The 122559-nt window shown below is 40.8% G+C and overlaps 1 protein-coding gene across 1 annotated transcript; it reads left to right on the top strand.

Annotated features, from left to right (window-relative positions):
• Positions 1-19303: 19303 nt before the first annotated feature.
• On the top strand, positions 19304-79997 carry GRAMD4 (GRAM domain containing 4). The gene is made up of 18 exons (XM_067315919.1): positions 19304-19465; positions 28208-28328; positions 46200-46320; positions 55233-55294; positions 57664-57796; positions 58272-58297; positions 60440-60531; positions 62132-62223; positions 63221-63269; positions 64221-64292; positions 65901-65944; positions 66038-66147; positions 67386-67540; positions 71404-71551; positions 72006-72099; positions 73234-73318; positions 75013-75081; positions 76148-79997. The coding sequence occupies exons 1-18, from the start codon at positions 19304-19306 to the stop codon at positions 76247-76249; spliced, it is 1737 nt and encodes a 578-aa protein (XP_067172020.1). The 3' UTR covers positions 76250-79997.
• The last annotated feature ends 42562 nt before the right edge of the window (positions 79998-122559 follow it).

Below are 122559 nucleotides of genomic sequence, written 5' to 3'. Positions count from 1 at the left end.
AGCTTAAAGTTTATCATTAGTTTGAAAAGGAAACTTTTCAAAATTTAAGTCAGAAATATATCTGTAAAAGAGAACTTCTTAAAAGATAGCATGAACAAGAATTTTAGCTCTAGCACTATCTCCAGAAAAAAAGTCCTTCTGCCTTGCACCAATGATTTTTATGGCCTGAAGTTCCATATTTCTTGTACATTCAAGGAATGGTTTGTGCGCTTTTCTTTCCCTTTCTCTGGATCTGATCTTTATGTTCCTGGGTGGGCACGGTGACTGCATTTTAAAATAACTTGCTGCACTTCTCAAGGTTAACAGCATTTTGTAATTCCTGGGGAAATGTAACTGTGCTACACAAAGGCATGTGGGTTTATAACTGTCAGCAGTATTTCAGCAGTGTTACAGCCATAGGGATGGGGAAACGTGAAGCCTTTAGAGAAGGAGTTCTTAAAACGTAGTCTGAAGGCCACACGCAGTCCGTGATCTTGCTTTGTGAGCCTGACAAGGGTGTCTTTTTTCCATTTGTTTTTGATAAAGCCAGCTAATGTCTGTAGCTGTACAGCTCCAGGGACCCTTCTAGTTACGCTAGGACTGATGCGGGCGTCTAAGCCCTGCAGTTTATTGGGAACTCCAGACCTGAGTCAAGAGCCTTGTAGTGGCGTGCTTCAGGCAAGCTGCTTCCGCAGCCATTCCTGTAGTAGAAGGACCCACAGCAGGTTTTGTTCCAGGGACAACGTGCTGCTGGAAACAGGGGGAGTTTTGGCCTTGTGGAGTGGCAGGAGGGATGGCATGTCGAGCCCAACATGCAGCCGTAGAGCTCTGAGCCACAGAGGAGAGACTAGTCTGCAGAGATCCCCTGCCCCGCTCTGGGGGGACCTGTAGCCAGGGCTCTGAGCATTTGGTAAATGATACTAATTTTTTCCTGTTGCAATGTGGTATCTTACTGCAATACTTATGTTTTCAATACAGAAAGGTGAAATGTTGTGCATCTTCAGTGTGATGCTCTTTGTGCTTAAATTGTTCCTTGATGAATACAACTTTGGGAAGCTGACTGAAAGTCAAGCTGCAGGATGGTCTGTTGTCCTGGATCCTGTCTGTGGGATGTGTTCACTCCTGGGTTTTGGTGCATTTTTATCATCTTTCCCTTTCTTCACCTTTTCCCTTTTGAGATAGGGAGTAATTCTTAGCAGCTGCCTGCATGTACTGCCCTAGAAGCTCCTGGCTGCTTGCTATTGCTGAACGTAGCTGAGCAGTTAGATTCCAAGCAGCTATCATCCTGTTTGTACGGGATGAAGGTAGCTATGAAGCGTGGGACCTGAGAGTGGCAGTGCATCCCAAATAGCCTTGTGGGACAAATATTAAGGTGACTTTGGGCTGTGATTATCAGATAATATTAAAAATCAACTCCTTAGTGTTCCAAGTCTTGCATCAGTTTGCAAAGATAATGCCATTGGAAGGAATAAGTGGAGTCTGTGTAGCTACTTCATGTAGTCTGACTTTTCAAAGCATTAAACTGCTTCTGGGCTTTACTGCAGTTTAGTTAACTGTACCTTTATAATTCTTTGCCCTCTGTAGTGTCTTTTATCCGACATCTTCAAACTGCTCTTAGAAGCTAATCTACAAAGCAACCCAGAAGCTGTTGCAGAATGTCCGAATTCACCTTCTGCACAAAAGTAAAGTGCAGCTTGCTTTTGCGTAAAACACCGCATGGTCTCAGCGGCTCTGTGCGGAAGCTGGGATCATGCAATGAAGGGTGTCCTTCCTGACAAGGTACAGAGTGACTGGCTAAGCAGAGCAAGTCGGGCTTTGAAAATAACTGCCAGCTGCTAGAGGAAGCTGTACTCCCAAGTGTTGCTTGGACTGTAAGAACTTCCTGGAAACTTGCAATAATTAAAGCAGAAATATTTTATAGTTAGAAATAGTTAAATATTCTGAATATAAACCTTTTGATACTTATACAAGGGTCTCTACCTATTTTGTAAATTTTTTGCTTTCCCATCCCAGAGTTGTTGCTTATGGTGCTGATAAATTTATGCCTTTCGCCAGCTCTTATTTTCTTCCAGTTATGGGAAATAGCCAGCCTAGGCAAGATTGTTATGGTTTCCCCAGAAAACTCTGTATTAGGAAACATTTTTACAGTGAATACTTTTTTTTCTAAAGCTACTTCTGCTTCTTTCCTGTTTCTGTAGTAGTATCTTTCTCCAGTTTTTGAGGGGTTTTCTAGCAATGGCTTCATTTAACACTGGATCACTTATCCCTCTACAACCATACACACGCAGTGAGGTACAAATGCAATTTCCTGGAATATTTTACAGGATAATAAGGAACTTGCATTGCTTAGCAGTTTGAATCTGAGTGGTGAAGCTGTCTGGCACTTGGCAGCCCTCTCTCAAAGTGGTGCCGAGACAGCACGTACTTTCTGAATGAGAAACAATGACCTGTGTTTTTAGTTCAGTTTTCTTGGTGGAGTGCAACCCAAATGTATGCAGTGTCTGCTCTAGATTTCATTTAGATGAGTACAGCTATCCAGAGTGGAGAAGACGGAGTGTATTCGTAAGCCATTTTCTATTTTGTTGTTAATACATTGTAATTGCATAAATATTTTTTTCATGATAGATAAGCTGTAAGTATTAAACTATTATCTGTCACTCATTACCATAAAAAGAGTGTACTGTTCAATTTATTGCCTTTGTTAAATCGGGGAAAATCTTTCCACACAGTTTATATCTGAAACAAACTACGTCTGTTTGTCTTACCCTCGAGGTGGCTTTTATCTCAACTGACTAAAAGTTCACCATGATGTCTGAGAGCGAGTATGAAAGTACAGCAGACCGCATTCTTTGCCCAAAGATTTCATGTGTGTGCTTAGGTGTTGAACAGTTGCATTAGATGAAATTTGGAAGCACAACATGGACTTAGGCAAAATAGAGTGTCTGTTTACTGTGAAGGCAGCGATTTGCTTTTTTGCTTTCTTCTCCCTTTTCAAAAGCCTCAGCTGAACAAAGTGTTGCTAGTTATGTGGGCTGGTGTTTCTTAGAGCTTTTTTTATTCAGCGATTTATTGACGTCTATCAGTGTCAGAGTCATTAGGAAGTTAATACTGTATTCTGGTAAATGTCAGAGGAAAAGTAGGTAAAGACAGATATACTGAAAACACTAGGGAGGGGCTGGACCCTTAAGATGACTGTCTGACCACAACTTGCTTGTTATCTTGAAGCAGGGACGAGAAACCGTGTTTAGGAAGCAGACGCATTGCTAGTGTTTCCGAATGATGGAGGAAATGCCAGATGCCAACTCTTGAAGTAGAGCATCTGCAAGCGTACAGATTTTTTTTATCCTTAAAGGTTGATAATCGTTTGAAACAACTCGCTCTTCTTTTTACTCTAAAAGTTGAATCTTTTGGGTTACTCCTTATATAAAAAGGTTATTCCAAGCACAGTCATAAGTAGTAACTGGGGTATTACAACTGAGGGAGAAAAATGAACAAAGCACTCTGCCTGGTAAAAGGAAAGCTTGTCTCGTAGGCACGTCAGCAAAAAAATTAAAAAAAGTCCTTTAAATAAAGGGACTCCATTCAGTGAAGTTCAGTGGTCGTCTGTCATTCCCAGATGGGGACAGCTTCATGTTTACCCCCTACCCCCATGTTCTCCTGCGTGTCTCCTTGCCTCCTTGTGTAGGAGGTGGTTTAACATCTACTTTAGCCTTGTTAACATATATGTCAAATCTTTTCTCCAAAAGCTTTTGACTCTTAATCAAAGGTATTAGGGCTGATTATACACAAACTGTACCCTGCTTTCTCATGTTACTGTTTGTCCTGATTCTTCTGGGGTACCTGGAAACATTTCCACTTATTGGCCCTGAAGGCGCTTTTGTGGTTCACACAAATTTGCTTACGTGTCTTGTAGGTTGTTTGACTGCTCTTTCGCAGGAGAACTTGCAGCAGGGCATGGTTTTTCTTCTGCTTGTTGCAGTGCAGCTTCCAGAGGCCTGATGCCTCTGATTTGCTGTAGGCATCAGAGTTGAGCTGCAGCATAAAAACCAAGAACAACCTTTGATTAAAAATCCTGTTTACCTTCTCAAGATTTTGTGCTATCCAAGAAATGGAAGGGTTTGCAGGAATGTGAGTAGAATATGAACTATCCCTTTATTATATTTTTATAACTTTTCTTCTCACTTTCCCTGTTTTGTGTCATCTCATCTTCTATAACTTAGGCCTTGCTTAGAGCAGACTGTCACTTACAGCCATCCAAGTCCCTGTTCAAGTTTAGTCTGCCTGTCTACATCACACAACTGGATGAAGGCCCCAGATAACTGTTATGAAGAAATTAAAAGATGTTTCCCCCCACCGCCGCAGCAAATTGCATGCTCCATAGTTTGCTTTTGAGCACAAATGCAAACCTTTTGGAACCTCTAAAGTATTGAGGAATAGTATGGATATGCAGGTTTTTATATCAATGACAGTTATATAACCAAATCAACGGTAGCCAGGAGTTCAGTGCTAGCTGATGTTTCTGTCTTGCTCTGCAGTCTTCAACATGCTTCTGTAATTAATGCGGCCCCCCTGCCCCCCCAAACCCAGAAAACCAAAACTTGAACTCCAAGTTTTGATGACTTTGGGAGAAGGGAGGGAATGTATCTGTGAAAACTGTTGTATGAGGAAAACAAAAGGTTTGATATTCTCCGATCAGAACTTGAGACTGACTGCTAATTAAAATTTTCAGGATCTTTCTTGAAAAGTGAAATCCATAGTTTAACTTTTAAAATTGCAAGGTTTGAATATGTGAATATTAATGAAGTAGCGTACTGGGCATAAGTTAGAGATGGAAGAAGTCCTCATTAAGAGACTGACAAAAGTGTCAGAAATGCTGCTCTTAGGCTGCACTTCTTCCTTCCAGTGTGTTAGGGATTTTACAGGAGCTCTTTTGGAGGTGTGTGGAGGAACTTTATGGACTTCAGCTGGTGAAGTGGCCTTTCAATTTTGCCGTAAGCCACCATTGTCTTCCCTCTGGCTTTGACTTTTGAAAACATGAATGTTTCTTAAAAAGTGATCTGATGAAGAAAAGTAGCATCTCTACAAAAATTTCCTTTGCAAATCTATGAACTTTGAAATGGGCACAGCTAAAATGATTTTACTGTGGTTTCTGGGGTGTGTGTGTGTGTTTTCAAGGAATACAACTTCGAGCCTCTTCCTTTTGCCAGCCCGCCTTCCCCTCCCAACCTTGTCTGTTCAGAAAAATAAATTGTGTGTGTATGGCTTTTCTTCTTAAACTAGTTTGACCTTTGGACCTTTATCATTACCAGCTGAAGTGTCAGCATAGTATAAATACACCCTTAGCTCAAGTAGGATAATTTTGGCCCACATCCCAGTCTTAGAGGCAAACATATAAAAGCCATCTTTTAGCTGGCTTTTAAGTCAGTTGGTTTGATAGAAATTATAACTGAATTAATCTAATTCCTTCTACTTTGGTTTCTTGACTTCATTAGTAAACTATCAGTCCTCCTTTCTTTATGTTAATTTTTTTCCAGTCTGAAGTGATCTCAGTGATGTGCCAGATTACTATTTAATTTCATTGGGTTTATATAATTTTAGCAACCTGACAGTCTTCACAGTGTATTTGTGATCTTTTAAGACAAGAAAATGTATGTATATTTTTAAAGCAGAGCTTGAGAAAAGCAGGGTAGATCAGAATGTACATACAGACTCGGTTAATGTACTGTCTAAACTGTTGCACTGTTAAATGCAAACAGCATTAGATTCGTAGGTTACTTCATGTTTGGGATCAAAAAACATATTGGCAAAGCTTGTTCCTGTCTCTTCCTCGTGTCCAGCACATGTTGTGTTGAAACATTGCTAGCATGTCTGTATCAAGAGAGGGACTGACTTCTGGGAGAAATGCCACTGTGCTTCAGTGATGCTTCCAACAGTATGTTTCCCTCTTAGTGCAGGAGTGGAGCTGGATATGTTGATGTGACCTGGTTTATTTAAAGAATTGTTCTGTGGTATCTTATTCTAGTTGTTTCAATCAGCTTCAAAAATGTCAATTACTCTGTATAATTTTTTTATCTTCTACCATTGGAAACATCTGCAGTTACCAGCCATTAGAATACATCAAGCTCCATTAAAATCTTAATTTTATACAAATACAGCCTAATTAGTAAGAACTGGACCACTTTACAGTAATAGTTTCAGCTGGCTAATTTACTTGTTAGGAGAAGGATTTGAACCTTTCTTAGAGACTTACATAACACATCCTTTCTGTGTTTTTTTGAAATTCTGTACATTTTTGTTCAATTTTCCTGAACTGTATGCTTGTTTGAAGGAAGCCTCAAAATTAAAGGCATCCATTCAAACTTGTTTCTTATATGGTTGCATGAAATGCACTGTGAAATCCAGGGAAGAAAAGCTGAAGGCTGCCATAGTAGATAGCTGTGGCAGTAGAATCTGCCATATTTTTTTATGTAGAAGTTGCACATGGAATTGCTTGTAGAAAAAATCTAACCATAAGACTCTCATTCTGATGAGATTTCAGAGGCATTTTTTCCTGAAGCTGCTGGAAACTGGCCCGGATCTGACAGAGTCACAAAACTGTGGATAATAATCAGTAGTTGCAGGAATCTTATTTTGAAGTGGTTTCGGGATTCTGGCGATGCTTCAGGTCTGACTGTGGAATTATTATTATTACTATTTGTCCCAGGGTCTGCAGTGCTTGAAGGGGAGTTTGAGTGTCACTGTAGAGTGACATGAAGAAGGGAAAAAAAAGCAATTGGAGGAAATGTGCTTGGTGCTGAGTATCCAGGCTTGTATTTCCCCTATAAAAAAGGGGACCCAGGAGACAATGTCTTAATTTTCACTGACTTGTGATTGCTAATCGTACGCTCTGATGGCCTAGCAAAGACTTATAGTGGCCTCTCCATAGAATATGGTTTGTAACTTCGTCATTCCTCCCCTCTTCTCCATCAGTCACGTATGCAAGTATTAATGCATGCAGTCATGTATGCCAGGCTGTTAACTGTCCACTCGTCCACTTTCAGCTGCTGTGTGTGTTTGAGATGAGCGGATTATGATTGCTGACCTACGTTCATTTGTACTGTTTTTGGTTGAAGGGTTATTTTGTTCTTGTGTTTGAAACATGAGCTAACTCTTGGCACTCTAGGCAAAATTGGTTTCATGAGCTAAAAAGTGAACCAGAAATTTGGGAGAAAAGACAGGAATGCACGGGAAACTTAACTGTAGTAATTTCTACCCCCCTTTTTTATTTTATTTTCTTATTATTTTTTTTTACAAGTGTCCAAGCCACACGTTCAGTCATTCTTTCTGAGATCCCCCGACGTCTCTGCGCAGGGCCTGCCTTGTTGTCCCCTACGTGTACTCACTGGTTGGGCGAAAGGGTAACCTCTGCTGGGCCTAGCTTTTATACTTCCCTGCCAGTTGGCCATTTAACAAGCCACAGCTGTGCAGCAGTGTAAATGGATGCGCGGCAGCCTTTTCCCGAGTCGGACTGACGTCTGTCTTCTGTCCTCCCCTTAGAGCAGTAGAGATATCACGAAAGTTGGCTTTTCTAATAGCAGCTGGTACTGTGCCCAAAGGCCATTGGGAAAGGGCGTTGAGGAGATGCTGCCAAAGCACAAACTGCATGTGCCTCTTGGGAAAATCAGACTTAATAGCAAGGATCTCCACTTGCTTTTGCTGTGCAAAACACGTTAAAATAAACCTGTGATATGAAAGGTCTGTAGTTATGGCAGAATATCCAGTCAGTTCCCTAAATGAAAGAGTTAACTTGCAGGGTTATGGGGGATTATATGTTCATGGCCTGTCTAGTTTCTCGTTGGGTTGGATGCTCTACGACCTGCTGTGGCTAACCCTTATTCCAGCTTGTAACAACCTACAGTTAAACATTTTTTAAAAAATTTAGGATAACTGTTGTAAGTGTGGGTACAAAGAGCAAATATTTTGCATATGGAATCTGTTTGAAATTTGAGGGAACAGAGATTTTCTCATGTAGCAGAGGATTAGCTTGAACAGCAGAGTCTTTCAACCTAAAGTCTGCCATTTTGCTATTTTAAGAGAAGTCAGTTAAATAGCCAAGTTATTTAAACAACTAACTGCAGTCCAGAAATAAAACCTGTCTTTTGGGTGCTGTGATTCAGTTCCGTTAATAGCAAATGTGCCAGCAGCACAAACAGACTTATATAAGAAAGAATCGTACTCTGAAGAAATGGAGAAGGAACCCATGATACCTAGAGGACAAGCATGAGGCTTATCTGTGTAATACAATTTCCTGTTATTTCCAAACTCTATTACACGGAGTAAATAGTCCTCTAATCTTTAAATAAGCTGTATGAATGAGGAAAAAGGAGATTCTTTTTCCAAAATGTTTAAATTCTGTCCAAAAGAACTGCTACTCAGATTTCCATCTCTTTGTTGGGAGCGTGACCTTGAATTCTTTGCTCTGTGACAGGATTTCAAGGGATAGCTTATATGACGCTCTTAAGAGCTGCTATGTAGTAAAGACTATGCCAGAAATTAAACTGATGCCTGAAGCCAGGCTCACTGTATGAAACTTAGTGTTTCTCTGATATTCCTTCATTTTAATCTACCTGGATAAATCCAGGAGACAAGAAGGAAAGAGAAGGAATAGAATGAGAAGCAGCCCTCGTTCTTGCACAAATGTGTGGGATTTTTGGATTGTACACATTCTTCCTATGTGCTCAAGGCCAGGATATAGGAGGGAAGCTAAATGTTTTTTTATTATTGTGGTAGTTGTAATTTACATGGGCTAACTATATTTTATGTACCAGAAATGCTGAATTTTTTTATTCATGATGAAAAAGTTAAAATTTTTAATTTGTTGCAAATATTTTTATCAGTGTATGGCAGTTGTTAAAGCTACAGATATTTGTTATCAAACTCAATTCCTTCCCTCATCTCTGTCCATAAGTGACTTCTGTAGTCAGCACATTTCAGACATGTTAGTCTTTGATTTGTATTACTTTTATTTTCGCAACGTCGATAACTTCAGATGCTTAATAGATTCTCAAATCAGTAGCAAAATTGCTCAAGTTTGCAAAAGCAAGTTATAATGTTGTGTGCAAAATCACCACATCCTTGAAATTTTCCTGTGAAAATTCACATCTAGATAGTTTCATGATGACTTTTATTACTCATTTATAAAGCTGTTGTTTCCACTGTCTTCAAAAATTGAGGAAAGCCCCTCAAAATAGTCTGTCCTACGACACGCTGTATGATGGGCCTTAGACTTGTTCTTAGTGAGCTGCCCCTAATATCTGAATAGTTGGGGAGCATGAACGTGGGCCTGTGGTCGCTTTGCGAGCAAAAAGGAAGGGGGAGTTCATTTTATCTTTGCGTATGTAACACAGCAGTTACATGTCTGTGCTCTTTTGCCTGGCAGCTTTAGTAACTCCTTTTGTATAGTCTTGCTGTAAATGAAAATGTACTGCATAGATAGCATGCGGTTATGTGATTCATTCCCGTGAAATGTTACCGTAAGCATGTTCACGGCTGCGCTGAGCTGAGGTGAGCCAAGCCGCAGTTATTAGCAGTTTGAGGTCTCCAGGAGGGCTCTCCGAGATATCTGCCAGCTCCAAAAGTGCCGTTCTGCTTAGACCTTGTAAGGCTGCGTTCCCAAAATCTCTCTCTCTCTAAGCCTGGATTGTGGTTCATCTTCCACAGTGTCTGCTTCCTAATTTAGCTGTATTATTCATTCGAAGACCATTAAGATGGTTCAAATTACAAAACACAGTTGAGATTCAACAAGTATAACTGCATTCGGTCTCAGTAATTTCCCCTTTTTTTCCTTGAAGGGATAGAATTAAATTTCTTTTTCAGAGCTAACAAGACTTTTTTTAAAAAAAAAAAAAAACAACAACCCAACAGTTTAGTGATCACCTTTCATAATAAACTTATTTATCTGAATAAGTTGTCCATGCTAGTATGTCTGTGTCTGATCTTAAATGCTTATTTATAGCAGGCTGTAAGTGGTTGACTTTCTTCTGGGGCTGTATCTGGGCTCCTCGTGCTACCATTTGAACAGCAGAAAAGGAGATACATGCAGTGATAGCCTGATCTTTTTCCAGGTTAGGTTTGTTCTTTTTCCTTCCACGACCCTGTTGTTTTTATAGGCAGGACTGGCGGCACTTTCTTACAGCATTGCTTCACCTTTGAAGCTTGGGTTTCTGGCTGAAACTCAGTCAGACCTGAGCTATTTGAGAATGAGCTTTTCATACATGGTGGCTGCCACTAAGCAAGTGAGGTTCTCTTCTTTTCATCCTCATAGTCAGCTCCCCTGATTAGCTGACAAATCAGCCAGAATGAGAAAGCAGAAGAATACATTTTGCCCATGTATATGCTGTGACAAGCTTTTCCCTCTCCTATAGAGGAGGGATTTAAACTCTGACATGGGCCTGACTTCTGCAACATGGCTCACACCAGCTTCATATACGCCTTCTTTAGGGTGAGGCTTCACAGTCATTTAACTTGCTTTAACTGCAGGCAGCTGCTGTAAAGGCTACTTTCTCCCTCTGCTCTTGACCAGAAACACTCTTTTTGTAAGAGGGGCACAACAGCTCTAATAACTTGTGCACCCATGAGCTGACTAGCTGTCTGCTCTGATTCGCCTGACCTTGCCCCCCCCCCCCCCCCCCAAAAAAAAAAAGGAAGTTGTATCAGCAATCAGTTATTAGCCTGCGTGACTGGTCAAGTGACGTAAAGGATATGGCAGAAATGAACAGGGTTGCTCCCTTTGGTGTCAGCTGGGGATCAGGTTTTTCTATGATGCTTTTCAGATAACATTGTAAATATTTCACTTTTTTCATACCGGTATCTTGAAAAAAGTTGAAAGCTGTATCGTGCTATTTGGAGAATTAAAATTCCCATTTTTACTACTTACAGAAGGATTAATCCAACAAAGCTTGCTAATTTTAGGTTTGCTGATGAATAGGAGGAGGACAGGTGTGTAGGGTGTGAATGTGCTTGTGGAAAGGGTGCGTTTTGGAGGTGTGGTTTTTCCGAGAGTGATAAAGTGAGCAATTATGTACGAAGTACAACTCCCGCAGCTATTCAGCTGAAACTGTCAGTGCTCTTGGCTTCTTTCTTGAGAACCTGGTGTGTGGCCTGTATAGGTACATGTATGTAGTTTGGGGTTTTGTGCCCCCCTCCCCCCCCGCACCCACAATTTTCCAGCTGTGATCAAGCTCCGGAACTGTAGTTGGCTTGGGCACTGTCCCTAGCAGTGGAAGCAGTAGCTCCACCTTCTTGGTCCTTCAGTGGAGGGTCACAGGCCTTTGAAGGTGCCTCCTCCTTTGGCTTGTTTAAGGGCTCGTCCCCAGGCGGTTGAGAGGCTGGAGGCCTTACACAAGCCTGAAACTTTGTAATGATTGTGCATTTTGGGAACCTCTGCCTTAAAATATTTGCCTAATATCTCTGAAGGGCTATGACAGAGGCAGGGATCGAATTGAGTCCTAAGGCAGCATTCAGCTACCTTAAAATGAGGCCATGTTCAATGACTCTCACCTTCCCTCCACTTTAGTCTTCAACAGCAAAAGTGAGGATTTTGAAGACAAGCCACTTTCATTGCACAGCCCCAGTTCATCCCCTGTGCAGCTTCTTGTTGTATGCTAAATGACACATCAATCTTTTGGGGAAAAAATAGATTTTACTATATGCATATTCATGAAGCTGCATTATGGTTGCTGTGGCAACCTTATTTCTGGCAGTCAAGATTAAGATCACCAGAACTTTAAAATTCTGTGGCCAGTATCTCTGTTCTAACCACAGTGGATATTATGCATCTTTCCACATTTTTTTTCCCCTTTAGTGAATTTCCTCTTTTTTCCTCAATGCAAATTGTTTCAGATTCAATTCTTAGTCATTAGCTGCAGCTAATGAAGCCTGCAATGCTTCTGAGCACAACTTCCTCCTTGTTTCTGATTCGTGTTGACCAAGAGTCAACTGGAAGCGGATTCTGGAAGTGGATTGCTTTCTTCCTGCAAGCAGCCCATAATACAGATAAGAGTATTCTGGATGGATTTCATTTGTTCCAATTTTTTTTTCCCCTTGAGTTAAAAAAATCTGAATTAGCAAGCATAATGTTTCTCCACACCTTAGGTAATCTGAACTCATAACTTCAGCTCTCAGTCAGAAAAAACAACAAAGTCTATCCCTTTACAAATTTAGAATTTTAAAGGATGTCTGACCCTGACGGGATTGAGAGCTTTTGGTAGTTGTTACTCAAAACCAGAAAACAGTTTGCTGTGTATGTTCATTACATCATGTTATAACCCTAAGACCAAAGATAATGTAATCTGAGGAAGGCTTGAGTAGATGATGACACTAAGGCAGTGACTGATTTCAGAATGAGTCTGTGACATCTTGAGCTTGGGGAGAGCTCAGCTCTGAAGGTCAAGTCCTGCGTATCTATTAGTGGCAGAAATGGAGGGCACTTGTGCAATGCTTGTAACTTCTGGAAAACGTTTGTAAGCTGCTATTGGCCAGTGCAGTCTAACTGGCTCCAAGTATTGCAGGTTCTTTGCTTCCAGCAGGTGTAAAACATATGGCCCTCTTCCTAACCACTGAAAGCAGACCACAGGTATTCTTCTCAGAAACCAACTTTATGCTTAAAAGCCTTGGAAAGGATTGCTTTATTAGTGTGAGGGTGTCAGGAGGGGAAATGTACGGCCATGGCATATCCGAATCGTGCATTTTGAGGAAATGATGCTGTCGCCTTATCCAGAGAGCTTAAAACACTACATAAACTTGGGTGACAGGTCTTAACTGAGAGATGTGTGCGCCATGGAAACAGGTGTGGTTTATGAAGGGGCTGCATTGAGTGAAGTCTGTGTCCCTTCTGCATGCTTCCTGAATCGAGCCTTAATGTAAAGCTTTCTTGAAAGATACCAACTTTATTTACACAAAACCACTTCCTTGTTGTTTAAGAAGAGAAGTTGCAAATAAGGATTGTATGTTGTGTGTATGTTTTTTATAGCTGTGAGCCTTCTGGAGAGCAAATTGGGAGCGCTGTGTGCCTGGTGGAAAGAAAAAAGTGAGCAGACGAGGAGCTGTCAAGTGCAGTCAGTTGATCTTTATCTGGTTAAAGTTTTTAAAATATTAATAAGTACAAAATGTTCAGACAACGACTTGAGATGAGATTCTGTCTATTAAAAAGAGAAAGTGGAAAAAATTTCAGTGTAGCAGGAGGAAACTTTTTGTGCAGAACACTAATATAGAGCTGGCCTTTGAATCTATTGTAGGCTTGGATGTACTCATCAAAGTATCCAGTTTGTTTAGTTAGACATATTGAGAAAAAAACACAACAAGCTTTGTTTTCAGGACTTTAACTGTCAGCCGATATGTGGATGGACTGAATGTATCTTGTATTCCTCCTTTCACATCAACCCTTTCAAAATAATACATAGGAGAATTTGAATGAAGGAGTAGTGAATACTTAATGTGATCCTGATACTTTCCATGTGCCCAGTTTGCATGTCACTCCTTCATGATAACAGACTGAAACGTTCCTGGTGTTGACAGTGTCTGTGTATGTTCATATGCACACAATCTTGCTTTTTTTGAATATCGGAACTCTTACTGTGGAATTCTGCAGAAAGGTATTTTGAGATTAAAAGGAGAATGTGAAGGAAAATGGGATGTAAAGAGAGAATTAAGGGTATGCTAGATTTTTGTCGACTCTGTTGTCTTCTTCAGCTTTCTGAAATACTTTTAGCAAAAGGAGCACGTGTGCTTTGAAGGCTATTTTGTGATGTGGAGGTCTTGCGTGGGCTTTTTGACCTATTATGAAATTTATCCATAATGTTTTAGTTTTTTTTTTCTCCGCAGACTCCAGATGAATGTTTGCTGAAGAGATGCTGTTAGACTTTGTTTAGAGGGTTTGTTTTTTTTAATAGCTAATGGAAACTGAATTGCATAGTGTTGTGAAGCAGAGATCCTTGCTCTGACAGAGAGCACACTGGGATTTAGTTGTTGACTCTCTGCCAGGTCTACCAGATCGTGTACTCTGGTTCAGTATATTCTAGTGTCAAAAAGTAAATGTAAGGAAAGTAAACCAAAAATCTATAACCCACTTACAGAGGACTCTACTAAGGGATGAATCAAGGCAAATTTCAGACAGCAGTGGTATAGAAAGTACTATCTTTCCCTGTTTTTCCTCCTCCCTTCCCCTCCATCCCAGCCTCTTCCACATTCCTGCAATAGCAGGATTTGTCTGCCTCTTCGTAAGGAGGCTAGTGGTGCTGGGGCTCGCTCGGGGTCCGACTAAATCTGAAAGGCTGTGGCAGGAGCAGTGCTGTTAAGGGCTGGGGGGGTCTCCATAGTGGCAGCCCTGTAATGGATCCTCTCCCAGGCTATGTAGGGCAGGCTGGCTCTCATCATTCCCAAACAGCTGGCTGTCTCCGTGCAAACAGAAGCAGAAAAAGCCATTTGAAATCTCCTTATGATTTTCATGCAGAAGTTAGGGAAAATTTCTTTCCTTATGAGAAGTTTGGAATGTGTGCATACAGTGTTCTTGGGTTTGAGTGTTGATATATTACTTTAAACTGTGTGTCTGATGGTTATTTTGGGGTTGAGGGTTTTTATGAGGTCCAGATAAAGTCATCTCTTCTCTGGCCCTCTGTAAAAGCATAAAACTTCAGCCTCAAAGATTTTGTTTTAGCAACAAAACACTAATGGCAATTAAAATCTTTAGAGATGACTTTACTATTGCGCTTTTTTTTTTTTTTTTTGAAGGAGCAGAAAATATAAATCTTCTTTTTCACTATTTAAGCCCTGCATACATAAGCTGTTGTCCAGTATGTTACTTGATGTTTTGGGACTTCAGTATACCTTTGACAGGCTGCTGTTTAATCTTGCTGATCTCATCTCTGCTGCTGCCACGGTAGAAATACAAGCCACCTGCTTAAAAACCTGGATGCCTGAATAGCCTTGTTTGTAAGCATGTTAATATAAGATTATCCCTACTGTATGATTATATGATTGGATCTTCTAGCATTATTAGATCTGGCTGAGTTGGACTTGGATCAGGCTTGCAGATTTGGTGGCTGTCTGTATCCCCCTTTGCATTATAGAAGTGAACATGGAAAAAAAAATCTCTAGACCCTTCCATTAATAGCACAGTGTTTATATGCAGAAATAATCTGAATTAGGGAGAATGGATTTGATTTTACTTTGTTCAAATTAATCAGTTACAAGTATGATACCACTCAATTCTTATATGTAGCTTGTTTGTTATGTAGTAGTGAGAAGAATTATTGGCATGTGCCTGACAGTGAAGTGAGAATGTATGTTTAGAACACAGTTAAAATAATTATATTTTTGTCTGTTTATGATTTAGCTTTAAAGAAGAGGGAGAGCAGGCCTGTGTTTTCGCTTTGAGTTTTACATATACAAAAGTGACCATATGTCACTTCTGATTTTGCTGGTGTGGGAAGTTACTAGAAACAGTGTGAAACCAGAATGTGGATGGCTAATTGGGAGAGGGTGAGGGGATGAAGTATCTGTGAGGGTGAAGCAAGGTTTGGGGTATTTAGTTATTGTATCTTTCAATAAGTCTGTCTTTGTTTTACAAAAAAACTCATTTGCTTTCTCAAGCTTATCTAATTTTGGTGGAAGTTGTTTGGAATACAAAATCTCTGAGAAGTTTTATTCATCATGAACATGAAACTGTTGAAAGTGTTTCTATATTTGTTGTTTAAATAAACAGTAGTTAGTTGCAGGAATAAGGTGCTAATGTAAAAACAGCCTGTCTTAGAAGGCTCATTTAACTGGAGGCCAAATGAATTTCTATAGGAGCTTGTTGGCAAGCATGTTTTTTGCTTAGATAAATCTAATGTAACTGTAAGTAATCTTACAGAGCTGGAAGCCTGGTACACTCAAGCAGTTTTTAGACAAAATGCATTTACAGTTTTTAAATTACAAATGAGCAAGTACTGCTATACAGTGGCTTCCTGTACTTCTACTGAACATGATTCTTTGTTTCCTCTTTTAACGGTCAACCTACTCAGTGATGCTTTAAAAGAAGAATAATGGCTATAAGGATATTTCTTTTTCTATTCTAGCCTCTATTTGACAGAATTTAAGCTGATTGAGATGACTAATCTGTTAAAATTTTAAAGCAAGGGTTTTTTTGTTTTGTTTTGTTCTCTTTTTTTTTAAGAACGAGTGGTAACACTTAAAAGTAGGAACATCAGTTACACTAGTAAAAGTTAGTGTAAAGGTGTTTAGGCTCGGGGTGCATCTGTTGGCGAGGTTATTCTGTGACTAGGTCTAAAATGCGTGAACCATCCTAGGAAGAGACTGGAGCCTAGGACTTCCTATCTCCCGTGCTGTCCTGCACTAGTCCATCCGTATTATTTTTCATATAACTGTATCATTAAGTGATGACATAAATGCTAAGACATAAAAAAACAATGGACTTGGTTTGTAACTGCTTTGCTGTAGATCTGACTGGCATGGTATGTAAAACTGGTTGAACATAGATACAGATCCGTGATAGTGGAGGGAGCACAATATAGCTGTGCCAGTACTTATTAGAGGCTTAAACTTCCCTGATAGCATTTGTTCTCTAGTTGCTATTAATAGTAGGGCCTAGAGATATTTCTGGATGTGATAGCTGACAAGTTTCTTCATCAAATAGTCAATGAATGAGCAAGAAGTGTTTCTATTTTAAACTTAGCTTTGACAAGTAATAGAACTTTAAAGAAAAGCAGTTCATAGAAAATAACCTTGATGTGAGTTATCACAAGTGACTCCCTCTAATGCAGGCCTACGACTTTAAGGATCTCTGATAAAGGAAGAGAACTCTTTTCCCCCTTCCCCCCTTCTTTTTTCTTTTTTTGCCAGCTGCACTGTAGGGGGTTTGTATTAGTTTCAGACTTCTATGTTTAAGCTAAGGGTGCTAATAAATCTTGGTCGAGGTGCAAACTAAGGCAGATTTTCAAGGAAAGGCTCTGGTTTGAACTTGGTGTGAATAGTCACTGCGAAAGTGTTAGAGTTAGTGGAGAATCTACAAGGAAAGAAGAAAAATTCTGTTGGGATGAGGTTTGTGTTGGAAAGTGAATTGCTGTTCCATTCAGTCTTGCAAAGGCTATTGGAGCTGAAGGCAAAACTTCTCTTCCTTACTCTTTATTTATATGCCTGGAGTGACTTGTGCCTAGGTCCCAGTCCCTTTCCCTTTCCCTCACTTCAGTTCCTGGGATGGTGTGCAATGAAGCTAAACATCGTTTTTAACAGAGAGGAGGGAGCATGTTGACTATGAAGAAAAGAGGATGGTAACAGGAACAGGTGTCTCGAAATAAAATTTTACCATTTGGGAGAGTGGACTCTCAAAATGGATTGTGTTTGTATGTGGCTTGAAAAACTTGTCCTCTAAAATTTTTGCTATGAGACTTAGAATTTCATGTCCCAGTTCTTTGAATTCTGAATTATTGAGTGATATCATGTGACTTAAAGATGGCAAATATTGTATACCTTTATTTAAGAAAGAAGTAATAGTCGTCTGAGCAGCTGAAAGTCTTGATTCTCAATTCTCTCATAAGACTTATGTGTTTTCCTTTTTGAGTTTTGTTCTAAATGTGGTCTGGATTTATCAAAAGTGATGCCCTGCTGATTTAACTTGATAACTTTGATAGTTGACCCATGTAGGACTTTATTAAATGCCTTAATGAAGATGTGGATTAATGGAGAAATTCCAAGGCCTACAGAAGCTGGGTAAGGTACAATTACAACAGACAATATTGAAGGAAACTTTCTTCAGCTGATACCAATGGAAGGTCTCAAAGATGAGTCTTAAAAAAAAAGAAAAGAAAAAAAAAAGACCTTAGCACTGAAGTTTAAATGTGCTGATAAAAATGGTTGCTCTTAGTTCAGAGTGGGTCTTAAGAGTTCCTTTGGAAATAAACCACTAGATGGAATATTAAAAACAGGGCAAAATATTTAGAGTTCCAGCCTGCATTTATAGTATAACTAGGTACCTGGCAAGCCCCAGTGAATTAAGTATTCATGGGATAACTGAGGTATTGGTGTAGTACAGCTTTGAAAAAGACAAATGCAACTGTAGCATGTATTTAGGTGAGGTTGTTTTAGTAGAATGAGGGAAATATGTCATTGCAGACATGGGTGTTGAGGTAGTCAACGCAGGCTGAAACAGATGATCTCCTGCTAGGAGTTTGCATGGCCTTCTCCACGTGCAGGAGACACAGAAACCTTAACTTGCTTGCTCCAGCAAGCTCAAGGCTGAGGCGTGCAGTCGTCATCTGTGTGTTCATCAAGGGGATAGGGGTGAGAGGAAAAGGAGCTCCCTGAGCTGAAGAACAGAGTTTGCAAAAGGAAAAAACAAATTGAGGCTAGCTTGTTATAAATTGCCAAACTTGCTAGTCAAAGCAGTAACTTTCAGGAGAGGCGGGATCAAGGAACTAAATTTCCTCTAAGATGGAGCTTGTGACCTTTGGTACATGATGGTGTGTATGCCTAGAGCATTGAATCAGATTGATTCAGCAGGTCCCTTTTAAATTGTAAACGATACAGTGCAGTGTATTGACAAGCTACCACTATATACAATGAGCTTGCTTCACTATATATACAAGATTGTCAGCAGTGATAATTTTAAGGATTTTTGACTGTACATTTGAATATGAGTTATGGTTAACTTCAACAGTTTTTTAAATTTTTGATGGGTTCTTCCTTTTAGACCTGTCTGGTAGTTTTCTTCAGTAAATCCTTGTTACTCTCAGTTTGTGTAGTCTTAAGGAGCATGGTGGTATGATAGCCATGCTGCTCTTTTGCTCTGATTTTTCAGGGGGTTTGGTCAGTTGCGGTGCTTAGTGGACTTTCATGTCTGATTAGAAGTATCAGCAAGTTGAAGAGAGTGGACTTACCAACAGGACCTTTTTGTGTGTTTGTTTGAAGTGACCTGTTGCAAACTGACTTTTTATCCTTTTTGGGGGGTGTGGGGTTGTTAGCTTGTGCTCGTTCTGACTTAAAAATAGCCATGAGATGTGAGAGAGAGGTGATAATTACTATGGGGGTGGGGGACAGAGATCGTTGTAAATTATCAGCTACCAGAAAACAAACTGGGATATGTATCTGTTGCATCGTGATAAAAGCTTTTTAAAAATCTAAGCTGCAGCATCTTTTTCCTCTTGTGGCAGGAAGGGTCTTGAAAAATGATTAAAAGCAAGTTTGTGTATTTCAGCTTATTGCAAGCTTTCTAAAGTATTCTTAATGTCTTGCTTCTTGCAGAGACTCCAACCGTCATGTTAAGGTAAAGCAGAAAAGTTCAGTGCTGAACATGCTAAAGAGGTTGGACAAAATAAGGTTCAGAGGTCACAAGAGAGATGAGTTCCTTGATTTAGCAGAGTCTCCAAATGCTTCAGACACTGAATGTGGAGATGAAATCCCAGTGAAAATACCTCGAACATCACCCCGAGACAATGAAGAGTTAAGAGACCCTGTAAGTACTTGGTTTGCTTTAACTATCATTGCATTATATTATATAGTTGTCAGGTGGAAAAATAACAAAAATTAATAGTTCTTTGAAGGTCCTTATGTTTTGGATTTAACACAGGTTTATGGGTTGGTGATAAAGCTAGTAAATAGGCTTCCATTTTGTGGAAAGATCAAAATAATCTCTTAATGTTAGGGTTCGCTGTCCCTGCTACTGCTTTTAGATGTTGTAGGTTGATGGGGGTGTTAACCTGCATTTGGGCTTCTGAATGCTGTCTGGTTTTATTTGTTTTGTTAAGCTATTAACAAACAAGTCTTATGCTTGTTAGCCGAATGAAAGGCTTCTAGATGCATTTTAGTCAGAGAAACTCAGAACTGCTCAAATGCCACTGGCCAGAACTGTAGAAGATAGCAGCATTTTGGGAATAAGATTTTTGATGCCTTCATTAGAGCCTGGAGGGTCACACTATCTTGTTCTTTACTGTGGTGTGGTGTCTAGTGACACTTCCACGTTACAGTGCTGGTTTAACCCCGTGCAGGAGTTGAGCAAGACTCTTCAGCTACTAAAACCTCTTGGTGCTTGTTAGTAGAAGCACCTGAGTGGAACTGCCTTTTTTAAGAGAGTGTTTCAGGAAATGCTAAATACTGGTACAGTTCTGCTTTAACTGTTCAAAAATGGCTGTGGTTCCTTAAGCTTGGACTGCTGGGTACAGTCTAGATTACAATATGGCAATTTACCTGTATTCTAGAATGTGGCCTGGAAGTCAGAACTTGCACTCCAAATAGAGTGTGCTCACTCTTTAGAAACACACCATACCGTTTTTGACCCCAAATATGGTCAGGCTGTTACCTGAAGATCGTGCTTCTAGCAGCACAGAACTTGCTCACTCCTTAGCGGTGTTAGTCTAAAAGATCAACTGTGTAAGCTTTAGGCATCTTCTTTGGGATTGGCAACTTGTATCCCTTTTCATAGCTGTTAGTTTTTTTTAACTTCAGCTGACTTGTATGGCATCACATATGATCTGGCTTATATGCACCTTTTTGCCAGAATTTTTTTTTATGATCATAGAACAAGCCAGTGGTAATGAGAAAGAATTTTTGTGTTGCAAAAAGTCTGTCTTGTATACATATCTTAAAGCTCCTCCTTAGACAAAGAAAGTCTGTTGTATGCCTTTCCTTTGCTCTTTTAATTCCACTGAAGACATCTGTCCCGCGATTTATCAAGATGTATGTATTGTGTGTTCTGAGACTAATCTATGATTCAGCCATTGCATCACAGTATTTTCTGAGGTTTGTCTTAGATAAATAGTGGCTTACATTCATTAAACTTATGGCGTTGTATTAATGTGAGGAGAGTGAGGAATACCCTGTATATCTAGTCAGAACAGCCTTAATGGCCAAGCTAGAGGCTATAGAAAGATCTGTCTTAAAGCCTAGGTATTATTTTCTGTATTTCTGTAGGAGGATAGTAGGTACAAGATGGTATGACCGAAAGTATCACCTGGTAAACCTAAGGTTTTGACTTGTTATAAAGCCTTATTCCTGTGCATCTGTGGTGGTGTTCTCTTTCCTCAAACTGCTGAAGAGCACCGTTGCTTTCTGGCTGATTACATAATGTTAAGTAGGCTGTCCTGATCTAACTCTCTGGAATGTAGTTAAGTTTATATTTCTTTAAAATCTGAGAGAAGGAAAAAAAGAGTAACAATATCAAATTTGTTATTTTGCTCTGCTTGTGATATTAGGGAATTCCAAAGCTGGTATAATATTTGAACAGGGTGAGAACAGCTGCTGTGTTATAGATATTAGAAAAAATAAGCAAATTTGTATGAGGAAGGAGGCCTGAAGTATAAAGGGTAGGTTTCAGATGGGAAGTTTGGGGGATTAGCACTTAGCTCTGACAGACATCTGTCCCCCCTAAGCTCTGCTGCCCATCCATAAAATGAAGGGAGAAGAAATAATCCCCTACCTTGCAGGGGTGCCAAGACTAAAAAAGTAATACTTGTATATTTGAATATAGAAAGTAATGCTTCTATATTTGAGTAAATACTGATATAGTGGCAGAGTTCCCATGAACAGAGAGATTCGGAATTGTATCTGTTTCCTATTGAGATCATATATTTGAGTTGTGCCTGAATTGGTTTTAATTCAGTGACTGAAATTCAAATCTAAATTGTTTATATGGGGTAGTTTTCTTTTATAGGATCTGTAAGCCATATAAAATTATACTATTATGATTGTGTTGTCAAGGATGAGGAGGAAAATCTAGTCTTGTTGATTTCTTTCTGTTTAATACCTTTAGGGAACTGTTTAAAGCCTGCAAAAATAAATGTGTGTTCTAGTCTTGTGAATACATCACAGTTAGATTGCATGTCTTTCACGAATGAGTGAGCTATCCTGTAAGTCTTTCACTTCTGTTGTTTCGCTCTTTCCCTTAAAAGCTGAGTGCAGAACAGTTTAACTGAAATGGCAAGATTGGTGACTTAATACAGAGCAGAGCATAGGCATGCAAGATTTGGGTCCTAGTCTCCTGATCTGCATCTTTAGTACATAGATGTCTTTGCTGCTGCTATCAGCCATTCTCTTGTCAAGGGCTTCATTTCTGCCTCCTCTACTTTTTTTTTTGCTTCTCTCTCTCCTTTTTTTTTTTTTTTTTTTTAATTTTCAGTCTGGTGTATTACCCATTAGCCACTTAAAGATCTTGATCTATTAGAACTGTACAGCATAGTCACATGAATGAAAGGCCTTTCCCTAGCATGTAGGGAGACACTGGGCGTACCTCAAGGATACGTAGCGTACATTGATTTAAAAACCCTTGCTACTTGGTGTTTCTTGGATAGTAAGTGCTTTCTTAGATTTCTGTAGGTACTTGTATACTGTAATTATATCATTGCCTGACAGTTGTGTTGGTTAACAGATGACCTCTTTGCTAAGCATCTCTTTCAGTTCCTGAATGGCTTCGCAGATTTTTTTTTTCCCCCCTCCCTTTCCAGTTTGCCATCTGTTTTTTAACATACGGACATTCAGCACTGTGTGCAGTATTGATACTTCTGTATTATTTTGGCAAAACAACATAATAAAGAAATAGGGGGGAGAGGGGTAGCCACTTCCTATTCCAACTCCCTGAAAGTGAATGTAGTTGTTTGTCTTGTGACATTGGAAATTCATGTTATGTTGCTTGCCCACGATAATTACGTCCCCTTTATTCAGCTCTCTGTTTCCTATTCTGTAGATGCAACATAGATTGCTTTCTGTTAGATCACAGTTCTCGTATGTGGCTATACTTTAAAATGCTTTAAAATGTTGCTCCTGCAGCTTGGTTTGCTAAGATGCCACATGTTTGAGGAGGAGGAGGTTTCCCTGAAAATCAGTCTTGCTTTGCATTTGCTGGGGCTGGCTTGCCTTGCCTCTTAATAAATTGTGTCATGTCATTTTGTTTTATGAAATTATGTATGCTTAATTTGAAAAATGATTTGTTTTTAAAACAGTGAGAAACTGTTCAGTACTATGTACAAGCAGTATGAATGAACTCTATACAAAGAAGGCTCAAAGTCTCTTTGGGGAAAGGAGAAAAGAACAAATTTGTGTTTAAACCCGTGGAGATCCTGTATTAAACTGTCAGTGAGAATTGCAAATTAAAGCTCTCTTGTACCTGGCATGTTGTACTGAAAGCAGTCTAATCTATTTATACAAGTTCCCTGCCTGTATGCTAGGATTAAATCTGAGTTACTGTGATACAGAAAATATTAAATTAATTGATGTTCCCGCACAGCCTGGCTTTTCCTGAAACTTGTAATTTTAAGCCTTTAACAGTACTGTATCAGTGACCTCATTTACAGTCATTTGAAGGTATAAAGCATGATACTAAGACTACGGTTAAGATATTAAAGTATCTGGCTACCTAGCTAGCACTAGATTTTTTTATTTTTATTTTTAAGTTTGCAAAATACAGCTGTGTTTTAGGAGATTGCCAATATGGGTATGCTTCCCAGAACAGCCATTAAGGATTAACTGTTCATGCAGATGCTTTTGTTCTTTAAAAGTATCATTGGGTTGTTTTTTCCTTTCCTTAAGCCAGGTAAATGCAGCAGCCATGGTGAACCTTTTCTTAATTTTAAATAAGAAAAACTGTCCAGAATGTCATTTGAGAAATTCCAGATAAATAGGACCTGTATAGAACAAGCTCTCTAGTTTGTTGTCTTACTTAAGATTTTTTTTTTTTTTTTGGCTTTACTCAAATGAATGCCTGTAGAGCTGGTTCTTTTGAAATTATACCTGTTTTCTGTGCTGTGTCGCAGCTGCCGTGACTTGGAGTGTGCTGTCCCTGGGGCTTGGCATGCCACGTCCTCGCTGCTCCCTCTCCCTTGCTTTTGGGGAAGCAGGCTGATAATGAAACCAGCCCTTGGGGATGTTGTTAACAGGCAATGAGGCAGAGTTGGATCAACCAAGCAGATTAGCATCATTGTCATCTATGTGTTGTTTCATTTGTCCTAAACCATTTTTATCAGGTTAATTTTCCAAACTCTTGGAAAGAGAGTGCAGATGTTAGAAGCTTAATTTTATGTATATTTTTTGAAGTGGACCTAATTTCCTAGGATGTAGATATCTGAAGAAAATAATCTAAAACGTATAATACGCTATGGGCATTATTCGTACAATGTGAGGATCTGTGCTGGTAGGGAGGTGCGGGGAGGGACACTGTCTGAAGGAGAATCTCATTAAGTGTGTCAAACTGTTATGTTAGGCAAATTGCAACTAAAATAACTCTCCTTTTTTACCAGTGGTGCACCAATATTTACTGCATTTGAGAACTGCTGCTCTTCAACAGGTTAATTACCAAACTGGAAATGAAATTTTTACTAGGACTGTATGGTGACAATGTTTTTGGTGTTCAGTGCCCAAAAGAACAAAATTCCAGGACTTGCAGGATCTTGCAGGATATTGGGGGGTGTAGAGGGAGCAGCAGAAGCCTCTCAAGTTGAGAGAAGCTGATGTGAAAAGCCTGAACTGCAGATGGATTTAAAAACACATTTGCGTGTGGATGTGGTTTTTCAGATCCAGAGCTGGATGTGGCTTGAAGCAGGAACTCTGATAGAGGTTTAGAGGCAATCTGTCATCATCAAAAATCCTTCCTTTAATCCCTCTGTCTCTGCCTCTTCACATTCAACTCTCATGGCATTTTGCTAGCTTCCTAGGCATCATAATCTTGTGCATATTCTTTGTTAAGTAATAGTGATTGCCAACATTTTAAGAGGGCTCCTGGGTCAAATATTGTCAAAGCTAGAGAGACAGAAGGGAATGGAAAAGCAGAATTCGGTGGAAGCCTTTAAGGCTTTTACTGTGAGTCATACAGAAACCAGAAAGGGCATCTACGTAGTATGGTTTAGTTAATCTAATCTGAGTGCCAGCAATATCCTACAAAACAGCAGAAGAAAGAGAAACATTACTCACTTAATGCTGGAATTATTGCAAGATAATTTTTTCTTAACATGTGAGTTGAGCCACTTAGGCTTACTTCAGAGGTACTTTTTTCATTCAGAGCCAAGAAGTTGACCTCCAGCAAATGTATTGGCCTTATTCCTTATCTTTTTAGCCTGTTAACACCTTTTGGCAGAACAAGATGTGTTGGTGTGGGGGGAAAAAAAAATCTTCCCTGACAAAACCACCACCTGCTTAAAGGCCTCTTACGTCCTTTTCCTCTACACACTCAGCTTTCTAAACACTTAATTGCATTGGATCATACCCTACAGTGTCACTAATTTTTACTGATTTTTTTTTTTTGTAAATTGAATGCTTTATTATTCATCAAACTTATATGACTGTGTATCTCACTATTCTGGTTAAACTATTTTACTATTAGACAGTACTTGCATTATCTTGACCCTAGTTATAAACAGCAAGTATTCTTAGCAAGCAGCCTAATGTTTTAACTTAGGTTTTTTTTTTTTGTTTTTTTTTCTCCTAACATAGAAGGTCACTGTAACCTCTCTGGATTGGTGCAGTTATGGACACATACTGATTTTTAGCCTAACAGCTAACGTCAGACTTCCTGAGTTTAATACTTTAGCGGCTACGCACAATTGGAAACTCTCAAAATGAGTCCATATTGGTATGCCTCCAGTTTTATGTACCTTTTGGTCTTTTCTGCTTCATAAAATGCACATTTGGATATCCTGGGCTTTACTTAACTAATGATTTAATGTCATTGAAGAAGCAGAAGCAGAGCTGATTTGTCATGATGGATTTCTGAAATGTAACCCCTCTTAGGGTGAATACCTTGAGTAACTTCAGTGAGAATGAAAATTTAAATATGCTTATATATTTGCTAGCCCCTTCTTCATGTCCTCCCGCACCTCAGTCTCTGTGTTCCTGTCCTCACCGCTGTGCACAGGGCTGGGAGCACGGGACTGTCTGGGAAGGAGTAGTGTGTCTGTGGCAGTAAGGCTGAAGTATCCGAGCACGTGGTATCTAACCGCTAGCTGATATGCAAAGCTGGTGAGTGTTCCTGATGGGTGCGACATCTTTCTCTTTGACCTGTATGCGACTTGTTTGTTTTCACAGTGGCAATGCTTCTTTAGACAGCTCCCTGTGAGCTCCTGCACGCTGGGAGCAGAGGTTGCCCCCGTTGTCCCTCTTCTCCGAATGTGGAGCTCCGCGCTGGCACAGTCTGACTCCCCGGCAATGGGCGCAGGGGAGGAAGGACAGCTTACCTCTGCCTCGTGTGTTTAGCTACCTATTGTATGAAACTCACTTAAATCATAGAAAGTTGTGCTTAATGTCTGGGCAGCAATCTGTATTTTTATAACCCTTTGCCTGTCTGTAGAGTGCGTTGTAAGGGTGCTGCTGTTTGACTTCTGTCGCGCCTTCCTCTGGGCTTCTCAGAGCGTCTGATAACAAGTGATAACACTAAATCTTGCAGCAGCTCCGTAACCGAGTAAAATATGATCCGGCTTTATAGATAAGAAACAAACACAGAGGTTAATTGCCATCCTGTGCTCGTCTAAAAATACACAGCTGACACTCTGCTTTTCAGCAGTGGCTTAAGCAGTTGTAAACAGCATGTCTTACTGCACCTCCTTGGCCAGAAGCACGTGCGGATGGGAGATCGGGGCGCTGTGCGGAGGAGCTCCCCGGCGAGGGCTGCCGCGGGCCCTCTCCCCATCCGCCGTGGCTTGGCACAGAGATGTTCGTGCTAGCCCCAAAACGGGCTGCTCACGGCGGCGGCTTGTCACCGGGGCTGGCCAGCGTTGGCAGCCTGCTGCGTGGGTGTGCTGCTGTGCTGCTTTCGGGACGGGAAATAGCATCTGCTTGGCACTGTGTTCAGCAAGCCCAGGTGGGGAGACGGTGCCAGGTAAATGTCATGCAGTAAATGCTTATTGGGTGCTAATTTGCCTGGATAGACAAGTCTGAAGGCTTAAACTCAGCAGCTGTTCAGCTTGAGCAAGAAAACAGATGTTTAATGGATATCTCCACACTGCTTTATTTAAAAAGTGCAAATCTTTCCCAGCAGTGAAAGTACTCTGCTGTCAGTGAGCTTGCTGTACATCCTTCCTAGAATGTTGAAAATGTCTTTTAATTAACTCTCATGTAAATTAGCTGAGTTTATGTATGTATGTAATTCAAATTGTCATGTTTAAGTGTATGTAAGCTGACTTTTGAAAGCAACACAGTTCCTGTGTGCTTTCAGAGATAAGGAAGGGCGGTGGAGAGGATGGCAACAACAACAAAAAATCCCTTTTTGTCATAAGATTATTTCCTAGATGTAAGCTTTTGTAATCTAGCACTTAAGTTTTGAGTGTAAGCTTTTGGAGAAGTTCCTAGATTTCTCACTGGCCAGCTGTTCATAACTAGTTGGGACCACGTGCAGCACCTAAATAACCGTTACCAAAGAGATGCCCTCACCCAGCCCTTCCCCTGCTTTTTGAAAATACACGCTTTATGGAAAATAGCTCACCTACCTTCTGCTGCGTACATTCTTTTTTTTTTTTTTCCCCCCCATGCTCACTTTGTGGAGGTGACAGTGGTCACTACTGTTGTGATGAGGCATGCCGTTCTTCATTTCTTGTATTTTGCCGTATTTTGAGTGCCAAGTTCATGCGGGGGGTGCTGTTGGTGACGATAATAAATCAGTCTAGACACGCAGTTTCCTGTCTCCCCCTCCCTCAGCCTTCCAGGATGATCCTTTGGGCACCAACTTGAGCAGAACAAGCAGGCTTCCTTGCTCTCATCTTTCTTGCACAAAGACTGCAATCTTCAGAATTACACACTGTATAAACTGATATTAAGGTATACAATATGTGTTTCCTAATACGTCAGTGAAATACAGAAAAATCTTTCTTTTGCTAGCTTCACAGTTTTGTGTAAAATGTTGCATTGACCATTGAACGGGGGGAGGAAAGGGCTTGTATACATGTGCCTTTAAATCAGCAGGAGAAAGGTTAAATGATCATGCAGCAGAACTGGTAAGGGGATTATTTATTTATTTATCTATTTATTTATTTTGCTTTCTAAACTCCCTGAGGTCTGCGCAAATGCATTCTGTAAACCTGTGCAGAAGAGTTCCTGTGGATTTGATTAGCTTTCGTTGATTCATTTTGGTAATTTAATGCTGAATAAGAGGCATGGTGAGTTGTTGATGCTTGCACGTTCTTCACATGGATGTTTGCTGCTACAGAAGTAAATTGATGTATATGAATGACAAAAAAGAAAAAAAATGCCTCTGAGCTGTCAGTGTGTTCTGGCTTTCTTGTAGGCTGGTCCAGGGACCATCATCATGGCTTCAGGAGTCCAGGATTTTAACAGAACGGAGTCTGACAGACTGAATGAGATCAAAGGGCACCTGGAAATAGCCTTACTGGAGAAACACTTTTTGCGTAAGTATAAAATAGTGCTCTATGAACTGGAATGGCTTAAGTCTATTGAAATAAGACCGAGAGTATGTTCTCTAAACCTGCAAAAGTTGGCACTTGAGTTCTGAGGTGTGTTTGATGCATGGATAACACATATGGGCTGACATTTCTCTAGAAGTAGCTTTAAAGGCATTTCCAAGGTAACTGGGTGACTTAATTTTTTTTTTCTGTGCTACAATTCCTTACTATGCACTTCACTACATGGCAGAAGCTGCTTATTTGAAATCTTAATGTTGACATCTCTATGTTATCATGGAATTAATTAAATCCTTCATGGTGGTTAAAGTGGGTGTTTTTGTCTGGTAGTAATTGTGAGAAATAAGGGACTACTAAAGAGGCAACCAATTCATTTCCTTGGCAGCTGTTCTAACAAGTAATGCATCTTAAAATACCTTTTTAACAGTATGGGAAATACAGATAATCAAAGAGTATTTGTAGATTTCAAGAGTACTTGATTTTTATATATATATATGTGTGTGTGTGTGTGTGTGTGTGTGTATGAAAGTATTGTTCATAGCTAGAGGCACTCATAAGGTTTTTGAGATTGTATTTTGGCAGGTCTGAGCTACTGACTTGCAAGACAGGATAGCTGAATCAAACCCAGCGAAAATGGAAGACAAACATTCCTTTAATTTGACAGAAGAAAATCTCTATAATAAATCAACTAGAGTTATTGCTCAATTGCTTCCCTAAATGGTCATTGTAACAGGTTATTTTTGAATTTAAGAATATGAAGGTTGTTTTTATGTGATCAAAGCTTGTCAAATGTTTTCTTAGGGGTAAAAATAATAATATAGTATAGTTATTGACTGGAATCTGTAATCTAGTAATAATAATTTAAGGCTTGTGTTTTGTCTTCAGCATATTCTCAAGCACTTGGAATTAATCTTCTGTGACACATCTATCCTTTTGCAATATTTCTTTGATTTTTTTTTTTCCTTCTCTGTGTGTGGAAGGTACTCAGCTAGAATTTATAGTGAACATATCTGCTGATACCTGGAAGAAGTGTCATGACTGGTATATAAAGCAAAAAGTAGATGCTCTGTTTGGCTTGCCTTGTTGCTTTTAGTAATTTACTTGACTTCTTTATTTAACTGTGCGGTACAAAGTTACCATATACTCCTTACATCCCCAGAGATGCTATTGTTACTAAGTTGGCTTTTTTTAGACTAGATGGGACCTTTGTGATCTCCTAATGTAATGAGATGTGTAACAGAAACGGTAGGACTTCCCAGAATTGATTTCTAGCTTGAACTAATTTAAGAAAAAAACAAAAAAAAACCCCACAGTGTATGGTTCTCAAACATTTCCATTGCTGGTGAATCCTCTTCCAGTCCTTCATATGTGGTTAAAGTGACTACTTGTGGCATGCATTTTTGTGAATAATTTCGTTCTTTGGTTTCATGCTGTAGTTTGAAAACCATCTAATCAATCATTTTACCACCTTCAGCTGAATCTTTTTCTTTTGCACAGACCTTTATCACAAACTGTAAGATTAGTGGTAACGAAGCTCCCTGTTCCTGCTGCTGAGGAGGCAGCGCGTATGAACTTTGAGCAGATGGTTTAGAGGTTCAGGCCCATACGGGTTGTTCGGATGGGTGATGTGGGTCAGCCTGACTCCAGCCTGTGCTGCTATCAAGAGCTCTTTTGCTTTGCCATAGCTGCAGTGGTGGACTTGTCCTGGCTAGTTGGTTGCAACTTTCTACGTACAAGAGAAAGAATGGTGAACTGGTAGAGAAAATAAGCACAATTAAGCCCTTTCCTTACTCCCCCCTTCAAAATTTTGGGCTAAAATATGTAGCTGTGCTTATCAGTTGGAGTGAAGTAGGAGCTCAGTTTTTGGGTATGATTTCTGTATTCTCTAATTCTCTTCCTTCTTCTCTCTTAATATTTTTTTGATACTAGAAATATTTCTTTTTTTTTCCCTCCTAAAAGGGAACTGATGGTGAACAGAAGCATTCTTAAAATGTACTTTTTTCTATGTTAATTTGCGCTTGGAAGAAAGTCTATTTTTCTTCCTAAATCATAATTTCTTCCTAAGTGCTCCAATAGATGTTTTTTAAAGAAGACTAGTCACTCAGCTGTATTTGCATACTACTTTCTTTTAAACATAGAATTCCTTAAAGACATCTTTCTAGAATTGTATTTTCATATAACTAAGTGTTTGCTACCTCCTCCTATTCCATTTCCTCCAATTAGGTGTACAGAAATCAAAGCAGTTGCTAATGAGCGTGGGAAATATTTAAAGTTCCATGGATTTGCTTTTTAACATAGCAGTTTTCTAATCACTGTCAGCCTGATCCTCTACGTTTCTTTCTGCCTCTTCTATACCTCTTATCTATAGGTACATTTTATAATATAGCCAGGAGGTCGAAGAAGGAGAGATTTCCTCCCAACTGTATAATATGTATAGTGTACATGTACACTACAGTACAACTGCAAATCAGTATCAGTTTACTGCTGTAAGTGTCTGGCTACAGGAATGGCAAACTGTTAGTCTTCTCTAAACTCCATTCAGTCTTTAGGCACAAGTAAAAAGTGCAGTTTGGCTCTGTAGTGTTTTCAGTAAAACACCTCCACTCCTAACTGTACACTCCAAAAGCAATAGAGGAAGTCTAGGGCGAATAGTCACTGGAGACAAAAGCAGGTGTCTGCAGAGGGAGAATATCTCATCTAAGAGGACAGATGAATTTCATCTGTAGTGAAGAGTCGGTCTAAAAACCTGGAGAGGTGAAGATGGAGACGAATTGCTTAGCACATTGCATAGCTGTAAATGCAAATAAAATGTGTCTGGAAATGTGTGAGGATTTTAAACTTCAGATTGACAAGAGGATGAGGTACGAGAAAGAAGGGATCTTAGGTAATGACATATTAAACAAGGGAGTAGATTCTCTGACTTTTCCAGCTAAAAGGGTTAAAGGCGCTTTCCTGCCTGTACAGAAAAATCTGTGTAATCTAATGGGTCCCTCTGAGTTGTATTATAGGAATGTTAAAAATGTGTGTTGAATATAGTGAGACTGGAATATTGGAGTAGAGGTTTACTGAATTAGTTTTGTAGAATAATGTTTGAATGCCAACTGATTGAAAAGTGCAAAGCATTTAATCTGCTGGAAACTCTGAATGGAAGTGTATGAAAACTGTCTTTGTTTTGGAGCTGTAGCCATCAGAATTCTCCACTGGTAAAGGACTTTGCATTCCTGCAATATTTTATTTTTATTTTTTATTTTTATTTTTTTAATGCATGGGAACACTACCTTGATGCTAACTGAGAGTTCAGATTTGGATGGTAGCTACTGAATTGGAACAACTGGATTGATATGCTAAGGCCAGTAGTGTTTTTTAAAAATTGCCTATGCATAGTTCATGATATTTGTCCTCCTGGGTCATATGTCACTTGATACAGTTGAACAAGTAAGTGAACAGCTATTATCCTATACACCATGCTGTATGACAGCTAACTTCCAGTGCTTTGGCTCAGAAATCTGATTGTGTCTAAACAGCAAACAAACTTGCTGCTCTTGCATTTGAAAGACAAAACAACAGGCGATACCCTTCTGGTTTTTTTGCCTCCTTGCAGGAAATTTTCTTCTTGTGTTACAGTTCGTGACTGGTTGTGGAGGACAGTTCTGCAGCTAACCTGATAATAGCTGATATCAGCACTCCGGTCCCCATGCTGCCAGTGTGTTTTGTGGGCATGCATGCATCCTACAACTTACATGGAGTGTTCACTAATTCTCATTCAAGACTGTTTAAGGCTTTTGCAATGTTAATTTTAGCAGGTCAGGGAAGAGGAGGTGGTGGTAGCAGCAGCTAAAAGTAAACAAACCAGGTGACTGTTAGAGAAGAGGGTTAGTCATGAACTGGTAAATTGAAGGAACTCTGCATGAGGATGAGGAGCTTTAGGAGGCAGTAAAGTCCTCTCCCACAAGGGTTTTTCATTCCAACCCTGTACAACAGAGACTCTAGGGACTTACAAAAATCGTAACTGAAAATAGCAGTTCTGTAATAGCCTTAAAAAAAAAAATCAGCACTATGCTTCTTTCCCATTAAATTTTCTGAGCTTCTCTCCCTTATGCAATTTATTCATTCTCATACGCCTTTTCTCTGACTTCTGGTGTGTTTTTTTGGGGGGTGGGGTGGGGTGGTGGTGTATAAATGACCCAATGATCCTTTAAGATAGGAGCTAACTAACAGAATACTGACGTTATGAAAATAGAGCTCTAGAAAATCATGTGTGACCTTCAGGCAGATCTGGGCTGCTAGAAAGTGGCGTAGCTTGGAGGCAAAGTGTGTGGTGGTGGTTGTGACCAGCAAAAACCTCTGCTGCAAGGTCCTGTTCTGTACAAAAATGCTCGTAACTCCTGGAACAGCCAAGCCAGGTGTGTGCAACAGATGGACTATAAAGCTGAGCCAGAGTCCAACTACCAGCTATGTCAGAAAACCCTTTCTGTAAATTCCTTCTAATAGGAGGGCCAAACAGCAGCTGCAGTAGCAGAGCTAGAGGAGAATAGATGAGGAAATAGTGTTAAAGCATTAGTTTTGCTATCTTCTTACTGACCTGGCAGCCTGTAGTCACCTTGGGTTCAGAAATCTTGATGCAAAGTAAAGAGTTGATTTAAGTGGCAGGTGAAGCCCTGTAACAGAGTAAGTAGTTGCTGTGTAAATATGAGCTAGCCAAACACCAGCTGTGGGCTAGGGTAGCTGGTGCTTGCTAAATGTCAGGGCTGAGAGCAGCTGGGTCTTTCTCCCTCTCCAAGCGGTGTTGCAGCTCTTACCTTCTTTGTGAGCAGCTGACAGTGGTATCCTGGCACCATCCTGGAGCAGCCCCAAGCAATAAAGGGATGTCATTTCCCAGGGCTTTCTACAAAGTATGTGGCCTGCAAAGTGCCTGTCAGCCTCTTCCCTTTCCCAGGCCTGCATTAAAGCACAGTCAATTCTGGCCCAGAGATGCTGTCACTGCAGCACAGGCTCCTAGATCATGTTGACCTGGTGAACGCCGCAGCTGATAGCACCACCACGGCAGCGACGCTTATCCTGAATTTCTCATGTCCTTTCCTCCTTCCCCATAAGCCTTGTTTCTTTCTCCTTAAAATTCTGGAGTCCTGGATGGTGACAGGAGGATTCCTGGGAGATCTGCAGGTGTCCTTGACGCTAGTGGAGTTCCTCTGGCTTGGACTGTACCTATGTGTGGTGTCTTTTGGGGCATCTTCTTGAACAGAGAAGCCATAGGAAAAAGAAAAAGTTCGGGCTCTGCTGCAGAGCCAGCTGTTCACCAGAGCCTCTAACACTTTCTTCTGCATTAAAAAAATGTGTTTAAATATTTTCTGAGTCTGACTTCTGACTGAGAGGCTTCTCACAAAACTAAGGAAAGTTTCTTAGGAGGTGTAGGAAAGGTTCTACTTATACCTGGACTTGCTTGTAAAGTGTTAACAATGTATGCAGGCTTTTGCTCTGGCTTTTGAGGAAACTTTTGGTAAGAGAATGAGAGTGGGATATATTAATGTAAAATAATTAGCAATTAAAGCATATAGCTACTGAAGAGTTATGTCAGTCAGGGGTACACAAAGATGAATCTAAAAGGATACTTTCATTTCCTTTAAGTGGTCCTCCTGCAAGAAGATTATCCACCAAAACCATTTCAAACTGCACTTGGGCCCAAAGCTTTCTCTGGTAAAGGTCCCACAGTCTTTGCAGTTTAACTGTTCTGCCTTCTCAAAAGTGAGCCTAGCATGTTGTGTGGAAGGTGGTTTCTGGTTCGTGGTCCAGGTGGGCATTTGTCCTGAGATCTGATGCCCACTGTATATTGAGTCCATGTCTAGCCTTCCTAGACAAAAAAAAAAAAACAACCAACCAAACAAAAAAAAAAACCCCTCTGGCTCCTTTTTCCTGGAAACATATTTGGAAGAGGAGATCATGAGCAGGTTAGAGCACTTGCCTGGGATTTAAGGGGCCTCAGTTCAGACTGAGGAGGACTCAGACCTGCATTTCTCATTTCCGAGGACAGTGCTCTAACTGGTGGAGAATGAGTTGCACTCTTGCCGCCCTCAGCTTTTCCTTCATCTCCAGGAGTCCTGAGACCAGGGAAAGGACTGGGTGCGACTCCAGCCCAGTGATGGCAGCAGGACGGAGTCCTGGGCTAGTCCTTGTTCCAGGGCTGGCTTCTGAAATCTGCATTAGTCACTGGACAAAAGGTATAGATGGTAGTTGCGTGAAGATGCCAGAACCCTGGAGGGCCCAACGCGGGAGAGCCGTGTGCTGAGCATACTGCCTCTTCATGGGGCGGATTAATGCAAGTGCAGCACGGCACTGACAAATGTGTATTGTTTCTGGTTCTGCAGTAATGAATGCCGCCCATGCATTGTGTTATGTAGATGCAGTGTGTTTTTGATTTTTGTCTTTCTGGGAGCCCAGCTTGGCTTTGTGAGTTGTGGTGCTGGAGTGGGTTTGAAAGCTAAGGGTGCCAGTGGGCAGCCTTGCCATGCCCCCTGTGTGCCAGCGGCCAGAGATTTGCGCAGCTGCATGGGGAGCCTGCCCTTCTGTGCTTGTCTCAATAATACAAACCATGGACGAGTCTGCTGCTATTCCTGAGCCAGGCGTTGAAGTGTTTATAGTCTATTTCACTACTGCCAAAAACATGAAGTGAAAACAGTTCCTGTGCTAATGACAGAATTTTTCAGCTCCTTTCATTCTGGATGAGTTCTGCAACTCTTCCGGCATTTTTATGCTCTGAAGATTCTGGAGATTCGTGGAGGAGCAGTACTTCTCATGACTCTTAAGGTTGTAAAAAGAGTCTCTACCAATAGAAACTTTCCACTAGAGAAGAATCTGCCACAGTAAGGTGTGAATTTTTAAGATAGTTTGCACATTTTCAGGAAACCTTTTAATTTAAAGCTTTTCTGTGAATAAGGAGGAATGATCCGGTATCTTCCTGCTATTTTTCGTGTCTCTAAAGGAGCCAAATTTCTGTTTTTATTTATAAAGGATTTGATGTTTAGACCTAGTGAAATTAAGTTACAAGATGAGCTTGTGTGACTGAGTGAATAGGTTTTGTGACAAATGGTATTTAAAGAAGATCTAAATTTTCTTTCCCCTAAAGATCTGTGTATAGATTCAGTGCTTCAGCTCACATGTAAACACTCTTAACACCTCCATCTAATATGGGAAAGCTGGTTTCAATACTTTGAATTCAAAAAAGATAAAACAAAAGATATCTTTTTAAAGACAAAAACCTTTCATGCGTCTCTGAAAATCATCCAGGAAAGTAAAAACCCAATTGCTAAATAATTCTTTGTAGCTTTGCATGTGCATGCATGTTATATTTTAAACGTGCACACATACCCTTTGTGTATTAGGTTACAGTGGAAAAAGGTACATTAGGGAAGGGGGAAAAGGCATCTTGTTCAACAGCAGTTCACATCTTCCAAGAGGAAGGATATACCTGTGAATGAGAGAATTTGGATATTTCTCAATGTGTTAAAATTAAAAAAGAAAAAAAAAAAAAGCTACATGAATATGTAAGTTTACCGGGCAGGGAAGAGAATATGGTATAAATGCTTGGCCATTGTGTTAAAGTTACATTTATAACCTCTCCCTTAGGTCAGAGCGGACTCGCTTTCATTTTAACTGGCCTGGTTGCGCAGCAGAAGTTGCAGACAGGTATGCCTGGAAGCTCACGTCGAAGGCCTGAGTGCGTGGGCAGATTCAGGCAAATGTAGGGTAACTCTACTTGTGCTCTGGACAGGTAGGGGAGTGTCTGGCTTTAGACACTGCTATGCATATTAGCCTAAACTGTGCACATATTGCATCTCCAGGAGACAGGGAAACATTGTCTAAACTAATTTGGCCACCAGCCTCTGGACTGGTTTGTCCCCTGCTGGCTCAGTGCAGGAGGACTTGTTGTGTAGGTCTTTATGCCTGACCACACTGACGTACCTTCTGTACAGGGATCTAAACTGCCACTTCATTGTTTTTTTTATTTTTTCCCTTCTTATATTAAATTCATTTGTTTTCAGCTGGCTTTTTCCTCTTTATAATCAAGCACTCCTTTTCTGTTCTCAGTTCAGAGTCTTAGTGTACTAGCTTTGTCTTCAGAGAAGAACTTATGTGAGGCCCTGAGCTTAGCTCTGAAACACATGTAAGAGCAAGTTTCAAGTAAAGTTGGTCCTGGCCTTCCCCACTGACAAGTCGATTTGGGCATCCTGGTATTCAGTGTCCTGTTATGAACCCCAGCCTGGATGCTAATCTCTTTTCTAGGCATTTTGTCTCTGACATCACGTTGTTGTCTCTGAGCAGGCGTCTCAGTGTAGGAGTAAATAATATTCTGCATGTGTCCCTTCTGGAGTTGGGCTTTCCCCCCTCATGCCTTTTACTGCCAGAGTATGAGAGCAGCACCTTGCAAAATAACCCATCTCCTCAATTTCTGCCCTGGAGAATTATTACTTTGCAGGAAAGGGAGGTTTTTTTCCTCTGTATCTTCATCCCTCTTACTGTAGAGGGACTGAAGCCCAGGTGTCTTGTCTGTGATCTTTCATCACACTGAAAATAAGCAAACTGAAGCTTTGTACGCATCTGTAGTTAACGTAGACTAGATACCTGGTTTAACTCAGCATGATGCATTCACTGTTCTTTGGTTGAAACTTGGTATCTTTCAGGAAAGTTCTGTGAAAGGCAATGAATTATGTTATTGCAAGATTTTTTTTCGTCTGGTTAGAACTTTAAGAATATTTGGAAAGACCAGGTATTGTCGGGACCAGAAGTGCTGTAGAAAATGTTTTCATATGCTGACATCTCCAGTGCCCAAGGTAAAACAATGAGGGCAAGTTCATGATAACTGTGCATTTGTTGTTTCTGTGTAAATAAGGTTACTTTTTCCAAAATGTTTTTAGATTTGTATAGAAAAAAATCATCTCTACCCTTCTTGAGTTATTTATCTTAAGACTTCTGGCCTTTTGTCTAAAGACTTTGTAGAACAAAGGGAAAGTTGCAGTATTAGGGAACCTATGAACTATTTTTCAAAGTTTCTGTAGAGAATACCGTGCTCTGACACAAACGGGAAGCTCAGTGGAATTTTGCCTATGATGGGAATGATCTAGTTTTACTATTTCTATATGTAGCCAGGCCTGTTGAGGCACTATGGGGATAATGTTTGTGAGGGAAGAAGAGGACTCTCTGAATGAAAACCTGGAGTGGTGGGAAGGGTTGGGGGTAAGATCCTCCATATACAAGCATGTGCATATAAGTTGATCCTGTTATAAAGCTTAAAATCTTATTTTCAAGCCATACCTTAGCCAAATACATAAATAGAGATGAATCTAAGCCTGAAAAGTGAAGAAGGTAAACAAGTGTTTCTGTAGCTTTGATCAGACAGGCTTTTGAGCACAGAAAAAGCTTTTTCATGCAGATAATCCCATTGAGTTAAATATCTTGGGCTGAGAGTATGTATGCATCCACAGAAGGGTAGCATTTTGGAAGGGCATGGAGAAAGGCAGGATTAGGGTTTATGTTCAATACAAAATAGTTTAACTTCCTGGGAAGTAAATAGAAGTTTCCCTTGTGACTTTTCGATTTTCATCGATTCCTCTCATAACTAAAACCATCAGGGCAGCCCGGAGATTGTTGTGTTCTGACAGTGACAGGTAAGTATGACTATTGGGATTTCAGACAAAAGTTTTGTGCTAGTACTTTAGTATTTTAGCAAGCATTTCTTTCCTGTTAGCTTTCTGGGTAAAATCATTTTGTTGTGGTGGTTGACAGAAGAACAGGACAGTGAAAGCTAAATAAAGCTGTATTATCTAGGAAGTAGAAGGGTATCCTTTGACCCAAAGTTAAGTTTGAATTGCAAGTATGGATACATTAAAGAACATACCCCTGCCCACGTGTCTGTTGGAAGGGTCTTTGTTTGACCCTGTTCTGTTGTAGTTCGGAAAAAGGTGCACCTGTGTGACGCTAAAATAAAGCGTAGCATTGACCATAACATTGGAAATCTAAGTCTTCCCTTACCTGAGAAATCTTTTACAGTAACATAATGAAGGACCATTGAAAATACTATATTTAAATGTTAAGTAACTCATCAGTTGTTAGTGTAACTGTTGTTTTGCACATACCATGGTAATGCCATCCTAATTCTTTCTAACCTCACCTACTCAGGCACTGTGAAGGAGCAGGAATGGTGAGAGAGGAGACTTAGACCAGTTTACACAAAGGAATAGATTTTGTCAAATAAAATTAGCTTTTAAATTGAGTCTACCTTGTCACATGAAGTAGAAGATGATTTTACATGAAGCTGTATGTTACTGAGGTGAGGAAAATAGTTCCGCTAAGAAGTAGGACGGTCGTTCAGGCTCAGCCTTCTCTCCAGTGTAAGTGTAACTGCATTGCTTCTGAATCAGAGTTGGCTTATTTCCCAGCAGCGTGGAGAGAGTTCACTCTGCTCCCTCTATAAGTTCCTGTAGGCGTACGCTAAGAGACTGAAAAAGTGGTCTCCAAAAGTTATGCTCATTGTAAATAATGGAGCAGGAGCTCAACTTTTGAAAAGACAAAAATAGGCATAGCAGAATGACAGAAACAAAAAGATAAAAAGAGGGATTGTTTAACTGCAAACTTGTGTTAGGTTTTCTTTTAGGCAGACAGGCATGACTGTTTCTGAACGTGACAGGTCACTTCTTCATTTTGATGTGTGCAGATAAACCAGACTGAACTGGAGAAAGGTTATGGAGAGCTTTCTCTTCAAATGCCAGAGGTGGAGTCTGTTTTCCATGTTTAACCCTTTCATTTCTCCACTCTAACTAAAATGCCTATGTAAAATTGAGTAGGAGGAAGGAAAGGTATACACTAGATAAACAAACATAGTTGATCTTTAATGTCTCCTGTACGCTTTTCTGGCATTCTTGACACCTACATCCCTATTAGTAAGAAGGGGGAAAGGGGTTTTCTGTGTGAAAGACTCAAACAGGAAGCCTGACCACAGGGGAAAACCATTCAACTGACAAAGCAAGGTGCTTTCAGTTGTGAAAAGTAAACAAAATGAAGAGTTTTTCCTCCAGTCTTCCAGTTTTGCTGACTTTTTTTTCTTTCTTATCTCATTAGCTTTTGAATGTCACTCTGCCCCTCCCCCCCTCCCATATTTTAGACTGGTCAGGATAAAGAATATCTTCAAATGTTTTTACCATTATTTTTTTTCTACGCTTCACCCATACTTAAGTTGAGCAAACCTCGGCTGAAGGTAAAGTATTTCAGGATAAGTGTTCTAGAAGAATGTGAAAAGAAGGTTTAGGGGAAGGAGGAGTAAGTTCATTAAGGATTGGTTGTATAGCTGAATGTGTGCAGGTAATGCATTTTGATCCCTGTGTAGTAGATCATGCAAGATGGTGGTGTGATTTTTTTTTTTTTTTTTTTTGAGCACCAAGGTTTTTTTAGACTTGCTGATGATTTGGGTTTTTCGATATAAGGGTTTCTTTGTCCACCTGAGACTCACCACTGAATAAATAGATGTTGAATGATACAAAAAGATGCTGGGCTGTCTTGACTCTGGAGTACCTGGCAGCTCACCAATCAGAATTGTATTAAATGCATGTGACATTTGAGGTTGAAGCATATCAATAAGACATTTGCTTTAAATATGGTTTGGTATTCTGAGATTTGCATCCCTAACCTAACCATCTCTGTGACAAAATTTAACTCTTGCCATGACAAATTTCATTACTGCATTTACTACTAAAGGTTACATGGGTGAATCTGGGCCCTTAGATGGCTCTTTGCATTCTAAATAGTTAACGCTTTCATTGGAACCTTGAACTGTGCTCTTAGAATGAGGAAATTGTTGGAAATAGTTTTATATAAAACTTTTGGTGATGCTGTAATGTTGCATGCTGTTGCAGTCTTTTTGATGTGTTTCCTTAGCACAATGGTAGCTGGCAGAGAAAGTTCCTGAACTGCAAATAGGTGGTGGTTGGCAGAGTATTGTGACAAGTCTCTCTCTTCTTGTGCCTGTCAAAGAGTACCTGTTCCTGACTGTTGTCAAACAGGATACTGCATTCAGTGGCTTTTTAATTTGGTTCAGTATAGCTTCTAAATGTTCTTATGCAACACGTAGCCTCCTGAATGTTGCTTCACAAAAAATAGAATAGAAGAAAATGACCCTCATCTTTGTGTCCACGTTGTCATGAAGAACAACCTCTCAGTTAGCCAAAATCTGAAAGTTTCTGCCTTCAGTTTAACAGCACATCACCCCCTCCCTCAACTTTTTATAAAAAACTAAATGACATGATGTGGGATCAGTCAACATACAACATACTTCACCAAAACAAATTCTGAGGAAACGCTTGGCAAAAGAAGGATCAGCGATTCTGAAACCCATCATTATGCCTTGCCAACTCAGTCATGGCTTTCCTTATTTAAAGGAAATAGAAACAAAAATCTAGAGGAGCAGCATAGGTTGGTTTCAGTCTGCTGCTGTGCAGGGATAGCACTGAAAATATAAATAGATGATGGACTTAAAAGGACAAAATCATGTGCATTCTCTCTTTGCAGCAAAGACAGTGAGGGCGGCATTTGGAAAAAAACCTTGAAGAACTCATGTTTAGAATTGGGTCAGTTTACAGTATTGTACTGAGTCATCTTACTAATAGTATCTGGTATTGTAATAGTAGGCAGGAATTTGTAAAGCTGTGACCAGATAATGCCACAATCAGGCAGCAGCTTCTGTCCTCTTCCCATTGTTGCTGCTGTCCATCTGCTGGAGATTACTCTCCAGTTCACTTGGCCAGTTCCAGCAGAAGAGCTATGAAGGGCAAAAAGGTCCATATCCATCTTGGAATTGACTGCCTGACCACGCAAGACAAAGGAAGGGTAAGACAATAGAACCTGGAGTTCGGGAGAGTTGAGGAGGGAGGTTTTTAGGTACTTCTAGCCTGCCTTAGAACGATAGTCCTTCTAACCACATAAGCTTCCTTCTTCCCATGTAAAGTGTAAAAGTCCAGGCATGAAAGAGGACGTGAACTTGGGGTGACTTAAAGGAGAAAGGAGAGCTAATGAAGAAAGTGGAGCTGCTAGAGCGATGGTTTAGGCAAGCCCTTTTCTTTCGCAAGCATCTGGCATGCAAAGAAGTAGAATCTCTTGCAGTGTCTGGAATCAGAAGTTATTGTTTTATTTGATGTCTTTTGGATAGATCTGTGGCAATTTTTTGGCAGTCTCTGTGGCTCACAGGTCATTGCTGGAAAAGACATAAGCCTGGAGGAGGGAAGGTAGGGCTTCGAAGAACAGGTAATGGTACACAATTAATCTATATCCAGTTATAGCTAGGAGTTGCAAACATGCCTGTCTCCAGAAGAGAACATCAGTTACAAGATAACTATAAACAGAAAAAATAAGTCAGGGATTTTTTGTGGATCTTTCCTCTATCTTCCTGGTGGTCAAAGTTCATTGTCTGTATGCTTGCTTTATGACAAATGGTGGAGCAGTTCGTGCCATTTACAGCACTACCATTTACTACTGGTGTTTAGAATAAAAAATAAAAGTTCCTCAGTATCTGTGATGACAAAAATATGTGTATTTACAGATGTCTGACATTCTGTCAGTAATGTCATACAGTTGGTCTGTTTGGGCCAAACTTAAAATATTCCCTTGTTGCAGGAGTCTGGCAAGAGTAGAATCTGCTTGTTGCTGGAAAAAACTTCCAACATCTGGCTCCATCGGGGCTGCTGACAAAATCCAGTTTGACAGTTTGTGGTTGGGATTTAATGTGTTTAGTACCAATTAGGCAGCATGCTTGAACTGTAGTCATGTTCAGAGGGTTATAGGGAGATTTGCCATAATTAACATAGATGTAGAAGAGTCATTTCTGTCTTGTTAAGTAGTGGTGTTTCCCCATGAAAATATGAGAGGATGTATGTACACTTTTTGGTATTGTTAGTTTTTAACTTGGTCTCCTTAGATTTAACACTAAACTGATCTGGTAACTACAAACAGCAGTCTACAGTCTGTACCCTAGCTGTGCTCCAAAAGAAATCTTTTTTTTTTTTTTTTTTTTGTCCCACTAGGGGATTTTGCAGCATACCTGTAGACCTACAAAGGAAAACTGCTATGTAAATTAGCTAGTAAGAGACTCCATAATCCACCTCCAATCCCTGTCTTAAGAGAAACATCTGCTTTACTGCACATGCAGCATCGAATTAGAAATCCAACTTACTGTCATGCCTTCCCAGTCTAATGTAGCATCCTTCTTTTCTACGTATTATTCAGATGCTGTTCTCAGTCTCACTTGAACCAATATTTTATTGTTTAACAATTTTTTTAGCAAAACATTTCTTACAATAATAAGCTTGCTTATTTTGAGGAGAAAAATGAAATTTTTCAGTTGCTCTGGTGGTTGATGACATATGCCTAAATGATTACTGCATTGCAATAAAACTCTAGATATCTTGTCTTTCGACAATAAGATGATAGTGGCTAAACTTTTCGAAACATTAAATTTTAAAATCTAGATAAGCAATTCTTAGACTGTGAGTACAACAGTTATTACAGCTAGTGGGGGATAAAATGACATAGATATACTGAAGTAGCTAATTTTTTTTTCTAGCTTCTGTGATATGTTGCTAGTGCTGATCTTTCCTATGGGGTCAACTATACTAGGGTTTACTGTGTGACAGTATGCAGGATAATGTAGTTTTAAAGTCATTATTGTCTTGTCTGGAGCACTTTTAAACCTTATTTTTAAAAGTCCTGTAGCATCCAGATGTTGCCTACATTTCTGTGTTTTCTATTTTGTTTAGGGAGTTTCTAAAGCACTTTTATGGGGTCACACTAGATTTGGCAGATAAGGCTTGTATTGTATTAATTAAGTGGATATGCAGGTTCAGTGAAGTCAGGCTCTGGGCCTCTCAATATTTTGTTATTTCTTGCCTGTCAGGAGATAGAGAGCTATGATAGGCAGGCCTAGGAGGGAAATTGGAGGAGGAGATTAATCTTGGACCTGAGGTTTGACCTCTTATGCCTGCCTTTGCTGGGGAGAGACTGCCTATCTAGGATCAAATCGCAGGAGCGCTCCATTCTCATCATCAAGAAGGATACATGTCTGTAAAGCTCAATAGATAGATGCTGCACTAAGATCTCCATGGTGAAATGTTCTTATGGGCTCTTCTTGAGGTTTCATGACCTCTGCTGTTTGTAGCCAACTTTGGACATTTTGCAAGGGGAATCCTTGGGTCTAGAGAAATGTCCTTTTCATAAATTCAGTTCAGTTTAACCAAATCATAGATTATCTCAGAGGATGGAGCAAGGAAGAACATTTCTCTTTATCTGTGGTTTCTGTTGCTTAGCAAACTTTGCGTATTTGCCTAACTAAACATGAAGGTTTTACAGTGCCAGACCCACACTGCTGTCAAAGTAGCAACAAGCACTGCTCTAAAAAGAGTGGGAGGTGCCAGAGCAGTTGTACGGGGGTAGATTTAAATTGCAAAATCATGTACTTGAAAGTTAGGGAATGCCACATAATGTGAAGCTCTTGACAGTCTTCACTGATATGATCAGATGCTGGGGTTTTTTTGTTTTGTTTAAGTAGGAGTTCTGCCTCATTCATTGTGCACTCTAATTTTGCACAAAGTAATTCTGCATCTCTGGCATTTAACCTTCTTTAAAGGTTGAATTTCTGAGGTTTTGTTTTGTTTTTAATAGAATGTGATGTAGTGCAATCAGAACAACTGGAATTAAGGAAGCCTGGAAGATCTAAGTAGACTTTCAAGGGCACTGAGGTTAATTTACACTACTTTTGGTTTCCTTATGTACACACAATGCATAGTCACTTCCTCTAATGAAGAATTTTTTCCCCTTTAATGGTCTTGAGAAGATAACATTCCTATCCAGCTTTGGAACTTTTCGTGATATCTTCATGATATTTCGCAAGCTCCAGTGTATTTGAAGTGCCACAGATGTTTCCCCTCAGCTATGTGCATGCCGTTGTTGTGGAACAAGATGAGCCCTTGAAAGCAGGGTGAACTAATCATAAGCACAATTTTTGTGTTGACAAGAAAATTCCTTGTGGAGGTATAATTAGGAGCAGCTCCATGTGTAGATGAGCCCTTATGTCTGTATCATCCTGTTTATTTGCAGGAGAGAGACAATACCTGCTGCAACAGTGCAAGTTTTCTTTCCTGCCATACCATAACATACCATAGTCTTGGAAATAAATTTCAGTTTTAGGTGCTAGAGAATAACTTGGATTCTGTGATCCAACACTTCTTTCTGGGGCCATTAACAAAGCATCAGTGGTGAGATAATAACACTTACTCCTTGGTTTGGTGGAGTTCAGCCTGTAGCCTCACAGTAGGAGGCATCACGTTGTATTGTTCTCTTGATTCATGTATTTATTTTCCTGTCTGCTGATTCTGTGTTTTAAATCTCTTAGTGTTCAAGCAATACAGGTAATCTACCACCAAATAAATTAAACAGTAAATAAAATGGTCTGAGATACTACACAGGAATGTCCTGCAGAGAGGGAAGAGAGAGTGTACCAGTTATTCTAAGTATTTGCACTACTGCTTCTGACTTTCTGAAGATGCATACTGGTTGAAGTGAGAAAGATTCAACTACCAAAATTTTTTGGTTACCAAAGATTTACAGGACAATATGTGAACAGAAACAGAAGAGCTTGCTAGAGGATAGAACATCATATAGGAATGTTACCAAACATAAAGCCTGGACTATCTGTGGAGATAGTAGAATTAGCAAGTGTTTTCTGTTCTGGTTTGCTGTAAGCTTGAAATGCTCCTGCTGTTCTACTACTTATTATCAAGACTGAACTTAAACAAACAAACAAACAAACAAACAAACAAACCTGCCCCACAAAACACAAAGTAGAATATCTTTTGTTTAAAAAAAAAAAAAGAGAGAGAGAGAGATTTCCCTGTCTTCTTTTGGTCATGTCTGTTGTGTCTCTGTCCAAGAGAAGTGATCAGTGGCAGTGAGCCCTCTGTAGCTCTAGACTAAAGGAGGTTGTGGAAAAAAGGACACTGCCAATGACAAAAAAGCAAGGTTAGTTAGCCACAAAGAAATATATGCATTGTTGGTACCAATTTCTCATTAACAAGAGTCATGAGGGCTGTGTATGTGTGCATATGTGTGGGCATATACATATATATCACTTCCATGAAATAATTATCTTTGTATGTTTATATATATATGTATATAAATACACACAGAAAATTATTTCATGGAAGTCAGCAGGGCAGACTAACCTTGGAAAAGGGTAGAAATCTGAGCTTAATTTGTTGTCTCATAACTTCTTAAAGCTCTACAGTACTCAGGTCTCGGACTTCATACTTGACTTGTCTGATTTATATAAAAGTACAGGGCTAGAAATTAATGGATATAGAGTTATATGGTATTGTACAACTTTATGTAGGTATTTGTGTGGGTTTTTTTCTACCCATATAGTTGAGGGGAAAAAAATCAGATTTTTTTTCTTGTTACAACTACTGGATTTAGTGATAGAGGCAACCTTTACTGCTGATTATTTCTTTTGGGGATGAAAGGTATATCAAGTTGTATATAGGCAAAGGTAGCTTGTACCAAGGTTTTATTTTTGGTGCATTGCACCTGTAAAAGAAAAACTTAAAGTTGTTTTTCTCCTTGTTTTAATAATTTTAAATAAATATTTTGTACATGGTACACATATGTGTTTTTCATAAAGTCTTTTTCCAGCCTTTGATTATTTATTTTTTCTGATCAGGATATTTGGCATAGAACAGACTAAAAAAAAACCACCTGTCTTAATTAGGTTTTAATTTTCTTACAGAAATACTTCAGGGTAACTAAATCTTTTTCTTCTCCCTTAATTAACAGAGGAGGAGCTCAGGAAGCTGAGAGAAGAAACAAATGCTGAAACATTAAGGCAAGAGCTAGAAAAAGAACGGCAGAGGAGATTAGAACTAGAACAAAAAGTCAATGAAGTACTTAAAACAAGGTAAGAGAAATATCTTTGCTGTATAGCTGAAAGCTTCTTGATGTCTCTGGCTGTCTCTGAATGATGAGTTATGGTGAAAATTATATGAGTTATTATATGAGTTATTTCCAGTCTGGATTCTCTTAAAAGAAGAAAGTTAGTAGCTCACAGAGTGAAAAGCTGTCTTTCCTATAAAATTACATTTTACATCTACACCCAAATTACTTGAACTTCCCAACTGTTCTGACTGCAGAGGTGTCCTGAGAATTGTCTAGTTGGTACATTCTTCACTTCACCTTCTCTGATGACCTCCCTCTGGGAGCTCATCTACCTGGAGCTGTCAGCATGCGCTGTGTATGGCTGAATACCAAAGTCTTTGCCATGCCACTGCATATGCCTTGCCTCTTCAAAAACTGTGTCAGCAGTTGTGCTGCTCAGCCCTTGTGGTTGTCCTGTCCTGTACTAGTAGCAAGGACATCCCAGCATCACATCACAATTCTAAATCTGTAAAAGTAACTGAAATTTTCTTGCCATTGCAATGACAAGTAGATATATACCTTCCCGTACACCTAAGTCCTTTCAGTTTTGAGGACACCCACCCTGATGGGTGAGCATCAAGTTTGATGTCTCTCCTTAGTCTGCCTAGCAGCTATGGACACCAGATCTTAAGACCATAGCAGGTGCTTGTTGGTCTAGTCCACTTGCATATGCCAACATGATCTTCCTCAGCACTAGCTAAGATAATTTGGCTGAGCAGTAGGAGCTGTGGTTCAACTATTGTCACCACAGTAGGTTGAGCTGATAATCATATGTGCAGTAAGCACTGCCCCTTACTTAGATGGGACAAGCAGGAACAAATAGGCAAAACTTTTTGCTTGGATGCAAGACTTTTAGTGCTATACAAACTCTCTCCCACCCTGTCTGTCTGTAGCAGTGCGAATAGAAGCTATTTATGGCGAGCAGATGAGCCTAGCCGCTTGTTCTGCTCTGTTTACCTCCTACTCTCCCAGTGCCTGCAAACATTATATTAGGGATATCAGAAGGTACATCCCTGCCTTTTCACTTTGATATCCTTTTATAGAACTGCTGTCCATGAATTTGTTTAATCCCCTCTTGAATGTGCTGGTGCTCTCAACCACTGGAAGCTACGAAGGCAACAGATTACACAAGTCCACTGTTGACTCTCCTTGAGAGACCTCCATTCCATTCATACTTCAGTTGCCCTTCTCTGCCTGTTGTGCATTAAGATGAAGAGACAGTTCACACAGTATTTGAAGTGTGGATCCACCTAGGTTTTACATACCAGATATGTATTAGGCCTGTCTTCTTATTCTCAGTACCAAGCTGTGTTAGATTTTCTGGCTGATGCTTCATACTGATTGTTCTCCAAAATCATTGTTTCTGTGCTGACTCTAAGATTGGTCTGGGTGCAGTCCTAACCTAAGCTGCCAAGTTGCATGCTTAGAAGGGGGCTCTGCATGGCCGTGCAGAGAAGTCTTGTTCCCAAATCACCCCTGTGATCATGTACCACAAAGGTGATCTGGAAGGCTCTGATATGTGGTGCTTTTTTTTTTTTTTTTTTTTTTCTTGACATTTTACAGTTGCTTTTAGGGCTGGTTCATGGCTGGAAAGTATAAATGCAATGTCCAGTCTCCCCTCTGTCTTCTATACTGGTTGGCCCGCCTGCATGCATGCGTTAACTTCCATTTTGTCTGTAGTCTGATGTTGCCTGATTGAGTGGGCTACTGGGGGTAGTGGAAGAGGGACAAACTCAGATTTGTCCCCATACTGAGAATATGTGGTTGCTCCCTAATAGCCATTGCTCATCTGGGCTTCTGATTTTGCCTCCCCCTTGTTGGCTGATTAATGCTACTGTAGCAGAGCACCCACTGCCTGCAGGAACGTTTCTAAAACACTCGTGAAATTGTCCGCCTGCTCTGTAATACCTGGTCTACCTATTTTAGGGTCCTTTAGAAATATACATAACTCTGCTGATGTGCGAGCAGCTTTGGGGGGAAAATCTCTTTTGCAGAGGGATCATTGTCAATCAATCTTAAGTAGTTAGCCTTTCTCCTCTTACAGACACCTTGCTCTCTCCCCAGGCTTTCCTCCTTCTCCTGGATTTGGTATTAGTGATTTTCTCTCCCTGAACCAGTGTGTCTTCAGATCCCTGAAACATAGCAGTCCTTGTTTTGCTGTGCTGATGGAGAAATTCCTACTGAAGGAGCTTGCACCTCTTAAAGTAATGCTTCCAATGAGAGTGACGGTTGGGGTCCCTGGCCCTCAAACACTTTCCTCGTGGGGAGGAAGCTGTCTCATGGGTTTCTGTCCAGGTCAGTTGCCTGTGTACCTAAGTTGACTTGAAAAGATGAGTTTTATCCTTCTTCGGAGTTTAGAGCCAAAACTCATTGGCACAAGCTTGCTTAGGTGATGCTGCCTGCTTTTCATGAGTTATCAACAGGAATCTTCAGAGTACTTTGAAGCAGTCCAGGAAGTCTCTTTTCTGTTAAGTGTTTGAGTCCAGTGACTTTTGGACAGCCACAGTGTTGAGGTCATGGTTTTTGGAAGCTCGCTATGGGGTGCTCAACTTTGGCAAGGTCTTGTAAGAGTGCACAGAATAAAGGTGTCTTGTCTAGTATGAAGCAATGAGTCTTGTTTTCTGCTATTGCTTGAGATAACTGATACTTCAGGATGCCTTCTTGTCTCTGACTTGCTGCCTTGAAGAAGTTGAGATTTAAATTCTACATGCTTGTATTTCAGCACAATAAAGGTTGTATCCTCTGATCTGTGCTACATCCCATCATACTATTAACTTGGGTCCAGGCCTTTAGGCTTTCTCCTAAGAAAGAGTACGCCTGGGTTCCAGTTTATATGCTGGAAGGGGAGAGAAGGGGAAAGTGATCCCATCATTACTGAGAGTCCGGGGAAGGGATGGGGAATGATCTTCCTCTGGAGGCAAGTCTCATCCTCCTGCCCTGTTTGGGTTGTTCTTTACAGGGAGCGATGAGGATGGCCCAGGGTCTCATCTGGCCTGCTGCTACTTGTGAGTACATGTGTTTTACAGAGAAAAGAGTTTGAAGTTCTTTTTTTATCAATCTTTAGTCTTCTAGCTCTTCTTTGAATCTTTTCCAAGTGTCAACAGCTGAGTCCTGCGAGACTGTGGACAACCATAATCAGAGCGTGTCTCTAGAAGGCATGTCATTGCTAAATTAAGGTAGCGTGACCTGTTCACCTCAATGCTGTATTCCCATTTGGATATCCTAAGGATTACATTAGCCCTGTTAGCTTGAGTGCTGCACTAGATTGTCCCCTTTATCCAAGTCTCTTTCTGCCTAGTCTTGCTTATATTCCAACCTTTTTGGGAAAGGCAAGTATAGATAAGGCTACAACAACAAAAGACTTTGAACTGTTTCCCAGTTTATACTTGAAAGAAGCCTAAGGTTTTTTTCTTAACTTGTGCTCCATTGTGTGAAATTCTTTTTCACTGCTTTTTAACTGGTTGTACTTTGCTATAGATGTTTTAATACTTTTGTTAGCACTACAGGCAAAGTGTTGGCTGGCACAATCCTATACTTAATATGCCAAATTAATTTTATTAAGCAAACTTACCCTAGGAAAATCATTGTCTCTGCTTAATGTCAATAAAAACCAATTTGCCCTGCTGCTCAGCTAATTTTTCATATTATCTTTAAGTAGCTGTGCATATAAACATGCTTGTACTTTTCCTTGCTTACAGATGTAAGCTACTAATGAAAAACAAATTATGTTGTGGCGTAAGAAGGGAGACATTATTTCTATTTTAACAATTGCAGTGTTCAAATGTAGTTGTGAAGTAGATCAGTATGTGTACTGTATAAACGTGCTGCAAACTGTTCAGAAAAGAGAAAACAGTGCTAGCTAACAATGTAGATTTTTTTGCTTTGTTTTTAAGAAAAGAACATGGCCTTATTTCATTGAATTTTTTGCGGGGAGGAGGGAAGACTGGAAGAAGAGGCTATTTTGTTTATGGTGCTCATTCCTGATGTCTGTTTGTATGTCTGAGTATTCAAAAAACTAGTGGCTTCAGCTAAAGATTTTCCACAGAGGTACTTTGGGACAACTTGGTATTTGGTACAGCAGCTGAAGCTTATGACATTTTGTTATTTGGAATAATCTGTGTGAGCAACGCTTGTTTAATATAAATTGTGGGCTGTTGCTGCCTTATTTTACGAATTGTAAGCTAGCTCCATCACACAATAAGAAGAAAAAAAAGTAATTATTGCAACAACACCTACTAGCAAGCTGTGGCTTATACAAATCTTTTTAGCAGTATCATTCTAAGCTATTTTTAAGAAGAGAAAATAGATGATGTTTCTGCATAAGTCACCGTTCCTTCTTTAGCCCCTATCTTCATTGGCTCTTCCTGGCCTCTGGTTGTGTGGCATAGTCTTCCACACAAGCAACATTTTGGATATGGCTGACTTTGTCCATTGAGAAATTCCTTAACTGGCCCCTGGGTTTGCTATGGCGACTGGAAATGTTCCCTCCTGGAAGGATCCCTGTCAGCCTGGGATTGCTGCACAGGTAATAAGAAGCTGGGACCCAGGTCAAAGACTCTTGTCTGGCTCCCGTGCCGCACTGGGATTGCTACCCTACCTGACTGCTGACATACCCAGCTGGCTGAACTTTGTGTGTCTCTTTTTATTTTTAACTTAGTAGCTTTGGTGACAGACTGCTCGTAAAGTAGCTGCTGTCAAGAGTTTCTTTAAAAAAAATTTTTTTTGCCTGTTAATGTGTAGATCTAGTATAACGTTGGGTTGATGACATTTCTTCTGAGCCCTTTTGTCTCTGAAGCTACAAGTTGTATAAAATGTGGGAGTGTCTGGGCAAGGAGGAAAAAGGCTTCTGAAGCTGTTGGTGTATTTTAATGAGAGGGACATTGAAAACATATAAAAATGCTTTAACTCAGTTTTGTGACAGCTCCTGAAGCTGTGTGTACCCAAATGATTTGTCTTTAAACTAGGCTGTGAAAGTAACTCTTTTTTGCTTTTTTTTACATTTCTAAGGTTGGAAGGTGCTTCCCCTGGAAGTGCATACGTGTTCACGTTTCTGTGAGCAGTAACAAGTAATATAAGAGCTATATCTGGCTTCCCCAAAAGCTGTCAAAAATGATGGATTGCTTGTGAACCCTGTACTCTGAGAAGTCTGTAGAAAATAACTTTTAACATGGCTAAGAAGAGCCTAAGAGCTATGGGAATTGTTTGTAGTGATTCAAGTCTTTGACCTGAATTCTTGGAGAGACTGTTTTGATTCTTGTACCATTCTGCTCTCTCAATGGTATGCAAGGCTAAAGATGCACAAAACCGAAACAGTTAGTGAAGGCAAGATAAATAGCCTGCAGTTCAGTGTCAAGACTTTCTTAAACTTTTGTGTCATACTTGCAGCTATAAAAATAACACTGTTTTGGATATTTCTGTTGGTCAGCATTGAATGGAAGTTTTTTCAGCATGTGCTTGTCATTTTTGAATGTTACGTGTCTACTACTCATGAGTAGCGCTAACATTCATGCTTCCCTGATTTCAGCGTGTGTTTGTGTGTGTATGTATAATGTACATATATGTATGTATATAAATATATATGCATGTATATGTACATATATAATGCCAATAAATAATGCTATTTTTATTTATATACATACATATACACACACAAATATATACACATATATGTATAAACACTGGCATTGTTCAGCCTGCTCTTGTTGTGCTAAGACACCTGAACAGCTTCAGTGTCAGAACAGAGACAGGATCCAACCACCGAACACTGTCAGGGCCTAGAGTCTGGGTCTTCCCTTGAGACACTGTACTATATTTTCAGAAGCAGCACATTTGTGTCTGTCTTCTCTATTGGCTATAATTGCCTCTTACCTGTTTTCATCAGTGTGTGCTTTTGGCTGAGTGCAATCTGTAGATATTATAAAAATGACTTAGTCTAAGCATGATGATATATTAACCTCATCTATTGCATCCTTTTTCTGGGTGGAAAGTGTGGTCACAGTGGAATTTCTACAACTTGTTTTCTTTAGTGTAGATGGCTGTTAGGAAGCTTAAATGGAAGCATACCCTTTTTGTGTTGTTGTGGAGGTAGTGATTGTTTTTTTTTATCCAGTCTTCTAGCTGATCTCTGTCATGAAGAATAGTTCAGGAACTGGAGAAAAAGTGATTCCTACCCTCTGTCAGTGGTCTTGCTGTACTGGCTGGTTCAACATGACCTGCTTTTAGGATTAGGCTTCCCAGTGGGTGCGCAAGCCTGAACAACGAATTCTGAGCTTCCTGGACCAAATCTGGCTGAAGTGGTTAATTATAACCTGATTCACAGGTGCAGTAATGAGCTGTCATTAACCTGGTGATTCAGAAAGGTCAGGCTCTTCACTGAGAAAGAGTAACAGGCAGATGGTAAGTAAGACATTGCCAAAAAGAAGAGAGAAAAAAACCCCCCCAAACTGTCATATGCTACTGATGCATTTCAATCAGGCTGATATTCAGAGCTGTTCCTAGATGAGACTCTTGAATTTTTCCAAGAAAGATGGAGTAACAATGTTGTGCTGCTTCTGAAAATATGTTAGCGTTTCAAAGGAAGACCCAGTGTCAAGGCCCTGGCAGTGGTTGGTGGTTGGACCCGTCTCCGTTTCAGCATGGGGGCTGTGCAGGTGTGACCCCTCGTGTGTTAGCATAACGAGAGCGGGCTGAATAATTGGCTCCTGCCTGTATGAACCTGTTTGTGAACGATTGCGTGCACTCTACCGAAATCTGCCTTCAGTTTCAGCGAACATGGAGGCAGTGACAGTTTGTGAATAAAAAGCATATATGGTATAATCATTTGATGGGGTGATACAGAAACCCAGACACTGCTGTGTAATAGTTTGTGCAAATTTGATCATATTTGTAGCTCTGAGAATGAGAGAGAGCGAGCGCAAACTGGAAGAGACAGAAGGACGTGGGGGAAGAGTGAGGAGAGGAGGAGTTATTTTAGGTGGAGAGCCCAAGGTTTGTAGAGGAAAAATGGCACAGAAACCAAAGTTAAAGTTTAGCTAACAAAACAAAACAAAAAAAAAAGTGATGGAATTTCAGATGGCTTTTGGAAGGAATTGTTACAAATACAGAAGCAGTGTGGAAAAGTCTTGAAGAAGAGTGAAAACAACAGGTTTTGAAAGCAAAGCCCATGGAAGTTACCTGCTTCACATCGATAGAGGTCCAGTTATAGTTTAGAAATTAGTAAGTTACTTCTAGATGTTCCTTTTAGGAATGAAAGAGAATGGAAAGTTCATGAAATATGGCGAGTGCTTAAGAGGGAAGGGAGGTGATTAGTTCTGTTGTTTTCCAGCCTAGAACCGAGTATATTCAAGGACCAAGAATGTGGTAAAATCTATGAACTATTACACTTTGTTTTACTTAATAGTCCAGCTAAATGAGTTTTGTGTAAAGTCTATAAAGTAGCCATCTACTTTGTATCATTACTCCTGTTGTTAATTTGTTCAGATGTTGAACTGAAACTGTGTTCTGGCTGTCTTCAGCAGATGGCTACCTGGCCTTCCCAGGCTTCCCTTCCGCGGTGTTCTGTTCCCTTATATGTAGTCTTTGCCCATTTGTAGGGCTCTGGTTTAGATCAGTTTGGAAGCTACTGTGAGTATATTTCTGCATGGGTTTAGATCCGTTCTGTATACAGACAATGCAGCAAGATCTCTCCTTCATATGCTTTCTAGACAAGCAGCAACAGAGGAGGAATTTGTATCCATCTATATTGCCATAATCTGTCCAGTATAATGGCATCCCTCTTCTTGCTCCCACTTTGCTGACCTGTATACCTCTTGGTTCCCTTCAGGAGGGGTGAAAGATGAAGGGAACATCTGAAAGCACCTCTGTTGTCTGATAAATGAGTGGTAATGAAATTGTATGTGACTAACGCATTTTTGCTTCAAGCATTTTTGCTTCCTTTCAATCATATAACTCCATGCCATGTGGAGCTTGTTGCAGCTGGTGTTATATTGTCAAAGCTGCTTCTCCATTAGAGATTTTTTTCTGTAGCATGGATAGCTACAGACTTTTGGATTGAAGCCTAAAGTGTGCTCAGAACACTTTGGCTATTGGAGGCTATGGATAGCTCAAATATATTTTTAAGTTCTGCGCATTGCAGGATGGCAAAAACATGTATATGTTTTCCGAAATCCATTCACTTTTAATGAAAGAGAACATTGTTCTTGACTTGCGGTGAAAGATGAGACCAATGGTGCCTGATCCTTGCTGTGTATTTATAAAATGTGTTATCTCAGTTTTTCAGGCTCTTATTTAAATTTTGAAAAATTTTTTTAAAGATCTTTTCATCTTGGGTTGATATCTGTGCATTTCAAGACCTTACAGCATAATATTTTAAATAATTCTTGACACTTGCTCTTCTGCTTGTGAAGATTTGACTGGTGGTTGACTATAGTAACAATGGTAGCATTCAAGGTTCATGTATTAAATTGGTTTTGCTCTGGAACTGTGATTATCAACTTGCAATATGGAATCCCTTCTCATTTATTCCTGTGGGGAAAGTCAGGGCTCTGAGGAGCCCTCCTGGTGGGCATTGCAGTGAATACACAATACAAAGACATGAATAATGCAACAAGCCAGATATTAAAATATTCGGTAGTCGTAAAATGAAAATGAGTTGTTGGTGACTGGAAATGACTAGAACTTTCCTCTCCTTTCAGTATATGGCATTTCCCTGGTGTCTAAGTACAATGAATATTTTGATTCTTGCCATAAAGCACAAGTTTGATTTTTCTCTTGTCGTGCTTGTGTTAGATCAGCCATGGAAGCCATCAAAGTTCTTCCCTTCCTGGGCTCCCTTTACCCAATGGGCATAAAGATCTTAATCAGCAGCATTTCACATTGTTTCCATTTTCTTTCTAGAACAGAGGAGGTGCCTGCAACTCAGCAACCTGCAAAGCCACAGTCACAAGCCAATGGAACAGGTAATCTTGGTCAAATCTGTACGAGCAGTTTGGTTCAGGGAACAGATTTTTTTTTTTTTTCCATTCCTTTCTTTCAAAACTCTTCTGGAAGATGAAACAAATGTTGCTGAAAAACTTGCTAGCTCCTTAAGGAGGTTTCTGAAAAAGCTAAGAATAAAAGACCATTTGAGCAGTTGCTCCGTATATGATTCTACGTTTACTTTTTGTAGAAGACTGTGCACACCTGAACAAGGAATTTATATTGCTCTGTAAGACCTTTAGAAATGAAATGAAAGCTGTTATGTAACTTTAATTCTTGTATGCATAGCTGATCCTTGACTACTCAGAAAACAGCTCTGATATATAAGAAAGATGCTCTGTCTTGTTCCCAGCTGCAAAAGCTCTTTGGAGTCATTAATCATAATACTTCCTTTTTCTAAAAGAAAAAATAAATTATTTTAGAAAGAATAAACTTAAATACATGGCTAGTTTTTTGCACATCTACCCTGCCTCCCCCATTTCTCAAGCTGCTGCTTAGTATGGATTGAATAATATAGTGACATTTGAAAGAACTAAGGGAACAGGCAGTTTCTCAATCTTTCAGTACACTTGAGCATTTTTCCCACACCTCTTGATTGAGGATACCAGCCAGGCTTTTAAAACAGAGGATTAATTGAAATTTAAGAGTTGCTCCTCCTGTACTGCCATAATGTCAGTAGTTTCTGTTATGTGAACTACCACTTGCTCATTTTTTTCTGTCTCACTGTGTGCTCAAAATTTCATTCTTTGTGGTACCTGAAGTATTATCATGTGGGAAATGTTGACTTCCTGTCTTTTATTTTCGAATGTAAGCTTTGTCTTAGCTGTAAGGGGTCACTAAATTCATTATTTTTCTAGATAACATTGTCATTCTTTAATCTATAGCATTATTCTATTTTCTGAGGACTGGTTGCTTTTTTTTATATGCTCAAAAAGGGTAGTTTGGGCATTTGTAGCTGGCAGATCAGTCTTTCATACCCCTGCTTAAACATGTCTTAATTTTGTCAAGTTCTATACTAAGTTGGGTCCTGGAATAGTTGTGACCAGTCTCTTCTTTGTTTCCTTGTTTTGTTGACCTAACTTTCCCTGTTCCTACTTACCAAAGAATAGTCTGTGTATTGCTTCTGAGAAGTGATTTTCTGAGTTAGAGATAAAGCAAGAGGTAATTGCTTAGCTTTCATCTGCGCCGCCTAAAACTTAAGGGCTTCATCATGCTACATTTTCCATTGAAATTTATCTTGAAGTAGCTGTAAAGTACTCATACAGAAAGTATGTACTACTTTGCCATATAAGACTTTCCAGGCAGTATAATGAATATATATTCCATATATGGAAGGTAGCATAGCCAGCATAATTTCTCTTGCCTGACTTTAAAAAAACAAAACACACACGCACACACTTCCTTGCCCGCACTGAAAGCTAATACTTTACTGTGTGTAACCAGTTGGCAGACAGTTGTAAAATGTCTCTTGCAGAATCTTGCTTAAGTTGCCACCTCCCATTCCTGTCAGTTTAGTCCGGCTGTAAGGTGTTCTCCTCTTTCTCTGCAGAATTGTTTTGGTTTACATTTTCTTTTCTCTAAATGACCCTTCAGCACAATAAATGTTGAGATTTAGGTCAGTCTTAGGCTTACAGGAACCTCTTAACCAGAAAATGTTTTTACCATGTTGCTAGAAATTCTCATTTGTTAAAATATGTTTAAGTAATTTCTGTAATAAGATGCTTCCATGTATTGTACTTACAGCAAAGCTTCTCCTGGAAGCAGAAGTAACCTTTACTCTTCTTTTACAAGCTTGTTTTCCTTCTACAAGAGACTGAAAAATTCCTCTAATTTCTGTTATGAAACAGGAATTCAAAATTTTTTTCTGACTTTCTGAATTAAGTGTTGGGATTCCTAAGACTTTAAGACTGACGAGCAATCAGAGACATAGAAGTTTGGGTATCTGAGGTGGTCTCTGGGCAATAGTTGAGAGATTAAGCTGCCAAAAAGACAAACTTTGACGTTTGGACTCTTTACCTGGCAGAGAATCACTGCCGTGTGAACGGGCAGATTTGAATTGACAGGAAACTTGCCTGATTTCCAGTGAAATAAAATTTCTCCATGTCTTTATTGAACTGTCCTGATAGATACATATATTATTTTTGGCAGTATAGATATTGATGTTTCCATGAAATGGTAGGAAAACTAAAATGTGTAGTGGATTCCCATGAAAAGTGTTGGTGAAGGGCAAAAAATTCTTTACGAAGAGTGCTGCACTGCAAAAAACATCGTATGGGAACAGATGCAGGTTTTGTATGAAGATGTATTCTGATATTGTCTTAATATATAGTGTTTCTTTTTTTTTTAATAGATAAGCGCAGTCACACAGTGTGTTCAAGACTCCAGAAGTGGTTTTATGACAAATTTGGGGAGTATGTTGAGGACTTCAGATTTCAGCCAGAGGAAAATACAGTGGAAACAGAAGAACCACTTAGTGCTAGAAGGTAAAGCTCTAAAGCAATTGTGAGCAATTGTTGGCTTCTTTACAAGGTTTTTTACAACCTTTGCATAGTTTGAGCAAGTGTTTATATAAAAAATAAAAAAACCCTGAAATTTCAGGACCATTTCTCAACTGGTTTGTGAATGCCTTGCCTGAGACATGAAATTTGAAATTTATCTGCTGTATAGGGTAGAATAAGAGTCATATTATTTATTGGGTTCTGTCATGTACCCCTTGAAAACTGAGGACAAAGTCTTAGACTGGAGAGCTTTTATTTTTTAATTTTTGGTCTGATGCAAGTAGGCTGTAGCAGTTACTAGACACACATTTTGTAATGGATAAGAATGAAGCTTCATGCACAGAAGTTTAATTTACAGTTGTAAGCAGTATTTCAGAGACCAAATGTGTACAGTTGCATTTTCATACAACTCACTACTTATCTATTTAACAAGCTGCTTTCATTCTCCCCTCCCCCCCAGGTTGACTGAAAATATGAGAAGATTAAGTAAGTATTTAGCAGTATTTTATTTTCTGAAAATAAAAATAGTTCTTAGTAACCCTGCTGGGAGGATTGCTGCATGTAAAAATATAGTGTTTTGAAATACTTTTGCCAGTGCATAAACAGAAGTGTTTCTGAAATCCTGAATTAGTGTTTGGAATGCAAAATAACTTACAGGCAGGAGCAATGGTAGAAGCTTGCCTTTAATCTTGAATTACATGGGGTATCTCTGCACTAAACATGTAATGTTAATTAAAATGTGTAAACATGTAATGAGTGAGAACAAGATAACCCCTTAGCTACTGAAACTGAGCTTCTGTGAGGTGTTTCTCTAGTGGCAAAAGTAACAGTGGTTATGTGCTTGTGCCTGAGCTGCTTGTAGCTCCCTTGCTAGCATATTAACTTACACTGTCAAAGAAGGAGGGCTTGGACTATGGAGAACCTGAATGTGTCCTGCATTTCTTTCTCTCAGACAGCTGATAACCCCTTCTGGAAGGGAGGATGCAAAATAGCAGGTTAAACAAAGTAGTTAAACCCTCCAGCAGCTTTATGCAGCAAAGAATTGGTAGCCTGAAAAAAAAAGCCTGGCTTGTGCCTTAAATATTTAAATTATTACAGAGGGGAGGTGAAGGGGAAATAAAGGTCTTTAATGTCTGTGTAAGGCCAGTTTTGTTCTCTTTAAGCTAATACTGATATTCATTCTAGTTTCCTCTAGGAGAATACTTGTGACCTGTTCTCCTTGATGGAAGTGCATTGCCTTTAGAATGGCTTTAAAAAAAAGAAGTACTAAGCTTAAGCTATGAATGCTTCTTAACTTCCCTAGGTGAGCCATAAAGGTTAGCCTCGTGTTGTCTGAGGGTGCCTAACTACCATCCACGGCCCTCAAGCCCCTTTTGTCTCCAGTGGTTTCCAGGTGTTGACCTTCCCTGCAGGTTCTTCATAGGTGGTGGAGTAGAGCAGAGAGGAGCAGGTGCTGGAAGCAGTGCTTGAATCAGTGACCTCCTCCACTGCCTTGAGCGTTCCCTTCCACTGACTTTATCTGCCACTTCATTTGTGCCACTGACAGTCAAGGAAATCTAGTCCTAGTTGTTTAATTACTTCCCATCAGGAATGCATCAAGGATAGCTGACTTGCAAGCCAAACACACTAGGACGGCATGCCATCGGCTGTCTGGAGGAAAGTCTTCCAAAGTTCTGAACTGTAATGTGAACTAGGGTATTACTTTTTGGCCTCTGTGCAAGAGGACTCTTCAGCCTTCTCGGCTGAGAAGGCAAAAATCAGTGTTTTCCAGCAAAGAAGGAAAAGGTCTCCTTGCAGCAGCCTTTTCCTGTTTCTTGTGTTCCCTAAATTGTTTGCATAACTGGTAGAAGAGCACATATGAGGAGGAAGGGTAAAGGACAAGCCTTGTCGAGAGAGCTGAAAAAGAGAAATTTTCTTGCTGTCACTGGTTGTGTGCATGTTGGAGGGTGACGCGTCTCCCTGCATAGATTTGTCTCCTGCACAGTGACAGGAAGAGCAAAGGGCTGCAGAGGCTGGAGGCAAACTTCTCCAGGCGACGTGGTCCTATGTCTCCTGGCTTAGGTAGGGGTAAGCAGCAGACAAGTGCTAGCAGTGGATAGACTGCTGCAGAAACATAGCCAAGAGATATCTAGCCTGGTTTTAAGTCAGCTAGTTCAAGAAGAGGCAGATTGTCCTTTGGTGGCTTGGAGCTCCATCAGACTAATTTGCCTTGTTCTACAGTAGGATGAATTGACCTATACTGAGTTTTTGGGGTAATGTAAATTAGTAGTACAGAGCTCAGAGCAGACTGCTGCCAGAATCCAACTTATCCTGGTAAAGGTAGTGCTATGCTTGATTTCCCTCCTGCTCGCCCCCATACACTTGCAGTTTAGAGATAACCTTTGTCTTGAACAATGCTTAATTTTTGGAAATGTATTGCTTTCCTAGTTGCTTAGTTACACTGATGTTACTGATAATCCTTTAAAGTTTTATTTGTTTCTTAACTTGGGTAAGCTGCTTTATATTTACATGTCTTGAATATTCCTGTTAAATTTCTAATTTGGTTGTTTGTCATGTACAGGTCATTTAACTGTAGCCAATTAATGCTAACAGTTGTGGTGTCTTTTTTTTTTCTCCACTTCCATTTAGAGAGAGGTGCCAAACCTGTTACTAATTTTGTGAAGAATCTTTCTGCCTTATCAGACTGGTATTCTATCTACACTTCTGCTATTGCCTTTATTGTAAGTTATCCTCTTCCCTGAGGAGTAGTAAGAACTTTTTAATGCATTTAGTGAAATTCATTGAAATTACCATATCTGAGTATGGGTTATGTTACAATTCAAGTCAAATCAAATAGTGTAATTTCATATAACACAAAATACTGTGCAGTTGACACTTCATTTATATTTCAAAGCCATTTAAATTGTGTGATCCTGGGTTTATTTTGTAGTATAGTTTTGTAAAGGTTAAAATAACTTATAAGTGTCTGGGCACTGTCCCCATGTTTCTTGCTTCCTGTCTCCCAGACCTGTAATTTGATGGTTACTTCAGCCTCTGCAAAATCTCTTGTTGTCTAGGGCTGAAATCCTAAGAGAGGCTGTGTTTGATAAGAAGCTATCTTTTACCATTGGTGCTCTTTTCCTTTCATTAGAGTCACATTCACTGATAAAAGACTAAATGCCTTGATTTGAGTGTCATTTAATGGGCAAAAATTATGTCTTTGAGCTAAATTTAAATATTGCTATGAGGCTTTGGGAGAAAGTTTCCATGCTGCAAGGTGATATAAGTATTTAGTTGGGTTTTGCTTTGTTTTCCTTCTAATTATTAATTAAATGATTTAAATTATTTTTTCATGGCATGTATGAAATATTTTGATGTCAAAGTTATTAATTATTAAGCAGTAGTTATGACTGACTTTGTCAACATGAATGTCTTGTGGAAATGACACACATCTGTTCATTAAATGATCCCACCCCAGCCTTATTTAAAGCTGCTTTGCACTGCACAGTTCAGGGAATATGGAGGAGGAGACCTTCCCGTTGTGATTTCTTTTGTGCTTCTCATATTGTCTCTGTCCCTTCTCCCAATCCACTTATATTTCTCTCACCTTCAAACAAAGCCATTTTCCAAACAAAAGCTGAAAGAGCAACTTCAGCTGTTTGTTCAAGAAGTTCGGGGATCTCGGAGCCTGAGCACTGTTTCATTTTGTGGTTATGAGTAAAACACCTAGTGTCTTGAAGCAGAATGGCTGTAGGCTCTACGTTTTCACAAGTTCAGAGGGGGACAGAATACCTTTTGAAGCACTTTGTGTCTATTAATTGTTAGGCAAAATAAGATCTGTTCTCCTGCAGCCTTTTGATCTCGCTCTCAATCTTGGTAAAGAATTAGGGATTTAATTGACCTGAAATAATACAGTGAGAGTTAATCCTGTTGCTCCTGTAAGTGGCTAACTGCTAGAACTCCTTATTCCCGTACTACACTGTTGCTTTGGTTGACCTAGGTCAAGTTAGGCCATATCATGGTCTCATAGCAGATTCACAGACTCTAATGTTTAATTTTTATTTCTGCATCACATCAGTTGCAGTGCTGGAATAATTCAATCTCTCAAAAAGCTGAGAACTATTTAAGTGTCATTTCTTGGAGATTTGGTTCAGTCTTATAATTTTGACTTTACATTATGAGTGCAGTGCAGTTATCAGTTGTGGGGTGGCTAACATTCATCAGTGTTCGTGATCAGAGTTGTGTGGTTCTGAACCGCACAGCCAGGGAGCTGTACTTTATACAGCTTACTGCACCTCAGTTTGTAATCTTTCTTTCTTTTTTTTTTTTCTTAATCTGCAGATTTACATGAATGCTGTATGGCATGGCTGGGCCATTCCTATGTTCTTATTTTTAGCAATTTTGAGGTTGTCCCTAAATTACCTCATAGCCAGGTATTTACTTAAATACTAAATTATTTTCTTGTAATGCGTTGTTTGAAAGCTGTTCTATGATTTTTGCTTTGAATCGTAAACTACTATCTTTTCTAATGTTGTGAGTTAAAAGGTTTAACAAGACTAAATTCAAACTCTAACCTTTGTTATATTGCTTGATTTCTGTAATTTTTGACTGCTCTAAGGAGATAGCTTCTGACTGCTCTACCTCATTTCCAAAGACTTAGGTCATCATAAATAATGCTGCAAGTTCTCAGACAAATACCTCAATGTTTTAAAATTCTAAAATAAAAGCATCTTCCTGCAGTACTTGAACTTGCTGGAGAATGTCACCTTACATATTGAGGCTTACTGCTTTTTTCCTAGAGAAAATTTTCACCTAGGCCTAAAATTGAAGTTTAGTTCTTCTCAGGGACTCTTGGCATATCTGTATCTGAAGTATCTCTCTCATCTGTAAATCCAGTCCCCATTTAAAATGAAGATTTTTTTTTTAAGAGGTAATTTTCTTGTACTGAGAGGATATTTGTAAACGCTATTATGGGCTTACAGTGTTTTTCCTTAAATTAAGGAAAAAACCCTAGAGCATATTATGTTCTGATTTCTTAATTGGTACTTACTGACTGATACTTCATTTGTTTGAAAATTTCCAGTAGCAGATAGGCTCCTGAATAGTTGACACCATTTTGTTTACATAAAAAAAAAAAAAAATACAAATCATAGTCATTTACTCTGGGCACACAGTTCACTTTTATTGTAAAACCCACAAGCAGTGTACCTGATTCTGTGCAGTATCTCTATAGCTAATGTTATTTTAAAAAAATAGCTTAAATATTTTTAAGTCATTTGGTTGTTTGGTTGTTTGTAGCTTTGGGGGTTTTTTTGTTTTTTTGTTTTTTTTGTTTTAAGCAGAAAACTACTTTTAATCTCTTACAAATAATCCATGTTGGCAGGTGGAGAAGAAATAGTATCTCTCTTTAACTGTTTCCATAACTTTTAGGGGCTGGAGAATACAGTGGAGCATTGTGCCTGAAGTTTCTGAACCCATGGTAGGTCTTTGATCAGTTTGGCCTGTATGTACGTTAGGAATTGCACCTTCAAAACCCTCTTCTGTGTTTGTGTGGGTAGCTGTGAAGGGAAAAAGCAGTAAGGTGTAAATGCAGACACTACTGCTTTTTTCTTTCTTTTCCAATTAGGAAATCTTCACTAACAGCTCTCTTAGGTTTGGGTGTTTCACCATAAAATACTCTAAATTTGAATTGTGTTTCTGGAATAAACCCTTACATGCCAATTTAGGACAAGTTAGATCCTGTGGCATCAACTTCAGAAAGCCTGTTCTGTTTCTTTGTAACATTGTGAAATTACGCCATTTTCTTTGTAACATTTGGCAATTATTATTTATATACTCTACTTTAAGCAGGAGGTTGGACTAGATGACCTCCTAAGGTCCCTTCCAAACTGAATTGCCGTGTTATCCTAACTTTGATATGCTCTTGCCCATTTTTTTTTCTCATAAGTATTAATATGGGGTAGAATTTGAATTTCAAACCTTTCGCTAAGGCTTAGTGAGATCTTTTCTTCCTGGATAATTTTGTTACTCCTAAAAAAATGATAATCTGTGAAAAAGTTCTTGATGTAAAACCGCTAACAGAAGTGACATTTCCTTGCTAGACCAGAAACAGGTCAGTTTAAGTGCGTGGTCATAGATTGAAAACCATTAGCTGTTTTGCTCCAAAGACTTGTTTGGGTCATTCACAATTTTATATTAGTATGCATGTATATGCTGTGGAGGAAAGGCATTAATGACTATAAGATAACCAGGAATGAAAGATGCAAACAGTAGATCTAAAGCAAGGGAAGAACTTGATAAGTACAGAGACTGTTTAAAGTGAGAGTATTATTGCCAGGAATGTTGATGGATTGAGTTGTCAGTAGGAGTTTTATAAAGTATCAGTTTCATCTGAGCTGCAAATTAATTGGTTATCTTTTTCTTGCCCAAGGAACCTCCAAAAGAGGACCTGACAGTGTCAGAAAAGTTTCAGCTTGTTCTAGATGTGGCTCAGAAAGCACAGGTACTGTACTGCTTCCAGACTTCTCTTATTGCTTCCTGAGAAACAGGGAGATTAATTTTGAAGTGATCAAAATACCTTGTTGTGCAGCATGTGAAAACAAACGCCTAAACAAACAATACTTTTCATATATTCTTATCTTTACTTGTAAGCAGTAGAGATCTCAATAAAATGCCCGGAAGTTTTAAAATGACATGACACTTCGTTGAACTGATTGAAATTCTCCAGTCATGGCTCTAAGTGAGTGTCAGAGGGGAAGAGGAGCAAGTTTTGAGTGTTTTTCCCTAGATAAATGAGCTTCTGGTTCTGTAGATCAGATCATGACTCTTGCCAGTACACTGGAGTCTGGATCCACATCACAAATTTGCTAAACCATTGCAAAGCTGGTTTAAGAATACCTGTTCCTTCAGCACTTAGCGGAAGGCTACTGTTTGCTTAGCTGTGTTTATTCAACAGTTTGTACAGCAACTCTGAAATAGCCTGTTTTAAACATCTTTTCCTGCCCCCCTGAAATCTTTTATTGTTTGTGTGGGAGAGGGTAAAGGAAGGTTTTCTCCTGACTTACATGACTTGACGCATCCAGTTTTGTCCAGCTACACTAGCAGTTGAGTGACTCAGCTAACCGCCTAGTTAACTAGGCTAACTAGTGCAACTAACTGCAACCTTGTGCCATGTCTAACAGTGTGCTGCCACTGAAAGTAGCTTACGTGTCTATTGCCAGCTGTGTACTCTCATGTCCTTCCTTCTGCTGGTTGTGGCGCAAGTCCGACTCCTTGCTCATGAGGTCAGCATAAAATTAATCCGAATTGAAAGCAAGTTCTTGTTCAAGCGGGTACATGTGCCTGGGAGCAGGGAAGGAGCTTGCTGTGGCAATGAGCTGCTGTTGTCTGCTGGTGGGAGTGGGGTGAACCATCAGCAGGTGTGCTGCCGCACGAATTGGCTTGTTGGTAGCACCAGTATCAATTTGCTGGTTCTTTTTTCTTCAGCAGTAAGTGACCATGCTTCTCATATGAACACCTTTTGAATCTTATTGGGGAAATGAAATTTACAGGTCTTGGGACAGCAAGGATCGTTTAGAGAAGGCTGCTGGATAACCTTGTTAATCTTAAGCAATGGCTATCGCATAAACAGTTGTGGGAATTATGTAGAATCTAAGAACTTCAAGGGCATTTCATAAAAATCTGATAGTGATGTATTTCAAAAGAAGATAATAATCCAACATTTGGACTCAGGAATCTTGGTAAAAACTTCCTGAAATGTCAGTGTTCAAAATGTTTGAACAAACTTCCCATTTTTTTTACCTACTGGCAGAAGCTCTTATAAATTCTGATAACTTAATATAATTTTTTTGCAATAACAAAAACACTTTCCAGTCCTAACAGTAATGTCAGGTAACTTCTTCCTTCACTTCTAATAAACAATCATAAGTTACAGAACAAAACGTTAAGCTAGATGGAAGTCATTTGAAGATTGCTGTTCAATTTTGTATTTATTCAGTTGTGGAATACGTGAGGTAAAATCACTTCTGTATGATAACTCCGTTGTCTTCTGTCATGTGGACAAAAAATCAGTCACCAGAACTTGGATTTAATTCTCTCACTTCTTATGCAGAACCTTTTTGGCAAGATGGCAGACATACTGGAAAAAATTAAAAAGTGAGTTATCTGACTTGAATCATTTTTCCTCTTAAAACAAGACTTGAACAACCTCTGGCAAGCTTGTAATAAAACTTTGTTTTTTGTTTTCAGCTTGTTCATGTGGGTCCAGCCAGAAATAACACAGAAGCTCTACATTACTCTATGGGCAGCTTTTATTGCATCCTGCTTTTTGCCCTACAGGATTATTGGGCTTGCAATGGGTAAACACAATAAATAATTGACAGTCTACGTTTAAAGCTTTAAAGTGTAGCATGCTCTTTGGAGAGGGAATTTTGGAGTTTAAGAGGGAAAGCTCTGCATTAATAAATAATGCAGTGTTGTAAAATATCGTCATTGTTCTTGGCATTGTCTGTCACATGCAGTTTAAGTCATCTCTGCATATGTACTATAATAGAAGAGGACTGTATAACGCATTTGCTCCTTGAGATGGGGAAGCTTGTGATGAGCCATTAGCCTTCAGACTGTCAGCTGTAAGGCTTCCAGGAAGTTTTATATTTTGAGGATTTTTGGTCACACTTCCTTGCAAATGAAATGTGTGAAACAGCATAGAAGACATGAATATGATAGGGTTGGACAAAACGAAGTGATTAACGTGACTACTTTTAGAGGATAGGCTGAATAAAATACTAGGGGTAAAGTTGCAGATATTAGAACTTTTGACTGAGAATTGGGAAAAGAGGGTTCTCTCTAAGGTATGAGACCATCTTCTCTCTAAAGTATGAGGCTGTGTCCTGTGAACCAAGAGCTCTCATTTTTCATTGAAGTAATGAGGAGGTCACACAAATATTAATCTTAGTGCTGTTGAACTTCAAATTGTTGTGTTAACTTAAACATGTATGTAGGTTTGCATGGTATGGCAGTTGAATTGTGTGTGTTAGGAATTTATTGCTCTAATTCTTAGAATGAGATCTCAATTGCATTCATTAGAGTCTTGAAAGAGTACTTCAATCCCTTACTTTCTAACCTAGCAGAGGAAGAAAATATGTAAGATAAGAGGACATATTCAGCTGGAAGACACAGTTTAATGTAACGCATGAGAGCCCTCTGTTGTCATTTAAATTTATGCAGGGAACTGCAAAGTTGAATCCTCTGGAATATTTTTTATTTTGGAAGTATATCGTATTTTCAGAATGCTTCTGATGGTAAAGGACGTATGTTTGAGTTATTTTAATTTTCTTTTGCCTAATAAAAATCTACATAAGTAATGAAAAGACATGTGTGGGGAGGAAGAGTATATGTGTAGGGGAAGGAAAAGGAAATAATTTCCTGCCTTCTTTGGAAGAAGAATCAAAATATTAAAACCAAGAGAATGGATTAGCACTGTGATTGAAGATGCCTACAGAATCTGGTTCATTCATGAGCTTGTTAAAATGTAATCAAAACTGTGAGGTTCTTAACACCAGCTAAAACATCCCTGCTAAAGTGACCTTTTTTTCAGGTCTCTATGCTGGAATCAAGTTTTTCCTTATCGATTTTATCTTCAAACGATGTCCCAGACTTAGAGCTAAGTATGATACTCCTTATATCATCTGGACAAGTCTACCGACAGATCCTCAGCTCAAAGAAAGATCTAATGCTACAGTATCGAGACGGGTAAGGATAATATATATATTTTTTCCAGTCTTCTTTTTTTCCCCTTTCCCTAACATCTGAAAATCAGATCCCTTTCTCCCTTCTGCTTTTCCCCAGTGACTAGAGCACATTAAAGGAAGGTTAATTAAGTCTTAATATTCAATGTTAAATGCTTCCCCCCCCCCAAAAAAAAATCCACACAGTTTTCATATCGATTCTCTTCCTGTAAGAAAGGAATCTTTTTATTTAAAAATACTGGAAATTATATACAAAAAGTACAAAAATTACTGTGAAAATAATACCATCCATATCCACATCAGTGTCTGTAACATACGTTTTATGTGATTTTCATGTCAAAATTTAGTCTTTTTGTATTTCCCTTTGTTTTCATATATTTTGTTTAATGGATATTCAGCTGCTTATGTGGATTTAAGAGCAGTTATTAAAAAAAGTATAATAGATATCTTACTAATGGGATAAGCATTAATAGATGTAGTAAAGTCATTTACAGATTTGGGTATTATGTCTTATGGTTATTAGTAATAGATGACCTTTTAGAGTAGTGGTGATAAATGAGTTTTCACCATGTCAGTGCTCCTAAAAGTAAATTTTCCTTTTGTTAAAACATAGTAGTTAAATCTTTCTTAAGTGTTCTGCTTTGCGCATCTTTGCAAGTTGCTTTGGGGCCTGAAATGGTAACTTAAAAACAAATCGTGATTTTCCGTATCCATGAAATTGTCAGTGTTTACAGTAGTAAAACTTTAGTCTAATCCCCTTTTTTTGGATTTGCTTAATGCTTCTTTTCACAATATCTAATTGCTTTCCTAGGGTATTTGAATACTGTCAAAACTCCCTGACTAAAATGTGAAGCACTTTATCAGTAATTCAGCCTGGGTACCCAGCTGGACAGCAAAAGGGCTAAACACATGAACCCTTGGTTAACCTGTCAAGAAGAAGAAATACAGGGTTCTGAGGGAGATTGAACAGATGGTGGGAAGTTGGTGAGAACTGCAGCATAATTTGAATTTTTCAGAAGGAAGTAGAAAGAAAATCTTTGAAAGTGAGGTTTCTGCTCATATTTTCTGAGGGATGAGAGAAATCAATGAGCTGTTGGACAGAGCCATAGGGTCTGTAGCCTGAATTTCTGTTGCTGGCAGAAGATAGGGTTAAAACTTTCTGGTGCCCCTAGAGCTTCCAGGTTAGCATTTGCATTCTGTGATGGTTGTGGCTGCTTCATCATTCAGGATGATTCTTCCTGGATGTCTCTGTAATCTGCCTTAGGGATGGAAAAGCCCTGAATTGCTGAACTTGAATCCATAAACTAGAGAGTAACTGTCCCTTCTGGCTCTTCCTTATGGCTTAAGTTTTGACCAGTAGACCAGGTTTTTGAGACTACTGTGCCTGACTTGTCAGGGTTGGCTTTTCTCCCTGAAAAGGATGTGCAGGATTGCATTAACTGCTTCAAAATGTCTTTGAAAGCATCAGCTTGGTCTCAGTAATTTTAGACAAGCTTTCTTACCTACTGAGAGATTTCTGGGGACCTAGTAATATAAAAAGCATCTCAAATAGATTTTTAGGGTTTTTTTCATACAAAAGACAGTCCCAAAACATGTGATGTCAGCATATGTGCACTGGCTTTGGCTTCCTTTCTTTAAACAGTATGCAAGATACTGTAAACTTAGACCCCATACAATATTTATTGCCTATACCACTCTGGCTCCACATTCTCAGCGAGCAGTCCTGACACCAGTATCTGATGGGTAAAGGTTACATGTCAAAAGCTCAGGATCAACAGATCAAACAAAACTAGTGAGGAATCCTGTTTGCCAATCTCCAAATAATTGGTGACTGTTTTAGACATGACTCTTCCAGCTTTACAGAGTGATGACTTCCAGTTACACTTTAAGGCTTATCAAAATAAGATGTGATGCTTTTCTTTTTGTAGTCGACTGTAGGTTTGTCACTAGCCTGTGTGGTTATATCTAAATTAGCTGCTTGTTTTAAGGGTAGAGGAAATCCTTTCCTGTTTTAGGAAGGACTAAAAGTAAGGGCAGAACTCCTCCTTTCTCCAGCTGCAGGAAGAGGGTATGGTACTGAAGCTTAACCATCTTTTCTGTCTCTTTATATTATGGGTGGAAAGGAATCAGAGTAGCCAAAAGCAGGAATATTGTTTGTTCCAGAGCAAAAAGCATTAAATCTCTTGCATGACCTTCTGTATGTCCTGGGCTATGGAACTTCACCTGGTTACAGGCACATGGAGCCAAATAACTTGCTTGTCCAAGAAAGCCTTCCAAAAAACTCAGCTGATCTTTAGTTGCAGACAAAAAATTGGAGAAGCTGTTATTTTCCTCGGTTCCAGGGGCTTAATCATTGCTAAGAGCAAAGCAAAAGGGCAGTAACTGAGGCAATAGTACAGTCATCATCAAACACTTGCTGTCAACATCAACTTTCTTAATCTTTTTTTTTCCCTGAGGCATCGTTGTACTACAGTACCCCTAAAAGCTGGATGGTAAATACCCTTTGTTTTGCCTGGTTTGTCAGTCTGATTTATAGCCAGTGATGGCAGTGCATATTTTTCATTCACTTTGGATTTCCTTTGTTAGAGCTAAACCCTGCGACATGTTCAGTGCTGCCAACTTACCAAAAAAAAACCAGTTGAGGCTAGTTAGCCTCCAACAGGACTGGGCCTTTACAGAAGAAGGGCTCAGTCCTGAGCTTGCATGTTGTCAGCGTGCCAGTTGTTTAACTGGGGAATGCATGTGTACAGCCCGAATAAGAGCGGCGCTGTTAATATTTCCATGACAAAAGCCGGCCTTTAGAATTGTGTCGTGCTGCTATGAAGATTAAAAAAGCAAATGCAGGCAAGCCTTCTGAAAGCAGCTGCCTGCTGTCCTCCCATGGCCACGGCTCATTTGCTAGGGCGGTCTCCGGTGGCACGGGAGCTCCATTTAGAAGTAGATTTTACGTCGGTACTTCAGGTCTGAGAGCTCCATGTTACTTTTTTTTAAGGATGCTGACAACCATTCCAGCTTTTATTTCATATGCCAGCACTCTTAAAATTCAATTCGACTTCAAAGCAAAGCAAAGATCAATGACTCTAGCATAACCTGAATAAATTGAACTGGTGTGCTCTAACCACTGATAACTTTTTTTTTTCAATTGCATTCATTGTGTGTAGTCTCTTGGTATGTGAGTAAGGTCTTGCAGCTTCACTCAGTTCATGTTTTATTCTATGTATTATACTATTAGATAGATTTCACTTTTTTCTTTTGTCACTGTCACATTTGTGTTGTTTGTTTTTTTTTTTCCTGCTAGCTGTCAGGGCATGAAAAGGTATGGATCGTGGCGTGGAAAGCTCCCTTTCAGTTTCAGCATTTGTATTCATAATGAGTTTATGCAATTTTGTGTGACTTTTTTCTTTGTTTGCTCTTTTCTTTTTTCTTTTCTTTCTAAACTTACTTTGTGTACTCTGGGCTTGGTCTGTCTCTTGAAGACAAGCTGAAATTCTGATAATATATTAACCGTTGTTAGTTCCGCTAGTATTTTAATGCGAGTTGTGTGCAGTGATTTAGCTATATCTAATCAGATATATTCTTTACTGTCAGAAAATGGTATTTTAATATAGGTGCTTCTAATACCATGTGCTCTCACCCCTGCAAAGGTCATCAAAGGGTAGTACTTTGAAATATTATCTTCAAATGGCATATTAGAGCTTTATGGTATACCAATAGTATAGTGCAATAGTCAATGAAAATTGTGGTCTTACCTCTTTTTTTTGTTTTTTTTTTGTTTGTTTAGGAAGAATAGTTAGCCAAGCTATTTTTAAGAGTGCAATCTAAACATTGCTGTTCAAATTTTGGAATCATATTTATTTTTTTTTACAGCTTCAAACAGCAGCATCAAGAAGTTATGTAGGCTCAAGCGCTCCAGCTGGAATAAACAAGGATGAAGACAGTAGTCGTTTTCATACCACCAAGAGAGGCAATTTCCATGAAGTTTTTAACCTGTCAGAAAATGAGCGCCCTTTAGCAGGTATTATACAATGGGAGGCTGCATTAGTAGAATATTTTTTCTGAAAAGCCTAGTGTACTTTAAAGATGAATTTCCTTTCTGTATGAAGTACAGAAATAAGCTTTTGGTTAAAAATACTTGGTTTAAATTAGGATGGATGGGGAAGATGTCTTTCATTCCACAGCCATACAGTTCTTTGGAAGAAGGCACAGCCTGGCATGCCTTTTGTGGTAGTACAACTGCAATAGTTATGTGATAGTCAAATGAAATAATTGTATTTTTTAACTAGTGTTAAAATAGATTTTGTAATGTCTGGAAATATTTTCTTTAGGTTTGCTTTGTAGACGCTTCTAGTTGTAGGTATCTAAAGTTTCATTTTCAGTGCTTTCTGCTGTTTCCTAATATAACTGCTGGGGATAATACCTGTTTTTTTAAAGTAAGATTTCTTGCTATGACTTTTTTTTTTTGTTTTTAGTGTGTGAAAATGGCTGGCGCTGTTGCTTGATTAACAGAGATAGGAAGATGCCTACAGACTACATTAGGAATGGGATTCTTTATGTCACAGAAAAGTGAGTTATTACATTCGACACTTTCCTTAGGAAGGAAAAGCAACATACTAATTAAAAAAAGTAAATCTAAAAGTAATCCTTTAGTAATATTTTGAAACTACACTCCTCTGATCCTCTGATAAGTGGGTATAAAATGCCTTTCCATGGTGCTTAGAAGCTCAAGAAAGCACCATATGAGGGGGAGGACTAAATCTGGAGTATGGTAAAGCTAAACAAATTTGCTAGCGTCTTGGAAATGCATGCATAGGAATGAAGAATAGCTTTATATAGTCAGCTGTTAGTAATTGCAGTTCTTGACATGGACAGCATACTAACTCTGTTTGTGTGTTCGTACATATATATTCATATATATATTTTAAACTGAAAGAACTAAGTGTGTATTGAGAGAGTTGTGCTTAATGGTTATTTAGCAAATACTCCTAGTTTCTTTATTTTCCTTGAAACAATGTCCAACAAAAAGAAAATAGAAATTTAAGCCTTAGTTTCCAAACCTGTGCTCGATTTTTTTTTTTTATTATTATTATTATTTTTTTTATTTTTTTTAATGCTTGCTCTCTATTTTCTGTTATGCTGAATAGGTATTATCAATACTGTTTGGGCTCTTACACTGAAATTCCTTTGGAGTATAATGAATGAAAGTAAAGCTAATCTGTATGCAATGTCATCTAGTGATGGAGAGCACTTTCCAGCATTTAGAAATCTGAGCTTTTGTCCCCATCACATTAACATGAAACTAATGCAGTGTTTTCTATTAATCTACTTTAAGGAGAGTAAAAGATTTATAAGACTTTTAGGATTTGGTATTTCTACTGTTTAAGGACACAGTTGCTTCCTGTATCTTTAAAATATTTGTCAGGTTTCAAGGCATAAACATTCAATGCAGTAATATAAAAATAAGATTTTTGTGTGCATACCGTATGTTACTAGACTTTTAAATTAGCCAGTGGATAGAATTTATGAATGTTTGTTCTAATTTAGACGCTGTAACTGAATTGCACATTGTGTACCTCTTTCTTTTTTTTGAAGCCGATTTTAACTTGTGAGATTTCAAACTTCAGAAGTGACAGGAAGGATATTAAGAGCTTTGTTTTAGAATACTGTATGAAAATGAGCATTTTCTTTCCTTATCTTCAGTTACTTGTGCTTTGAAAGCTCCAAATCCGGCTCATCTAAAAGAAATAAAGTTATAAAGCTAACGGATATAACAGATATTCAGAAGGTAGGTCTGTTTTTTGTTGCAGATAAAGGAGAAAGTTGTTTTTGTTCAACTAGTCGAGTTTTGCTTTTGTGCTTATGCTATTTCGAAAAGAAGCATGACACTGGTAATTTTTATAACCAAACATGTAATTCTTTGATCGAGAAGATTTTGCAGAACGGCTTACTTAGGTATTTGGACTCAGCACATGCAAACTCGTATGAGCATAAAAACAAAATAAGGCTTACTGAACTCTTATACTCCTGAATTATTTTGAACTTAAAATTGTTTTGCATCTTAACTCCTGTGTTGACTAGAGCACTATATGCTTTAAGAAGATTCACTGTTAAGCAAGCATTGTGTAATTTTAACTTCTATTCAGTTGTCAGTATCAGTGGGTGCTTCATCTTAAAAGTAGATGTCTCAGAGAGAAGGGGGATTATTGTCAATGGAGAAAGGTAAAACACTTAAATAGCCATACTGAATCAGACAGGAATTTTGTCTAATTTAGATCCCATAACCAACAGAGGCAGTAGTGAATATTTAGAAGCATGGCAAGTACAAAGTAATTCTTCCTCTGGTCGAGTCTTATCAGCCCACAGTCATCAATGGCTTTAATCTGAGCGTTACGTCTTGCTCCATGGTGTTTAATACTGTTTTTTGTTACTGTCTCTGAACTTGTCTTATTCTTAAACACAACCCCCCTGCTTTCCAATACATTCTGCAGCAATGAGTGCTGCAAATTGAATTATGTTGTGCATAAGAAATACCTCAGTCTGGTTTCTGCTATTTAGATATCTCCAGACTTGTGAATGAATTCCTTATATCAGCTGTCTATAAAGGAGATGACTTCTGCTAAACTTAAGCATCCTCACTGGAATTCATTCTTCAGTATTGATACATTTTAAACACCGTACTTGAAATAATGTTGGCTTGCTGTTTAGCAGAGCTTCACTGCCATAAAGATCCTTTTGTATCTGTGTAGTTTCTTAATGAAGGTGAAGCAGATCATACAGCCAAGCCAAGCACAAAAATGTGCTGTGCTTGGTTTTTATTTGTGGGTGGGGAAGAGCAGGCCAGACTCAGAGTTTCCCCTCTGCCCGTAGGATATTTACCAGTTAAGGCAACTGTATTCCTTCTTAATCTTACGGTCTTTCTTAAAAAAAGCCAAACTACATATACACCCTGTTTATCTATTTAATTTTGGAAAAAAAAAAAAAAGCCCTTCTGGTCCGTTTCCTACTCCTTTAATCAATATTACTTATAGGAAAATCTTTAGACTGTGCACATGCACGCAGTCGCTCACTTATATACTTACTAGCATACTAAATCACTGCCCAGTCGTTATCCACACCACGAAGCTGCTGGTGTAGTCTATGGCAGTCTTGGCTGGGGCCAGCTACCACTCCTGGCAACAGCCTCTTAGCAGAGACTCGGTTTGAGGCCAACAGCCATTCCAGTAGGCAGTCTGCTGTGTATGGGAGGAGGAAAACAGGTAAGATTTTTGCTGTATGTGCGTGAGCAACGCTGTGCCCATTGATCTGAGGGTCAGAGAACAGCGTCTCGCCTGTTCTTGTTTCTCATACAGGCATATTAGTTGAGGGTAGGAGGATCTACCATTGATGAACTGCATAACCTTTTCAGCACCTCTTGCAGTTGTTCAGTGCATAAGATATCTTTGGTCTGTGTTTTTTTGTTGTTGTTGTTGTTCTTTTTAGTATAAAGTACTCTCTGTTCTCCCGGGATCAGGGATGGGAATTGCTGTTTCAACACCATCTACACAAAAAGTAAGTAGCCAGCCGTATCTGTATTGCTGGGCTTGACTTCTAGCCTTTTTTGTCTTTGTGCTCTGGTTAACATCAACATAAATGCCTTTTATTTTTCCCTTATGCCAGTGTTTGGCTTTTTTAATTCAGTTCTATGGTATTCAGTATATTTGGTTTCAGAATTTGAATGAATTAAACATTTAGCTTGTTCAGCTGCATCTGGACTATTTTATTGTAACACTTCAGAGAGCTTTGCTTCATCCTTTCTGCTCCATTATTTCACTCCCTCCATTGACTGTTCCCCCGCATCCTTTATGAAGAGCGTGGGGGCTGGTTTGCAGTGCAGTCTGAAAATAAAAGTTGATGGCCCGACAGTATTTCTGGGTGAGGAACGGTCTCCTATGTGGGTGAGGAACGGTCTCCTATGTGGGTGAGGAGCAGTCTCCTATGTTAGTGACAGGCTTTGGGAGAAAAGGGCCTGACCTGTGATTCAGAGTTTTCCTGTTTCAGTCTTACTGTGCTAAAGATTTAAGCTTCTCTAAGCCCTGAATACCTTCTGAGCAACCAAGCTTTTCTTAAAGTGTGACTGAATCTTATCTTAAACTAATCACTTACAAAACAACTTTTCTTTAATTCATATGACAGTTGTACCAGGCTTTCTGCTCAGTTTGATACTGAAAAGTACTTCTTAATTAAAAGAGATTAAAATTTTATTATGCATAAATAAATATTCTATGAGTTGAAACTAATAGGCACTGATAAAGATTTTTAAAATTCTTTGAAGACAGAGATCAATTAGGAAGACTTTGTGTGTTGAGCAGATGAAGAGTAGAATTGAAATGTTAGCTGTTGCTAATATTTTATGCAGATGTATTTTATACCTTGTTTTTAGAAGTAGAAATACTAGAACCTCTGACATACCCCCAAGGATTTAGTAGAGAAAAGGATTCTTATGTTTTTATTAATGCACTTCGAGCACAGCCCGTCTCCTGTTCCTATTGATCTGACCAAAACCATACCTAAAGAAAGACTTTTCTTTTGTGGACTGACATGGCTTTTTTTTTTTTTTCTCCACCCTGTCATTTAGCCTTTGGTGTTTGGTGCCATGGTACACAGAGATGAAGCTTTTGAGACAATTTTCAACCAATACATGAAAATAACCTCTGCATCGTCAAACAGTGAGAGCTAGTATCTTACCTTAGAAGAGCTAAAGAAACTTTCTTAATTTACAGTTTGTCAGTGGGAAAAAATGAACATCCTCATCTATTTTGCAATAATTTTTCTTGTCTTGTGGTTTTTATTCTATCTGTTACATAAATCAAGTGTATTTTTTATATGCCTTCATGTTTGTTTTTAAGGTTTTTGTAAAAAAAAAAAAAAAAAAGAAAGAAAAAATGAAACAAAACAGTGAAAGTGCTATTGTCACTATTAGCCTTGCACATTAAGCACTTTTAATGTTTATTTACTGACATTAAAAGCTGGAAAGATACTCAGAGAACTGACTAATAATGGACTGAAACACATTCATTCCTTTAACTACATTGATATCACTAGGGTTACATTTGTCCCATTATCTCATTTTTTTTCCTGAGAATAGGGAATGACGACTGCAGTAGCCTGCAGTCTGTCTTCAGCTCTGAGTTCTTAATTGAGTTCTTTATTAAGACCGATAGCAACACCAAGGTATAACATCTTAGTATTTCCATATTGATATGTGCACTTAAAGTAACTCCTTCTTCTTGCTAATTCTTGCATTGCAGAAGGGTGCTTTAACAGTCTGGTTTGGTTCAGTTTTTCCTGCATACAGAGGTTTAAATTGTTTGTATAGTGAATTGGAGGAAAATGTTTGTAACTATATCTTCCTTTCCTAATTAACCAAAGTAAGAGGAAGGAAGGAAGGCAGATACTTTTTATAAAAGAGGCCACCAAAATGTTGTTCCTAAAATGTTAGGCATCGTATATTTGTATTTCTGTAGATATTTGTCATAGAAGGGCTCAACTATTGTGCATGTATGTACAAGGCGTTTGTATGTTAATGCATAAAAGACTTGCAGGCTTTTTGTGTTGAGGGAGGTGGAAGTAATTATACTCAAACTAAACTTTGAGACATGCTTTTTTTTTTTAATTTGGCTTTTTTTCTTGAGTTACCTTGCAATAAAATAACACTATAATGTAGCAAGTGAAAGCACTATTTCCTTTTCAAAGCATTTGAGGGGCACTGGTATGTTGCTGTGCTTCCCCTTGCAAAATTAAATATTAGCAACAATTGAACCTAACTGCCAGATACAACAGGAAGGCTGTTCTACTTCTCTAAACTCTCTCAGGCCTTTCTAGCAGCAAAGCACATATTGACCTTTGTCTTTAATATTGAAAACTTTTATACTCCATATAATAGCACCCATCTGAGAGGTTTAGAGTTTTATTTACATTTTCCTTAAAAGCACAGTAGGAGTTATGATAAGCTTTCCAGTAGGTCTTTTTCCTTGCTATGTCTTTTGAGTTCAGTAGTATGAATGTCCCCAGACGTTTTAAGTATGGCCTCAAAAAACAATGGAGATGCAAACTCTTATCTGAAAATGTGACCTAGTTTCATGGATTTCTTTTCTTTTTTTAAACAAGGGATTTTCTTCCTGTATAGGGAAAGAGGGAAAATGAAGGAGGGAGAGAGGAGTCAAACAGCAAAGAGTCTTTAACTCTTAGCACAGTTTTTAAGGTCTCTCCATAAACGCATCAGTCATGAAGAAGGTCACAGTCAAACTGCAGAAACCTGTTCCAGTTTGGCAATGAAGAGAATTAACTTGATATGAAGAAATACTGTCAAATACTGTGACTTGGTTGAATATTCTAAAGTGAAACACTGATCGTGGGAAAACTCTGTGCCAGAAATGGAGTTGTGAATAAGTATGGGGGATAATCTGTCTTAATGAATAGATCGTTAAATTTTTGAGTTCTCCATTTAGAGTAGCACTTGAACATGTTTTTACAAGACCTGAAAAAAGGTGGATTTCTAACACCTCCTTAGGTACAGTGTACCTCAGGGCCTGAAAACTTGGAGTGTAAGTGAAGCTGGTAGGAGATCTCTTTTACCACTGTCTTATGTGGAGGTGGTTCAACAATTTATGGTTTCTTCACTTTGAGTGTGCAGGTTTTACGTTTAAGTAAAATTCTTGGATTTAAAATTTTTCATCAAACCTGCTTCAAAAGCAATTAATCTTTTTTTGCAATTGCTGTGTATTACCATTAGATTTTTCCTTTCTAGAAGCTTCCTTCAGTAGTAAGTGCGGCTACCAAATAGGCATTAAAATCGCTTAATGTTGTTATAAAACTTAATCAGATTCATGGTTCATTCAGTTTGTCTTAAGAAAAAATTGGGTGTATCTGCGGTTATCGTTTTTTGAAGAAACAGAACACTATATTTTTTACAGAGAGCATGCTCTTCTTCTTATTTTTATATCATTTTTCAAGTGTAATTTATACCTTCACTCTGATCGTAACAGTGGTTTTAGTAGGAAATCAGTGGACTTGCACTTATTGCCTCCACTCCCTCCCACCCTTCATTGGTTGACTCTAATATACAGGGTTGTCCTAGATTCTGGTTCCTGAAGGAGCTAAAGGTGCTGTGCTGATGGTGCCAGGACAATTAACCATACCTAGGCTTCGGAAGAGGAGAAAAGAAACCATTATTATTTTTTTTGCAGGCTGAAATGCCTCATGCATACAATACACTCTTAAAAATTTTTTCTGGACAAATAAGTTGGATCTTATGAAATCTAATGTGTTGGCGTTCAAAATTAATCCGCACTTTAACAGTATGAACTTAAAAATTAGTAATTCTTAAACCAGTAAGCTTACTGCAAACTGCAATGCAACGTTGTTCCATTCTAATATATAGAAAACAGACTGGATTTTTTTTTTAATATAGAGTTGTAATATAACTGACAAACATCTGTGTACATATTTTACAAAGTTCACTTTACATTAGGTTGTCAGAACTACTGCAAAGCAACTGCTCTTGTGTTATGTAATTTAAAGACACTAGAAAATAACTTCAGTGTGTTTACTTGTGAGTACTTCTGTGCTTTTTCATCTTCTACACCCTTGCATATTTGGAGGAGGAAGGACAGTGAGTAAGTATATGCTTGACTTTGTAATTACACTGAAGTTAACCTTCAATTCAAATTTACCTATGTAATTTTGCAGTATAGCCTACTTCACTTCAATTACAGTTTGGGTAGTACCACTTAATGTAAAGTGTTACTTTTTAATAGCAAAAAGTGATATTCTTGTCATTCTGTTTGTCTGTTTGCTGTTTATATTTGCAATTCTGTTGATGTATGTGGTTCATTGCTGGATCATTCATGCTTGATTGGATTTAACTTCTTTAGTAGAAGTGCGTTGGTTAGTTTGAGTCCCTTTTAAAGAGAAAAAGGGAGATGAAAACTGACCCCTCTAATTATTTGTTGGTGACCGTTTAAATTCAAAAGGCAGAGAAAGCTGAAATATGAAATCATGCCTTTCTGTACACTGTAGCTTTTGTGAGGCAAGATTGAATAAAAAAAGCTATTTATAAGTAGCAACATCACACAGAAAGCCAGTAGCAAAACCCTGCTATTGTCCCTGTAGACAAAGAGGAAAGAGATTTTACCCAACAGTGAAGAGATGAAAGGATGTACTTTTTGGCTACTTAAACTTATATTAAAAAACACTGGTAGTTTTTACTGAAATCTGTACGTTTTGGCAGATGTTTAATTTCTACTACTAATCATTGAAATATAATGGATGTTAAAATTTTTATGTCTGAAGTTTGAGTCTATATTTTGAAGTTGTAAATAATTCATTATCAGTGTAACTTTTGCTTGACAAAAGACTTATACTGTATGAAGAATTGAAAAAATGAAATTATTTGCCCTGTACATTTTTAAGAAAATCTTGTTTGTTTAAAAAGTCTTGTATAAATTATAATTTTTATTTAAATAAACATAAAAATGCTTTGTGCTAACGTTTCTTACAAACTTTAATAACTTGTATAGCAAAACCACACCTGATTGCTTGGAACAAGGTGAGTTACTACTTCTTGGCGTATTTGTAGCTGCATCAAGACCGTCACTGTGGGGGAGTTTGGTGGATTTTGTTGTTTGTTACTTTTGAAGCAAAAGGGACCTGCCTTTATTTTATGTTTTAAGTAATCCTGTTAATTTGTTGGAGAGCATAGATATATTTTTGGCTTCTGTGTTGCCTAGATATTTGTCCATAACTACGTCTGTCCATTTGTAATCATATAGTTAGCTTAAGGGATGAAGAAACAACCAGTGAAATCTAAGCTGCTGCTAAAGATGGGCATGGATGACATGAGACTGTATGTTAATAGAAAGACAAGCTCATGTCTGCCAAAGCTTCTCCACGAAGCAACGTAATAATTGCAGACTGCGCTACAGGTAGGCACTGGAGGTAAGATCTAGACCCTTTCCACCACACAGAGTCATGGGAGATGGGTTTAGAGGAAGCATTTCATATCTAACTATGGCCATTCTTTATCCTGCAGAATTTGTGGTCGCTTCAGTTCATCAGTCACAGAAATATGTACCTAATTGCTGATCCTTTGGCTGTGCTTCTGCATAATCCACAACACTGTTGTGAATAAATACTAGGGCTTCTTTATCCGTGTTGTATGTCACAAAAGCTCACTACACAGCACTAGCTTTCACTAGATACACAAGTCTTTGTCTCCTGTTAGGAATATAACACCAGGAGCAGGTCACCTAATCCAGACGTATTTGTTTGCTTCAACAATCTTCATTTCTGTCGTTTTTGCTCCTTTGAAATAGATCGATCCATGACGGATATCCCAGGCAGGAGTGCGTACTACTCCATTTATTTCAATATTCAGTTTTCTCACAATGGCAGCTAAGCATCTGGCAATATAATGGTGCTTTTAAGCTGGTATTTTAAACACTCGTGGTTTGACAATGCCTGATTTCCCTCTTGTGCTTTTTAAATGCGTTTTTCATAAATATTTGTGCAAAATTAGCTGCATCTGCAGCAGTGATTACAAAGATTGGTGGATTCAACCTTGCCTGCCTGAAACCTAATTGAAAGAGAAATTCAAGCCCAAAAGCCTAATTTTGGCTGTCGACTGTATGGGACTTTGGAGGAGGGGACAGTCTTCCCGAAAATTGCACTTGCTTTCTGAAGCTCATTTTAGCAGCTCATGAAAACAGTAGAATTTAACTGAATGAACTATTCACCCGCTCTCCATGTAACTCCAGCTGGTATGAAAGGAGAGCAGGCATGCCAGCTGTGGTCTGCAGAGCGTCACAAACCTAAGCTACCTTACAGCAGATGAGCAAATAAAGTATGGTGTTGTACAGTACAAGGATTAACAAGCTTCTAAAGGACAGTTATGGCATTCAGCTTGGAGAACCTGGGTTTTGTTTTGTTTTTTTGGTCGTTACTTTTAAATAATCTTTATGTCTAGCAGTTCTACAGGGTCTCTGGATTCACTAATTCCTATTTAGACAGTTCTAGGTTAAGCTATATGTTTTGCCTGCAAGGCATCACCTCCTTTCAGAGCTCCAGATCTTTTTCCTATATTGTGAGTAAAATCTACTAACCTTATGAGGGACTCCTCTGTGCTACAGAAGTTGGGGCATTTTTAAGGGAACAAGGGGAGGAGGCGCAGAACTTTGTCCTGATGGTTTAGAAATACTTACCATGTCCTGATCAACACGTCACCTGTTGACTAAAGCTACCTCCACCTTTTACACCTTTCATTTTGTGTAAATTGGAGCTATTAAATTTACTGTTCCTGCTGGTTTGGGTTGCTCAGTGCCTCCCATTTTCTCAAGCTGATATTTCATGTCTTTGTTCCTAATGATCTCCATGACTGCAGAGAGAGGGTGTTTCTTGAAACTAAGTGTGCTTTTCAAAGTGGATGATCTCTTCTTGACAAAGCCATTTTCCTTACTGGTGCAAGCCAAAGTTGAGCAAAGTATGTCTGTAAAGGAATAAACTTGGAACTGGCGACATGCTACGAAATGGTATTTGGGAAGCATTGTTTGAAGCTAAACTAGTATTTGCTCAGCCGTCTTCATGCCATTCTTTTGCTGTGTTCATGAGTGCAGGGTGTGAGGTTTTAATCTCCCCCAGCTAAGTCAATAAGAACTTATGAAACTCCTAGCTTTTTAGGTCAGATGAGTGTTTAGGAAGGGCGGCTCTCAGTATAGTCTAGTAAACCAATATATATAGTAAACCAAACAATTATATATACATTCAAAGTTACTTTTAGTGTTTGAAAAAATATCTTCTCCAACCAGCGATGTCATTAGCCAATGACAGATGTTAACCAGTCACACAACATGAATAAGGAATAAGAGTCAAATGAACTCTTTGTAAAACCATCAATCTCTAAAAACATCATGCAAGTCTATAAATACTTGCAGAAATTGGAATCAGTCTGAGAGGTATTTGGGAGCAAAAGAAGGCCTTTGCAGAAAAGGTCAGGGAAAAATGATTAAATCTTTTAGATGCTATGTGGAAAAAACTGTGGGATAGGGGGGTGGGGGTGGAGGGAAGAGAAGGCATGCTGAAGTGTGAACCAGGAGCAAAATAACATTCTGTATTTCTATGTTTATAGGCTTTATAATGGCAGCGTTTACCTTTCTTTACTCTCACGTTGGTGTAGTTTACTATATTAATGCAGGGCTTTTCTGTTTTCATATGTTCCTTTTTTTGTTGCAATGCCCAGGTGTTTTGCATGCTTGTAGGAAACCCGTAAGGATATTGTTGGTTAGTAGACTTGCTCTGGGAAAGTTTCTGAGGTTCTGTAGGACATCATCATTGGTCACTGTGCTCATGTGGCAGGGGGGAACCTTAGAAAGCTGCTTTCTGATCATACGCTCTCTGAGCTGCTCGTTGTTTCTCATGGTGTGCTGACCCCTGCGGTTTCCCAAAATGAAGACCCTTGGCTGTGGAGCAGTGGCTGTGTCTGCACTCAAATCTATCTGCAAGGTGGAAGACTCTGGGCACTTTCTTAGGAGAGCATAGCGGAGGGGAGATAAGCCTGGACTTAGTCTGACTGGTGCAGGTCTGAAATGATGGTCTGGACAGACGGGATGCTGGGGACAGGCAGCTTTGAGTCCAAAGCTGGAATTGTGATAGCTGTGTGTCATCTGTGGCTGAGCAGGGTTCAGAAGGACTTTTGGAAGAGGAAGGAGATGCTGTCTTTACAAGCGTGTAAATATGTTGAGATTCTGCTTTTAAATATGCGTACTGAAAATGGCATGAGGAATGTCTATATGAAGGATAGCGGTTCTTAAATATGACCACCATGGTCTTCATGTGAGTTCACTGTGTGGAAAATATCCGTTACACTTTGTGGCTTCTGGGGAGAAAAGGAAAAACAAACAAACAAAAAAAAACAGGCCTCAGCAGACAGCTTGGACTTACTGCTCTACTAACTCTTGCTTAAAAGGTATTCCTACTATTTTGAGTAGCTTTATTGTTTTATATTCCTGACAGTGTCGGCTGCTCAGTGAAGATTTACTGCGCACTGTATGTCTTTCTCTTTACTTGGAGATGACAGAAGCCTTTTAATGCTTGCTTCTCAAAGATGTGCCAGGCTCTAGGTCCAACTGTGTAAACACCTTGAAAAGCCAGATCTCTGGCCAGTGCTCAAGCAAACGTTTTGAGCTGACTGTGGTTTCCGGCCAAGCTAACAGCTCCCCGCCTCCCGCCACCTTCCTTGTGCCAGCACAAGGGCTCGTTGGACCCTTCTGTGAACTGGTCTAACCTGGGAGCAATGGGGAAAAGAGGAGTGGACCACCCTAGCGTTCCCGGCATAGCGAGCAGTGGTCGGCTGGCTTCACTGCCCTGGGAACCGCAGACTCAGGTATGGGGAACGTAACAGACTTGATGCATGCAACTGCCTCTGTGCTCCCCGTTCCACTTTTGCAACGTTCACTAGATTTCAGAGGTAATTTTTTAAAAATATAAATGTAATAAACATAAAAATGCTTCTATGTTCATAGCACTAAAGAAAAACACAAGGAACTTTGAGCTAAAGCAGACTTCTGTATGTGCAAGTTAACTTTTGCACAAAACCTCATTGCTCAAATATTTACAGAGTGTATGCTGTTGTTAGAGCATATATATATATATATTTGTATGTATATCTGTTAAGTCTGGTTCCTTCAAGCAATGGGATCTGGTTACTTTAACTGTTCTGAAAATAATTTCAGAAATTACTGCATGAGGCTTTCGAAATTCTTATGTGCGTGCTCAGTTCTTGTAGTCAGGGTGGATGAGACAGCTGAATAGGGTTTATCTCCCGCTTTGCAGCCCAGGGTATGCCGCGACTGTCGGAGTGATTTATTTATACATTCCAGTTCCCCCATATTCCCGCTCCTGGGCTTCCCGTGTGCGCTCGTGTTTCCTCGTGGGGTTGCGGGCAGCGGCTCGGGGCTGCGCAGCGGGCCGGTCCCTGGGGGCCTGCGTGCCGGGGGGGCTGCGGCTTTGTCATCGGTGGGGCAGCACGTTCCCCTCCAAGGCCTAAAGGTCGCAAGCGAGGATCTCGGCTGCCACCGCGTTTCAGCGAAGCTCCAGCCGCGCCGGGGCCCTCCCGCAGCCGCGGAGCAGAGCCTCGCCGGCTCCTTCAGCAAAACGAGGGAGAAGCGGCAGATCGGTTCTGCCCGGTTTCTGGCAGCTCCCCCAAGGGCGTCCAAGCCTCTCCTCCTGCCCCACCTCCAGTGCTGCTCCTCCCTTCGCTCGTTTACTCAAGTGCTGCGTGGGGAGACCTGTGCTCGTGCCAGCTCCCGAGGGTCGCGCTGGGGCAGCGCACGGTGCACGGCGCAAGCAGGCGCGGTATCGGGCTGGCAGCCGGCATCGCGGGAAGGTCCCTGCGGGTGGTGCTGTCCTCCACCTTTATGAAAATCGCATCCTTGGCTCCTAAAATCGCTTGCGGGGTGGAGCTGGTTGTATGAGCAGCCCCCAGGCTACCAGCGCGAAAGCTCGGGCACCGGAGACCTCTGTCGGCACATACTAATACCAGGATTTTTTCTCAGGCTGATGCAATTCTTGATTACTTTTAAAAGCTAGATAGGAATAACTGGCGTTGTTGGATCCTTTCTGCTTGTGTGATAATCACAAATGGCTTGCTCTTGTGTCCTTAGTCTGTGGAGGAAACACCATCTTGCTGCTAAACACATCTGGATCCATGTGCTTGTGTGGGTGCTCAGCGAATGGAGCGTGTTTACTGAGCTCACCTCAGTCTTTCTGGTCTGCTCTGTTGCTTTTAGCAAGCCCAGAGTGTCTGAGTTGTGCAGCTTGCCAGCATCAGTCTGGAGCAGGCCCTGGTTAGTAGTTAAAATGTACGGCCTGGCCTTCAGACCTGCTCACTGCCTGATGCACTGCTGCTTTTGAGAGTGCCCTCGTAATAATTTTCAGAGCTTGACATCTAAGTGCCGCTTAAACTCATTATACACACGTTCCTTTATAAACAATTTATGTTATTCTGTGACTGACATGCTTAATAACTTTGCGTTATAATCCTCAGGTGCTGGTAGCATTTTTGCCAGAGAATATCAAAATATAAATGCCTGGTTTTGGCTGCTTGTCTTCCCCCCCCCCCCCTCGTTTTTAGGAATTAAGGTTTTCTTCTTTTATGTCAAGAAAGTAGCCCTAAAGAGACAGATATTTTTTTTCCATGCTTCCAGTGGTGTTATTTCAGTAATCTTATTATATTGCTTATAAGTAGATCAGCTGATGAAAGAGAATATAAGCACCTAACATGACTGGAGGGTATCTAACAAGCTGTGTAATCGGATACTGATAGCTGGGACATGGTGTGAGAAACTGAGTAAGATTTCTGGTTTCTTACAAGGATTGCATAAGGCTGGTTTTTCCAAGAAGGATTAAATCTTAAATGTAGATTTTTTTTTTTTTTTAAAGCTCTTTCAGTGGGTACCTGACAGTTGTCCAAATGGACAGAGGTGGCTTAAGCTTTTTGGTGACGCAAGCAAAATGGAATTTGAGTTTAATTGAATTAAGAGTTTATTTTGTCCACACCCGAGCAATGGTGAAACTCGATGTACAGGTATTAGTCTAGGAAAGTTTGTTTTGGTATGAGGGGAGAAGGCTTTAGAGGATGGTAAGTGGGAAGCAGAGACCTTTCTTCTCCTGATTTTGCTGGGAGGATGGGGCATTTCCCTTAGGGATTTCATACTGTAAAGAGAGCTGTAGCACAAGCTGTGATGGAAGAACAAGTCCGCACTGAGCAGCCAAGGCACACAAATGACACGCTTGGATTGTAGGTGGCTGCTTTTCCCTGGGCAAGTTACTCTACAACAGAGATGCAATAGCTCCTTTCTCACCTGCTCCTACATGGAAATCACCGTAGAGCACCCTGCACCACCAACAGCTCCTCAGTAGGGTTTGCCAAGCAGGAACGGCATGGTGTCCTGTGGTGCTTGGGAGCCACGAGGGCGAGGGAAGGTGGTAACGGGAGCGCTTATGGCAGTGTGCAGCGCCACGGGCCCTGAGCTGCCCCTGCAGAGCCCCAGCGCTGGAGCCCACCTGCAGCCCGGCTCTTGCTGCTCTGCCGGCTTCCAGCAACTGGCTGGAGCTGGTGGCATCTACAGGCAGCTCTGAGCTCCTGCATAGCCCTGTGCCGGTGAGGTTACATGGGATGGAGCTGGTGTGTGTGTCTTCCCCCGCCAGCTGAAAATGCAGCCATAGCAAGCTTGGTTTCCTCCGCACCTATCCTGCTGGATAAAACTGTTTGATTTCCATTAGTGCCCATGAAAGGGGAATGGGGTACAAAGAAGTCTGTAGGACAGCCAACATCTTTTAGCCTTTTTTTTTTTTTTTTTTTTAATAATCATGGAAGTTGAATTGATTCTGAAGAAGCGATTCTACTTTGATTGAAAAAAAAATTCTAAGGACTGAGGCTGAATTCCTGGCCAAAGCACAACACTGGGAGGAGCCGGGTTCAAGTCACTCTTTAATTCTCTTTTTGGCCAGGTGGATTTCCACTTCCTTGTACCAAGTGGAGTGAGCTTGTCCCAGGTGTGGGTCCAGGGCCGTCTCTGGCTCCAGCTCCCCATGAGTAACTGGTTACGGTTTGAAAGGTTTCAGTTTAGATTCCTGTAGAGGAAAAAGCATGTCTATTAAATATGCAAACTTCTCTTAGCTAAACAGAATTCTTTTTTAGGCTATTATCCTGGTTTCTACCCTGTTATTCTGCTTTTTAATGTGTCCATTATGATTTTAATCAGTCAGCTCTGATTGGGAAGGACCGTACTGCTCATGCTGTACCTTTAGCCACGGTAATAAGAACAATAATGAGGAGACAGGGGCAGCATTACAGGGAAGAGATTCACAACAGCTGTTCAGCGACATTTATCCTCTTTTATTAGGTTAAGTGTTTCTGTCTGTTTTTGTACTGCTTTGTGTTGCTGAATTGCAGGAACTAGTTGGTCCCTCCTTTTTGGAGACTGAGTCTGCAAATCAGGAGCATCACTGCATAAGTCAGAGGTTTTATGCTGTGTTAGGTTGGTCTGGGCTCCAGGAAAACGTATGTTCCCTGTGGGTCGTGTCCCCCCCCACCACCCCGCTTTTGATGTGGCTGAGGCAACCTGAGAACCCTTTCCCTCTGTTAAACTGTTGCTGAAATGTGGCCAATGTGTGTTTTTAGCTCATTTAAAGGGGAAAGCCATGCAAGGAATAAAGTTTAAATGCATTTGCCAGATGTTAGTTTTGATGCTCTCTTTAGGAGAAGCTACATCAAAGCCTTTCTAATTTTGTATGTTTTTAATTAGCACCAGGCAGCTTTGTCACTGGCACTTGACTATCAGCTGCTGCAGTTTGTCTGCAACAAGCAGGAGCCTGTTGAGATGCAAGAAGACATGTGCTGCTACGCGAAGGATGGGGAAGGGCTGATCTGCGTTACACAGCACAACGGATGCTGTGCTGTTGTACTGCGCATTGAAAATCTTCAGCACCCGGAGTATTGCTCAGTTGTGCAGCTATTAGATCTCTGGTGTGGATTTTTAGCTAATATGCTTTCCTGTGAGCTATCACGTGGTGTATCCTACTACATTCAGCTCACAGTTAAGACCTGTCTTTTCCCTGAAAGCCTGGAGATAATTGGGTAAAACATTAAGCTGAGGTCTGCCTGTTGGTATTTAATAATGAAGGAAAGAAACTTGGAGAAAGTGTGTAACTTTGGATATGCTCACCTGCAGTTTATACGTGCTTGTCAGCAGTGAGGTGGAAATAGTGTCTGGCTACAGACCAGTGCCCAGATCTTTGGAAAGGTCTCTATACATATTGATTATAGCACTATAATCTGGATGCAAGTTTTCTGACAGGCAGCCAGGCCAATTAAAAGGAGGAAGCTATGGTTGCACGTTCACCTGAACTCTGAGCAGGCGGCAGAAGTCCTTTGCCTTTAGGACACAACATTGTCACCTTGTGTAATTGGTAACTTAAGCAGGTCAAGGCTGGCAAACGTGACTGGGGGTAACTGAGTGCTCAAGACAATAGGACACTAGTGCTTTTGCAAGCCCTTGGGGAAACATGCTGGATTTGGATGCCTGAAAATGGGTTTGGTGCCTGTGCTCAAGAGCAATTCAGAGCAGCCGGCTGCTGCAGCCAGGCACCTTGTGTGCAGCTGACAGATGGACCTGCGACACAGGACCAAGCTCCCTGGCACAGGCGCCTGGGTGTAACACTGCTCCAGCCCATCCCGCATATTTGGCTTTTTCCTTGCATCGAAACCCTGTTGGTGTGTCTGGGTGACACCTTGGTATGTCTGGACATGAGCTGGGCACACTCCTGGTGCTGCGTGGCACTGCAGCACGCAAAGTGGCAGCCCCTTTGTGGCAGAAAATACCCGCAACTGCCGCCTTCTTGGGTCAGAAGGGACTGCGTCCTGCAAAACCCTGGCCGCAATGGCTACTAAATTATGCCTCCATATGGGCAATGTCTTGTTTGTACATGCTGTCCATGTTGCTATCTAGTCTCTTAACGGGCCGACTGCTTTCAGGCGTTTTGGGGAGACAAAGCTATCTTTTCCCCTTTTGGGAAGCCAAGGGCACTGCTGTTGTCAGTGACTTTGCAAGGCGATGGTGATATGGGGTCTCGCATAGTATGGAAACTGGCCTTCAGTCTTTCCTCCTTGCTCTTTAGCTCTGGACTCAGAGCCTCCAGTCGTGGCACTGTGGCCACTGGTGACGAGCTGGTGGGAGAGGAACGTCGCAGCAGCCCAAACCTCAGCCACAACTTGCTCAGTTCTGGCGGGAGTTTTTATCCAGACAGTTTGTCAGGCATATGAGCTGATCATGATTCAAATTTTTGAAGAAAGAGAGACTTAAACAGTTTCGTTATGTCTTTTTGAGTCAGATTGCTGCTTTCTGTGACTTAAGTCTAGTCTTCCAGAAAACACTTTGGGAAGGGTGGGAAGGAGACAACAGACAGTGAAATTTATTTCAATTTTTCCTCATTTGTTGAAAAGAGATCCTAATTTTACAAGCCTTACAGTAGCTATAAAAGGCACAGACTTTTTTCTCATTTTTATCTCATCTGTAATATAATTGGCTTTGGTTGCCAACATCTAAGGAGCAAATGCGGTAATGGTGTTAGACTGTGAGATATGCTGTGCCAGGTCATTTTAAGGGTCTGTGGATATTTGACGATGGAAGGAGGAAGCAGAAGCAAGAAAAGCAACCATCAAAACCCTGTACAGGGATCTGAGGTAAAACAAAAACTGTACTGTCTTCTTCCAGACCTCATTTATTTGCTTTCCCAGGCATAACATTGCCTTTCTGTTACTGGAGTGGGTGACTTACCCAACACATACTTAGATCCTTTCTAATGTTCTAATTCTTACTTGCTTCTTCTTTATGCCCCCTAAAAATGTGCTTTAAATAGGAAATATATATTTGGCAATATTCAGTGCTTTGATGGAAATGTTCTTTTTTTTTTTTCACGTTTCTTTCTGGTCTGATCTGATTCAAAATCAAAGAGCCCCAGGTTTCATTAATATGTGTGGGGGGGGGAACCCTTTTAAGACTTCAGATTCTCTTAACAGTAGTTCTCCTGACTGCTGCTTTGTTGCTATGGCGATTGCTAGTCCATTTAAGCCACTTTAAAATGGTAATGACGAATAAGAAAAACATTCATAACAATGTCATTAGCATAGCTATTTCTGTGTGCTTCACAAGATTAGGAAATGGTCAAATTCAGGTGAATAATAGGCTGATTTATATTCAATTTTTATGGACCTCTGATGACTCAATGGGAAACATCTGATGCAAGCTCCTGTCAAACACATCAATTCAGAATCAGTGGTGATGAAGCTACTGGACTTCTATGATGTTCCCTCACAGCAGAATAAAACACCTTGAACTAATTAAAATGCCTTTAGGGACATACTACATCAAACCCTTGCTCTGTGAAGAATCTGGCCCTACTGCTGTGGTATCTCGGAAGACAAACCTCTGAAGATTTTAAATTGGTTCCCAAACTTTTTGGACTAATCAACGTCCCACAACCAGAAAACTTTCTAGCAGAACTCCATGTACCTTCACCATCTGCATTTAAGCTGAAGCTCTGAAGGGCAATACTGTGCTTGTGAACCAATGGCTTGAATTAGGAAGCTAAGCGGAGGGTTTGAGGGGCTGCAGGAGACGTAAAGTACAGGGCTTGAAGGGAGAGTAGACAGCGCAAAACCCCAAGCACTTACCATAGGAGGCGTCTCCACCTGTCAAGACATGTGTCTGTGCTAGGAGACAGTGAAAGACATCCATAACGCTAGCGTGAGAAGCGGTTGATTAATTTTATTGGGCTGATGGCTGTGGAGGATGCCAACACCAACGGTCTCCAGCCAGACTGAGCCAGAAGCAGGAGAGGAGCCTTCACACAGCAGTGAGGGAAGCTAAGGTCATCCATGCGGACATGTGTTTCTCTTAGTCTTTTGGCAACTGTTTCAAAATATCATAATAGCATATTTAACTCTTTATTTTTAGAGAATAAAGTAAATGTATTTCTTCTCCTTAAGCCTTGCTGGATGAAAAGACATTTGGGATCATCTGGCATGCACCAGATATACTGTTCTCCTGGGGTAGTGAATCGCTGTATTGGATGGATATGGTTACTCACAGGTTATTGATGCCAGGAGGAGTTGTGATGCCCTCGAGCGCTTGTAAGGATGCTTCCTACGTAGGCTGCATATGGAGATGGGTGATACTAAATGGTGTACTAGTGAGAAGCAAGTGGAGTAGGCAGGCAACAGCATCACCCTTTGGCCAGCAGCAAGCAGGACGTGAAAGCTGGTCTGACCCTCAAAATGGAAGTAGATTCAAAACCTCTTGCTTATTAAAATATGTATGTATTATGCAAAAGAGATTTCAGTGGGCAAACATCTTACAGCATTGCCTAGTTGGGAAGGGGTGGGGGGACCAGGAGGAGAAAGGGAAGAGTTAAGATTGCAAAATAAAAACAAAAGGATTAAGCGTTAGATTTCTCTCTGTGCTGATGGTGTCACTGATGTTACTTTGGCTTAAAACCTGTGTGAGATGAGGGGAGGTCTGAAGTCCCAGATAAGACAAATGGCAATGAATAAAATAAAGTAAATAAACTATGAACATATTTTTATGAGGTGCCCAAAATGTAAAAGCCTGCCAAGAAAAGACGGGGACAAATATTTGAACTTATATTTAAGAACATCACCCACTATTCAAGGCCAAATCCTTATTTACTTCTAAAGTAGACAAAATGGGGATCTTATTATATTCCAGGTCTCCCAACAGCAGGAAGCTCTAACCTTGGAGGCAGGAGACTGCTGCTTATAGCTACCACAGTGGCCTTCATGTGACAGGACACAAGACTGGAAATGTTTTTCACCTGGTGCCTGGCTTTAGGTGCTGGACTCACAATTACACTGGTTAGTGGTTCTAGCTTAAGTAAATGGTATGACACAGTAAAACCAAACCAAACCAAACCACAGCTATTGACTTTCATGGCATTTTTTCCTGACCTTCCTTCATTTGCTTGCAAGTGACCATTAGTTGTTCATAAACATTGTGCTGCCAGCCCGGCTGGTAGTGGAGGATGTACAAGGGGCATCGTCCCTCCCTAGAAACCAGCCTGACCTTGGGCAGCAGGACTTTCCTGAAAGCCCCTCCAGTGCTGTTCCTGTCCCAGCAATGCATTACTAATGCAAGACTGTTGCTCAAATCCAGAACTGAGACTGCCCCTCCTTCCTTAGTTTGCCTCTGAATAGTAACTCTGCTGTATATGAAATCAATGGATCTTGTCCAAAAGCCTCCTACAGATGACAAATTCACTTTTCACAGCTGGAGAGCAACAGTGTCCCTCTCCCCAGTGCCACTGAAAGAAGAAGTCAATAGCTGTGCACGCCTTGGAGGCTTCCCTTTGAAGGAGGGAAGCCAAGATATCCTAAAAATGCTGGGCAGGTGATGGCAGGTTTGTGGGCATGAGGAATCTTTGGATGAGTGATATGCTTCATGTTTAACCACAGATACTAAAACTATCACCCTTTTGCAGTCCAAAGTCATTGCTGCTTTCACTGGCCCAGATAAAATCACCTGGTACTCCACTCAGAAAAGCGGAAGAAAAGCAGGGATCTTTAACGTGTTTTCCTACACAGTAGAACTGGGATGCAGAAGGACTTCACTTAAATTCAGAGCCTGCATCACATGATATTTTCCATATATTTTCCATCCATGTGTGGCTTCTGTGTGATTGGCAAAATGGGAACACCACCACTGAAATTAAAAAGAAAGCAAAAAGTATTTTTGAACTACTGAAATGTCATCAGGTCCTTCACCATAAAAGTGACTGAGCTGAAGACAGACACAGCTTGCTGTTTTGGATGCAGGCAAAGGAAAAGTAAATGAAAAGACTAAGAATGAAGGTGTTGGGTCACTATCTGTAATAGCACATCTAAATCTGTTGTTATTCCATCTCCAGGTTGGTCTGGAGAATTTGTTGAACTGTGAATTTCTGTACACATATAAAGTTCATGCTTCAGTGCACACTGCTGATTGCTCATCAGAGGCCTGTGAACAAACCCAGCTACTGCAGAAATTCCGTTCTTCTCACATAATGAGCTTGTCTAAAAGAAATTAAAAAAACTATTAAAGTTAGTAATAAATTGTATGCGTTTTCATTATAATCTTTCTTTGAAAACACTTAGGTTTCCCCCTCAAGAGTCAGTACAAGTGACTATATATTTTTTCCTCCTTTAAACATAGCGCCAGATGAATCCTCTTTTTTACAGACATGGAATAATCGGGGGAACAAGCCTAAACTCACTGAATGGTTATTTATTACCTGTGATGTTTCAATGAGGAAAGTCTTCCTGTTACCAAATTAACCAACTTCGTCCTCTGTGTATTTGAGTAACAGATGAACAAGTCAGCTAGAGTGCAAGAATTTGCTATTGTATCTTCTCCTTATTAATTAATCAGTGTTGAAATGAGCTTCATTGCAAGCCCACTGAAAGCAGCAGAGATGAGCGCTAGGCTTGTAGGGGGTCTACTAGCTGCAGCACTACTGTTAATGCGAAATATGGCCCGGTTTGTAGTTGGGGAATCCAGCATAGCAAAAGGAGACTTTTAAACAGGCCATTTAGAAACCATTGACACAAATGGGACGAGTTTCAGAGCAGTGGCACTGCTGAGAGTTTGACAGGAGACATCTTCTGTTCCTCGGAAAGTTGAAGGATTTTGAGATCATTGTATTAATGATTTCTTCTCATTCTAACATGTATTAAGGATAGCCGAATCCTATTCAACTCTGAAAATGCCAGCTTTCTCTTTACTTGTGAACCAGCCCTTCGAACAAGTGATGGTCTTCCGCAGAAGGTTCGTAGTAAACGATACTTTAAAATAAAATTAAACTCTACAGGTTTTATAGAGTAATTTCTTTTAAAACCCTGTCCATATAATCTTTGTGGAAAGCTACTGTGTTTTCCACAGAGTGACCAGCTTCATTGCTTTATAGCAACTTCCCTTCCGTAAAGCAATTGTGGACAAACCAACGTAGACCCCTCTTTTCTGTTTGTCTAGTGATGGTAATAAACTTTGTTTCCACCATCTCAAAAGCAGTCCTATTTTGTTTATTCATTAGGCCTTAATCAGGGCCTGGTAGTAAATTCATGCAGCTCTATAAAATATACCTTGCTGAGTTAATATTTTCCATCCTGTGCATCACTTAGTACTTGCTTTGGACTTGTTTATCTCCAAAGGTACCATCAATAAAGAACGTTGTCCCAAAGTCCAGCTGCTGGTCAGAACTACTTTTCTCCTTGTAGTGATAAGTTAAAAAGGGTTTTTTTGACTGCTCACAGAGGCCATTAAAAAGTCGATGTTTGCCAGTTCTTACCACAGGTATAGTCTACTTTTAATTAAGCCTCTAAGCTACTGCAGATTATTTATTTTCTACAGCCAAGTAAAAATTAGTTTTTTTGTCCCAGGGGAAAAATGAGTTCTTCAGCATTTGCTGTTTTGTCCTAATGCGGCCTGGAATACTCACTTGAGCGCACATAAAAATCAGAATTAAAAGTTCAAAAAACACCGTCTAATTTGGAAACCCATAGACATTTTTGCTTCAAGCTGTGATCTGTAGTGTGCACCTGTCTCTGGTGTTGCAGTCAGTGGGAGTATGAATTTATGTCCTCTTTGCTCCTGTTTTCCCCTGTGGCTTTAGGCTTCAGGCTTTGCTACCTCATGGACAAAAATCCCAAGACAGGAATGCCAATCAAGCAGCAACCTACTTTGCTTCCTCTCATTTACCTCTGTGGGACCTTCTTAAGCTCCCATGAACATACATATACAACATCTGAAGAGCTGAGGCCCAGAGGATTCTCTCTTTCGTGGGATTATATCTCCCATGATTTACCCACAGCTGTGCTAAATCAAAAAAAAATCAGTCTGTTGGAAAGCTCCTGGTGAGCTGCCCTTTCCCTTGCTCTTGCCCTTGCCATTTTAATGCACAAGACTGCCAAGTCTGTGGGATACCCTCTGCATATTTACTTGCCAAAATTCATTCCACAGCCAGAAAAAAATATTAAAAATGCAGAGAGAGAGGGGTTGGCCTCATGCACAGAGATTCTAATAGTGTAGGCAAAACACAAAACAAAGAATTCAAAATCTGGATAACGTGACAGGAAGAGCTCCTGAAGAAACTAAATGTCATTCTGCACAGAAGGGGAAGGTTGGGGGATAATGTCATAGCCTGTGAATACTCTCAAGTTGGTAGATATATAAGCGAGTTCTTCAAAGACCATAGGAGAAAAAGCTAAGCATGTGAACAGCCGGGTTAGGTGCTGTGACAGATTGAATGGAGTGAATAACAGGCTAGACCCTGATGAAATAGTGTGCTGAGACACCAGTAGTGCAGACACCTGGGAATAGGTTAGATGAGACTGTGGAAGAAATGATGCATTGAACAGTCCTGTAAAGCTTTTGGTAATCAGAAAAGGCTAAATGGTCTCTTCTTGCCCGATTTTGCCGATGTTTGGGGAAGAAAACCCCATTCTTCACCTGGCACTTCAAAAGCAGACCTATTTTCTGTGGTTAAACTGCAGTTTCAGCATTTAGAGTGCTATATATTCTTTACAGTATTTTTAAATATGCTTAAATAATTAGTTTTCTATTTAGAGCTGTGGGCAGAACGATATCAAAGCTAATTCAGACCTTAACACTTCCACTGAGGGCAGTCTGGGGCCAGACTGGAAGGAAGAGCATCATTTTGGCATAAACGGGACCTGTTCTAGTGGAAGGGCTTCTGGGGGATCAAGCCATAGGATCAGGCTCTACATATTTTTTTAAAAAACAGTAAGCAACCAGCCTCCCTTCTCCTCCCCAAGACCCCCCCAAACTTCAAGCCATTCCTTGTATGTGTCTGTGATAATTTTAAGATGTAGGCAGAGATAATTTAAAAAAATCCAGTAAGAAGTTGGATTTTTCTGTTCAAGATTTGAAAACTACAGTCTGGGGGTGGAACAGGTTGGGAGTTTGTTGTTAGAAAATAACTTTTCCCCTCAAATTTTATTGTTTTTACCCCACAGGAAAACTTAATGTTTTCTGAGGGCTTTTTATTCTTAGGAAAATCAGGACAATAGTTCCCCAGTTCCTTGCCTGTCTGTCCAAGTCAGAAGAAAATGAATCTGATGAAAGCCTAGTGAGAAAGCACCCAGCGCCCAGCGCCCAGGGTACAGGTCTCCAATGCAGATTTTCTGGAAAGCCCTTTCAGAGATCTTTGTGCTTTTGGTGTTTTGTTTTAAATCAGAGTGGAAGTCTTCAGGACAGTTTTTTTGTTATTTTTGTGAAAATGGATTTGCATTTCCCTGACATCATTGTTTAAGGCCTTTTAAGGATGTAAAACCATCTGGAATTAGAATCAATTGAAAAACAAAGTGAATCAGATTAAACTTCTTTGAGTCACCACTCTGAAAGAAATGTAAAATTGGAAATGACAGTAAAGGATTTTTATTTTTTTTAGGTTCAGTTGATGTTCTCTGTGTCATGGAGATTAATTGAGGCAAAGATTTTTAATTAACCTGATTTTTTAAAGTAAAATATAATAATGTAGCACGAAATATAGTACTGAAACATTGTATTAAGCAGTTCTTCATAGTCTCCTGCTTATATGTGACGGTAACTAACCAAATGGCAAGCAATGGCAGTACAGCATCGCTATTCAGATGTGTACAATGATGTGGATATTCAGAATTTTGGAGGTGATAGCTATAAAGGTTCCCCCCCCACACACACACACACGCCCCCAAAGAAGGAGAGAGACCAGAGAAAAGGGGAAAGCTGGGGGAACTGTATGTATATGGTAAGGGGAAGAGGGAGAGTGGTTTAAGTAGTACAGCCCACAGCTTCTGGCTTTCTTAAATCACCAAATGATGGCAAACTAGATATCATTATAAATATACAAATACATATTTCTCCTTCAGTACATTTTCCCCACAATGTATTGTATCCCTGCAATAGGGAAAATGCTCCTAGCTGTACCCCAGAAGTACAAATAATAGGGTTGGATACATGACATGACGTAGGTGTCTAATGCCCACCCGGAGCAGCTTGGCCGGGTGCCGGCTGCGCCCGGCTCAGTGCCTGAAGCCCTTCGTTTTGTCTGCACCGTCCTCCCTCCACCTCCGAATGAGATCTGGAGTGATATTTCTGGCCCTTCAGTCCCAGACATCTTAGCTGGATTAAGCCGTTTAGACTTAGCAAACTGCACAGAAGGTGGGGATACCTTCTTTTTTTGCTGTGATGTGGACTGTTTATTGTGAACCCCATCCAACATTTCATGAAAGCATGAAAAATTTGGAACCTTTAAAAATTCAAATCATTCAAAATATCTACCAGTTTAACTTTCTTAGGCATTGTATAAAAACACACAGATCTTATAAGGTATAATTTTACCAAAGAAAAAAAAATAATGCAGGTAAGATGGGTACTTTTCAAGTACCAAGTTTCATCTTTCATCAAAGCAGAAGTAGCATATTCTCTAAAAGAGACATATGTGAATATTTGCAGGTTATAAGATATGAAAGCAAAGCCTGTGTAGGAAATTAAAAAACAACAACAACAACAACAACAAAAACCCAATAAACAAAAGCAGTAACATCTTAAAAACAAAGTAAAACATTATTTAACATTACTCGTTATTTTAACATACTCGTTAAACTCTTCTTTCCAACACCACCTGCAAAAAAGCCATTTGAATCAATCTGCAGCAATGCTGGGCACACAGAGCCCTACACTGAGGTTTCGAAAATTCAGGTCCCTGTCATTATGAAGCTGTTATCAGTAAGACACCGCATCATTTCAAAACGCTGCTACAACCTAGCAATGTGCTGGCTTATTCCTGCAGCATACCTGTAGCAGCTCCTCTACAAATGAGGTCAGCGTATTATTAAGAGCCAAATATTCTAGCATTGGGTTAGCTCTTAGTTGGGGATACTAGAGTAATACCTTGAATAAGCACTGGATGGCAGTAAGCGCACAACAAAAACGAGGCAGAGAAAGGCAATTAAATAAAGCAAGGCATGGAGAAACCGAAAACTTCAACTGCTTCAACGATCAGTTCTTTACAAATAGCTATTATATAATATAATAAGTAACTGTAGTTTTACTTATTCATTAGAGAGTTTTGTGCATGACTACAATCCATCTGCTTTAAATGGCTTGAGAGTGAAATTAGCTGTCTCAGATGTTATGGGAGTTGCCAGATATCACACAGAAGCAAAAACCTTTCTGTTTTCAGGAAAATTGCAAAGAGGATGAAGTAAAGCTATTTCTTTGAAATCTTAAATAACTGAATATATTTTCTTATTTGCTGAGGTTTTGCAGATTGATTGCTTTTTCGTATGCACAGGCAAATGAGTGCAGAGCTGTAGCACCGTCAAACTTGATACCGCTTTCTCTTTGAGATTCAGCTGGACTGATAAAAGTAACAGAGTTGCCGAATTCCACGCTGTCAGGCACTTTGTTTGATAACGCATAACGTTGTGTTAAAAAAATAATGATTTCTGTACACCAGCATTGCAACCCGTATCAAAAGGCTACAAAATCTGTTAACGGGTCAATCTCAAGAGGTAATTATACCTGTGGGCCCAGCCTGGCGACGGAGGGGGCTCGCTGAGCTTGCGCGGGGCACCCGGCGGCGGTGCGCCCCGGGGAGCGGGTGCCGCCTGCAGTCTGCCCTCCCTCGAATAATGTGCTTTTAACATTATGCTGAGCTGCTCGGGATAGACCTGTGTACGCTGGGACGCAGCTGCAGGTACCGGTGACAGCATCTGGGACTATTTCAGCCAGCAGTGGGCACAAAATGGTTTCGCTGTGGACTGCATAGGGCTCCCGGTCTAACCAAGGGGTTAAAGCGCTAAAACAATCCTGGATGGATTCCTGGAAAGAAATACTGAGTCGGAGGAGGGGAGAGAAATTATCACGCAGTGAGGCATTTGCAGGAACATTACTGGAACAAACTAGCCACTTCTTGGGTCCCCGTTTTAAAGCATACACTGATAAATTGGAAAGGGTTCAGAAAAGTACTGCAGGAATGACTGGAGGTCTGGAAAAGCTTAGAGAGTGCCAAGAATTCAATATAATTTATCCAGAAGCAGCTTAAGTGTCTTGGTCATTGCCTGTAAGCCCCTGCCCAGGGAGAAGGTTTCTAAGTTTCTGGTCTCTTTAATGCAGCAGAGAAAGGCTGAAGCTAGGTTCAGAATAAAGCGGAAGATCCAGGCTGAAGAACGATGACTTTTTCTGTGTTTGTACGGTATCCATCAGTCCCCTGGGCTCTCAGCACTGTTCTCCAGCCATGCAGGGACAGCAGTAATCTGAAAAAATGAGCATCTGTGGATCAGTTACTATGCTGTTACAGCAGTGGGTATCTAGATGAGCAACTCTGGTCAACAGTTGTTTTAGATTTATTCAAGCATAAATAAAAGCAGATTTTTAGCCTGCCCTTCACCAGACAAACTGTAATGTTTGTAATTTTTCATAGCATTATTAAAGCATAAAGGAATATGTTGCCATGAAATAAATTGTATAGTACTCAAAAACAACATTCCATAAACAACAGGGTCCTTAGCATAAACACATATTTTTGTTGCAAATACAGTTCAGCAATGATTCTTTTTGTATAAAGAAAACCAGAGTATATCAGATAAAAGCCTCAGTACATAGCTAGATAACAGACCATATTCAATATGTTTTCTAAACATCTTGTCCTGTCTGTCAGATCTAATGATGACTGGTGACTAGACACTTCAGCAAAATGCTGCTTTGCTATTTATTTCTCATTTGTTCTCCTGAGAAATCTCAAAACATTTTCGATTTGATTTAAGGAAGTTTCCCGAAGTCAATTGAACATGCTACAGAAAACAGTTCACTTTCGTGGTCAATATGCAGTCTATAAAGAACAATAAAGATAAAGTAATTCCATTTTGATGATACTAACCTTTTATATTTATGCTTTGCTTGGATTTTAATCCCCCTGTCACTTGCTCTGAAGCTTGTTTTATGTTGAATCCTTTTGTCACATCCCAGTCTCCACTGAGATAGAATAGAAAGATGCTCCTCAACTTTGCTCAAGCGAAGGCCCCCTTAGTCAGTGCCGAGGCAGGCGAGGCGGCACCGCAGCGGCTGCCAGCCCTGCGGCACCGCGTGACGGCACCCACAGCATCTGCTGGCTCTGTACCGCGCTCGCAAAGGTGGTGGTGTATTTAAGAATTCCCTGAGTTGCATTTGAAAATGTTAACTGGGAATTTGACTGTTTTTGGCAAAGAGAATAAGACAGTAAATCACTTTCTACCTGAAGCCTCAAAGTCCCTAAAACCAGTACAGCTGCTTTTACATTGGCAGCAAGGACCTTTTAGATCATCTTCAAGTCCATACAGATTGTGCGAACTGCAGATGTGTAGTTCTGACCGCTCGGGCCCCCAAATCATTGCTGCAAATCCCAGGCATTATTATGGCCTCCTTGTGGAAAGGAGAAACTAGCATTCAAGAGGACAACGGAAGAGCTTGTTTTGTTTAGTCCAGCGAAACGTGAGCTGAGAGGGGATGTGCTTGTTATAACCATGCCTTCAGGGAACGCTCCTTAGAGACATTTGATCTGAAGGACAACATTGGCACGGGATATAAACTGGTCTTGCATAAACATAGTCTGGAAATTGTCAGAAGGCTCCTAATCTATCGGAGGAATAAGATCCAGCTCTCTCCTAGCTCAGGAAACCTAATTATCTAAATAACTTGAAGGTGGACCTGGATAAGGTTGTGAGGGTGGTACTGCGTGACAGCTGTGGTGGCAGTGGCTGAGCTCCATGACGAGGGATGCCTCTGCAGCCTCATGTTTCTCACCGGCTTGTTTGGATTTATCCCTGGGCTTCCAAAAGCCTCATGCAGTACAGTGGCTGCGATGCTTTCATATCCGCTTTCCCTCTCGCCGTGTTTGTTCACAGAGAGGATAAGAAATCTGCAGTCTGTAGTTTTCAAACATGTTGTGGGTACTGTTAAAAAAAAAACCCACAAAGCAATAATTTTACAATGAATTTCAGGCCTGCAGTACTTGTCCAATGGCTTGTCGCCAGACTAAACTTTTTTTATTTTTAACATCATTAAGTGTTATAATTTCATGATTTAATAGTGGGAAATTTGTGTGTGTGGACAAGCCGGCTCTGCATTTTAATGATACTTATGTATATGGAATTTTAATGAAGAGTGGAATTTTAATGAAGATTGCCTTTGGTGGGCCATTTGTCTAATCAAGAAGATGTAAAATGCTTCATTTTCTGTGGATTCTGAATAGCAGTAAGAAGACGAGCATTTGTCCTGACACCATGCAATCAATGGTGCGGCATTTTACATCTGAAATGGGGAATGGGAAACGGGGACAGACCTGTGCAGGTGGGAGGTCCTGGGGAGCGGGAGGCCGTGGCTTGGGAAAGCTGCTGCAAGCTGAGGACCAGGAAAGGCTGGGAGAACTTAAAGCATGCGAATCCGAGAGGACCAAACAGCGCTGAGCCCCAGAGATCTGTGTGCTAGAGTTTCTTTACACGTCAGAGAGAGAAATGGAGCTCCCTGGGGCACGTTGCTAATCACCTCCCACCTCCAGTTCTTGTCCTAAATAAAAAGAAAGCAATTTCATAATGACATTCACGGAGGTCCTCAGCTCTTCACGTGCAAGTCAGAGGCTCTTTGCCCCTTGCTGTAAGTAGCCCCTGGGGGCTCGGGGGCTGCCGAGGGCTGGCAGAAGGCGTCCTTTCCCCCAGCCGCTCCTCCAGGGACGTGGAGAGCCCATTTTGTCTGGACAAGGAGCAGGGGCTGGCTCCTACCTCTCACTACTCCGAATTCCTTGTGACATGTTTAGCAGCTGTGTTGGCTCTCTGCTGAATCAGAACCCCCCACCGCCTTTTTGCAGGGGCTCTTCTGCTCCTCTTCTGAGTTTCCTTCTGAAAGAGCTAAATCTTCCTCCCACCACAGTGCCTCTGCAGTCAGGGAGGCAGTTTCCCTGAGTCGTGCCGTGCTTTGGACCTGCAGATGTTCAGGCTCCTTGGGCCCTGCCTTTGGGAATGATGGCCCGGCTTCTCTGCCCCCACCTCTCCCCACCAGACAGCGCACGCGAGTGCTTTCTGGGCTAACTGCTCCCTGCACATTCATATGAGTGCTGCTGCAAATGTGACAAGTGAAACACCTAGGGATTTTTTTTTCCCCAGAAGCGCAGTAGACATTGTACGTAATGTTTATGATGTTTCCCTGTCCTAAGAGACCTTAAGAGACAGTCATCTGGGAGGGAGCTCTTTCAGCTAGCAGTGGCTGAAATCACATATGAAGGTGGTAGGTGGCTGCTTCTCTCTGTGCTTACTGCTTGTTTAAAATTCAGTCTAAGTGTTAAGAGTTGCAGGTGGGGGATGTAAATGGACAGAATATTGGTACCACACATTTATATGGCTTGAATTATATATATATATATTTTTTTTATTATTATTTTTTTTTCACATTTGCTGGCAGTTAATGGAGAGCCAACAGGTATATCCAACAGAGTTTTTCCTTATTTTTTTAACTCCTCCTATTAAATTCATCTGTGAATCCAAAGTCCCAAGGGCTGATCCTTCAAGATGCTGAGCCCCTTTTTGGAGTCAGTGAGAGCCCTCCCTCCTTCTCCCCACAGGAAGTGATGCTTCCCAGCCCCTTGCAGGGTGGGCGCTTATTGTCACGCTGGTGCAGAAACAGGTGTATCACAGAAAAGCCAGTGCTGAGGCATCAGACAGACCAAGGAGCCTTGCTACCGCTGAATCATTTTTATGCTATTCTGAGCTATTCATTCTGCAAATGCATAGCGGGTTTGGCAGCTGAGGAGTTAACAATGGCAAACCTACAGCAGGGTGACAGAGGGCTGCAAAGCATACTTTTTAGCATAACAGCGCCTTGCCCCCTGAGCAGCATTTGGAGATCAATCATATTTCTATTTTAAATTCAGATCCTTGCCTCAACAATATGCAATGCTTCTATCTCCATGGAAATCCCCGTGTTGTACAGAGTTTACAACACATAAAGAAGAAACACAGAAAAAGCATTTTTCCCATGTCATGAACAGGCCCAAATTCTCAAGCAGCTGTGGAGAGGCTCCCTGCTGCCGTTTATTCATTTGGTAGAGCCACTTGGCTTAAAATGTTTTTAAATACCAGCAACTGTTGGGCTTTCCAGGCTTTTACTGTCTTGAAACACAAGGACCTTCAATGCACCATATTTCCGGTTTGATTTTTGTGCTGTAGGAAAGATCTACAGACAGGTGCGAAACACGACTGCCCTGTACTGGGAGTGTGCACACCCCCTGCAACTGTATGTTGATGCTAAAATAGCCAGTAAAAGAGGGCTCTGATTTGCATGAGAGTTCCCATTGTCCCTAATGTAGAAGAGAGCAAATGGGTTACTCTTTCCCCTCCTTACAGATCTTTTTTATGTATGTGTACCACAAATTTAGATAAAATAAACTCTCTTTTATACACACAATGCTAATTTGCTGTTTCCTTATTTACCAGCATGAGCTGTGAGCCCCATTGGAGCATGTCTGTGTCCAGACACTGATCCTGCCTGTGTAGAGCTAGTGCCCGTCCCAGGAGCAACCAGATGGGCAGTCGCCCAGGAAAGGGAGGTGGTGAGAGGAGACACAGCCTGGGTAAGGCGTGGGGAGGCTGGTGCGTGGCCAGCGGCAGGGGGAGGCGGGAGGCCGGGCATCTCTCCCTGGCTCTGGCAGGACGTGCTGGGTGAGCCTGTGTATGTCACTTCTCCTTTCTGGAGAATGTGGAGATTGACAGTAATGTCCTTTTGTGGAAATGCTTTGCAATCTGCAGATGAAAAGCCACTGCATAAAGGCTAAGTATCATTATTGCTACTTCTATTCATACAGTGTATGCTTGAAGCACTCTCCTACTTCTGCTCTCATTTTTAATACAAATAGAAAGAAAAAATTAGATCTAAGAGGCTGGCCAGCCTACAGTGAGCTATCCTGTACGAAATTAAGGTTGTTTGAACAAGGCAATGTTTTCCTAGGGCCTACTCAAGCTCCCACTGAAGTCAGCCATAGTTTTGTTACTGTCTTTCATGTCTGTCTGATAAATTCTCACGCTTGGAACGAAAGGGCAAGGACCGCTGGGCTGTGGGCAATAACAGCCTGCCTGGCTTCTCCTGGCGCAGGCAGGAGAGCAGATAGCCCTTTTCCCTTTCATTAAGATACTATTTTGAGAGGAGGTTTCTTTTAAAGCGTCGTTTGTGACCACAGACTGGATAAGACATTGGACCAGCTGTAGATCTTAGCTACAGCAGCGTAAAGCCAAAGAAATGGCTCGGAGCTTAATGGGTTTATTACGTGTGTAACTGAGGCATCAACCAAGCAGGGAACCGTTGTTGCAGGGTTTTGTTGCAGCAGTTGTCACAGGTCATATCAACAAAGATTTGTGTTTTGACATAAATTGGTGTATTCTCTAATAAAGAGCCTGGACTGCATGTTTGTGGCCAACCCCAGGGCTGCTGCTTTTTGCTTCTGGAGTAATATAATGTACTGTAAGCAACAACCATATACCAATCCTTTTGCCTCCTGAAAGGAAGTGTTTTTAAATAGCTTCACTGTCAGATCCTATAGAGTGGTGCGAGGGATACAGTTCACAGCAAGTCTCTAAGCTGTGCTGTCGTGAGGAACGATGGCATTTCCTAAAAAAGGCCAGGCCTGCAGAACGAGCTGGGGAGAAAAGCAGGCCAGAGCTGGGTAATCAGTAATAATGAGACATAAGGATGCTTGCCTTGCATTACCTGACTTTGCAGCAAATGCTACAGATGAAAAGGCTTAAAAGGCTGCTGATGAAGAGAAGAAAGACCAGACTTTTAAAAACTGATAGGCAAATACAAGCTAATGCTTGCTGAGAAAAGCTGATTATTTGAATATGAATATGGTATCAGTTATAACAAGGAATTATTAGTTTTATTTTATGCTGATTTATTTTAAAACAATTTCTGAGCTCCTGAGGAGCTATATAAACATTTTTAATACTGTTTAACAGAAACAGTGAAAGATCTGGGTTTCAATAGAGCTTAAAAGTTGTCTCCAGACCCCACTGATTTCATAGGTCTGCTGGGCATTCGGCGCACTTTGTCAATCCCAACCCAAACCAAAGCAGCTAATAACAAAGTTAATTGTAAGCAGGTGTATACTGTGGAATATTTTTTTGACCATTTTCATTTTGGTTCACCTTATAACAATAGCAGACATCATTCTCCCCACTAGGGAAGGGAGAAGAGGGTATCTTGGGCTCAGAGACAAGAACAGGATTCATCTCACCTGACCCAGTTTAACCAAAATTCCTCTGCAGACAGTGTGTATTAAGCTACTAGATCACAGATGCCTCTTTAAAAAGGGTCCCTTTCCCCCTGCAAAGAACAGTTCCAAGAGATAATGAAGTCTCTTTGAAACTTTCCATCCTGTTAGGAGGGACCGATACCACTGGGAGATTGCAATTTGGGCTCTGCGGTCACGCAGCCCATCAGAGAGAGGGTCTGGGCTGAGCCTCATGGGAGGAAGTGAGCCTGGAGAGATGCACTGACGTGGCCAAGGACATCTTTCAGTCTCCTGAGCTGCTTCCCTGGTTGTGAAGTAGGAAATGCCAGCCTGACACTGCTGCAACACATGCAGCCTTGTTACAGATTTTGAAAAGTTTGTGGCTGGTGAATCCCAAAGAGAGGCTGCTCTGGTGACTTCTACCAGTGGAGCTTCCAAGGTTATTACAAATGCAGAAATTAACACCTTTACTGTTATAGCTTGTGAAAAATCTGATGGAGTTATTTTTATAAATAAGTTGCATATTTTTATGGGTTTAACCTTTTATCCTGAAACTTCTCATAACTGTTTTATTAATGCTCAAGAGATCTGAAGTACAGATTACTCAGCTTAAATAGTGTAGGAAATTTAAATTATAGCTAAGCCTTGGCAGGAAAATTAACCTCAACCCCAGCTGCAACTTGAAACAAGTGGCTCATGGGTTAGGTAATCTGACACTGACTATCTGGCTGGAATACTGTAGATTTCATACCTTGTTCATACTTTCAGATGAAGGTGATTTTGTAGCTAGATGATAACCGTTGTCTTAAGCATTCACTGAGAAGTGTTGTTTTAATTCCATTAAATGCCTTCTATCATTTTGAAAGTTTATACCACTCCCAGTAGAACTGCCCATTTGATCTGAAATTGGGCTTTTTTGTGCACAGTGGCATGGGTGCTGCTCTGTGAACACTGATAAGGATAAAGGATGAATCCACAGAGGGCAAAGGAATTAACTTGCTGTGACAGAGATCCATTTCAGCTCCAGTGTTTCCCATGCACTGCTTTTAAATGAGTCTGTTCCTGCTGCAGTGGGAGCTGATGGTGAAGCTCCTGTGGATTGAATGTCAGCAGCAGCCAGTGCCAAGAGGAAGAGCAAAGTCAGCATGAGAAAATCTGAGGCTGTGGGAACGCCGAGCCCCTTCCCTGCATTTTTTCCATACACAAAGAGCAAGTGGATAATACTTCAGTCAGAGCGACCTTGAGTTCATATGAAAAGAGCAATGAAGCAAGAGAGCACCTCAGTGTGCCTCCAAGGCAGAGGGGAGGACCTCCCTTCTACCAGCACTGCAGGCTGTGTCTGTGGGGGAACTGGGAAGACGAGGAGGACAACAAGACATGGAGGTTACTGCTGCGTCTTCAGCAAGGGCAGTTTGCAAGTCCTAGTTCTGCTAGAGCTGAGAAAGGCTCGGTGTCCTGGCTCTGTGGCAGGCTGAATTTTGACATAAGCAGAAGCTGACTTTTCCATGAAGGGGAAACCCTTCCTCCATTACAAGGTGCAGCACCAAGAAAGCAAGCTAAATCAGGGACATCCCAGTCTCACTTGATAACTAAATTAGAGGTGACCTCTAACTTCCAAGTTTTTCACCTAGTTCTTCAAATGACATTTTAATGGCTTAATTGCTATCTGTGTTTAGAAAGCCACAATGGACCACCTTACTTCCATTCTCAACAAAAGAAGATGAGGACTTTGGGAAAAAATAAAGCCTGAGCAACCCAAAAAGTATACAAAAAGACATGTGTAAAGCTGTGGGTATATGCTCCTGTATCTTGGGCAAGGGAGAAGAGGCAGAGAGCAGTAGGCATGGCTCAGAAACAGAGCACATGCAGTAGAAGAGGACAGAGAGCTGTCATGCCCAGAGCAGGGCAGAGGAAAGCGAGCAGCCCCTCTTCCTCTAAACAGTGGAAAAACATATGGGGGTGGATTGAACCCAGGAGGAAAGGTTGAAGAAAGTTAAAGGAACCAAATGATGCCAGAAGCACATTGATGAGGCTTTCAGAAAACTCTAGAAAATGTAACTGAGAGGTTCATGACATGAAAGCAAAGATGACTCCTCTTTCCTTCCTCGAGTGGATATACAAATTTACTGATGCATCTTTCAAAGCCCACAGAACTCAAATGTGAACATGGGCAAATAATATGAGTTAATACACAGGTCTGGACCAGACTGCACTCACTAACGTGACTATTGGCATTACAGTCAGGGAAAGAAAGAACTGCATAAATAGGTTTCTTGACTGATATTACAAAGCTCATGTGAGAGGCTTGTGTCAGCTGAGTTTGGAGACCCAGAGATTTTAGGTTGGTGGGGACCTCTGGAGGGCATTTGGCCCAGCCCTGCAATCAAAGCAGGGCCAGCTTCGAAGTTAGCTTCAACTTCAAAGCTAGATCGTATTGCTCAAGGCCATACCCTGAGCTATATATCATATATCACAGCTGTGTAGCTCAGTGAGGCATGGGAAATCAGGTGCTGAAAACTCAGGGATTCATTGCATAATCAGAGTTTCCAGTGAGGGCTGGTGTCAACAGATTGAGTGACTTACCATTAATTGGACTATAGATACCATTACCTGAATCATATTTTGGTTTGTGTTAAGGCTTGTGAAATCTAGAGCTGGAAAAAATGGTATGGTAATGAATCCTGCAAAATATGCAGCTCTCAGATGAATTTGATGGCATTAGCATCAGGTATATTAAAGTTAGTCACTTAACAAATGTAGGACTTCTGTGACTAAAATGCTTGTATCATTGCTGTCCCGCAAGGCCTGTTGTGGCGAGATGAGGAGCAGGGCTTGCTGGGATCACTGAGTCATCATTTGCTCTAGGGTTGGACGTGTTTCTTCATTTGTTAGGGGGCCAGATAGATAAATACAAGGGTAGGGTTTAGAAATCAAGGCCTGAAAAATAAGAATTTTTTATCAACACTGCACAATGTTCTGTGCTACTATCAAGCTTAGAAGTAGCTCTGATCTATTGGCCTCATTTCATTTCAGCCTTCGTTCTTGCCTGCAGTCACTGCAGAATCTCAGTCAAGCTAAGAGAACCAGTTCTTATACTTAAAAACTGACTATCTGTCCCACTGGCATTAGCTCTCACATTAGTCTGACATTTATTGTTGTTTCCTTGTGCTTGCAGAGGAGACTTTTCCCTCTATTCCCTCTAAACTCAAAGTTTAACCACTCAGGGTAGTTAAACTTGAGCCTGTAAGTAAATACAAACTATGAATCATCTACCAGAGTCTATTGTAGCCCATACCCAGAAGGTATTGTGGGAGGCAGGGGGAAATGTCTAAATGCATCAGCTTATGAGGATCCCACTCATAGCCCAAACTGCAAGGCTAGCCTTACTCTTTATTTATCAACTAGTAATTAATCATAGTCCATCAACACATAACCAAACAACTTTGAATCCTAATTCTAACTTTTGCCATGTTACAAGAAGAGAGGTCATTTTCTCAAAAAACTTGCCAGTATATGTTAATTCCAGTAAATACCAGCCTTCACCTTAGCCCTGATGGCCTTCCTAGAAGTCATCAGTAAGCCTACTTGGTCATCTCTGAGGGCCCTCAACCATACCTTTAGCTGGGGCATTAGCCTTTGCTCTGAAGATAAGCCTGAAAGAAATCCAAGAGGCCGGCACACAGCCCACATCTGAGGGCTGCAGGATGTGCAGTGTACAGCAACCCAGGTCCCAGGCAGGTCTTTGGCCTTTTCGACCATTGAATGATCTGACTACAAGGCGGGTGAAAATATACCTGTGCTGTCTGGCTCAATGGACAATTCAAGGCCTAATTGATAGCCAGTTAAAATTGGCATTCCTCAGTGGCTCAGCACAGAGGCAGATACAGACATGGATGACACCAGACTAGGAAGAGTGGTTTATAACTGGAGGAAAGGGATGCCATTCAAAGCCCTGAGCAACCTGCCCTGCTTTGAAACTTGGCTTCTTTTGAGCAGGAGATAGGACCAGAGACCTCTGGACAGATGTCATTTCTAACTTAAATCATTCAGCAATTCTCCAATTCTATCCTTTCAGCCCTTAGAACTTAATTCCCAGAAATAGTCTTTACAACTGGGACTTGTCAGACCTTGGAAAAAATAATTATTTATTGTTTATCTGCATTATATTCTATATTGTATTCTCCACATTTGCTGTACTGGAATGAGGACTGGGGCCTGCAGGGTTGAATGTCTTGTATTTTATCCTGCAAAGATATTGCTTATGGCAAGACTGTTAAGACAGAGATGGAGTGGGATTAAGAACATGTTTTCTGATTTCGGGGGTCCGAAGGCCATATTTATTATTGTATCTCTGGCTATAACCATTCTAGTAAACTAAACAGAGCCGGGATACACGAATGACCATATTGTTTGATTATTAACACACCCGCTGGCATGGGATTGGCCTGAGTCAGCTGCCGCAGGCATTGCCTGGACACAGTTTGAGGCACAGCACAGGCCAGAGACTGCTCTTTGTAGGTCATAGGAAAGAGCCTCGGCTTCCTCAAGGGACAGGGTGAAGGCTTGTGGCTATGGGGCAATGTTTTATGATTTCTTCTGGGCTGGGACAGGTCACTGAGCTGTGATTCAGAAAGGGTTAGGATCAGAGTTATCAGCATGTCAAAGAGGTGGGGTGAAGATCTGGAGGTTCTGAAAGATCAGTGAGGGCTGGTTCCTGCTGGGAGATGGGTTCTTGCTGGTTGTCTGCCTGGCTTAAAGATAACATCAGCTTAAAAGTCAGGAAATAAGGGCCTGAGGAAGTATATGCAATGGTAGCCCTGTGAGACTCCCATGGGGTGGGAAAGGCTACAGGGAAGAAGGAGCAGTCCGTGTATTTCTGGGGTAAATAGGTGTTGGTGGGCTAGGCTGCATAGCTGAAACCACCACTCCTGAGGGCACAGGTCTTCACCCTAACCTTTAAAGGCTCTAAATCCTAGCTCTTCAGCCCCTTCCACATGCTGACATAGCCCTAACATTAATGCTGACCAAGCCCAGAAACCTTTAGCATTAAAGACACAGTTTGGGTGAGGATTAGCATTCCAGGCTAAATGGGGGGATGCAAGAAATGCTGAAATGAGGGATGAAGCCTGGACAAATGATTTCAGGTTAGTGATAAACTAAGTTTATTCCTGGATCCTGCAAGGGTCATGATGCTAGGAATAAATTTTGTACCTACTGTTGTATCCTGTGAGGGCCCCAGTAACAGACTGAGGCTGGTGTCAGCATGGGTGAACGAATGCCTTGTACTTCTTCCTGAGATGGGAAGGGTTTGGTACAGCAGGACTAGAAATATCAGAGCATTTCTGGATTCTGCAAGACCTGCCACTTTAGGATAAATATAAATAAAAGTGAAAATAAATAAAAAAGCAAAGTGGGGAGTTGCATAGCATGGCAGGCTCCAGAACAGAAAACAGGGTGACTAGAACTGCAAAGCACACTGTCGAGGGGAGCATGCCCAGGGATGCTTCGTAGTCAGGACTGTTTAGCTCCATGTGCTGCTGGAATACAAAATCCAACTTGGAAGGCAATGTCCTTTCCTAGCTGAAATTTCCAATTCAGAAAGAAATGGTATGCTTTTGAAAAGGGCCGAGATTTAAAGGGACTGACCTTTCTTTTCTGAACACTTGGCAGTATATTCCTGTTGGGTGGAACTGTCCATATACAACCTTGATAAAAGGATGAAACAGAAGCCTTCATGTGGTACCCACTGTAATTTTCCTGACCATGGAGGGCAGTGTTTAATATTCGTGCTTTGGATGTATTAAAAGATAAAATATGAATCGAATAGCATGACTGGAAGCTGATTTCTTTCAGAAGAAAGTGGAAGTTAAAACTTTTATGCATCTGCACATCAAAGTGTTATTACTAGCTAAGGTTTCTCTTTATAATTTAAGCCCATGTCTGAACTGAATTTCAATGGGTTGGCTGTGCAGTGTATTCCAATCTCCATATCAGTAAAATTTGATGAACACCCCAAAGCTCACTGGCTGAGAAAGAGAGAAGAAAAAGCACGCTTAGGAACATCAAATGGGAATGCAGGTCTGATATCTTTTGTCAGTAGAAAGATTGTTTTAATACCCTGTCGGTCACAGTAATAACCTTAAACAAATAGATCACTTGTATTTACTTTGTAATATCAGTGCTTTTACAAGATTGACTACCTAGTGGGATTGTCTGTACAAATTTCACAGTTGTCCCCAGGCAGCTCTGTGAAGAGGACACTTTAACTCCATATGCCATAGAAAGATGCCTTCAGTGACGTTCCATGAATTAATCATATCCCCAGGGGCTGTAGGAGGATAATCGTAGAAAAACCCTGCTGGAGCGACTTGGAGAGCTCTGATGAGCTGTCACAGACAGCACCTGGCCACTTTGTACAGTGGGGAGCAGTTATATCAAATAGGCTGCTACCTGGTCAAGGAAATAGCGCTGAACCTCTCGGAGCCGCCTGGGCGAGTGAGAGAGGAAATGAGTTGAGACCATGTGATTTACATTACAGGACTGGATGGGCTCCCTGCTGCCTGAGGCCAAAGGGGTTAGACAAGAGAAAAGGCAGTAAACATTTGTCTATTGGATTACTCTTTTTTTCCTAATCCCCACCACTGCTCTTGTGTTACAGAGGTACTGTAAGGACAAGCTGTACGTACTTTTTTGTTGTTAAAACTGCTAAAACAAGCTGAAGGTTTTGATGAACCAGTAGCATTTTTCTTCATCAATTGTTGGTTGCTTCTTCTCAACTTCTGGTCATCATAGCCTCAGATCCATGACCATGCCCAGCCTTTTCCAGAAACACAGCACTTATGCAGTATGTACATCCCAGGAAGATGGGGTTAGCTGTTTGCAACAAAAAGGTGAAATATCACTGAGAGTACCTTATGTTTCCTGTTCTTGTGATTTCCAGCAGGCTATGTCAGATCTAGTTTAATTTTCTTTCATCTTTTCTGCGTAATGGAAATTTTCCTTGTATATAAACATAAATAAAAGCCTTTGAGAATAATGATGTTTGCATGGAAAGTATGTTAACCTACAGGTGTGTGAAGTTGGTTTACCTTCTGAGAACAACATGTGCATCAAGATTATCTTCCCCCCACCCCCATGCAAGGCTTTTTCCTCGTTTGTTTCCATCTGAGTTCGTTACTCTCAGACATTTAAAAAGCATCAAGTGCAAGCAATGCTTCAGATTTTTTTTCTAAATGTTTTTCAATTGGTCTGTTTCTACTGTATTTTAAGCCTATTTTCCCTGTCAAGGCAAATCCTGCCTAGATGAATATGAGCCTATGATGAATAGGTTTTGTATTTCCTTGCACCTTGTTCTAGACTTAGCGAGAGCATGGTTACAGAATCTGATTAGCCTCTCTGACCCTGCAGAAGGACTCCCACGACACTAGTGGAACCACTCCTGATTTACAGTCAAAGGAGAAAGTAGAAAATCAGACCATTGCTTAAAGCTTTTAGATGTGTGACCACACAGACATTTGTATGGCCAGAAATGTAAAGCAGGTCTAAAAAGGTCCAAATGCCACTGTGCCATAAATGTGCCTTTCTCCCAGTCGATATAAAGGGATCCTTGGCATGACCAGCTCAGATGCAGCCATCTACCCTGCAGACATCTCAGGCTAGATGAAATGAGTTTCCTGTCTTCTGTTCCCCTCAGATTGTCACTGTTGCCTTTTATCTACATGCAGCAAATTGTTGTCTTTTAAATACCTCAGGGGTGAAAACCAGACATGTCCAAGGTGTAGCACTATCACCTTAGAAAGAAGTTCATCAAATGCTGTTGGCTGGCAAGCTGGTTGATAGCTCCAGCCAATAGGTCCTGGCTTGAATGGTCAGGGAAAACCTCATTACTTCCCCGTGTCAGGCTCCCCAGGTCAGAGTTCAGATGTCAGGTCAGCTGGGAAGGAGATATACCTGCTTGGAGATTTAAGAGAAGATTTCAGGACCCATGATTGCCAAGGAAGCTCATTTCATACTTCTTATTTTCATGCAGCTACGGAGCAGCATGCTCATCTGCCAAGTACAACTGATGGCAGGGCCAGATCTAGAAAGATGCTAGGTCCCATTAGGTCCTTAAGGACCTAACTCCTCCAACTGATATTATTCTCTGCTATCCAGCTACTCTGACAGAATCAAAGAAATCTCTCTCTAATTTGCAATGTAGGAATCTACCTTCTAATTGATTTCACAGGAGCCTTGGTGCCCTAAGACTTCGGTGGGGCATACCTTTCATCTCTCATGACCTCTACAAGATTTCTGGCTCCTTTCCTTTTTGCAAAAGCTAGTGGGTTTGTATTTTTGTTAAAGAGGAGTGTGCTTTTGAGTGGCCAGGTATGCATGATCAATTTTACTTCCACTGTGAATAAAAATCTTAAACTGTTTAGTCAACACGTCTTCTCCAGAGAAATGCCTCATTGCCTGGCTGTTTCATTTCAAAGCCCTGTAGCCATGAAATCTGTTGGGAGAACACAAACAGTTGTGATTATCTGGCAGCTCTAGGAAATGGCACAGAGACAAGATATGTCTTAGAGATAAAAGTGCTGATTGCAGGAAGAAGCTGCAGTCAGATCTTTGAAACTGCTCCATGGCCTTTAGGTTCTCAGGAGCACCAAAGGGGATACCCTGCCAGTTTACCTCAATGAGCAACAGCAGTTTGATGATGCTCTTTTGCCCAACTCCGAAAGCAATTGGTTTTGTTAAGTTAAATAAGATTATGGGTGTGTAAGTGTGATACCATTATTTTTGTCTAATACGAGTGAGATTATTCTTGCTTAATGTAACCACACTATTACACAGAGGCTCCTAGTGAGATGGAGCTCCCTTGAGAACCCCATGCTGTACATGCCCCATCTGAGAAACAGGTCCTAGTTCATGATCTTGCGGTCTAATAAGTTATAGAGGGAATATTACCACCTTTTACTGTGCACATGGAGAATTTTTATATGAGGAAATCAAATAGTTTGCACCATGTCAAACAGCAAGTCTGTCTGAAGGAGCCAGATTTTGGAGTGCTAAGTCACAAATTCTTCCTTGTAATTATGGCTGGGACATACTGTATTTGTGCCTCATTATTTTGCAGTGCAGTTCAGTGGGACTCCAGTGGGCAGTTTTGGATGCCATTTTAGTGGTGGACGCTCCAGGAAGTGTCTTGGTTTCATTGAAGTCTCAAAGTAGTTTTGGAAGTCCCAGTTTATAAAATCCACTGTTCCCTTTCTTCTCTCTCTCATCCCTGTCTGTCTTTTGCCTGTGGAGTATTTGTCCATCTTGTTAGGACTTTCACAGGCACTGAGTAGCACACAATGGATTTCTTAGCCACAAAGCACTCATCTTTGGGTCTATTCATTCTTCTTTGCTCCTGAATCCTGTCTCTTACCCTCTCTTGTGCTTACTTACAACCCCATCGTCTTCTTCCAATTCTTCTCCCCGCCACTGTATTTTATCAGTCACAGTGTCCAATTTGTCCACCTGTCCCCTGACTACAAAAAAGGACCTTAAGCACCCTCCCTTTCCCTTTCCCTTTCCCTTTCCCTTTCCCTTTCCCTTTCCCTTTCCCTTTCTTTTTATTTTCCTCTGAAAATAGCTTTCAACATTAGAGTTGATGTATGCCATCAGCTACAGATCCTGGCAATAAATCTTTGTGCATGTGACCTTGTCTCAGCACCCTTCATGCCACAGGCAGGTGGGGGGAGAGGATTCATATGTGCTGGAAACTCTCACCCTGCAAATTCTGTGGGAATACAAGTAAATCCCCGAGTCTTATTCCTGCCATATAAGGTTGGCAAATCTAATGGTCATATATTTTAATATCTGATTGTTATGTAATATCAGAGGGTTACCTATTTGTTGCTTTTGCTTTTAAAGGATGCCATATTCTAACTTCTGTAAGACTTGGGCAGAAAGCCAAGGCCAGAAGCATGTGTCAGTCACAGAGCCTGGTCAACAGAGTTATGGCTTGCAGGCTGTGTTTGCATTTCTGTCTGCTGAAAATCTGTGTGGAGCCAATATGCTGCTTTTTTACCAACTGCATATAACCAGAGGGAGACTGTGGAGCTGCGAAAATCGGGGTCAATTAGAGGAAGCCAGCTGCTGAACTGCCGCTACACCAGTGCATGCCACTGGAGAGTCAATCCTACGGTGTGTTTGTTTTGTGGTCGGTGTGATTTCATTTGTACCCAAATTCTCCTGGCAGCACAGCACCAAGCAGTGATGCTAGGTCAGGGAGCACTGCTCTCTCTCAGTAATTCACATTATTATTAAAAAAGAGCAAAACAAAAAATGTCTATGTCTGTGAGACCTACATAGGTAGCACTCAGCTTTCAATTCAGTTGTCCCGATAAGAAGTTTTTCATGAGATTTCGAACAGGAAAGTCAGAGGTATTACAAAATGGATTGTTCACTTGAGATTTCTACCACTTCTGGGCAAAAATCCCTTGAGAATAGTTGTTTTTGTGTATTTGTGAGACTTCATCTGCATCTGAACAAGGAAGAAAATGTATTCTTGAAGCGTTAAATCTCTCAGTCAGATCCTCAGCAGAGGGGTGTATCTGGAAATTCAATTCTGACGCTTCCCTAAGACTGAAAAATGAAGTGGGTTGAACTGTGAGAGTCTTTCTTTGCACCTTGTCACATCCACAATATCACCTACATGTGTCCGCTTGGAGAAAGGTAACATGTAGTGACCAGCATGGGGAGGCAGCCCAGCCCATAAACAGAGTGAAGAGGTACAATTGTCCCTCGTGAATCATCACTGCTGGCTATCACATGGGTGTGACAGGTCCTTTGGGGCAAGTGGATCCAGCACTACTCTACCATGGAAGGCACTGTGTTTGCATGCACTGCAGTACTGCATTAATGAGCAAGTGACTGGCACTGAGCAACTGATTACTGGTGGTGGAAACGGCTGAAGTGGCTGCAGTCTGATTTTTTGTGCCCATAAAGGTGGAAAAATAAGTGGCATTTTGATCTGGTTTTGTAGAAAGAGAAAGGAAAATAAAAGGGGGGAAAAAAAGTGTGCTTTAGTATCCGCTATGCAGGAAGCATTAAGATACCTCAGATCCTGAAGCTGACGGGCTTTTGAGTACCACCACCAGCTTCCTTCTGTCAAGAGCAGCACGTGCAGGGCTGCTCCATGAGGGAGGTTGTGCCAGGCGCCACGGAGGACCCTGGTGCTGGCCATGCCCTTGCCGCTGTCACCATCCTGCAGCACCTGAGCAGGGCAAATAGGGCTGAGTGGTGGCAGCAGCAGGTCCCATCTGCAGCCAGCAACCACCAGCCAGAGGCAAGGTAGTGCGTCTGGCCTGAGGTCCAGCTGAGAAGTCCTGTCAGTAAGTCAGGGACGGGGCTGGGCACAGGCACCCCTGCGGCATAGCCAGGCAAGGGTGGGGGACCCAGGGCTGAGCTGAAATGGGGCCACAGGCGGGGGAGGTCCCAAGTGAAGCCGGTCAACCCACTTACAGTTCGCTGGTGCACTCGGGGTCCAGACATGGTCAGCCCTGGGGACATAACCAAGGTGGTGTCAGTGTGCTGCCCATTTCACTGCAGTGTGGGGTGGCTCAGGGTATTGCTGTGGGAGCTCTCTCTTGAGTCCATTTTGGAGAACCTGCAAGATTTTAGGACAGTGAACTGGCATGGCTAAAGGAGAGGAAATCCTGACATCATCTTGGCTTTCAATGCAGATAATCCAGCCTGGGTTTCTCCAAAGGTGAGATTATACAAAGAGCACTACTGACACGTGGAAGGTCTTGGGCTGTGAGCAGAGCCCCGGCGCTATGCTATGCCAGCCAAGCTGCATCCCCAGCCCCAGCCCTATCCTCCTGCTGCCCTCCTCCGGTTCCTCCTCACTGCAGCTGGGGCCTTGCAGTTCATTTCCTGAGTATTTGTCCCCACTGGGCAGCCCATTAAAGACACACCTGCAACTGGCATGCCTTTCACCAAACCCTTGTTAAAATGCAGTCACACCAAATCAAGGACTCCTAGGAATATTTTACTACCTGTGAAGACTAAACATATGACTGCATTACAGCATGATGTGCAGGCAGCTCTGAGGTGACCAGGAATGGGGCCAATCCCCCTAAATCCCAGATGAGTGGGGATTTGTGCACTGTCCCACTCCCCCCCCACCAGGCTGGTTGGAGGCTGGCCCACTGCTCGCCTCAGTCCTGGATGGATCCTCTGATCAACAGGCTGCTAGGCAAAAAGCAACAACCAAGGCCTCATTATGTTTGCACTGGGGACCGAAGGGATTGCCTTAGGTTGTGGTGCTGTGACCCTCATCCCCTAGCATCTACAGCTTTGGTGAGACCATTATCACCAGTGTAGTACATTGCATTATGGTGCTGCTTGGCAATATGAACGTAACATGTTACGTTGGTTACATGTGTTGTCCCCAAGGGCAAATTCCAAGGGCAAATTCCAAAATTTCTCACTCACTTTTCATGAGGTGGGTGGGTGGGAGCTGCTTCTGGCGGAGCCGCCATCCAAGGTGGTTAGGCTGGGTCAGCGATTGAAAGGACTGTTTACAGCCAGTTTAGATAACAGAAATTTCAGACTACTAACATGTTAAGAAACAAACAAGCATAGTTTGCATTTGGTTTTCATAAGGAGGCTGGATATGTCCTGAGATATGCAAATGCCTTCTGATGCAGAGAAAAAGATTTCAGGACTGTGGAGGTGTAAGAGTTGGCAAATTGCATAGCATTATGGAATAAAACTCCATTTTTGTGCAAATTGAGGAACAACAGCTGTTACAGCATGTCAGTATTTGGGGATGTTAATTCTCAGAGCAGAAGAATAAAAAGCATTGCTGTCTTACACACAGAAAGGAAAGGAAGTGAATGCAACAACAAACAGGTGAAAGAGTCTCGTGGTGTTATCCATAGGAGGATAAAAGCACTAAATCCTTATTTAATCCTTGCAGAGCTATTTAAAATATTAAAAACAGTGGGTCTCAGAGGGGATTTAGAATGGTTACAGAGGACGAGTTAAATTATAAAGTGAGCATTTGAATTTTTCGGACACATTTGCAGGAATAAAGCAAGCACTTCTTTTTCATCATCCTTTTTCGGCAAAGAAAAAAAAATACACACCACATATTTTTCTACCAGTATTTGTATTATTTAAGCACAGAGCATAGTACATGAACTGTCTGCCCCACATGCCAGCACTGACACCTGCAGATGCTCCCAGCCTTTTTACCTGACCCTCAGCCCAGCCTCTGCTGAGCCCTCCCTCATTTTGCACATTCTCTCTCAGCCTTAATCTCTTGTCCTCCTTGTCTCTTTCCTCTCAAAGCGTAAGCAGTGATCTAATTTTCCATCTCCAGAAAGATAGCATTGTCTCCCCTGCTTCTTGACCCCCCCCCCCCCCTTCTCCTACCCGATTCTCTAAACTCAATGGAGGAGTTACTTCTTCTCCTCTAACCGCCTCCCTTGGTCCCTCCCAGTCTGGGAGGACCCCCTCTGCCTTCTGAGACTGCTGCTGCTGAGGTTGCTAATGATCCCTGAAAGACACTGCTTGTCTGGTTTCATTAAGCCACTTTCATGCTGACAATCTTAGATCTACTTATCCATGACAATCCAACACAAGTTTTGTATTTTGGTCTGTGGATGCCATTTATGAAAGCCTACTGAACTGACAAAAAGGCAAGCATTGCTGTAATCCTTAGCCTCCGTCCCTTTCTACTGTTTTGGTCAGGACTGTTTTGGCCTGTGTTCAGACTGCCCTTTAGAGAAGCTTTATTGGCACCTGGGGCAATAATCTAATGTCCCCATTCACTTGTCACCAGCAATTTGCTGAATGTAATCATGCACTGGCTGTTTAGAAAACAAATGCATGCATCCCTGGCCAGCAAGTGATTTCAGTCATGCATCAGGCTTCTGAACAGGACACTCTCGTAGCTGAAACGTTTGTTTTTGACACCAGGTTTGGGTCAGTTGCCCTGCACAAGCATCTAGTACCATCTGAGATGGTCTCTGTCTGCTAGTCTGGAAGGACGGGGTCTGCCATATGACCCTGTCATATGACTCGAATCTCACTGGAGGATGACTTGAATACTCTGGAGCAAATGACTCCAGTCCTCTATGTTTAGGGAGTTTCTGAGAAATCTGTCTCAGGACAGTGTCTATATACAAGGCATGTGGTCCCGCTCCCAGGACAGGCACTGGAGGGCCTGTCAGGTGCCTGTGTTCAGAGAGGGCCGTTTGCGATGCCCTACATGTATCTGAGACAACTGCACCAGGCTGGCAGACATGACACAACCGTGCCTTTCTGGTATGGCAGCTGGAGTTGAGGCAGGAGGCTCTTGAGCACCTCAGACGGTGCTAGATGCCTCTGTTTAGGCAACCGAATACAGTCAGTTGAGCCCTGAGAGTGAATCATCTCCCCAGGTATTGAGGATGGGATCGAGGTGCCTAAACATAACCTCTTAGCATCACTCTAGATGCCCCAAGATGCTCAAGACATTTGCTTGGGCTGGGGGATATGGCAGCAAGCCATAGGTAGGCACACTGCTGGGATGCCAGCAAGGTGCCTAGAGTACCTCGAATGGTGCTTGATGCCTGTTCAGACAACCGAATCACTCTTGAGGTGCCTGTAATAGAGCAAGCTGAATCGCTCCCTATGCTCCATCTGCTCTGTTGACTAGATTTCCCTTCAGTATAACGCAACCTTAAACATGTAGCTTAAATGTTGACATCTACAAGTAGATGCCCTGGTTTAGTCAAGCTGAATTCCTCAGACAATCTGTATGTAGCCTTGTGGTTTTCTGCAGTGCATCTAGCATGCTTTAGGGGTTAAAAAACTTAATAGTGATGGCAAAGTAGTAATATGAGTGTAATAAAGTCATTGTTCTCACTATAATTTGCTAATAATGAAGTCGCATTGTTTCTTCTGTTTCTATGGCTCTGGAATGAAAAAAGGAATGTGGGTTATTTGTTGCCCAGAGCTTATCTATAATTACATTATCTATATCTAAATGGCATTTACATTATATATATTTAAATGAGGGATTGTCCACATTAAGAAATAAAAAATAACCAGTAGTAGAGGCAGGAACTAGAAAAATGTGGCCTACAGCCCCAGTGGAACAGTAAAAGTGCAGGGCCTTATTTGGAACAAAACCAATTTGTTTCCTGTCTTTCACGTGGTGCCTTCAGAATAGCAGAGGAATCCTGTCTGATGCTGCATTACCCTGTACTGGCTTTCTCGCCTTCCTGCTCTTGGGTGCTCAGCGCTTTGCTTGCTAGCTTTGCTTTTGCTAAGATTTGGCCAACAGCACTTGTTGGTCAGGATTTATTAGCAGAACGGCCTCTGAAAGCTGAGGAGGGTGGAAAGCCTGGCTCTCTCCATGCTCTTGGTTAGTCTGACAAAAGTTGTTCCTCTAGGAGACCAGCTGAAATATTGTTTCTCCAATTTAGTCTCTGCCAGTTCTTATTTTTCATGTTCTACCATCTGTGCTATAACTTAGTTGATACAGCAGGTGCTTTTTAAATAAAGGAGGAGAGATATTGCTTTCCTGTTTATTTAGCACTTGATAACTTCTGGTGGATATACTCTGCCTATGCCATCCTTAATAGAAACAGGATTTGAGAGACCCACTGTAATATCATAGGAGCAGGTGTTAAAGAAAGCCTAGTCCTTCAGGCAGTCTTAACCCTTCGCTCATCAGGCAAGACTGATCTTTACATATACGGTCACTCAAGGGGTCTCAGTTTCCACTTTGAGCCCCAAACAACTGATCATATAGTAGGAAATGAGTACTGCCGTCCAATATCTGCTTTTTTTTTTTTTAATCTATTTTTTAAAGAAATGCTGGAAACCTCCCCCCTGCCAGAAAACACCAAGAATTTACATCTGGCTGAGTTGCAGCCAGTGCAGTTACCTGTTCACGTTCCTCACAGTTTTAGCTGTGGTCGTGCATAGCAGCAGATTGGGATGTGGGTTATTTTTATGTGGTTATGTAATGGCAGATGTTGTTGCTATGCAGCACACCAGTGTCACCCAGGACACAGGAGTGGAAAAAGGATAAGGTCATGTTTGCCTGTTTCAAAAGGGCAAACCCTTAACACAAGCTAAAGAGCTCTCTCCAGCAGTGGTTAGCAGTGAAGAGGTACGTACTTAGCCGGGTAGCTCTGAGTCTGCTCTTTCAGTTCAGCCAGAGAATTCAAGCAACTGATACTGCATTTTGCTGGCCAAAGCCAGACTTTGGCAGAGTTTGAATTTTAGCGAGCTTTTAGGGGTCCTGTTGCAGCAACATGCTCTGGTTGCAGAGCTGATGGAGGCAGAGGTACTGCACTGCAGCCAGTACTGGCCTCTGATGCAGGTTTGGCAAAGTTTCCTTGAGTCTGAGATGGGCAGAGGATGCTGCTGGCTGTGTCAGAAAACTCACCTCTGCTCCAGGAGGAGACCCCAAAAGCCCAAGCTCTTCCTCCTGCTCTGTCCCTGACTAGGCTTGGGGATGCTGAGGAGCTCCCAGGCTGATAGACAGGGCTACAGAAAGGAGTCACCTGAGAACATGATGCTGGGGTAACGGAGGCAGCAGGTTAGCAGGCGGATGGATCAGTCATGTTGCTGCCTGCCTGAGGCCTCCCTGGCCAGGCAGAGGGGTGCAGGTCGAGCTGCTGGACAGCATGGAGGAGCTGGGGCAGGACTGAGCTGGGGCCCCAGCAGCACTGCTTACGGTAAGGGGGACCAGAGATTGCAGAAGGGGGAGCTGAACTGGCAGGAAATGTTTGTATAGATTGGAAGGGGAAGAGTTGATTCTGAGTGAGGAAAAATATGGAAAACAATGAACAAATGGAGCGGGTATAGGAGCCACAGAGTAAAACGCTAGGAGAGGAAGAGAGAGAAGTGGGGAAGGCTGAAGTGACGTGCAAAGCAGGGAAGGGTTTGGAAATGGGAAGAAGAAAGAAAGAAAAAAAATCAGTGGGTCAAGATGGAAAGAATAAAGATGATATTGTATCTACATTTCAAAGTGTTTCCTCAGTTTACCCAAAGGCTCCAGGAGGACCATGGCATGTCTTGCTGTACGTCTCTCGCTGGGTGCACTTGTGAGCGGCCAGGGCAGCTGGGGACACATGGCAGCCCGCCAGGGGA

This window comes from Apteryx mantelli, chromosome 1 (genome assembly GCF_036417845.1).
Source record: "Apteryx mantelli isolate bAptMan1 chromosome 1, bAptMan1.hap1, whole genome shotgun sequence".
Lineage (NCBI taxonomy): Eukaryota > Metazoa > Chordata > Aves > Apterygiformes > Apterygidae > Apteryx > Apteryx mantelli.
The sequence above is the reverse complement of the archived record's forward strand: the minus strand, read 5'-3'. Positions and strand labels throughout refer to the sequence as shown.

Bases quoted from the DNA above. Each gene is read 5' to 3' on its own strand.
- GRAMD4 (XM_067315919.1), top strand. From the start codon at position 19,304: ATGCTAAAGAGGTTGGACAAAATAAGGTTCAGAGGTCACAAGAGAGAT. The intron at 28,329-46,199 runs GTAAGTATAAAA...CTTAATTAACAG, and splicing joins ACTGGAGAAACACTTTTTGC to AGGAGGAGCTCAGGAAGCTG. The intron at 60,532-62,131 runs GTAAGTTATCCT...CTTAATCTGCAG, and splicing joins CTTCTGCTATTGCCTTTATT to ATTTACATGAATGCTGTATG.